The sequence below is a fragment of the Parasteatoda tepidariorum genome, chromosome 11, assembly GCF_982258835.1.
Source record: "Parasteatoda tepidariorum strain Cologne lab strain chromosome 11, Ptep-v5.0, whole genome shotgun sequence".
NCBI classification, from domain to species: Eukaryota; Metazoa; Arthropoda; class Arachnida; order Araneae; family Theridiidae; genus Parasteatoda; species Parasteatoda tepidariorum.
This window is the reverse complement of record NC_141765.1, coordinates 19,024,059-19,139,520: the sequence shown is the minus strand read 5'-3', so window position 1 is coordinate 19,139,520 and position 115,462 is coordinate 19,024,059. Positions and strand designations below refer to the sequence as shown.

The 115,462-nt window shown below is 29.9% G+C and overlaps 4 protein-coding genes across 12 annotated transcripts in view; 2 read left to right on the top strand and 2 right to left on the bottom strand.

Moving 5' to 3' along the window:
* Positions 1-3,101: 3,101 nt before the first annotated feature.
* On the bottom strand, positions 3,102-5,790 carry LOC139426989 (uncharacterized). The gene is made up of 2 exons (XM_087154463.1): positions 5,786-5,790; positions 3,102-4,206 (listed from the first exon to the last, which is right to left on the bottom strand). The coding sequence occupies exons 1-2, from the start codon at positions 5,788-5,790 to the stop codon at positions 3,102-3,104; spliced, it is 1,110 nt and encodes a 369-aa protein (XP_087010589.1).
* Positions 5,791-13,941: 8,151 nt separating this feature from the next.
* LOC107451005 (cytochrome b5 reductase 4) lies at positions 13,942-60,656 on the bottom strand. Of its 4 annotated transcripts, XM_043041497.3 has the most exons (17): positions 60,416-60,652; positions 55,291-55,349; positions 53,901-54,057; positions 51,664-51,828; positions 51,405-51,505; positions 44,546-44,624; positions 44,385-44,462; positions 39,061-39,166; positions 34,828-34,964; positions 30,765-30,797; positions 30,408-30,542; positions 26,137-26,274; positions 24,613-24,765; positions 21,952-22,102; positions 19,117-19,203; positions 17,969-18,133; positions 13,942-14,089 (listed from the first exon to the last, which is right to left on the bottom strand). In XM_043041497.3, the coding sequence occupies exons 3-17, from the start codon at positions 53,959-53,961 to the stop codon at positions 14,032-14,034; spliced, it is 1,647 nt and encodes a 548-aa protein (XP_042897431.1). In that variant the 5' UTR covers positions 53,962-54,057; positions 55,291-55,349; positions 60,416-60,652; the 3' UTR covers positions 13,942-14,031. The 4 variants fall into 4 exon arrangements, with proteins under 4 accessions (XP_042897431.1, XP_042897434.1, XP_042897432.1 ...); XM_043041500.3 differs by lacking the exon at positions 44,385-44,462 and having other exon boundaries at positions 60,416-60,656; XM_043041498.3 differs by lacking the exon at positions 55,291-55,349 and having other exon boundaries at positions 60,416-60,655.
* Positions 60,657-65,209: 4,553 nt separating this feature from the next.
* LOC107451036 (uncharacterized) lies at positions 65,210-85,820 on the top strand. 3 transcript variants are annotated; one of them, XM_016067005.5, is made up of 5 exons: positions 65,210-66,042; positions 69,349-69,512; positions 69,721-69,906; positions 77,240-77,326; positions 84,637-85,820. In XM_016067005.5, exons 2-5 carry the CDS (start codon positions 69,357-69,359, stop codon positions 84,877-84,879), a joined length of 672 nt encoding a protein of 223 aa, XP_015922491.1. In that variant the 5' UTR covers positions 65,210-66,042; positions 69,349-69,356; the 3' UTR covers positions 84,880-85,820. The 3 variants fall into 3 exon arrangements, with proteins under 3 accessions (XP_015922491.1, XP_087011598.1, XP_071043431.1); XM_087155472.1 differs by having other exon boundaries at positions 65,269-65,587; XM_071187330.2 differs by lacking the exon at positions 65,210-66,042 and adding an exon at positions 66,118-66,192.
* Positions 85,821-114,980: 29,160 nt separating this feature from the next.
* Positions 114,981-115,462, top strand: part of LOC107451031 (BAI1-associated protein 3) — a 392,542-nt gene continuing 392,060 nt past the window's right edge. For 3 of the 4 annotated variants that reach the window (XM_087155406.1, XM_087155403.1, XM_087155405.1), the window contains exon 1: positions 114,981-115,245. In XM_087155406.1, coding sequence (XP_087011532.1) covers positions 115,115-115,245 — 131 coding nt within the window. In that variant the 5' untranslated portion in view covers positions 114,981-115,114. The remainder of the gene's footprint in view (positions 115,246-115,462) is intronic. The other variant, XM_087155404.1, reaches the window with a different exon arrangement.

Below are 115,462 nucleotides of genomic sequence, written 5' to 3'. Positions count from 1 at the left end.
CCATATGCTCATGTTCAGGGTATTTATCCAAATATGCATAAAACATTTGTGTACGATTGCACGTACATTGGAAGTATTTATAATTTGCATATACACATACATACATTCGACATGCATATATTGTACAGTTGTACATACATACATTCGATATACATAGCATATGTACATGCATACATACAGTTGACATGCATATATTGTACAGATGTATATACATATAGTATGCAGATGTACATTTATATAATGTAGTGTACATCTAACTTTCTTATAATGTACATATATTGTACACATGTGCATGCATATATTGGACATAAATCTTTCGTACAAATTTTACAAGAGTACATACATTTTATCCCAATATATGCAATATGTACATTGTATACATGTCCATTGTATACATGTACAATACACGCATGTTCCATGTATGCATATGTTACATATGCACTATATATGCACGTACAATGTGTGAATGTACGCACATACATTACATGTATACATATGTACATACATTGTACGTACGTATATATACAATATATGTATATCCAATGAATGTACTTACTTATGTACAAAACATTTATGTCTAAATATATGTACAATGCAATAAATAAAATGTATGTAAGTTAAGTGATAACGACTCAAGAAAGTTAAATGACAAAATTAAACGATATTTAAATTTAGTTTTCAGCTTTAATTGTTCTATATCATTTTAAAATTGTTTGAATAAAAAATAATTTCCAGGTATTTTTATAAAATGTTTGACACTACAATTCATTTTTAATAACGTAATACATAGTTCATAGAAATTTTTAGATGGCAAAAAAACAGTTAATTTTATATGTGGAAATATTATTTAGGAAATTAAAATAAGATTATCGTTTGCTTTCCAAAAAATATGAGATGGAGTTTTATATGTCTTAGAATAAATTTTAAAACGAACTTTAATAACTTTACTTATATAATTTTTTTTTTAATAAATGCACAACGTATGTGCACATTGTAATTACATATATTTAAATGCAAGCATGTATTTATACATTACATGCAATTACGTAAATGTATACGTTGTATGTACAGACGTACATTGTGCATATAACAATTTTTTGTACATCCATACATTATACGTGCATATGTATTAACAAAGTATATAAACTCATGTTTGTAAAAATTGCAACACCATGAAAGACTTACGCGAGTGAGCTGAAATTTTCAGGAAATGCAAAGTAGAGCATGATATGCAAATGATTAGTATTTCAGACCCCTAGCGCATGCGTATGCTGAGCAGCGCCCTCACAACGGTGGATGGATCCGAATAAATAGCCAAGCGAGTATGGTTATCGGTGGTTATCTGCTAGTGGTAAACGTTAGCTTAGTCATTACTTATGCCTATTCGACGAAAGAGAGCGAGATTTCAACAACTTATGGACTTTAAACGGGCGAGAATCATCGGCCTTCGTTAAGCTGGATTATCTTATCGTGCAGTAGCCGCTCGTGTGCAGCGTAACAGCAGCACAGTGATGCATGTTTGAAAGCAGTGGGTGGACGAGTGTCGGACAACTCGGAAATGCGGGAGTGGACCCCGAAATGTCACGTCAGCTCGCGATGATAGACACCTGTTCGGCGTTGCGCTAACGGACCGTACGGCTCCCTCTAGACTACTGGCAGCACGGTGGTCAGTAGCTACAGGTGTTTCATGGTGTGTTTTATCAATTCGTAGACGTCTGCTGCAGCGTGGACTGCGCGCAAGGACTCCTTTATACATTTGCCCCCTCACGCTAAACCTTCGCAGCCTGCGGCTGCAATGGGCCAACCAGCATAGGGACTGACTTGCTGGTTGGCAGCGCGTCGTGTTTTCTGACGAATCTCGCTTCAATTTGTGGTACCATGATGGCCGCATTCGTGTCAGACGCCATACCGGTGAACGCCATCTTCCGGAGTGTGTTATCGAACGCAACAGTGGACAAACACCCGGAGTTATGGTCTGGGGTAGCATAGCATATCATGGACGATCTCAATTGCTACGAATTGTGGGTAATCTGAACAGCAACCGGTACATCAGTGAAGTTCTACAGCCCCAAACTGTTCCTTTCCTTCAAGCCTTGCCAGGTGCTGTATTTCAACAGAACAATGCCCGCCCTCATATTGCCAGGACTGTTCAATCCTTCCTTGTATCGCGACAGGTACAACTTCTTCCCTGGTCAGCGTATTCCCCGGATATGTCGCCGATTGAACATGTGTGGGATTTCGTTGGTCGGCGTCTCGCTCGTAATCCTCGTCCTGTTGCTTCTACAGACGAACTTTGGGTACGCATACAAACAGTATGAAATTCTCTTCCTCAGACATTCAAAGTTTGCTTGACTCCATGCCACGTCGTGTAGCAGCACTTATTGCGGAGCGTGGTGGTTACACAAAATACTGATTTCGATCTCTTGTTATTGTTTGTTTGCTTTGAAAGTTTAATCATTTACTTGTACCACTACCACTCAACTGTGTATTAAATTTCATTCAATTATGACGATTCCTTCATGGTGTTTCAATTTTCACAAACAGGAGTTCTGTTATATAGGTATATAAGTTGTGTGTACAAACCAAATATCTATGTATATGTAAATGTACATGCATGCATTTTATTTGCGCAACTATGTACATATAGTGTACCCTTAAACAGCATTCTTAAATTTTATTCGATCTCTAATATTAGAAGATAGGATTCAGAAGTCTAGCATTTTCTAGCACTGCAGTATTATATTGTATCTTTCTAATGTTAGATGATTTCATTTTGCTACCTGGGATGTTGTTGTTGCTTATCCTCATAGATCTGACATTAGTCAGATCAACTCCAAAATGTTTTTGACAGCCAGAAAGTCGATGACAAGAAGGGGATCGGAAATTAAGTCCGCCCTGGACAGTCCGACACATATATGTCCGACAAGTATATGTTTCTGTGAGGTTGGTTGAATACAGCATTTTTTACAAGTCGGGTAAATTTTTGTGGCACGTTCGAATGTTACACATTTTAAGTGATCAGTTGAGAATCTGGCCAAGGCAATCTGGGAGCTTCGATCGCAACTGATTCCCAGAAGGGTACCAGGAGATGTTGTGGTGTATCATTGGTGCGTAGGTGGAGTTCGACAGATTGATTTTTGTCTATATTTTTCATTTGAGTCAAGTTCCTGATAAGTAAGTGATGACCCGGTGAGCATATCTTCCTCACTGCCCTCTTTGGCCAATCTATCTGCTATCTCGTTGCCACCAATATTAACATGTGATGGAATCCATTGGAGATGTATGTCATGGGGTTGAGAAATCTTTCTCATCTTGAGCAGGATAGATATACTAGTTTCATCGCTTGCAGAGGACCAACTACTACGATGTTGCAGCGCACTGCGGCTGTCCGATAAAATCCAGAGTTCTCCATAATCACTGTCGTAGGGTAGGATAGCGTCAAGCCCCTCCTTAATCGCTATTAACTCGCTCCTGAAGACAGAGCAAGAGTCTGGATTGCGCTGCTTTGTTGATTTTTCAAGATGTTGGGTCCTAATATATATATATATACCGCTGCCAGTACGATCTTTTGTACGACTACCATCGGTATAAACCTGCATTGCATCGCTAGGTATGCAACTGATAATTTCCAGAGCCAGCTGTCTAAGATGGTCTTCGGTGTAAGTTTGCTTGTTTGCAGTGGAATTCAGATCAAAATGGAAAAAAAATCTTGGCAGTTCATCTGAGGGATCAAAACAAGATCTTAAGGATTGAGGTTCAACCTCACGAGAGACCAGGCTTTGAGATTCCGCCAGGCCAAACGGGGTGAGTTTCTTAAGCCTTTGGTTATTGTGCCAAGTGTGTAGATATAAGGAAGTACGATGATTACGGCCGTAGCTGTATAAATTATAGTATTTTACTAAGTTAGCTCTTCTTCTAATGCGCAAAGGTTGTAAGTTTGTCTCGTACAGTGCCATATCAGATGGGCAGCTATTTCTGAGTCCTGAAATGATTCGAGTGGCACTCAGTTGTACCCTTTCTAGTTTCTGAAGAATTGTTTCAGATGCGCAGGAATAGATCGGATAACCATATTCCAGAATAGGTCTTATAAATGAAATATATGTTGTTCTGAGAGAATTTGCATCGACACCCCAATCTCTGCCAGCTAGATATTTGAGAATGTTATGGCGCTTACGGGCCTTTGAAACCAAATGGTCAATATGCCTGCTGCAGTTAAATTCAGGATCAATCAATAAATGTTATATGCCGTAATTTTCAAGCTCGAAGTCATTTTTAGATTTGTTTCTTGCATTGCTATGATTTGGATGCCATGTGCATTTGCAATATCTAAAATTTGTTCAAGTTTAACTCTAGTAGCTGTAGTTGAGAGGCCATTTATGTTGCACTGAAGTATTTTCAGGTTTTTTTTTTGATTATGTGGAGACTGTCGACCACTTTTCGTACGGAGCCCTCTGCCTAAACCCCGAACGCGTCCCTGTTTAATCTGCGCGACGGACGATGCAGCATTAATCTTATCTGTCAACAAAGTCATATGGAGGGGGTAATGTGCAGCTTCAATTGAGACGAAGTCAGAAGCACCCTTGAACATGTGCAAGGGTAGAAGTCTGTCTTTGCTTCTTCGCCTGTAGATCTTAGCTGAGCATGATGGAAAGGCCTTCACGCCTCGGGTGGCCCTACCAGGAGAATACTCTCCTGACGTACTTTGCCCGTTCCACCCTCTCACCGACTTTGAGGCGACCTACAGGACTTGAGGGGGCAACCTGGGATGGCACGTAGGAATTAACACAAATATGATTTACAACAAAAGAAGTCAACATGGAAGAAAGTCCCTTCTCAGAGAAAGTTTAATAAAGAAAATTATGGTTGAAACATGACAAAAATGTGCTCTAGTAAAGAGTGTGTCTACCCCTAACTGCATTGCATTTGCATTAGTGGTATCAACATTTCATGTTGCCAATTAAGTCATTGGAAACCAAAGTTGAATGCAAATACTACACGGAGAATAATGTCATGTAACGACCCTGGAGGAGGGCTCAAAGCAACAATTTGTCTTCTAAGGTAGGTCCAAACATTCTTCATTGGATTAGGACCCAAAGAACTGATTTGCCAATCTATTCAGAGTATAGCTACACAATCCAGATAATCCATGACAAAATGAGGTCTGCGTGATCACATATTGCCATCCATTAGAATATAATCAGAACCAACTAAAAGAAGCAACATAGCTCGAAGAACACATCTATATACTCATACCAATAACAGTATGTCTTTCATAAGACATGGAGGATTGTGCCATCATTTAACATAACTTTCCCAGGCCATCAAACTTTTGCTTTGTTAGTGATTGATTTCTTGGACAATGGAGGGAAGACAAAGGATGTCTCCATATGAAAGTTGCAACCAAAGATATGCTACCTGCACTCCAGTGTTTCATAAATAAGCAATTGTAGAAACAAAAGTTGGCTAGTTTGGGAAGTTTCCATATTGGACGGTTGCACACCTCCTTGTCTTTGAAAGAGGAACTGCTACTGGTTTAAGTATAGAGGCATGTTTGCCTTTTTAAGTATTGAGTTGGTTTTGCTTTCATTTTAATCGACAAAAACTCACAGCCACATAGACTTCATGCTGAAAATTTTCTGGAATGTTAAGATACTGACTGTGTGGATTGGCTTACCAAATCTTCAAGACCTGAATCAGATAGAGAATGTTTGGGACTATCTTGGCAGGCAAGTTACTGCTTTGAGATCTCCTTTATGGTTGTTACATGAGCTTGATTAAAAATTACCCCATATCTGATCTCTGCCTCCCGTTTTGGTATCTAAAAATTTAATTCACAGAATGGGAAGTCGATGCCTGTAATGCATTGCAGTTAATGTCTGACACTTCCTTACTAAAATTGATTTTTATAATGTTTCCACAACAATTTTCCACATAAAACTGTTGACTGTTTTTTCTAAAAAGGAGTGTTTCTATCAAATGTGCTTTTGTGTTGTAACACATGTTTCTGTTTGAATTAACGTAAATTCCTATGTTGCACATAATAAAGAACTTTTAAAACCAAACTTCGTCCTTGTTCCTGAGTTCATTTCTTTTTAAATTAGACACAGAAAACCATTTGTACCTTAATTTTTGGAGGCCAGTGTAAGTTCAGAAATCATTCTGTAAAATACATATGAAACACTGTAACATTTTATTACTTGGAAACACACATTAATTACAAATGTATTTACATAACAATTTCTTATTGAGAATATATACATTTTATCTAAAGGATAGAACTATTAGTTCAAATGGTGTAGAATAAAATGGTATAAGAAGGTGAATCTGTCACACATGGAATTATACATTGGACAAAAATAACACAGGAAAATAACATTACAGTACTCGACAAAACAGCACAGTTGCTAGAAAAAAGCTTAAAGTTAACAGTGGAAAAAATTAAATAAAGGTAACATATAACTTCTAATTATTTTAATGATAAAATTGGGAAAGATAAATTATGCTTTATATCAAAATCTTAAAATTTTTTATTAAAAGCTAAAAACTAAAGGAAAACTAAACTATTAATAATGTGTGTTTAGGATTTGAAGATTTTTTTTATCTATAAAAATTTATCCAAATTAATTGAAGGGCTTAAAACTATAAATATAATAAAAACTATTCATAAACTAAAATTATACATGGATTCAACTGTATGAATTTTACTTGGGTAATAATTTCATACTTATTTAAAATTATCATATTATCATGCCTGGTAGAGGGCTAAAGAAAAAATTAGGATAACACTTTTCTAAAAATTTGAGACATTTTTCCAATACATATATCTGACTACTTTTAGAAAAAAGGCAAATGACAACTGAAAAAAGCAGAACTTGCTCTAATAAGCATATTAATAAAAACTTTTATCACAAAAAACAATAAAATATACCATTTTTAATTTTAAAATTACTTTTTTTTAGAACTGAATGTTTTAGTAGTTTCCAGAATAATTTTCATTTACAGAGCACTAAACAACAACATTATACTTTAAAATCAATAAATAGAAAATTTTTAAAATGCTGTTACATTAAAATAATAACAGTATCAATTAATTCTTAGTCCCTCATACCAAAATTTAATGAAAATTTTTAATTGAGTTTAAGACTTCATTAATCAAATAATTTTAACAGGGATACAATAATGAAAATTCAGTAAATGTGATATTTAACATTTTTAACAAAAATTATTTGGATGATGATCCCACAATTCCCCATTTAAAATTCCTATGATGTGTTTACAGTATTGTTAATTGGAGTCGATGAATCAATAATTGTGAAACTTGAACTCAATCCTACAAGAATTGTTAATGCATTTGCTGAAAATAATAAATAAGCCTTTTGTCCTCGAATTCATCACCATAGAAATTTGATATTGTTAAATTTTTCATCAAGTTTCTATTTCATGAAACGACTAAATTTTTAAAAAGTTTCAAAAAATGAATCATGCAGGTCAGGCCATACGCCTGAAACATGCGTATAACTGGAGGATAGTCCCTTAATTTTGAACTATCAAATTTTGCGATTTTTAAAGTCATCATTAATTAAAATAAAAAGATATATCAAAAATCCAAACTGATTACTTTAAGATGTTAACTTGTATTCCTAGAAAATGGAATGTTTTGAAAACGCACACAATTAGGTACAAAAATTAGAAATATCAACACAAAAAGCTTTAAGACAGGACAAATAAGGATAAAATATTTTTCATCAGGAAAAACAGGCTTTGTTGACAATGTAAAGACTTTGTGATTGAAAAAAGAAAAAAACACTCCTTAGAATCTTTAAAAACAAAAATATATTGGGGTGCACTATTAAACACTTGCAACCTAATCACAATATATATAAATAGGGGCTTTTATCAGAGGTGCCTACAAAGGGTTATAAAGGGGGCTAAGTCATCATTGATATTCTTAGGGAGGGGGATACTTTTTTTTTAAAGATTTTATACAATTTTGTATAGTTTTAAATCTATAAATTTGGTTTAAGAAATATTTTTGAATATTTTATGGATATTTTTTAACATTTGGGAGGGGGGATAGTTTTTAAAATCTCTTTTGGGAGGTATAGAAATAAGTAGGAAAAGTGCTTTTACAACTGGAGGTTTAATATGAGGGTATGGAAATTTTTTGAGTAGTTGGTTAGAATTCAAAATATTTCTGGTATATTATATATATGGTGTATTATATAGATATATGTGCATGTGTGGTTAGCAATTAATGGTTGTTAATTATTAAACATTGATGATGTAACTAAATTTTATTTTAAAATTGCGGAAAGGAACTGTTTGCACATTTTTACTTTTAGTTATTTCTTCTTCATACTCTTATATGAGCTACCAATCTAATACCAATAATTACATTTAACTTATTGTGAAATGATATTAAAATAATACTTTTTAAGCAAGCGCAATTAAAAGAATAATTTAAAAAACTGTGAATCATAATGAAATATTCTTAACTTTTCATAAGATTAACACTTCAAGAGAGATCAAGCTAATTGATTTATAATATATGATAGCACAGAACATTAAAGAGATAATTAAAAAAATCATTACTTTCTGCATACTTGAATTATTCCTTGAATATAAATTGACTTTTTTAAAACTATCTTGTTAAATTTGAATAAATTATTAATAACATTAAACTTGGGCTCAACTCCCTAAATCAAATTAGTTGTTAAATTGATATATTTTTAGAAAACAACAAATCAACAGTATCTGTCAATTTTTCATTGCGATCCTAAGGAAGTTTTTTTCAGTGATTCATTATTATAATGTTAATTTTGTCTTCTGAAAATAAAGTGTTACTAAATACTTATATCAGTGAATCTAATTGAGTTAAATCAAATATAACTAAAAAATTGCTGTTTAAATCAAAAAATTTATATGTATTTTTGCTGTCTGAGGAAATGGGGAACAGATTTTTCAAATTTGAGGGGGGGATGTCACCATCAGGCTTGAGGAGAGGAAGGCACCCCTAGCTTTTATTAAGATACTGCCTAACTTATTATTTCTTCAAAATTAAATGAACAATTTAAAAAAGATAAACAAGTACTTTGATTAATCAGCAATCCCTATACCTTGGAATTTAAAAATAATCTATATTGAACATGTGGAACTAAGTAAAAACAAATGCAAATGAATATATATACTCAATGAATAGATAGATATATGTATTATTGACTAAAAGTTTGAAAACTTAGAAAATATACATGTAAAAATTGCTGTAAGACAAATTTGAACAATTCATGATAACATAGACCTGTAAAATATACTAAGCAACATAATTTTTTAAGTACAGAACATAACTTATTAAATTTAAAATAATTATAATTTTAAATTTTATTTTTACTTTAATATTCAATGAGTAAATATTAAATTAATATAAGATGAACACGAAATTCTATTTCCATTTAGATGTAATAACTTTTCAATGTATAGTGAACTCCAAACTTTTTTCTAGCACTGTAGTAGACTTCCTCATTTAATGAAGAATTATTTAACAACTTAAAGCAGCTGTATAAAAAAATGCTTCTAATAAGACATTTGGCTAACACTTAAAAAGGTCAGTAAAATATTAGTTATTACTATATTTTTTTAAAGATATGATTTCAAATGATTTTACAACCATTGAAAGCCACTTGGAAGAACACTTAAATTATTGTTTCTGCTAAAAGGCTTCTAACTCCATGACAGAAGGATTAACAAAACACATAAAAATAGTTTTTAAAGGTAGCTTCTATATACTAGTTACAAAATATTTATGATATTGTTTTAAACTTATTAATATCCTACAACAATAATTGAGGGGTTGAGCAGATGAAAAAAGGGTGTAACCGTAAGGAAAGTTACAGAAAAATGATTTTTAAATACTGATTAACCAATACAAAGTTTTTTTCAGGCATTAATGTCATGGTTAATCAACTTTCTACCATAATGCTGGCTATAGATGTTTTAACACTAGAACAGCCGGATTTTGGACTTAACTAACTGCCTAAACTAAAACTGCCACATGGGGTCAATTTGACCCTCATAAGAAATTGATGAAATTTCAAAGTAAATGTTTTTTTTAAAGATGAATTTTGTTGAAATTACATTATGTAAGAGTTTTTACAGAATCAAAGTTTTTTTATTAACGTAATGACAATATTACATTATAATGTAATATTGTATTACATATTATTCTTTCACAAAAGCACAAAAAAAATTTATCTGAAAATTTTACAGAGGCAAAAGCCAGTAATTCCAATGCGCCTGGAGTTTAGGTGTAGTTTCATAATTAAAGCACTATACTTTTCCTAGGTCGTAGTTCATTTGTCCGTTTTTCAACTTACACAAAAAATAGCCATTCAAATAACAAATATTTTTGAACTTTACATCAGTTGAAATCAAAGTTAAATGGCTTGAACATCATATAATAAATTTCATTATCATTTACATAATAATAACTGCTCCCCAAAAACACCATCTTATAAAAGATTATAATAAATATAGCTGCTTATAATCACCATGTACATGGTTTCTTTCAAATGCAATATCGAAATTATAATTCAATAGGAACGAAATAGCTTAGTAAACTAAGCTACTTTGGTAATCGAGTCTAAGATACAATATAGTTTTAGGAAAACTATTGTGCGCATAAGTACAGCGTGAGAAGGGGCACACTTTTTGTTTTTAGAAAACAGTTCATTTATTTTATGTTTTATACATACAAATATATATAAACATGCCTACATATAAAAATGAATATGCATATATACATAACACTTAAAAAAAGTTAAGTTTTCTAAAAATAAAAAGCGTGCCCCTCTCACACTACGCCTATGATTGCACATGACATTTTTTAACACGGTGGACCAATTTCTGTTCTACAATTCATCTTCATAATATTTGCAGTTCTACAAAACCAAAAACAGACATAAAACCTCAAAAATGAATGCCTTTCTTATAGGGGTCAAAATAACCCCTATGGCTGTTTAAGGCAGCGTTTTCCAAACTGGAAGGCGCGGACTAGTCTAAAGGGAGCCGCAAAAATTAGTCACAGTGAACAGTTTCCCAAATTACTGCTAAAGTTTACTATATAAAAATGAGAGAATAAATGAAAAAATACCATCGTGCTTTATCGCGCATAGTTCAACTAAACATTTCGTAACTTAGCATCCATATACCTAGACGTCCTAGACCCCGGCAAATCTTATGAACCAAGGCCGTCGTTAATTTGACGACACTAGTACCACTCGACCAACCCAACTTAACAAAAGCCAGATGCGCGCGCACTAACGCCACTGGATACCACACATCCAGAAAAGATCGACGCACGTTTAGCTCACCAATTTGTTTCGTTTGCACAATGTAAAAAACCCCACACACAATAGCAGAAACCTTAGTTTTGCCAGCAGCTATTGATATGGTCAAAACAATGTTTGGCCAATCTTATGTGAATCAGCTGCGACAAATACCGCTTGATGATAATACAATTGGCAGAAGAATTTATGATATATCTGAAGATCTTTGTGACCAATTAGTTTCTCAAATGCGTACCACAAAATTCGCCATACAAGTAGATGAAGCTACTGATGTAGCTAAAGACGCACATTTAATTGCATATGTTCGATATGTTGACAATACTAATATAATTGAAGATATCTTATTTTGCAAACCAATTCCTGACAGAGCCACATCCAATGAAATTTTCAAAATAATAGACAGATTTTTTAATGAGAACGACATAATGTGGAATAATTCCATTGGGCTCTGTACTGACGGCGCACAATCAATGGTGGGACAAAAAACTGGTCTTCTGACACTAGTTAAAATGAAAACACCTGAGGTTCTCTGGATGCACTGCATGCTCCACAGAGCATCTCTCATATCAAAAACTATAAGCGAGGAACTTAACAATGTTTTTGCAAAAATAACGAAAGTTATAAAATACATAAAAAACAGTCCATTAAAAGCAAGGTTGTTCGCAAAACTGTTTGAAGATATGCGAGCTAATTACACGTCACTTCTGTACTATTGTGAAGTGCGCTGGTTATCTTGTGCAAAAGTGATTCAAAGGGTACTTGAACTCAAAGAAGAAATTGCTATGTTTCTCGAGGAAAATCATAATGAAGACGGCAATATATTTAGAGATGATAATTTTATCGTTAAACTTACAAATTTGGCTGACATTTTTTAAAAATTGAGTGTTCTTAATAAACCAATGCAAGGATCGCAAATGCATTTGCTTTTATAAAAATACAAAGTGAAAGCAATTATTAAAAAAGTGGAACTACGGAAATCAAATTTGCAAAAAAATAAGATTGACATGTTTCCACGCTTAAATTAACATAGAAGCAAACAAAAATCTCTTTGTGGAACACTTGAATGGTTTTTGCTTCAATTTTCGAATTATTTTGGTGATCTTGATTTTACAAAGTTTGCGTGGATACAGAATCCATTTATCATAAAAAAAATTATGTCAGTGAGGATAAGAAACTTCATAACAGTAGCTTGAAATTAATGTAAACTTTGAAAGTTTCAAGATTGATTTTTAAAAACTACTTTTTATATCCACACATAGATTATATAAAATTTTAACTGTTTTGATAAAATGAAATTCACAAAAAATTAAATCAATATTTCATTTTTATACAAAAACTAAATTTAGAAGAAAATGTTATATTTTATATTACATTATTAGTTAATAAAATCTTTCTCAAATCCAACAGTTATTTTTCTACTATTTTAACATCACACAGAACTAGATTAGCTAGAAAAGGAAAAAAATTTATAAGAAAAGTAAAATCAGATTCTTTCAAGAATAAAATTGTAAACACCAAGTTGTTGCAGTTACAGAAAGCAAACTGGTGAACAAAAGAAATTTTTTCTCTTTCAAATAAATGTCTATTTTTAAGTTTACAATATTGTGGAATAACCTTTTTTTTTCAGTTTTAACTGCAATAAGACATTATTATCCAATTATAAATGAATACTTGCTTTGAAATAAACTCTAAAAATTACATAAATATATAATATAAACAAACATAAAAAACTGGAGAAACTTATTTGTTGACAATAAAAGAAAGCAGTCTTATTTCTTTGTTCCCCAAGTATGCACACTTTATACAACAAATTAACAAAAGAAAAACTCAAACGGTTTTTATTCTTGAAAGTTTACAAAGTATTTTGTAGAATTTGTAATTTAAAAGAAACACAAAATGTCATGCAAATAGATTACGTTCACATATGTACATATTCCTCTTCATTACAAATTGGAACCTAAGGCGTCTATTATAGCTTTTTATCTTAAACTATCTGCGGCCAGATATTTTGCTCTCTTATAAAGTTTTAGAATGAAGTAATAATTACAAATACTTTTTTTTAAAAACAATCTTTAATTTTATGCAATATAGAAAACATATTAGTATCAATCAAATAATACTAAGCAAAATGTAAGTACTAAACAGTAAAATTAATTATTAATAAGCTATTTAGAAAGACAGAAACTAAAAAAATTGGTCTACCAACTGAACAAAACTTACTTATATTTTATAGCTTTAAAATACAGTGCTAAAACAGTTAACTTTCTAAAATATAAAAAAAAATTTAGTTTTTTATTTTATTAAAAAATGTTCAATTATATATAGATATTTTTTTCAAATGGATTTCAATATTGTTGCATTTTTTTAAGCTCTAAATTCTATTGTTCTTAATGACACAATAAAAATAATAAAACAAAAAAAACTAAAACAATTTATGATGAAACAAAATTATTACATACTATAAAATAAATAAAATCATAAATTGTACAAATCAAACTTAACAGGTTTTGACACTTAACAATCAATAACAATTTTGTCAGGGAACTCTACAAAACAAGCGTTAAAACTATCACTTATTAGAAAAGTGCAAAACACAGAAAAAACATCAATACCTTTATTCATTCATTTGAAGATATACAACATCTTAAAATTAATTACACACAAAATTTGCGGTTAAAATTAGATATAATTATGAGCCAGTAAATGTATAAATATCATCTTGACTATAACCCATTTCCTTTAAGCAACTGTAAAAGATAAAATGTAAAAAATGTTAATGAAATATAATGCAATTAATTTAAAAATGCTGCAAAAAACCTGAAATTTTGATTAGAAAAATATGAATAATCAAAACTGCAAAAAACACTAAACATTTTTGACCTCAAGCATGTATTTACTCTTCCATCAAGAAGCATATGAGGACTCCAAAAGGAAAATAAATTTTTTAATCTTACTCGCTTCTCTAAAATTTTATTTGTTGCTCATGTCCAAAAAACATTTTTTTTTAAATTACATTTTTTCAAAATGACTGTAGATTCTACATTCATAACCTTGCAGATACCCTGAACTCTCTTCATCTTTCAAAATTAAAAGAATTTCTTTCCAATTATATACTAGATGTAACAATTAAAAAAAATTAGTAGTTTACTGAAAAAAGTTGGTTTTAATCCAGTTAGAAATTTTAAAAATTGAAATGAATATAAACTTTATTTGTTTGAGCGTTTAACTATATTGGGTTAAGTGCAAAGGCAATTTTAAGCTGTCCAAATGGAATGAAAAACTATGTCTGCTGCAAAAAATGCAAACAAAAGGAGAAAGATTAGTCGGTTCCAATCAGTGACCATGTGATAAAAAAAAAGGCAAACAGTGAGTTATTACAAAAACAAACCTTTTAGATACAAAACAATTTTCTAGAGTGATAGCAATGAAATTATCTGCATATTGGAGATTTGCAGACATATTTTGAATATTATTATTGAAACTTTTACACATAACAGAAATCCAACATAGAGATAATACTTTTTCTTTTCATCGATTCATATACCGTAATTTCACAGAGATACGCTGCAGCGTTATTGATTTAAAACTTGAAAATTTAGAAGGAAGGCATATTTAACAGGGCAGCCTATATAGTATTACTTTTTTTTTCTTTTAATCAGAAACGAATGAATGAAGAAAATCAGAGTGGTGCCAGTGATAACAACAGCTCTAAAACAAAATCTTTTTGCCCCTCCCCCGGTTTTTTCCAGGAAATATGTCTCTTCCACTTGTCATGGTTTTTATCATGGGATGCCTCTTTTTTCCCCTTTTTTCTTCAGCTGGTTGTTAAAAACATGTGAATATTTGATGAAGAAAGGGTGCGGATGAGCTTGGGGTGACCTTGAATATTCTTGCAATTAGAAGAATTCCAAACTTTCAAGTGAAGGTCAGTGAAGAGGGGAAAAAGCAATCTGTGAGAATTTCATACACAGATAAAAGGAAAACCGTCCTAGGCAGAGTCAGTTAAATAAAGAGCTGTTTTCTGAAGCCTGATTTAAGAAGCGAAAGTAGCGGGTGGAAATGGGGAATATACAAAATTGTTTTAAATAGAAGAGCGGTTTTTCTTGGGATTTTTCATTGCTCATATTTCTGTCTTTGTCATCTTCCTCAGCTTATTTTTTTTATTGTTTAATATTCAATTCTGATTTTCTGTTGCATTTTTGCTTTATTAACATTTTTCTTTCACTTATATTTTTGCTTCGATTATACTATTTCCGTTATTATTTTTGTATTGTTTAAATTTTTTTTATTTAAATGTTAGTATAACCTGTTTTTAAGTTATACATTTTATATGCGTCCTTAAGAGGAAAAATTATACAACTTCAGTTAAGCTGTCAGCTTTTAAAAGAGAAAAAGAAACTGTCATAAATGGCTTAAAAAAAGCGGAAATCATCCTCGGACAAAATGAAACCGAAAGTGATGATGAAAGTGTGAGTGACGGGGATGAACCCGAAATAAACAATGAACTAATAAACCTAATTTGCTCTGATACAATGAGTTCTGATTTTGAGGGATTTTAAGTGCAATGATATGAATATATAGTCACATTTAATATATAAATAAATTATTCGTTAGTTTTTCTTTGAACAAAATTTGCTTGGATTTATCGATTATTTCTAAAACAAGATTTTGGATTGTTGATTTAAAAGTAAGATCGTTTCATTTTTATTTTTAACTATTTTATTACTTATTTTAATGGTTTTTGATATATTAATTATTTTATTCATATTTTAATGGTTACTTCAAATTAAAATTAGGAAATGCTTAATTTTACTTAAAAAGTTATTGAAATCTATTTTATATACTAGGATTGTTTCTATTTCTTTTATATTCAATATCCTTTTATTGGTTTTTATTTAACTTTTTAAATTATATATACATGCGTATTTGGAGCATGCGTTAAGTCTGTAATCAATATCTGCGCTAGTATAATAAAATTCGGCACGTCAGATGGTGCAGCTAATCCAATGGAAAGCTTTTTTTAGCCGATTTTTGAATGTGTAGCGTATATACCAGGCTGGCGTTTCTCTGCAAAATTATGGTGCTTCATTATAGAATTGGAATGAATGTGGGGACGAAAGATCTTTTCTTCAAGTTAATATTGTTATAAATAACCAGCATCACTCAATGTCTTATTCAGAAAAAGAAAGCAAATTGTGAGACTTGTTAGAATAAATATTAAAGTAAACAATATGTGTTTGATATGAGATTGGCTCAGCCCGAGCCCGGGCTTGTTTACTAAAAAAAAATTTCAAGCTTGGACTGTCTTAGACTTATCAGAAAATTTGAATAAACTTTTTTACTACTTTCTAACAAAACCTTTTTACTATTTTACTCAGAGAGTCTTACATAATAACGCAGTTGAAGAAGCAGAAAGCAAAATAAAAAGAAATTATTGCCGTTTTCAAAAAGGTTTTCTAATTAGAAATCTTAAAAACAATACAAGAACTTGACTGTCTGCTGTTGTTGACAATTCTTCGACTTCTTTCACATTCAAGATTTTTCTCTTCCCATTTGGGTTTACAAGTAAGTGATAATAATGGTTTTAATGACAAATTCTCTTGTTCAGACATTAAAGGTCAGGTGGCAAAAATACAAAATTTGGCTTTTATTCAATCTCGGGCTTAGAGTCTAAGCAATCTCACGCTTCTATCTTAAGCTCAGGTGGGCTTGGTTTAAAATTCTTTGGGCTCAGACCTCCAAGAGCAGGTTTGCCAAAAATATTTTTTTTTAAAAAAGGATTTATTTGATTTAAGTCTGGGTTCTTTATTTTTAAACTTAAATTAGAATTTCTTGATTTTTTACATTTACCAACCAAATAATCTGATGAAATGCTTTAATAATTCTTAATATTATTTAAAACCAATATTAAGGTGAAATAGTTATTTCTAACTACAATGGTAAAAATTTGTTTTCAATTATTAAAAACTAATCATTGACTACATAAAATCATAGTTATATTTTTCAAGCTCAATTTGCTAATGAATGTTAAAGATTGGGAGACTATTTTTCAATAAGATATCTAATGAAGAGTAAATAAGTTTAGATCAGAAATCATAGCTGAAAAAAATTATTTTGATATACTTTAGGTAGAACAAGTCATGATATACATGGACTACATATACAAACTGCATTTAAATAAGCACTAAACTAAATGGGAGTAATTGAAATGAATTTTTTGCTGGCTGGCAAGTATTTTATATACATTGAATGGAAAATTATAATTAATTATAATTAATTATAATAAAAAATTATAATCCCCATTAAGTCTATTTTAAAATACAATAATTTATTTGTATATCCCTTACATTATTTCTTAGTAAATGATCTTCATTATGAATGAAATAACACTAAAAAAATTATATTCTAATCAATGTTTTTAATAATTATATTGTATAAGAAAATTTTATACTTAAATTAATAATTTTTTAAAAAAAAAGTCAGTTAGTTTAAACTATTGTTTTTAAGAAAAAGAACTTAAAAAAGTATTAGTGAAAATTGATTTCGAAGTAAACATTGCTATTAAACCACCAAAGTAAAATACTTCAGTTATTTTATGCATTTTTACTTAAAATAAGAAAAATTACCTTAAAGCTGTTTGACTAAAAGGAAGTGGACCACAAATTAAAAATCGTTGTTTAGTATGGGCAGGATTAACTTTTATCAATTGTGAAAGAATATCTCTATTTATTTGGCCACTGCATCCATTCCACTCTTTATTAGGTACTGAAAGTATGTGATCAATCTGAAATCTGTACAGAAACAAAATAAGACAATTTTAAATGTCATAGAAAGTAATATAACTTGAGATAAACTAGTATAATTTCTAATAGATTCTGTAGCATATACAGAGCACCAAGAAAAACATTATATGCTGAATAACTTTTGCCTGAATAATTGCTTAACATATATTAGGATGCATTGACAATTAATTAGGGCAGATAATATTTTAGGTTATGAAATGATACACAAAAATGTTATTAGGGTAATAAACATTTTTTTCAACATATGTATATTTTGAATCTCAAAATGTGGGTCATAATAATTTTAAAATTTAATCAAGAGAGCAGTTGATAGTTTGAGCCTTTTAATGTTAGTTTCACTTTTTCATATTTCATCCTACATTTGGACTGTTCGTACAAATCAAAAAAAAAAATTCTGGACACAAATATAAAGCGAAATTATCTAAGCCTAAAGAACAAATGTTTATAATGATATCCCATTTTTCATTATTATTTTTTTAATTTTCATTTCTCACAAACTACTCAATCAATTCCCTTTAAATTTTGGATTTTGCTACTTCAAATTGTATTAGTTATAACTATGTAAAAGATTTTCGACTTTAGAATTTAATCTCATTACTAAATAGATAATGAAAATGAAAAAAATATATTTATTAAGGGGCTAAATCTTTTAACCACTTTTTTATATAACTGGACTATCCATGGATTTATATAGACTAGAGCCATATTTTCCAAACTACAACTATCACATCCCCAAAAAATCCAAATCTTTCAAAAAAAGATAGATGCTTATTCAGAGAGGATATGTTTTGGATTCTATCACTTAAAATAATATTTGCACTAATTAACTCGTATATTTGAAGATTGTCTCTCAAGCCATTAAAATTGCATCTAAGTCTGAACATTAGATCAAAATTTATTTAGGATATAACATTTTTCTCTGGTCGGACTGTATCCTTTTAAATTGTATAGATTAAAATATAAAATATTACTCTTCATATGATAATCTACAATCTTCAAGTTCCTTTCTCCATAATATATCATCTTCAGTTTTATTAAAAAACAGCAGGTGCAGTGATCTATGGAAAAGTTAAAGCATTCAATCAAGATAGTTAAGCATACGATTTTTAGATATTATAATTATATTTCATACTGGTTTTGTTAATATTTCTGAAGCATATTTATTTATATCAGAAGCTACTAATTTTGAAAAAAATAAATATTACTAATTTAAAAATAAATATTTTAAAAATCATTTCATGCAATGTTATACAAAATAAGAAAAAAACGACATAACATATAAAGTTTGCAGAGTAATTGCAAACATTTTATATTTGATTTCACTTAAGGCTAAAAAAGACACACTAGTAATTTACCTTTATAATCAAGTAAAAATTATCTAATTTTTAATTATTTAAAACACATGTGTCACTACTCAGTTTAATAATATTAGTTATTGCTAATTCCTTGATAGTATTCAATAATAATCACATTATTTTTTTAAATAAAAATTCATAATCTTTGAAAAAAAATTTGAATTAATTGAAAGAAAAATTCAAAAACAATCTTTTAAAAGGGACACATGTTGCTCATTTTTGAAAAAAATCAATATTCTTAGTTTCTTAAAAAAAATGGGTTAGAAAGTTTAAAAAAATTTGGGAACCCCTGCCCATAAAAGTGTCAATGGAAGAAAGTATATGTTGCAGGAAAATTAGAAAAACGGAGATTCAATCTGATCCTAGGGTAAATGATAAGTTCCCGGAAGATGTTAAAATAATAACTCTGTGGGGTGATGTCTCTAAAAAAAAATTAAGTGATTTAATCATATCCCTTAACTGTTTTAGTAAAAAGATGAAAGAAACAAGTCGTATGAAAATAAGAAAGTTGAAATAAATAAAAAGACGAAATAAACATGCAGATTTAACTTAAAATATCTTTAAAAGTTCAGTTCTTTTTCCTTTGTATATCATTTTATCTATTGACAAATAATAATTTTTGAAATCTTAAGTTCATAAATTTTAATATCGTTTCAAAATATTACTGGCCACTGCCTGGAACACATTTGTTCAATATACTCTACACTGATGTTTATTTGAGACTAAATAACACTGCCCAGTATAACCTACATCGATATTTTTTTAAGGTTAAGAGCTACTGCATGATATACTCTACACTGATCAATCACTCAAATCAGGTTTCAAATTTCCCTGATTTTTTCCAGGTTTTTCAGGTAAAAAGAATTTACAGGTCAGGGTTTGTCCAGGTCAGGGTGCTTTTCTCAAAAAGTGCAGGGATGGGTACAAGAAACGTGTCAATATTATAAAGTATTTTATCTAAGATATTATTTTTTTAATATACCATCTTAAAAAAATAATTAGACTAAATTTTTTTAGATAGATGAGTAGAAAATATATTTAGCTTGTAGAGTATATTGTTTTTATTGAATAATTTTTTTTAATGTATTGCTTATGGTAAATACTGAATGACTCTAAAAACCTTGGATAAATACTGTTTACGATATTTTCATTAAGCAAATGAAAAAAATTCAGGCTGATTATACATTAATAAATTTTTATATTTATTTACATTTCAATATTGAGCCATTTTATGCTGTAAAAATATCGCAAATGAAAAATTGTCAAATTTCCTGTTGCATATTCTATAGAAAAAAAACTAGATAAAATTCTTTACATTTTATTCTTTTTTTCTTATTTGAAATTAAAATATTCAAAAGAACATCTTAGGAATTTTCAGTTTTAAATTAAAAAGTGAAATGTTTCTACATAATTGTCCAAGATAACCTGGTTTGTTACAGTTTACTTTAACTATTATTTATTCCATTTTTAATTATTAGAGTGAATTTTTTAAAAAAAAAACTACTTGTATGAGATTCGCTTACCACAGTTAAAATTTTAAATGATGTTGCCCTTCATTTATCAGCCTTTAACTTATTGAAAACTGATATATAAAAGTCATTATTTCTATTTCGTCAGTTTTTTAACCTGAAAATTATACCTTTTTTTCTGAAAAATATTAAGTTTTAAAATTTTGGTCATCTGGTTGACTTTACTGTGGAATTTTCCAACTAGACCTGTACCTGTACAGTGCAGAGCAAAAAAAAAAAGATTTATTTTCCTTTTTCCAAATAAACACATATGAATAAAATACATTTATATTCTATGCTTATACATGATTTAACATGTTTACCACACATTCCATAGTTTTTGCCAGCTTTGTGGGGTAAAAGGAGAAACAGTTTCGAAAATAATGTCTCTGGAATGTAAGCAACATTTACGAATTTTCAACATTGTGATTACTACACAATTTGAATTTTAAATAAAAAATCAAATATTTACCAACAAAATAGTAAAACTAAATATTAACATATAGTTGATTCGTAAAAGAACCTTTTTTAAAATAAAATGTTATAAAAGGTTAAAATGAGATCAAGAAAATTTTAACAAAATATTTACATATATATAAGTAAAAACTTATATATATTGTAATATATAAACATAATATATATTGTAATATATAACATTATATATAAACTTATGCATACTTATATATAACACTTAAAAATATTTGAGCAACAGAAATAAATCATGCTATGTTAATCTTAGACTAGTTGCTGATATGTTAAGAGTATTGCAAAGTATATTTCATTCATAGCTATTGAAAAATTATCACATTAAACAACAAGAATTCTATATCATAATTTTTAAAATCAAATTATCATGAATAATAATAATTTAAATTAGACTAGTTTGATAAATTTCTAAAAAAAAACTCATGAAAAAAATCAGTCTATCCACAATAGTTATTACCGTTTGACATCCTCATCTGCAACAGCCCACTGTATTATTCGGATCATTGGAGTGATTCCTGTCCCAGCAGCAAGCATGACTATGCAATCACAGTTTTCAATAAAAGTCTCAGGAAAACTACCCATGTAATTACTGACATAGACACTATCACCTAAAAAAGTATTCATGACAATACTTATAAAACTAAAAATAAAATACATTGATAGTTAGAAAGTAATGCTCATTCCTCCATTTTAATAGGAGGCTTGTAATATAAATAAAAGCATTGATAAAATTAATTTGAGACATAACTTAAATAAAAATAATTTGAACACTGTAATAATCATTTATTTTACAGTCACTGATTTGTTGTACCTATTGTTTTTGATTAGTACAAGTAATGTTTTTTAATAATAGTGATTTAAAGAAAAAATGTGATATAAGAGAGAATTGTACAAAACTGTGTAGGTGGATAAAACCGTTAATAAGCATTTTTGACAAGACAGCTGCTGCCATTTATCCCAAAATCAGATGATACTAGTTAAAGAATATGTCCATGTTATTTGGAGATGAATGAAAGACAATAAAGGTTACATGTTTGACAAAACTAATATTTTGAAAATTCAGTTAGAGAAGTTATGGGTTTTTTTCTGCCAATTTATCTCTGTGATTTCTAATTGCTTTAAACTTTATTTTAGATATGTTTAACATCTAATTACACCTCTTTTCAGCTATTGCTTTAAATTGTTAATACAGATTTTACAATATGTTTAAAATATTTTAAGCCTATTTTTTAAACACAAACTATGCTATCAGAAAAAACCAGGCCAGTCAAACTTGACTGGATAGATATATTCCACAATACTTTAAGTTCCTGGAAAATTGGATACAATATCTCAACAGTAAAAGATGATCACATGAAATTAGTAGCATCAGAGAGCTATGTGATCAAAGTTTTATATGTGACTAGCTGCATATGGCGACCAGCTGAACCACACAAACTTATGGCCTCTTTGCATTCCAATGGCGCAAAAGCTGGACTCAGCTATGTTGCACCAAAAATATTATGGTAATTTGTAGAAACATGTTGTATAGCATAAGTCTCGATAAGGCTAATTAAAGTTTTCCTATTTAACTTATAAAGTATAGTTTTTGTATTTATCTTTTCTGTTTATAATGGTCAATGGTTTATCTTGCTAAAAATGTGTTATTTAGTATTATTGTCAACTAAAAGCTAATTACCCCTAATTAGCCCAATAATTACAAATTGAGGATGATTTTTTTTACTGATGATTTTTCATATTTCATAAGAAGCACATGGTTCAGATTTGAAACATGGAAAAAGCATGTGATTAAGGATTTGTGATACTTAGGCTAAATGGCCCCTAATTACTCTGATTAATTCAAAATACCCTAAAAATTACCAAAGATCAATGACATTTTTTAATTCATAAAGAACATGTGGTCTAAATTTAAGACTAAAATCTTGGTATAAACTTAAATCTTGGTTATTTATCATAACTGACAATTAGCCTCCCTAACTCACTAGTTGCCTTGATATTTACAAATAATAAAATTAAACTTTTTAAGTTCTTTTGCTTATCTAACAAAAAAAAACACATGGTCTAAATTTGATACTTATAACTTAGTAAAAGCGTGCTCTTTAAAATTACAATCAATTTTAGGCTAATTACCCTAATAATTACAAAATATCTATATGAAACGTTTTTAGTTATTTCTTTTTATTGGATAAAGAATTGGATATGATTAAAATTTGAGACTTCTTTCTACGAGTAAAACTTTAATTTTGCTTTTCAGTTGGGATAATTATACCTAATTACCTGACAGTTGCAAAATATTGAAATGAAACCTCTTAGTTATTTTGATTTATCACAAATTTGCTAATTTTATCTTGGTAAAAATGTGTTATTTAGTATTACTGTCAATTTTTACGCTAATTTCTCCAATAATTACAAAATATCAAATAAAAATTTTAGTTTTTCTTAATATCTGTTAAGGAAAACAATTATCTAAATTTAAGACTTATATTTTAGTAAAAAGGTGTTATTAAGCATTGATGTCATTTAGGCTAATTACACTAATTATTGCAAAACATCCTGATAACTACAAAATATTGAATTAGAACTTTTTTAAGCTTTTCTATTTATTTCAAGAAGAGCAAGGGGTGCAAATTTGAGACTGCAATCTTGGCAAAAACCTGTTATTTAGTAATTAAGGCTAATTACCCTGATATTAACAAATGGGAAATATTTTATTTTTTCTTAATCTCATAAAAAATACATGGTCTAAATTTGAAGACTTCTTGGAAAAAACATAACTTTTCATTGCTGCCAGTTAGGCTATTTAGTCTTTAATTACTCCATAACTACAAATATGAAAATGAAACATCCTTAGTTTTACTATTCAACTCATAAAGAACAATTAGTCAAAATTTGAGACTTCCACCTTGTTAAACATGTGCTATTTAGCACTACAGTCAATTACAATTTCTTTAAGAAAATATACAAGCTTTTAAGCTTTGGTTCCTTAATTATCTCACTAAAGAAATAAAAATCACTATAAACAATTTTTATACAAATTAATGCTTAAACAGAAACAATGTTTTGAAAAGTAAAACCTTAAAAAGTTACACAATAGAAAACATTATTAACGAATATTTACCTAAACTAAATTTGTTTAAAAGGGGAGTTAACATTCCTGCAGCATATATTTTAATCATTAATATAATTTTGCTTCCATCTAAAGCACTACTGATATTGCAGTTGGGGTTCAGTGTTGAGCACACAGGAGTATAATTTCTGATAACATCTGTACCTGAAATTAAAGTGAACATATATGATATCATTTAAGACAAAATAAATTAAAATAAAAGAGAAATTTTATTAAAAGAATTTTATTTACTAGTCAGAAATTTTACCATAAAACAATCATAAAGACACAAAGTAAGAGAGTTTTTAAAAATCTTACCTCATACCACATACCAAATTATCATTTTCACTTAGCATGAAAACATCACCATAAAGAAAACATTCATTACTCAAATAAAACTGATAACACTGTTTATTGAAAAAAATTTGCAGATTATAGCAGCACAGACCATAAATTATACATTAATTATTTTTATAAAATAATAAGTTTTGAAAAATAAAAAAGAACAGAAATTTTTAATCTCCCAATTGAGTCATCACTTATAAACTCATTCAGATTGCACAGATTTCATCGTAAATGTGTGTGATTTTCTGACCACTTTTTCAGCTGTTATTCACTAATTTCCACTTGATCTCAAAATTCCTGATATTTTGAATGTGATTATGATACACAACTTTTCAAATAGAGTAATTACTTTTTGATAAGCTTCATTTGTCCGCGTCACTTTTCCATAGTTTTTTGGCAATTATTGCTATGCATTTTCACATGGTCTTGAAACTCACAATATCTTTAACTCTAACTATTACAATACTCAGATTGCGGGTTTAAATGTACACATTATTTGGGCTGATTTCACTGCAAATCTAAGGAATTTGTGTAATGTGTTTTGTTTGTGCCGATTGCAGTTCAAGACAATACAAGTTTCTTTTTTATTGTCTTTCTTGAAGTTTCTGAGTGTAATTTAAATACATCATTATTAGTCAATATCGAAATTCGATTAAAAATATACAGGAACATGTGGGTTATTAACTGTTTACTGTTTGTTTTTTTAACTTTCATTTTTTAAAATTTGTTTCTTGGAAAGTAAGTTGGATATTTGAATAAATTGAACAAATAACAGCTTTGAGCAAATTTTAATACTTAAAGACATTTAGTATTATGCAAATATATTATGATTTTAACAATAAAAAGGATTTAGAGCCTAAAACACTTGATACAAATTAAAATTATCATAATTGCCGCCAACAGGCTTAAATATTTGGGCATGAGACCCATCAATTGGCTATTTATTCATCTTCACTCAAAAAGGTTCTGCACCTCTATTCTATAATAAATGGGCATTTTAACAAGCTTTTAATGTCATTAATTTCTCAGAAATACAATAGAACGAATTTATTTAAATTTCAATAAAATTTTGCTGATTTTAAAATTATAAATGCTTTTTTTACCACTAAAAGACAATGGATATTTTTCAGTCTTAATATTTTTTTCTAATAGCAGAAATAAAATGTAACTGATTGATATATAAAATCCTACCTTCAATATTTAGTTTTATTTGCACATGCCGGCCAATAGGGATCCACATTTTTGTTCCAGGTGGGAGAAGAAATGTGAATAAAAGAGTATCATGGTTGATAGAGGTTTTACTTATCAGCTTGCATGACCAGTAAACAACTAAAATGAAAATTGAAAATGTTATCATAAAATTTCACAAAAAAAGTTCATTATGATATCGAAATTGGTTCAACACGATATTTTTAAAATAGCCTTATTTTAAATTTTAATTTTGGTAAGAAGGAGTCCTAAAATTATAAATTTTAAGTAAATTTTAGAAACTTATAAAATACTTTTTTCAAAATAAGACCAAATTTGAGCATAAAAACTATAAATTTTTAATGTATTTGTTTCTACAACAAATTATGATGAATATATATCAAAATAATTTTTCTGCTAGATCAATAATATGGTTGCCTGAGCTTAGAAATAAAATCTTCAAAAAAATTTTAAATTTAGAATGAAAGAGAACTAAATATATTATTCAATATTGGTTTTTAAAGAAAAATTCCAAACATTTTTACTTAAAGCATGATAAAAAAAATATAGCAATTCACAGTAAGATTTAAGTTCAAAAGATAGCTAACATTATATAAAATCTACAGCATAGTTTTAAAGAATTCTATATTGAACTTTTTCTTGTAATAAGTGTCAGCATAAAAATATTTTCTTAAAATCAACACTTATCTGAAAATGTGTTTTAAGTACACTACCGGTCAAAAGTTTAGACTCACTTGTATTTATTTCAAAATTTTTAAAAATTGTTAAATATTTCTGGCTTAAACATACAATTTATCAAACATAATCATAAACAAACATCTCAAAACTCTGTTTTCTTTTAAAACTGTTAATTATTTTTTCATTTTGTATCTATCCTGTAGTTGATAACAAAATGAACAAAAGTGCATGTAAGTACCTATTCTAGAACAAGTGTAATTTATTTAAAAATTTTTATTAATTCTTAGTTTATGAACAATTTACTTTTTATCTTCTTTTATGGGGCTAATTATAAGTTATGTTCATGTACATGAAAAATTTTAAATACTGATATAATATCCTTAATTAGCCAGAATAACTGGCAACAAAATAAATTTAAATTAAAAACAAAAATAAATTTTTTTTATACAATTTATTACAGAAATATTGGTCAAAAACGAGAAATAAGTGGAAACACGTGCAGTTATTATTGCACTTCATGCAGAAGACTATTCAAGTAGGCAAATTACCTCTAAAACTAATGTTTCTCAGACCACTGTTGTCAGAACTTAGCAAAGGAAGAAAAAAACTGGCCAAAATAAGAGCCGCCAGCGATCAGGGAGACCTAGAATAACGTCAAAACGTGAGGATAAGTTTATCCACACTCAAAGTAAGCGGCAGCGGACTCGAACAGCACCAGAAATCCGTGAGGAATTGAATGCTACTCGGCAGAAAATTTTGTCAGTATCTACTATACAACGTCGACTTCGTGACTATAGTTTAAAAGGTTGTGTAGCTGCTAGAAAACCTCTTTTGAAAAAGCAAAATAAAGTAAAACGACTGCAATGGGCTAAAAAACATGTTACCTTGTCTTTAGAACAGTGGTCAAAGGTTTTGTTTACGGACGAATCAAAATTTGAATTGTTTGTAAGCAAATGAAGGCAGTATGTTCCTCGTTTAGTTGGTGAACGTATGACGTAGGTGAACGTATGGTGAAGTCAATGTTTACTGCCAACTGTGAAGCATGGTGGAGGTTCAGTCATGATTTGGGGATGTTTTGCCGGTGATAAAGCTAGAGATCTTGTAAGAATAGAGGGTATTATGGGAAAAAATATTATCACAGAATATTGCAGCGGTACGTTTTTCCACGTGGACAGAGAATCGTTGGCCAAGGATTTGTTTTTCAGCAAGATAACAATCCAAAACATTCATCGAAACTGTGTAGAAACTACATTGCATCAAAAGAAAAGAAAAAAGTACTGAAATACATGGATTTTCCCCCTCAATCACCTGTTAATAATCCTATTGAGCTATTGTGGGATGAACTCGATAGAAATTTTACAAAAATGACATGTACCAATCAAAACAATGTTTGGGAATCTTTACTTAGTTTGCTGGAACCAGATATCAGCTAGAACATTACAAAAACTAATACAGTGTAACGTCCCATATCCGGACGTCCCTTTTCCGGAAGGGTCAATTTCCCGGACACTTTTTAACAATCAAAATAAACAAACATTTCTTCATCTTCCCCACTCTCTAAAAAAAAAAAAAAGTATGTTGACAGGTTTTTTCCTTTCTTAGCTTCTAGTGATCTCTGCATTAAACCCATAAATCAACAGAAAAGAGAACAGAAGATCTACCAAGACCATACCGTAAGTAACGCTCCTCCTCTGGAATGCAGGAAAGGGGGGGGGAGATTTGTTTTCAAAAGAGCACAATTGAGTCCCCTCCCCCCTTCTTTCCTGTGCAGCTGGCTAGTAAAAGAGGCATTTCCTGGAACCTTTTTGATAAAGTGTTAGGGAAAGAAGTACTGTGAAAAAGGGTAAACACAGCAAACGTTAAAGTGGAGGGGGAATCCCCTTTAGTCACACAAGAAAAAATAAAGAGAACCCAATCAGCATGCCACGCCTTTATGCTTGATTGATAGCCAATGACAGGAGAGAAAATAAGAACTTGTCACTTCCCCCCCCCCTTCAACTTGAATGACAAGTAAGAAGGAAATGAATTTTGCTTCTTCACCTACCCACCTTAATGAATGAATGACGGGAATTTCTCCTTCTTGCTTGAAACGTTCTAGTTCAAAATGGCGGAGAGAGCAATTAATATTTTCATAACTGTAAATTTTTTTAGTTTCCTATATTTATTTTTATAATAGCAATAATTATTTTTTTTTAAATATTTTGTTTTTGATTGATTAGATATCATTCTAATACTAAAACATTATTGCCCGAAAAATAATGTTATTTAATTTCTGCTTCTTAGATTCAGATCATTTTAATCTCTGTTTACCTTGGGGGTCTATTATACGGAAAAATCGATTATCCGAACTTTGGAAAGTCCCGCCGATTCCGGATACGCGACTTTCCACTGTAGAAAGAATGCCAAAAATATGTGCTGCTGAGATAAAGCAAAAGGAGGATATTTCGAAGAATCCAAGATTGGACGAAATTCATAAGTTATGCATAAAATTATAGTTCTTACTATATAAGCGTACCTACATTTCTCAAAATAAAGTTAATTTAATGTAATTTTCAGTTTAAAAGAAGTCATTTTTAATTGTTATTTGCTATTTTGCCACCCGTCGGTGTTTCCACCTTATCGTGGTGGTGTGGTTTGTGTGTGTTGTCGATCCCGAGAGCTATGCCGACGGTAGCTTAGCTACTGGCAGGGTCACCCAAGCCGGACAGGTCGGAGGGGAGACAACAGACAAAGAGGAACACCCTGGTCCTCCAGGCTGGGGGTTGGGCATAGGGGTAACAATAAAACCCTGTAAAAAAATCTTGTTGCGAAGTCTCAAGTCAATGAATCCGGACTGAAATTTAGAAGACGACCTGGCAAATCTTACATGGAACTGAGAATCGGAACATGGAACATACGCTCTTTGTATAAAAGCAAAGGGCTGCAACTCTTAACGGAACAGCTCTATCTGTCAAGCTTTTACAGGAGCGAAAAAGAAAAAATTACAATATTAATAAACCAGTGGCACAAATAACACAAAGGAAAATTGCCCCCCAAAAGAGTACTTTACAACACAAACGCTGATAAAATAAAGGCTGTCCACCCACAGAAAAGCTGCTACCCCCTCAGAACAAGGAAGAGCAAAGGAGAGTATAAATAAGGAAACAAGAAGGAACGCTAGCACAGAAGTATTCATTGAGGAGGTATTTTAAGGAAAACAAGGATCCTGTACAAGACTTACTTAGACATAAACTGTTCTTCTCCATGATCTTCATATATAACTGTATCTTTTTATAACAGAAGTAAATTTAACTCTCAGGCTAGAATATTTTGTATTTCAAAATAAATTTAATGAAATAACTAAAAAATTAAGCGGCACTTACAGTTTATTTTAATAAATATAATAAATAGACTTAAAAACACACTTTTAATAAATTTTCATTCTAATATTTGACAACTATCTTTGTAATAGTTAATTATCAAATAACATAATCAATATTAACACAAAAAATTCTCACAAACAGAAAATATTAAGAAATGAAAAGAAAATATAAGAATTAAAATACATTCAATGCGTGAGAAAGATATAAACTTACATTCATCAATTGAAGTGCAAACAGAAAATTTTATCTTTTTTTCATCAGAATTGGAAGAAAGACTTTTGGAACTAAAATCTTCTAGTGTGAGCTTCTTAAATAAAAATTCCATATTTGAGTGATCATTTACTACAACTAAAAAAAAAATAAAAATAAAAAAAATGAATGAATAGAATAACAAGAGTTTGTAAATAAGAATTAACAAAAATATATATGCATATAGCAAAGAAATGTTCACCTAAAAATAAATTTTAAGCACCATAATAAATTTAAAAGAAATTTATTAAAATTAGAGTTTTATATTAATCACATAATAATTAGTTTATCATAAATGAATTATATACAGAAAATTATTACCTTTATAATGATCTTGATATTTGGTAGCAAGAGCTAAAAATACATGAAATATAATCAAGAAGACAACTAATCATTTAAGGTCATTTCTATAATGCAAACATAAAAGTCTTTGACAAGTCACAAATGAAAAACAGTTGATCAGAAAAATATTATTTGATAGAATGAAAAAGTCACAACTTTACTTTTTTCATTAACTTATAAAACATTTATATCTTTAATTTTAAAAGAACAGATTTACATCAAAAGATGTGTTTTAATTTTTTTCAAAACCTTTTACATTAAGAATTTCATATTTAAAAAGAAAAAAGAAATTTTGAAAAGAAAAAAACTAGCTATTAATTTGAAATTCCCTTTTCAAAATTTTTCATTTTTGAAATTCCATTTTCCCTTTTCAAAAATATTGAATGCAAAAACTTAATTAACAATTGCATTTTAACAAAAAAATGTCATTATCTATTTCATACCCAGAGCAAATAAATTAATAATGCTAAAAATAAGCATCTTTAAACAATCTTTCTACAAATTTAAATTGAAAGTTGATACAAAAAAATCAATAAATAAAAAAAAAATTTATAATATTTTATCAATAAAACAATACACATAACTTTGGATAAATTAAATTTCAAAAAAGTAGATGCTAACTGGATTTGCGAATGAAGCAAAGTGCTGCAAAATTAAAGTTTACCTAGGTTTTACAATAGTAGGTCATTCAACATTTAAAATGTAAGTGCATTAAAATATGTTCATTAAGATAAAAATGTGGGATAATATGTATTTTATGAATTGGAATATCCAAATGCTTATTAACTATAGTTATAAAAAAAATCAATTACATAATCCTACACATCAAGAAACTAAATATTTTCCCCAAAAAACATATAGTAGAGAGCAGGGTTCAATTTTTTTTAATTTTTTACCCAAAAGACATACCCTGACATCTTTTTTGAATACATTTAATTCAAAACATATGAACATACTGATTATTAATCTGTCAGAAAAATATTAATAACATTATCCTACATATATTTTATCTACATCAACAGTTTGATTGTAAATCAGAAGTATTAGGTATTAATATGTTACATTGGTATTATTAATATAGTATTGAATATTATCAATATAATATTAAGAATTATTAAAAAAAGAAGTGCTAAGCAGGATTGATACGGTAAATACAGAGCATTATTATAAACAAAGAAGTATTATAATCAGAATTATTAAGCATGATTAGCAAGTGCCTACCCTTTAACACTTCTTTCTGAAACTATGTTATAAAAGAGATGTTCTTCTCAAATTTACTTTTACATTCCAATTTCAACTTGGATATTAATTATTTTCTTATGCTTAACAATTGGGATAAACTTTTGTTTAATAAGAAAAGATATAACTGAAGGATTAAAAAAGAATAAGCTGAGTTTGCTTTATAAATCCTCATTTATATTATTTAACTCTATAACATTTAGGCCTTATGGAATATAACCAATTTTTTTCCCCACTCTTTGGAGCAGTTTATTTGCCCAAATCTTGGCAATTATGTTAAAATTTAAGGGGAACCTAATTGGTTTTTTATGGTATTTTTGATTAAATATTTACATGTCTGAATTGGCATGTAAATATATATAGTCACTATAATATATTTTGCATATCAAACAGTACAATTTTCGAGTCCTGGTAGGGGAATATCTTATATCTCTACAATATATCCACACAGCCATAGTGATGATTTTGACAAAAAGCATATATCTCATTCATAATTAATACTGTGATAGTACTTAGAGAAAAAAATTAGTTTCAAATAAATTTAAAGAATATTTATTCATGACAAACATATATGGAGTATTTGTTTTCTTTAAGAAGTTTCAAAAAAATGTAACAGAACAAAAGTGGTGCGATTTTGCTAGCATAAAGCATAAATGAGGAACAGGTAATCACCAAAACAATTATTAATAGTCGAACTACAGATACCAGACAAATAAAATCATATATGTCTTCACATGTTAAAAAGTTCAGTAAACAGTGCACAAAGCAAAAAACAAAACACCATAATAACTCAAAACTAATGATTGTATTTTCAAGCACTAAGATGTAATCTTAATGATTCAAGGGACTAATCTTAAATATGCTGCAATATGTGTGCAGGTGATATATTAAGTAACAATATTAAATACTAAAGTGTATTTTCTCTGAAAGAACATACCTTTTATTGATCGTTTTGATTCTTAACTTTCAAATTACGGTGAAAACTGCAATCTGGAAAACATGGTCCCAACAGTTTAGGTAGAAAAGTGAAAAGTTCAGGCCCTTTACACAATTCGTTTATCCAAATATAGTTCTAAGTAGAAAATAATTTTTTATAAATTTATATTATTTTTCACTATTTATTTTAATGTTAGTCAAAAAATATTTGGAATAATGAGGTATACAAAGTTTTCAGTATTTTTAACTAAGTAATTTTAAATGACAAAACTCCAAATTTTAACGGAATTGGTCAAATAGTTTTTGTGAAATGAAAATTTAAATATACAACTTTTTTTTCATACTAGTCAATGTAAAAAGAAAAGAGAAATTAACATTAAGGAACTTCCATTTTTGCTTGCTCTCTTACCTAAAATATTAGGACCATCTTTTCCAGACTGTGGCTAGCTCCGATACTTTGATGGTCAAGAATCCATGTCATACAAAAAAAAAAGAGTATGTTTATTCAGAAAAAGTCTGACTATGTCTGACTTTTGGCCTGTGTCTGACTTCTGAGTTTCACTATGGCCTTAAAATATCGTCTGAATAAATATTTTCTTTTTCAATCTGCCTATTTAAGGTTAGTTTCTTGAATCATTACAGTTGCATCTTAGTACATTATGATCTAATCATAAGATTAAAAATTATTATGGTGTTCTCCTTATTTTGTGTACAGTAAAACATCTGCAAGTAAATCATTATATGCAATCAGAATAAAGAGTTTATCATTTAAAAAAGCAGTTAATCTATAAGGATAAGGCAAAATTAATAAGATCATCCAAAATACAATTTAGAGTCAAATGTTATTTGCAACTTTACTGAGGTTGTTGATTTAAGACACGAAACCATTTTATTTATCATATTTTCTTTTGGAGATCAAGTTTAATTAACTTGCTATGCTAGTACTAAATTGAAGACAGAAGTAAACAAAATTTTATTTTGAAGCAGGTGTAGAATTTAAGTTTTGGGAGTCAATATTTTTGCAGAATCATTTTGCATGTATCAAGTTGTCTATATTTTGTAATAAACATTTTCTACCAAATCTTTTCAACTAATTAAGTTTATTTATTACTTTTAAGACTACAGGAGAGAAATAATTATTCATTAAACATAACTTTGAACAAATATTATAAAATTTATCCCTATAGTAGATAGTATTATTTCCTTTCAAAATCTTTTTTTTCCAACTATTTGGAAAAAGGCTGCACCCCATAACTTACGCATGGCTAAAGAATTAAAGTGGGTTTTAATTTCAGATTTGCTTTTGGATATTCAGCAGAGCTTTCTTGAGATACATAAGGTACTTACATTACATCTCCTTAAAAATGTGACAATCTCCGGCCCTTTGTAGTGGTTAAGACATTAAATTAAGGAAGTCACTGTTATGATTGAGCAATACAAAGTTAAAAGAAAAAGTTTGGAACATACCTACATTTTAAAAATTATAATAACTTAATTTTTAAAATCTATACTGATTAAAAAAAATATTTCATTTTCAAAATCAACAATTACAATATAGTTAGAAATTTTGAAAAATCTCAAGTAAGAAAGAAAACAATGTTTTTGAAAATGATGCAACAACTTTTGAAAAATTTAACATGAAAATTATACAATAAACTTTTTATTACTACAAAAATCAAATAATTCAAACTATGTTGGATTCCAAAAGTGAAGCAGATAGACTATTTTCACTTTTAAAACTAATAGCTTAAATATAATGAGAAGAATTTAAAAAACTTTCAGACAAAAATGTTTTTGTAAGCATGGGCAATCAGCAAAAAAACATTTAAAAAGATTCTACTATAATGCAAGGATATTAAGAGCTTACCAATATTTAAAAGGAAGGAATGAGAATTATTGATTTTAATAAATAGATCTTTTTCAACCAAATCTGTAATTAAACCTTGTTTTTGTATACTAGAACAACTAATAAGCAACTTTAATGAATCCTTTTGGTCATCAGATCTAAAAGGGAAAAAAAGTTTTAAAATTAGGCGGTTATTTGAACTTGGATACTAAAAAAATAAAAGGTAATTAATTTATTTGACTTTATTTATTTAAACTTTTCCTAAATAGTAACATCTCTCACAAGATTTTAGCATGTAAAACTATGTTGTTAACTTGGTAATTTTGACTTTACTAATCAAAGGAAAAAAACTAGTCTAAAAAAACTAATGTAAATGAAACAGAAAAAAAACAGAATATCTAAAAAAAATTTGTTTAATAATTGAATTTTCATGCAGTTGTATAAAATCTTAATGGTTCACAGAGTAAACCTTAAATATGCCAAGTGATTGATGCAAATGATATTTCAGTTATAAAAACAGACATAATAGAATTGATTTTTCCGAAATTTTTATATCTGAAATTTTATGATTGTTTTTAAATGAAATATTTAATGATGGAAGAAAACATTTAACTCTTCTATTAAATTTATAAATTCCTGGTACTGGCTTTGGAATTAAGAATTCATAGAGATAGACGTATTCAAAGAAAATACTTTTTAAATTAATTGCTACCACTTGCTACTGAGAACATCTGATGTGGGTTCTGTTTAAATCAAACAGATCTTTTTTTAACTGCTTTTTATACATACAAGCACACTCAGTTAATTACATGGTTTTTTTGCTTTAATTTAGCAGAAAAATCAGAGCTTCAAGTTGAAGAAAAAACTTTGAAAAAGGGAAAAACATAATCATAAACATGAAAAGGAAATGTTTGTATATTTTCAATTTGAATGACTTTTGCTCTTAAGAGATACAAAAATTTAAGTTTATTAGAAAATTACAAAAAAAAGAGAGAGAGGTTCAAATAACAGAAATGCAGGTTAGTCAAGTTTTTTATAAATTTTGTGAGTTTCAAATTATGAAAAACTATAAAAAGAAAGGCTTTCCAACAAAATATATTAAAGTCAGCCATGCTTCCCCTCTTGTGTGCAGGCCTATGCAAATAGAAAGGAATTCATGAGCAACTAAGATAGCGTGATTAGTTTAGAAAAATCTTACCATTAAGTCAAAAGTTATTCATCAATTTCAGTTTTTTATTTTAAGCAATATACAGTAGGGTGTGATGAAAAATGGAGGTTGTCAAAAGTTGCCTTTTATACATAATTAGTTCATGTACAAAATTTGACAAATATAAGTTAATACCTTGAAGGGAAGCTGCTGTAACAAAGTTTCATTTTTTCACGTAAAAATAATGATTAAGAATAATGATCCAACTTTTTTATTGCATGTCTTTTACTGATGAGATATTTAAGTATCAAGAGCATATCGTGTACCATGCTCTCTCAAAATGCAAGTCTATTCTAGAGCTGACTCATATCAAGGATAGAAACTTTACTACTGTCTGCTTGAATTTCTCAATTTTTTCAACTTCTATAGTAAAAAGATGTAGTTCCTCTTGAGCATTGAAGTTGGTAACGTATATCGCAAACATTTTTTAGGTGATTATTTTGCAAATTAACTAACACAACAACATTTGGGGACTATTGAAAGTCACTATGAAAAACCTTTATTTTTTTGCCCTACATTACTGAAAAAGAGGTGAGATACAATAATTGGGAAAACTTGATAGAGCTTTATAAAAATGAAACTTTAAGATCATAACTATGAAATTTAATTATTTATGATTTTTTATCTTTAAACTAGATGTCATAAATAAAATGTTAAAATTTTAAAGAAATTTCTCCTACACTTAGGTATGAAAAATGTAAAAATGCTTTTTTTTTTCATCTATGCAACTATGTTTTACATCTATGTTTTAAACAAAATAATATTTCATCAACAATATTCAATTTGCTTTAAGGCATACAAATTCCAAAACAGAAATAATACAGTGAAACAGACATCACTACATTTACCTATACTTTGAAAAGAAAACCTATCCTAAAATTAATGCTTTTGTTATTGTTGCTAACTTAATAAACAGAAATAAGTTTTCATACTTGATTTAAAAGCTATACTACTAACTACGTATATTTTATTTTATTTTATAACATGTGACACATTTTTTGGTTTGTGACTATCATTGTCCCCGCGGCAGAATCACAGCAACACGGCGACATTGTCGCAGAACGATACAGAGTTATTGCAAAAAGATTTTTCCTTTCTACAGAAATTTATACGTTATATTTAAATCCTGCATTTAGGTGATCACTTTTTGACATGATCACTTTACGCAGATAGTATCGTAAATCGATTTAATTTTCCGATTTAATTTTCGCCAGTTACTGATATTAATTTTCACGTGGTTTTTAAATATCCCGGTATATTTCAAACAATATGAAAAATTCAAATCGCACATTTGAGTATTTACTTTTTATGGCAATGAATCTATCGAATTTTTGGCAGTTATTGCTATTGATTTCTCCATAGTTTTTAAATCCAATATTTTTTATACTATATTATTTATTACAACAACCTAATCTCGAAACGAAACACGTATTTGAGTAATCTTTTTTTTTAGGAGTCCTATTCGTGAGATTTCATCTCCAATCTTCTTTTCGGCAACGGATTTCATGATTTTTATTTTTTTATTGAGATGATTATTTAAGAAATGTGAAGAAGGAAATAAATAGTGAGTTTTTCCCCCAACAAAATATAAGAGAATTTCGCCGTAGATAGCTCGAAACAATTCTGCCGCAGGGAACATTGTTCAACTTTGTTCAGATATTTCTTCCAGGGCCTTCTGATCGCTTTAGAGACCATTCACAACTGTTATCCTTCTGATCACTAGTTACTTGTCTACACAGAAGACTCGCTTTCTGACTTTTCACAAAAAGCTTTAATCTTTTGTGAAGAGTTTTGTTTATATCTCTTGGCTGAAAATTTCATGACTCATTTTGATGGAGAGTTACAGTTAATTCTTGTAAGAATCGAACAGCTTTACATTTGACGAGACTCTTTTGAAAGAGCTTTCTGAGTCTATTCCTGCATAACAAGCTCATTCGCAATAAAGAGGTTAAGAATTCCCATATCCTGAGATAGATGCAGGGCTTTGCTCGAGAATCTCTATAATAAAGTGTCTTTTCAGTGAATCCCTTCCCACCCAGGCATTGTGTGGAATGAGAAGGCTGACTACCTTGCCAAGAAGGGATCTTTAGATCCCCAGAAATGTTCTGGTAACTTGAGATTCCATTCAGCTAAATTGAAACTTTTTAAGATTTGTTAGTGCTTCCTGCAGGATCTTCCGAGAGAAAAACCTTGGAATACACTCTTCTCTAAACCACAGTTTGTTCCTGACTCACCTCGTTCAGCTACAGTTGTAACTTTTAAACTCCTGACAGGGCACGATTGTCTTTATGCCCATCTTTTTCATTTAAAAATTGTTGACTCTTCAACATGCTCTCTTTGCATGACTGACCAGGATATGACTGCATTTGAATTAGTACCCTGCAGTATATTCTTGCTCTACTAAAGTAAAATAGCATTTGATAATAATTATTGATCAACTTTGTATCCTCATAAATTTGAACCCGACCAAGTGGATCAAGTGTTAGGGAAACTAGCCTCTGTGGAGGACTTCTTAATGGAACTAACATATGCTTATATTACATGGAGAGGAAAAACCACAAAAAACTCCCAAAGTTAGCTAGAGGGTGCGGGATTCTAATCCCTGAGGATATTTTAAGTCAACAATTTGGTTGATGCAAACCAGGAACAGAAATCAAATAGAACAATCATCACTGGGATATAAGCCTTGATCATATCACTGGGAAATCTATCCCTTGAGCCCTTTAGGGCTTACTAATTATGTTTAATAAAAATGTGAAATTTTTCCTCATCCTATTATAATTAATAAATATAACAAAAAAATATAACAAAAATAAATATAACAAAAGAATTATTTTGTAAAATTTTTAAAAGCTCTAATATTACTTTTTCCAATAACTTTAAATGTGATTACTTGATTCACCAGTGAATTTTATAAAATGTTACATTATTCTATAAAGATTTAGTCCAAAATAAAAACATTCATAGACAAGAAAAAAAATTCATCAAATAATGACACTTCAAAGATGCTATTTTTTTAAAAATATAAAAACATATAAAAAACTAACCTGATGGAAACCTCCTTTGAATCTGATTCTGGTAATGGTGAAATAGACCACTGAGATTTGACTTGGAAGCTCTTATTATTCACCTCTTCGGAATTGTCACATTCAACTGAAAACAGTATCATGTTATAAAATATTCTTTAAATAATTTCTTAAAACTTCTACTTAACGCTTACAAATGAGTTTATCAAGATTAAAAAATCAATTTTACTTAATGCATTTTTGGAAAGACTTAGATTCTTAATATGTTTTTATAATTTTTAAATCTTAAAGATGATAATCTCAAGAAGAAACAGATTTTTATAAGTGTAAGTTTATTTGAACATTATAATCCTTTTATCCAAAAATATGTTTTTAAAACTACTACTGATAACAACTTAAGAGCAAACCAGTCAATTGGTTTGTTTCTTTTCTATTTATTCATTAATTTGCTAATATTGAATCAAAATTTTATCAAAGACCTCAAGCTTTGATACAATGAATATGAAAAGTTGCCATTTTGTGATGGATTTTTTTTTTTTAAATAATCATCATCACACTGCGAAACTTAAGTAAAATGAATGCTTGTGAGACAGAGAAAACTATTTGCTTAAGGTATATGAGTTAAAAATCAGCAATTTGTAAGAAAATTTCATTTTTTTCAAAAATTTATTGTTATTTGAACTTATGTTCATTAGCTTTCTAAATTTCTGCTCTCCGTTATTTAAAAATGAAGTTAAGAGCTTTTTTTTTTTTTTTTTGCATGCCAACAGACATTTTTAAGCAATTACATACTTTAATTACATTTTCTGAAAAACGGTGATTTTGAGAAAATATAAAACTCTTTGCAACTTTGTATGTAGATGTTGTATAATGTTAGCTGTGTTTTGAATTATGAGCCATTGTCTAAGTGAAAATTTATTATTTTTATCACACTTTCAGTAAGAATGTTTAAAATGTTTCATTGAAAAAAATCAAGATAGAACAATACATTCCGTTCAATTTCACTGTATTTTTGAATTTTTGTAAAGATTTTAGTTCAAAACAGAAGTAACAAGATTGATTAAGAAAAAAAAATTATTTTGATATTTATGGATTACAATTTAAAGTAGAACTGTTAGTCTGAAATAAAAATTTACAGTTTTTAAGCTCAAATTTGCTCTTATTTTGTACAAATATTTTATAAATTTCAAAAGTTCACTTTTGATAAAAAAAAATTTAGGATTTCTTCTGATCAAAATTGAAATTAAAATTTAATAAGGCTATTTTCAAAAGTAATTGTACTGATCCCAGTTAGATACATTAAGAGTGAGATGTTCAAAGTAAAAAATGTACCTTTATTTAAAGTGTACACCTTCTGTAACAAAAAGATTTAGTTTTTTACCTAAAATAATTATCAACAACTTATTAAGACTTACTCATTCTGATGCGGAATTTTAAAGCACAAATGCAATGAACGTATAATATTGTTCATTAATGATACATAGAAATAAGTAAAGTCAAAACATTATATTTGTAACTACAGTGTAAAGTCGCGTATCCGGAATCGGTGGGACTTCCAGAAGTCCGTATAATAGATTTTTCCGTATAATAGACCCCCAAGGTAAACAAAGCTTAAAATGATTTAATAAACGATCTGAATCTAAGAAGGAAAAAAATAAATAAACATTATTTTAAGGGGAATAATGTTTTAGCATTAGAATATCTAATCAATCAAATATAAAATATTAGAAAAAAAATATTATTGCTGAAAATATGGAAAACGAAAAAAATTTAACAGTTATGAAAATATTAATCCGCCATTTTGAACTAGAACGATTCAAGCAGGAAGAGGAAATTCATGTCATTCTGGAACAAAGCTTAAAATTATCTAAATCTAAAAAGTAAAAAATAAATAAACATTATTTTTTAGGGGAATAATGTTTTAGTATTAGAATATCTAGTCAATAAAATATGAAATATTAGAAAAAAATATTATTGCTTGAAATATAGAAAACGAAAAAAAATTGACAAATGAAAATAATAATCCGCCATTTTTAACTAGAATGATTCAAGCAAGAAAGGGAAATTCCCGTCATTCATTAAGGTGGGTAGGTGGAGGAGAAAAATTCATTTCCTCCTTATTTGTGAAAGAAAATAAGTGTAAAGAGGAGATCATTTAAGTTGAGGGTGGGGGAAGTAACAAATTATTGTTTTCTCTCCAATCATTGACTATCAATCAAGCATAAAGGCGGGGCAGTATTTCTTCTTGCAATAAAAAGGTTTCAGGAAATGCCTGTTTTACTAGCCACCTGCATGGGATGGGTAGGGGACTCAATTGCGGTCCTTTGAAAACAAATCTTCCTCTTTTTCCTACATTCCAAGGGAGGAGCGTCAATAAAGGTCACTCAATGGTCTTGGTAGATCTTCACTTCCCCTTTCTGGTGATTTATGGGTCGATGCATAAATCAGAGGTTCAGTGCAAGCTAGAAAAAGAAAAAATGTGTCAAAAGACCTTTTTTTTTTTTTCTTTTTTTTTAGGAAAGGGGAAAATGGAGAGATGTTTGTTTATTTTGATTGGTAAAAAGTGTCTGGGAAATTGACCCTTCCGGGAAAGGGACGTCCGGATATGGGACGTTACACTGTATTACTCTTAAATATCAAGTAATCATTAACAAAGAAAATAAACAATGAATAGTAACTTTTTAATTAATGCTTACAAGATAGTTAAAAAATTTAAATAGGTTTCTTTATACTTTTCCATAATATTTAGGTAAAGCCTTTTCTTATTTTTTTTAAACTGAAAGAATAAACTTAATAATCTGTATCTATAAATACTTATTTGAAATAAAAGTCTACTTGAAGTATTAGCTTTTTTTATGTATCTGAATGAACAAATATAACTTTCAATAGTTATGAATCAAAAATTATCTAGGAGGACATTTTAGTTACAATTTAACTGATTACCATTTTGCTAAGAGTATGCCTGACATGGAGCTCTTACTTTTTTTTTCTACATTGTTCATCTAATTACATCCCTCTCGTCTACAGAAAAGTTTCAACTTTGAATTTTGGCGACGATATCTAAGCCTTTTCCCCTTGGCTTCTGAGTTGACTAAGCTTTACTTTTTCCATTTCGAAAAATTTTAATGGTGGTTCAAATGATTGTCCATTAACATTCTAGCACCTTCAATGTTTCCTTTTGCTCCAACAATTACAAATGCAACATGATCTGCTGGGTCTCTTACAATATTTCCATCCATTCGAATGGGTACAACACCAGATTTTTGTCATTATATTGTGGCGTTGCGGTCTAATTTGCAAATTTCGAATCTACTAATCTCTGACGTTGGATTACGTCTCTTGCAGCCAATAATTGTTGTATGACGTAAACCTCACAACTGAATGCAGATTTCCTCGGAGTATATGCGTGAAGTACAAAATCGGCGAAACGCGCACAGGATGCATTCTGATATATCTTGGCCGCCTCTCCACAGTTCACACTCTCTCTCTCCATCGGTTCCTGAGTAACTACTCAGCAGTTAGGCATGTTCTTGCCGGTTACTCATTTGCAGTTTTTTCCATGCTGCTTTAATGATAAAATTTTTATATTTTATTTATATTAAAATGGTTAGTTAAATTTACCAAGTTTTCACTGCTAATAAAGATAGTTGCTTATTTGAACTGGGAACATTGTTTATGGAGTAACACGACATAAACTTATAATTCTTTTCATGAACACTTTCACATGAAAATTTATACTAGAGTTGGAGTCAGATTCTTCCCAGAGTTACCAAATATACCAACCTCCACAATATCTTTTATAATGTTCCCATTTTTTCAAATAATTTTTCCTACTAGCCACCAAGGAATTCGCATGGGTTCTTCAGCAAACTAAAGCATATTTCTCCCTTTTTCAACTGCATTTTTGATCCTTCTTTAAATTTTAAAACTACACTTTTTTACATTTATAGCTAAGAATCCTTTTATACTTTTTGTTTCAAGAATATTTCCACCAAAGAGACCAATGACCATGATACACCTATGAAATCTTTTCTAACTAGAACTTCATCAATATATTCAGCATCTAAATATTGACAAGCAATTCTCAGTTGGCACATTTTTCTCTAAATTATCCAGTTATATAGATTTTGAGGAATTTTCATCTTTTAAATCACAAAAATGCCCAGCAACGTTTTTGTTATTCTCAAATCAAACTAGGTAAATCTCGAGTCAAACTATGTTATTCTTAAGTCAAACAATATTAAATTAGAGTGTAACTCTTTTACTTACTCGCTAGCCCTAAATATTCGGTCGCCAATACCGAGCAGATGAGTGGAAATTTCTCACCTCGGCTTACTGGGTAGTGGAAAGTAAAAAAATATTTTGCATAAGTGTAATTCACATTGGTTTTAAAATTTGGATTTTCAACTTGGAATTATAACCTGGGACTTATAATTTAACTTGGAACTTGTGTTTAAACTTGGAATTTATGTTTTTATTTTGATAATTTAAAGCAACTTTTCAAATTGAGCAACTAATTTCATACAGAAAGAGTAATTAAAAATAATGAATGCTTGTTTAAACTTTAAAAGTATAGAGTGGTTAGAAATCAAAGACAACTGTAGAAAAATGACAAGTAAACATACATATATGTAATGTTTTACAATGATCCTTTAAATAAAAATAAAAACATGAAAAGGAAGCTTATTTCTTAAGCAATTTCATGTAACACAGGACTTTTCTCACGTCAACTTCTTTGCAGCATTCTAGCAAAGCAAAAAAATAATAAATAAAACTTTTTAACAATTATCAAAAAAGTTAAAGTAAAGCTCATTTTCTAATTATTTAGGTAAATAAAAAGGCACTTTTCATTTTATCAAATTGAAATTTAAACCTCTTCAATTTAAAAATAATGTTTGATTAATGCTTTAAATGTTATACATATAAATTAGTTGTGAATGGCACCACAATTATAATAATCTGTAATACCTAAGTGAAGTATAATACCTGTCACAAATGAACATTACAATACCGTCATACTTTGTAATAGGTCTTCTTAAGGCCATAAATAATGTTGTAAATTGCAATGCAGAATAAAGAATTCTCTTTACAATTAATCAGCATTCAAAGACTACATAAAATGATTTGATTTACACTTTTATTTCTATTTGATAAACTGTTTTCTTACTAAATGAAATGTTTCAGGATTGCATTTCATATTTGCTTATGTTATTTCAATCATGCAAAGTTGTCAATTAGCACCTCTTTCAATTTAATTTAAAGTGGTACTCTTTTAGTAATTGTTAACTCTAGAAAGAAACAATGTAAAATAACTCATGCATTCAGTTATCTCCCTCATAACTTACTCATAACACTCGAGTCTCCTGTAGACAGTTTCTTTGATGATTTAAACTTTAGATGCTTCATTTGAAACAATTTCGGAACTAAAAACCATATAAATAATTATTTAAAGCTGACAAGTAAAAAAAATAGTACACTGAAGAAAAATACAAAGTAGTTACTTTACCTTCAATAGTCCATGGTGTTTTTAGAATACCCACAAAACATTTCTGAAGCATACTTTCTGCATTTACCCATCGATGAACCTAAATATAGAAAAGTAAACAAAATAATTAATACTGTTCATTATTATAATATAATAATAAGACAATAAATTTTAATTTTATCGACTCATTTATAACAAAAATAAATATAGTCTTTCTCAATTCTGTCAAAATATTAAAATAAATGTGGTGCTTAATTTTTCAACTAAATACAGAGAAACCTCAATTGTCAAAAAATTCTCTTAATCCATTTCTAATTTATTAGTGTTCCCCAAATTTAGTCAATTTATTGCTTTAATTCCACTCAGTATTGCACAAATGCTGCTAATTACAGAATTACAAATACATAAACAAATACACCAAGATGCTATCAGCTATACTTATATACTCTATCAGCTATACTTAGATGCTCTCTCTTCATTAAGAATGAAGGAGATGGCCTATTCAACTTTAAAAAATTGAGATTTTAAACATACATGGGCATACATCATGACTTGAGGTAAAAATAAAAATATAATTATTTTTCATAAAAAAAAAGAGGTTGACTTCTATAGTTAACTCATTGATGCCCAAATTATCAATTTTTCAATAATATTTTGTATATTGATACTAAATATTGTGAAATAAACTGAAAAGTTATCCAACAAAATCTTGCCTGAAAAAATACTATCAAGTCACACTTGAAAGTATAAAAACAATACTAACAAAATCTAACGCTAGGGAGAGTTAATATGTTGTTTTTCAAAAAATTGAAAATGTAAGACTTAGTGAGTGCAGCAATTATGGAAGAGCTACATTTGGAAGAATCTGTAGAGGCATTTGTTTTAATTTAAATAAAAATTTGTCTCCCAAAAGTTTTTAAAATGATGTTTTGAACAGATTAGTGTGTTTTTATAAATTAATCTCAATATATGTGCCAGAAGTTTAATAGCTAAGGTTTGAGCCAGTATAAAAACAGAGTCACAATAGTCACCATGACTTATTCGAACCATCTGGTACCCGAAAAAGAGGAAAACCAAAACTGAGGTGGATTGACTGTCTGGAAAAAGATCTTAAAACTATTAGAATTCACATCATCATGTTAAATGTAAGACAAGAAATAAGAATTTTGAAACCATTGTAACCAGAAGCAACACAGTCAAAAAAGCAATTAGCTAATTCACATGGATTTACAATAAAATCGCTTCTAATCAAGTTTTGTCAAAAAATGTTTACTCAGTATATTTCAATTCAAGTCTCACAAGTCATAAATATATCAAATTAAAAAATAGCAGTTTTTTTAAATACCATGTAGAAATCAGAAGCAATAACTGATAAGAAATAAACAAAAAACCATGTGGAATTCAAACAGTTATAAATGTTCCTAGAAAAAGAATTAAAACAATTATATTTCACTGAATAACAAAAATGCAAATTAAACTCATTAATTAGAGAAAATTCATAAATTTCAAAACAAGTGTAATTGAAGTAAAGCCATTACAGAGCAAAATAGGATTCAATATTTAGTTTGGAATATACTTAAAATTTAGGAAATTTATATCTAGTGAATATAAGAGGTTTTTTGATGGTTAAATATTAAATAAACTTCCTTAAAAGCACTTCTCAATCTCAAGAAATTTGAAACAAAGTTAACAATAGTAAATAATTTGAAATTTGCACATTCCTTTCTTTTTTGAATCTTGCAAGTTGTAAAAATATTTTATGAAAATATTGGGATTTTAAATACCCACATGGAAATTTAAGGCTGTAACTGTTGAAAAAATTATTTAAAAAGATCCCTTGAACATACGATGAAATCAGCACAAATAAAGCGTTTTTTATCCCTTTATTTTTTAGTATGTAAGTAGTTTTAAAATTTCATGAAATAAGATAAAAGAAAAATATATTAATTTCTTCTCTTTTTTAAAAATTATAATTAGAATTTATAATATTCAAAAATCATTTTTCATGAAGCCACAATCATCCTTAAATTGATTTATAAATCTATTTCTCAGTCATGTTCAGCAGAATATGGGCTGCTCCCTAATGGTAATGCTGTAAAATCTGAAGACAAACTGATGAAAAAAAGTTCAAACTTTACTTTTATGAATAACCATTGATATTTATCTTCCTTTTATATATATATATATATATATATATATATATATATATATATATATATATATATATATATATATATATATATATATATATATATATATATATATATATATATATATATATATATATATATATGTAACATAAAAAGCTTCAATTAATCTTTTTATGTTAGTTTCTTTGCTATAAAACAACTCCTACTTTATTACTAATTAATTATTCTATTTGAAATACTTTCTCACACTTTTAAAAGCCACATCCTGTTTCTAAATCTATTTTTAGCAAAAGTATGCATACATTTAAATAAAGATCTTTTTTCCCTTTTAAGCCGTGGGAATCACTCGAGCAAGTTCATTAACCAATTGTAATTTCTGAGTTTTCCCTCTTTTCCCTAAATAGAGACATTTTAGGATTTTTTGCAAGATTTTCCCTACCAGAAAGACTGTTTGCTGATGGAGTAAAGATCACTTTTTTTCGCTCCCACTCAACTAAGAATGATCAAATAAAACTTACTCTGATTTAATTAAAATCCTGTGTCTGTTTCCCTGCTCGGTCCGACTGCATCATTTTACAAGCCGAGCAGGATTTTAAGAACTGATGAAGCGGGCGCAGGATAATATTAAATGCTTCTTCAAAACAAAAAAAAACAAAAAAATAACTAAAAGAACACACTTCTACTATGTTAGAAGATTTGAGCCTATTAACGAACGAATCGAAGACTTCACAGAGAATGCTTAGCAGTTCATTGCCAATGCTGCGAAATTAATTGGATTTGGATGAACCTTGAAAGCATAGTCTGCAAATTTATCAATTTCGGCGTTAGTCAGTGACTCATCTTAACGAAGAAGATGGTTTATTCCCCTTTTCTACTAACTCTTCTCGTGTTTACTCTTGGAATGGTGCGACTATGGAGAAAACATTAAGAAAGAAAAAAAAAATGTTTCGTTTACCCTTTTCGAGAACTCCATGCCTCTAAAGACCATCTGTTCCATATTTGTGAGTTCCTGCTTATTTTAAAGTGACAGCGATTCTACATTTCCAGAAGTTCATCTTAATGGCTACGATTCTGTTCGCGTGTACAGTTTAGTGATAATACAGTGATTCGCGCAGTGATTCCCAGTGTTTAGTGATAATCCTCGATGGAAAATTCTTCAATGGTATTCATATAATGAAAATTTACTTCGATCCGTGCTTATAATAATTTACAAATATTTTTTGATTATCAAAATATGTGGTGTTTGAACAGCGAAAATAATAATAGATTTTGGTTATATTCGGAAATTTTTTTTCTCTCATTCTTGATATTTCATTGTGATGATTATTAATTTTTATGATTATGAATTTTTCATGATTATTAATTTTTATTCATTGTTCTTATTTTGATAGTTTATTTATGCATTTTCAAAAACTTATAATTATTGAAATTTACTTATTCTTCGAGGAATATTATATTATTAAATTGATTTAATATTATTAGCATAAAAATGTTAAAGGATATTTAGTTTCGTTTTGATTATATTATGTGTTGTAATATATGATCAATTGAATATTTTTTTTTAAATTTTGCTTTAGTGTTTATCGTAAGGTAACGATAAATAAGCAACTATGAGATTTAATTTACTTCTAAATGCTATATTTAATTGTTAAAATTTATTTTGGTTATTTGAATGCCCTTACGGAGTGGCAAAAATTACAAATTTAAAATGGATGAAAATGCCAAAAGCAATATAGATAATTCTGAAGAAGAATTGAGTGATAATTTACTAAAATTAAGTATGGATCAAAGTGTACACGATAAACCAGACATACTAGTCTTTGAGCCTGACATTGGTGTTCAATTCACATCCTGGCTCAAACACTTCGAAAAACAAACTCTAGATGCTAAATGTAATGACGAATGGAAAGTTAGAAATTTTCAAAAATTCATTAAGGGTTCAGCTTTGAAATTGTATATTAATAACTGTCTTAATTGTAATTCATATCAAGAAATAGTTGAAATTTTTAGAGAGCATTATTTTTCACCTCCCTTTGGCTTTAACGATTTTCAAAATTTAAAATTTTCGGGCCAAGCTAAAGACCTAAATTCGTATTTTACCGAAAAGGTAGAGTTGGGTCGAAAAATAAATTTAAGTAATGAACATATAATTGAGGGTCTATCTATTGGTTTGCCCCACCAAATCAGAACACTTTTGGTTTTAAAAGAACCTAAAACCCCAATTGAATGGCTCACTATTGTTTCGAAAATAATTCACGATGTACCTACGGTCTTACCCCAAACTGAAACTAAAAAATTGCCTGAGTCTAAATTTAATGTATATAAACCACAATATCAAGGCTGGGTACCAAGGCGGCCATTCTTTAACAACTCAAGTAATCCAAATTATAATCCTCGACAAAATCAAAATTTTCCCCGGCCTAATCAAAGTTATAACCAACAATCCCAATTTAGACCTAGAATTCAAAATGAAAAGTTTCAAAGAAATAAACAACAAACTAGTCATTTCGCCCAGGCTTCCCAGGAGTTGCCTCCTAAGCCATGTAAATACTGTGATAAGCTTGGTATAACCAATGCTTATCATTGGGGCCAAAATTGTGTAAACAAACCTAATTCTTTTATGACTGAGAATCAAACTCAGCATGAACAAGAAAGTGACCAACCAAAAAATTGACAATTAATTGTATCCGGATACATACAAAATAAAAATGAAAACTATGAAAGTGACAAATACCCGATTTTGACAAATAAAACTATCTTGTTAAATATTGATACAGGTAGTACTTTAAATATCATCCCAACTAAACTTTTTGAAAAACTTAATGTCCTAAAAGAAAGAAAGAACTGTGTTAATGTAAATCAAACAAAAGGTATCTTGCAACTTAACCACACTTGTACTTTAAATTTAAAAATTGGAAATATAGCTAGGTCAGTGGAATTTTATATTTTAAAAACTGATTTACCTAATACCATATTGAATTTGAAAGCTTTGTTTTGGATTTCAATTAATAATGAATTGTGTTAAACGGGTTGTAATGTAAATTCTGAGAAGACTGATCACCTTTTCTGATTGTAAAAGCAATTTGTTCTCACACATTTTTTTTCCCTGAAATCCTGGTTAATGTTTGCAATTAAAAAAAAAAAAAAAACCAAAAAAGAAAGCAGATAGAAAAGAAAGAAAAAAAAATTCAAATCTAAGAAAAACAAAAAGAAAGGAAGAAAATAAAAATTTGGGCATAAAAAAAAAGAAGAATAGTAAAAAGAAAAATGTTAACAAAGTGAGTTTAAAGAAAAATAAAATAAAAAATAGAATTAAAAATAAGGATTCAAATAGCAAAACTGAAAATAATTTTGAATTTTCAAGTGTTCTTGAGGTTTTCCCTCTTTTCCCTAAATAGAGACATTTTAGGATTTTTTGCAAGATTTTCCCTACCAGAAAGACTGTTTGCTGATGGAGTAAAGATCACTTTTTTTCGCTCCCACTCAACTAAGAATGATCAAATAAAACTTACTCTGATTTAATTAAAATCCTGTGTCTGTTTCCCTGCTCGGTCCGACTGCATCATTTTACATATATATATATATATATTACAATTTAAAATACATAATACAAGAATATTTGTAAATGGTAAATCAAAATATATTATGAATCCGATATCAATAATATGAGAGCAGAAATAATCCAACTAGTATTAATAACAGGAAATCACGAATCATCCAATTAGTATCTAAACACTACACAATAGAAAAATACCCACAAAAGACAGAACAAAAATGGAAAAGCACTAACAAACATGGCAGCATCATCAGGGGATATTATAATGCTGAAAGTGTGGAAGCAATTTCTGCAGTCAATAGTAAAATACCACAAATCGTACTGCTCCAAGAAAGAGTGATAAGCCAGAAACCGAAAACAAGTTAGATGAAGACTATATACTACGGTCTTGAAAAGATCCCAATTTTTTCACATATATATTTAAATATATATACCGCTGTTTTGTGTATGTCGGGGATATTTAAAAATGTTTAAGCTTTTGCTATTTTTGGTATGAAATTATTTTGTTATCAAAGAATATTATGATTTTATTAGATACTTTTGGATTGTGTGCACAGATACAGTGAAAAGTCCCCTATTCAGAATCGTAAGGACTTTGGCAAGTCTAGAAAATAGATTTTTCTGGATAATGGATCTTTTAGGTAAACAAAGATCAAAACGTATGTTATTTAATAAAGTAACAAAGAAGTAGTAATAATAAAATATTTATATGATAATGTTTTGTTATTAGTTGCATAACAATCAATAAAATAATATTTAATATATAGTAAAAAAATGTCACTAATAAAATATTAAAAGAAAAGAAAAAAAAGCAAAGGATAAATTCTTTTGACAAAGGATAAACTGTCTGCTTCATGAATGAAGACAAGTTTGTCTCCTTTTTTCATTATTTATTTGATGCGAAGAGTTAGTAACACAGATATTCAGAAAAAAAGAACATTAAAAAACAAGTATCAAATTAAATAACACAGATATTGGAAATTATTTTACATAAAATAAAATGTTAGTAAATAATTTTTCACATTATTTATAATATTCAAAAAGTTTGCTATCATCACATAAAAAGTTCTACTAATTCTCTACTTCACCTAAAACTTTTGGACAATTTAAGAGAAAAATTTAAACATAACCACATTTGGAAAAAAACAAAAAAAACAAATAGATATTTAATCACCTGGTTAAACAGGTCAGTTGCATCTTTTCCAACTCCTCTCATAAGTTCATCTTCACCACCAGGATGATATTCGAGATAATGAGTGACATTATAAACTTTTCCTACAGAAAAAGTTTTAATTTTTTTAATTGAAATCAAGTATAAAAAGATTTGGAAAACTTTTGAAAAACTCACAAGTAAGAGTAAAGTCAAAAACATTTTTTTGAAAAAGGGCTTGATATTATGAATACATTATAAAACATATTTAAAATTACTGTACCTCTGATAGCAATCCAAGCATCATTTGAAGAATTATGCTTTGCAAGTTCACGAGGTGAGACTTCAAGAATTTTACCTCCAGTAGAAGATAAATCTTTAGATGAATTAGCAAATCTTATCCAATCCATTAGTGATCTCCCTGGTTTCAGTGCTACCTTATTTCTACCTATTACAAAGTGTAATAGACCAATCAGTATAAGCCTAATAACTAAAATATGTTTAATTTAATTAAATGAAGAGTTTAATGGCACTAACATTTAGTAATTGAACCAATCCCAAAAAGAAGCTTTCAATAATACAGTAATGGAACATGCATATAATGGATAGCTCTGCTGATGTATCTGATGACTGAATAAATTGTTTATGATGGGATAAACTTATTAAATTTAAAATATGATTTATTTTAAAAGTTATGTTTTAAAATTACTTGCACCAGGTGAATATTGATGCAAATTAGTAAAAATAAAACTACCAACAATAAAAAAGAAGAAAAAACAGACAAAAAAGGACTAGCAAGAATAGACAAGACACTCACCAACTGGCAATATATTTTTTCCATCCCATAATATAATTAGCCAAAAATATTATGGGATATTTTTCACAATAGATGAACATTTACTTTGTTCTATTTTAAATGTTTGGCCTCCTAACATACCACACAAGGCAAATGATCTACTGCTTTACCAATTGTATTAAGCTTCGCAAATTGGTAAAGGTCTAAAATTATTAAAGGTAGAGAATGAATAAAATGAAAATTAACAATACTGTATTTCACAGAAACTAGAAAAATGTTCAAGGGGAGCATCATCTTAAATTTTCCAAAAAACTTTTTGGCATTTTTCGAAATCTTATAGCTGATGGAATAAAGTATTAAATTATTTTACAAAGTTAAAATTTTTGAGTATGTTAAAGCACCAGTACAGATTTATGTTAGATACACCACTTAAGAATTTACAAACCTTAGTCAAGTTTTTCTATATGTCTTATTAGCCTTTAAAAGTGCTTACATATTACACTATTATTCCTACAAAAATGAAAATTATAATGGATAAATTGTATATCATCACCTTTTTTAATATGTATCTTTTAAGCAAATATAAATTTGAAATATCTTTTTTATTTTAAAAAATTGGATTAAGGCCTTATTTTATCATAATAATTTCAAGAAAAATAACTTTGCATATATGTTTGTTGATTGAAACTGAAAAATTGTTAAACAAAGCAAACATATAAAATTCAGACTATCTTATGTTCCAATTCCCATTATATTTGATTGCCACCTACTGCCCCATTTCCTGCCAGTGCCCTTTAAAACATGAAAATGCCCCCCCCCCCTCTCTCTCTCTCTCTTACACAAGCACTAATGCAAAGGTTGAGATTTGCTGTTCAGACCATTCCATTGCAGTTCTGTAACTAAATACATCCACAGCACTTAAAAATGTTAAAAGTTTTAACATCAGTCTATAAATGTATAACAAAATTAGCGAAAACAGTATTAAAATTAAACCAATTCTGTTTAGAAAAGGGTAAAACAATACCCTAAGAGTAAAATTGAATAGTAATATCCATTACATTAGTATTTTCTATTCATTTGTTAGTAAAATTCCAAAAAATAAAACAGAAAAAGAAGTTGGAAAGGCTCTGCACTGGATGGAAAAATTTTATATGATATCGACACTCTAAAATTTTAACTGATATCAGAGTGACAGAAGAAGAAAATAAATTTATTGGACTTTTAAAAAAGTCACGAAAAAATCTTCAATAAATATTGAGAGTTGAAGCACATTCTTTACAGTGCTATATTTATAAATTTAGTCACAAAAGTTTTCTGTAGAAAGCAAAAAAGTTTTAAAATAAAACTGCTGAATTTTTGTAGGTATAATTTACATACACATATAACATTTTTACTAAGCATTAAGAAAAATTAGATAAACTGTTACAAAGTTGACTACAGCTTAGTCTAGATTTTCGCATATCGTCCATTTGGTAAAAAAATTTAACCTCTCTCATATGTATATAGATAACTTTAAAAATAAACAACAGTAATTAATTCTTCTAAATCTACACCATTTTTTATTAAACAACCAACTCCCAAAAAATTTTAAAATTAAAAAAATAAAACGTATTAAAAGTTGTCTTCTTGTTCATATTTAACACATATCAGCAAAGAAATTATAATACAAAGATAACAGACGTAGATAATATTAATTGAATATATATTAAAAATGTTAAACAAACCCGCAGAGCTTGTGGCTGAAGCTGACATTGGAACATTGAGTAAAGATTCTTGACCATCCATTGTTCTGCTTTTTGGTTTCTTTTCATTTGCTCGTAATGTTTCACTTCCAGATTGGGGTACAGCATTAACCCCTAATTTAGAATGCAAACACCCCAGCTAAAACATCAAAATAGAATATTAATACATATATTTTATCTGTAGCATATAAAATTTAAACAAATAATAAATTCGGGAGAAAGATATGAACTATTTATTTCAATTAACTAACCACACAAACAATAATTCAAAATAAACATCCCCCCTTAAATATTCGTATTAATTTCTTCAAATATCCGCATGCATAAGCATTAGTCAGATTCTTATATTATTAAACACTTTGTCCTCGATTTTAGCATAGCAAATAAAGCATTCGAAAATTTATTTCCTATCTGAAATCCCTCGCCTTTTGCTAATTCTAACATCTTAAGTATAGTGGTTCTAAGTTAGCATATTTTAAATATCTCAGTTGTCATTTCATAAAAGCGAATTTTCTGAGTTTCAAAAAAACACATATATTTTATCTAGATACATTAAGTTTGCAGGCCATGTAGTATTTCAACTATTAAATTTAAGTATAATAAAGGCAAATATTATCATAAAAAAATAATAAAATATATTACTTTTAATTTCAGAATTACTTTATTTAGAACACAAAGTTCTACAGTTTCCAGTATAATTGTATTAATGAAGTACTGAACAACTCATAATAGTTTGGGATAAAGAAAAAATTTTATGGACCTGTAGCAACAAAAAATAATCACTATCAATTACTAAGTATTCCTTTATATCAAAATTTAATTACAACTTGTAATTGAATTAAGCCTTCTTTTATCAATTAATTTTGAAATAGGGTTTCAATAATCCAGGGAAGAAACAGCACCTTAACCATTTTGGAGCAAGTAAATTTGGTTTTTGAAGCTGATTAAAACAAATAATTTTTATATTCGGAGTAGCACAATGCTTATAAAATTACATTTTTTAGCAGATTTGAGCATATACATTTACATTTTATACCACATTTAACAAAGCATGACAAAAATGAATTAATAAAAAGAATGTATTAGAAATGCAAAAAAGAATTACCTAATTTAAAGTATAACTAAAAAAAAAATATTCTATGGACTTCAGAAAATAATCTTTCACTTAGAATAAGGACTTTATATGGCTCTGTGAAAAAATAATTTCTCCATCTTAAAATTAATAAGAGAATCCTATTTTAAGCCATGATTTAATATATATATATATATATTCAGATGAATTGTTCCATATTACATTAAATATTCAAGGTGAAACTATTAAAAATTGAGAATATGTTATAACTTGAAGAAAATGTAAATCAAAATAAATTACCCGACATGAATCCAATCAATAACAGGAAAGCAGGAATAATTCCAATCAGCATCAAAACACTACACAATAGAAAAAATCCTCAAAATAAACGATAAAAATGGAAGGCACTGACAAATATGACAGCATCAGGGGGGTATTAACATGTCGTTAGTAGTACAGGAACCGTTTCTGTGGTCAGTGCAAAATGTCACAAATAACCATACCCGACTGTCCCGCAAAAGAGTAATAAGCAAGAAGCTAAAGCAAATCAGATGAAGAAAATATGCTAAGATTTTGAAAATCAGAATGGATGCACATATCTTAGACTGAAGGGAAACTCAATCTTTTGGATGAGAGTCAAATGTCACAGGATTGAGTATGAGATAAATTTATAGACCAGTATGGTAAACCACAAATCTAAGAATTAAATATCTAAAGATTGAAAAAAAGCACTCAATAATGTTGTATAGTAATTCAATCGAATCATCAACACGAGGGTGATCCTACCATAGCATGCATAAAGCTAAACATTACTTTGCCTTGGAAGGCAATCCTCTGCTAATCAAGTATCTGTCTGCAAATCCAATTGGGATACCATTATTCAAGAAAAATTTACATAGAAATTTACAATTATTTAAAACAAGTATTTCATGATTGCAAATAAACTTAGGTAATGTAATTAATTTGAGATAAAATTACATTTCTGTAGATACTTATTGAAATATTAGAATTCCAGGAAATTAATTTGTTGACTGGAAATGGAAAGTTATTTCTTTTATCTAAACCATCAATTTGACTTTTAGATGAGTTGAAAGTAATGAAGAAATCAAAGAAGTCTGGAGATAAGTTAGACTGATTATGTTTGACTAGGTTAAAATCCTTTGGATATAACTCTGGTAAAAACTAATTTCAATTGGATTCTTATTCCCCGGCAACAAAAATTTACTGGAATTCAAATATTTCTATAAGTATCTACAGAAACATGATTTTATATCAAATTAATCGCATTAATGCCTATTTTAAATAATTGCAAATCTCTATCCAAATTTCTCTTGAATAAGGGTATCTCGATTAGATTTATAGGCAGAGACTTGATATAGTAGAAGATTGCATTTCGAAGCAACGTAAAGCTTGGCTTTATGCCATGGTAGGGTTACCTTAACATTAAAGGTTGGATCACCTTGAAACATAATTGAGTACTGGTCTATATTTCAAACTGATCATTTTGATTTTATTTTTCTTCAATATATTTTTTGAATTTTTAGACATTTAATTTGTAGCTTTGTGGTTTTTCATTTTGGCATATATGTATATATATAATTCTCATACTCGAACCATCAACATCTAACTTTTACGCTTATCTGAAAGATAGAGTTTCCCTTCAGTGGAATATACGTACTTCTAATTTTATTTTTGGGATCTTAGAATATTATCTTCATCTGACATAATAAGTTTCATGTTTACTACTTTTTTGGGGGGCATGGTTGTTTGTGGCATTTAGATATAAAAGCAGAAATCACTAATACTGACAGTAAATGCCATCAGTGCAAGAGCAGTTTCAAGTATGTATACATATATATATATAAATACACTTAGGGTGTACAGTAAATAGTTTAGGAGAAAAATTTGCTGCTTACAGCCTTTTTAGAAAAGAAATAAATTTTGAAAAATCTATGGTGTTAAAAATAGTTCAAAATTTTACCACTGGATGATGCTGGTGGTTAAAAAACTAAATAACAATGCTTTTAATACAGTCCCCCTTTGCAACAGTAATATGCTGTAGTCTCAAAACAAACTTTGCACATATGCATGATAACTCGGCTAAAATGGACTCGCAAGCATTAAAAACATAATGTTCAATGTCCACAAAAGTTTGGGACCTTTGTTGGTGCACCTCTTCTTTTAAGTATCCCCACAGAAGTAAATCGCAAGGATTCTAATCCGGCAAATGGGGAAGCCAGTTTGTGCTTTTTCCTGTATGGTTCATGAAGTTTAGCAATGATACGATCATCAGGATGTTCCTCCATTAAATTGTGAGTGGTTTGATGTGGTCCAGCACCTTCTTGCATAAACCACAATGAATCATGCGAATTCACCAAAGCATTGTGAGTGACAATTAAATCATGCAGAACATTAAGACATCATGCTGCAGCTATTGTTTGATACGGGAAAAATGGCCCAATGCTTCCTTTTGAGGATAGAGTGACTTTTGATGAATGTAATGAGAACTAGACAAAAATATGGGTATTTTTCATTCCCCAAAATTACATATTTTGCTTTTTCACAAAGCTATTGACATAAAAATGGGTTTCATCAAAAAACCAAATGGATCACTTTACTGAAGCAAATCTTTCGCAAAGAGGGTTCTTTGATTGGTGGTGAAAATATTGAGAGGTTGACAAACCAGAATCTAGAATGGATACCAATATAAAATCTTCGTGGTTTTATGTACTGAGGATTTTAGTAGTCCACACTCAGATGCAATTTTCCTGACAAACGACTGAGCCTGTTTTTCAAATGCCTGCTGGACTGCCTGGGCATTATTGTCAGTGATTGATGAATGTGATGGCCTTATGGTTCCTTTACGATCATGATTCACACTTCCCATCCATTTAAAGTTTGCAAACAAACTTTTAATTGTGTTCCTCACCAATGCTTCAGTCATATTAAATTTTTGTTGGAAACTTTACTGGGTTTTCACACTGCTATGATTCAGGCAGTGAAATTCTAACACAAGAAATATTTGTTGTTCCATAGAATAGACCTTCTTTGCACAACTAACTTTAGCATGAACTTACTCAACGAGGATTAACTGAAAACTAGTAGACGTTCTGTCCGTATTCCTACAGCAGGTTGTCACAAGCGCCACTTAGGGGGGAAATTTAGAACTATTTTCAACACAATGTATTTTTTTTAATTTATTGCCTCAAATATGATTTTAAATTTGTATAGACGATATTTCAGGAGATAGAGTGCTTGCCTCCCAATGAGGTGAACCGAGTTTTGAATCTCAGCGATAACTGGTCGATATGAATTTCGCATCCGGCTCTCACCGACTGATGTAAAATATCCTAAGTGGTAGAAGGATCATGGGTTAGAGTCCCCGTTTGCCAAGCTAACTGTGGGAGGTTTTCATGGTTTTCCGCTCCATGTAATGCAAATTCAGGTCAGTTCTCCCAAAAAGTCCTCCACGAAGGCAAATTTCTTGAAATACTTGATCCAGGAAATTCCTGAATTGAGTTCAAAATTACAGGGTTATGGAGTAGAACATTTGTAGTCGTAAACTCAAAAATTGGGTAGGCTGTTCAAGGATTGTTATGAAATAAAATAAAATCTATGCAATCAGACACAAAAATGTACTTTCACTGAATAAATATACCTTTTCTTGACAGATTTGGATTTCTTACCATCAAAAGATAGAGATAGCTGCAATCTGGGAAGCATGGTCCCAAATAATTTGGTCCGAAGAGTGGTCCAAAATTTCAAACCCTTAACGTAAATTTTACATTTTGCGTATTTTGCTATATCTTGAGAGCTTTTAAAGTGAATTGAAATATTTTTTGCACAACTATAAAATTTGCTTATTAAAATATATTTCCATGCAAAAACAATTATTTTTAATAATCATTTATTACTTTTTTATTGTTTTACTTAAGAAAAAAAAATTTGAATTGTAAGGTATACAATTTTTTGCATTATTTAAAAGAATATAATTTTATATAGCAAAATATAAAATTTGAGAGAAATTGGTCAAATAATTCCTGAGAAATTTAATCTTGCAAAATTTGTAGAGTTAAAATTTGATTTCTCAGGAACTATTCAAGTGGGAAATGAAAACACATCTTAATATTTTTGTACCAAAGAAACTTAGTGGATGACCCCTTAATTCACTATTCAAAAATTCTATGATATTGTTTCAATCTACATAATTTTTTAAAATCTGATGAATGAATGAAATTAATAATTGGGAAACTACAAAACTAGACCCTACAAAATCTGTTACTGCATTTGCAGAAAATGATAAATAAGCATATGATTCATAAATCAACTGCCATAAAAATTTGATAGGGTAAAATTGAGTTTGTTTTTCATAAAATTATTGAATTATTAAAATTTTAAAAGGCTGAATTCTGAAGGTCAGACCATATACCTGAACTATGAGCTTATAAATAATGGTTAGGTTACAATTTTGAATAGCTATCAATATTTATAATGTATTATTAACATACATAACATGCATTATTAACATTTGCATCAAGCTCTATAGAAAAAGAATATATGGTCTTTTTTTTAAATTTGAACCTTTTCTTTACCATACTTTCAAGATTTTATGGAGATATGTTTATTAAAAATAAAACTTCAAACGTATCTAGCAGTACAAGTTTTAATAAAGCTTCATTCAAATTGCAAAATCTTATATGTATATATATATATATATATATATATATATATATATATATATATATATATATATATATATATATATATTCAAATGGTTCAATTCTTCAAACTGATTATTTTAAAATCCGCATTTGTATTCGTAGAAAATGGGATATTCTGACCTAAAATCAGGAATGTCAGGACAAAAGGCCAAAAATCATGACAAATGAGGGAAATTTATTCTTATCAAGAAAATCAGGACAACTACAAATCCTAAGTTGAGATAAAAACCTTTATACATTTCAGTTAATTTGGAACCCCTATGGAAAAACCCCTTTAAACAGTATCAGACAACACTATCTCATAAGCAGTACATATATGAATAAAACTATAAACAAGCTCCTTAATGTGCTGGTGATTCAAGTTAATTTTCTATAGACAATTAAATAACATATTCTCCTGAAGATTTACATGAAACTCAAGATTTCATAAATATATGAGTATGGTCTTTTATCAACAATTTAAAATTCTTATCAACTCATTTTCAAGAATGATCACTCAGATATTTGTATGAAAATTTGGTAAAACATAGTTCTGTATTGCTCATCTTACTGCAAAGATTCTAATATCAAGAAAAATCAGCAAATTTCGGATTAAATTATGAAAGAAAAGAAAATGCAAAATAAGAAAATGTATCAAATTAATGCGTTCATAAAAATTATGAACAATGAAAAACTTATTAAAGTGAGAATAGAAGGATAATTACTTTAAATATATAAATAGTAAAAATGAATTAGCTTCACTGTATAGAATAATCTAACTTTAAGAAAAATATTTTCCTCTGGGCAAGTTAGTAATTTTTTTTAAAAAGAGACCAGTACATATCATCATAAGATTTATATAAATCTCATATATTTGTCATGTATGGAAAAAAAAATCGCATAAAGCAAACTTTACAGGTTCACGATTTATTTATTTACAAATTTTTGATGAAGAAGAAAGTAGAGACGTTCGATACGATATGAAGATGTAATATCGATTTCTTTTCCAAATATGTTGTTGCTGTTGTTAATTTACGTCGCACTAAAGCTGCACAATGGGCTATTGGCGACGGTCTGGGAAACATCCCGGAGGATGATCCGAAGACATGCCATCACAATTTTGATCCTCTGCGGAAGGGATGGCACCCCCGCTTCGGTAGCCCGACGACCTGCGCGCGAAGTCGAGAACTTTACGGTAGCACAGTTTAACGAGGACCAATACCGCACACCCTCGGTCCTTACGCAGACTGATCCAAGTGGGTCACCCACCCGCACACTGACCGCAGCCAGTGATGCTTGACTTCGGTGATCTGATGAGAACCATGTCTTGACGATCAGTCCACTGCGGGACCCTTTTCCAAATAACATTAATTACTGCTTTCAGAGGAACAGAAACAGGCAGATTCGCAGTTTTGATCCTCTGCGTTCGAAGTGAGCACTTTACGGTAGAACAGTTTAACGAGGAACGATACCTCGCACCCTCCGTCGCTACACAGGCTGATCAAAGTTTTCACCCACCCGCTTACTGACCACAGCCAGTGAATCATGACTTTGCGTAAAGGAACCACTCGGTTTACCATTGAAACTGTACGCAAGTTCTGAAGCAAGTCGATTTTTATCTAACAGTGTGGTCAGCTATTGACTAATATGCAAAATATGATGACCTTCCCTTGATACTAGTTGATTGTTGTTGTTGTTAATTTACGTCACACTAGAGCTGCACAATGGCTATTGGCGACGGTCTGGGAAACATCCCGGAGGATGATCCGAAGATATGCCATCACAATTTTAATCCTCTGCGGAGGGGATGGCACCCCGCTTCGGTAGCCCGATGACCTGCGCGCGAAGTCGAGCACTTTACGGTAGCACAGTTTAACGAGGATCAATACCGCACACCCTCGGTCCCTACTCAGACTGATCCAAGTGGTCACCCACTCGCACACTGACCGTAGCCAGTGATGCTTGACTTCGGTGATCTGCTGAGAACCGTGTCTTAACGATCAGTCCACTGCTGGACTATGATCAGACTAACAAAGATTTTATATTAAGTTATATTTCAAATGGGTCCTCCTGACTTTTTATGCGTTTTTTTAACTAGTTTCTACCTTATCTTCAGTTGAGAGGGGAGAAGACTATACACTAGCGTCCAATTATAAATTACTAATGCAATTATTTCTAATGGATCCATAGAGTACGTGTGATTTTCGAGATCGCAACGTTCGAATACGCCATCTGGGAAGAAATCCGGTTCCATGTCAATGCTCCTCCTCTGTTTAGTTGTGTAAGAATGTATTACGATATTTTCCCCTTCTATAATATTTTTCGTATTTAACTGTCGAAAATGTTTTCTGAAATTTCTACGATGCTTTGTTTAAGAGCTATGTTTAATAGTTTTAAGTTCCATATCTTCTTTACTTGAAAAATTTTCATCTATTTTAAAGTCAAAGCAGAAACTAACGTACTTCCCTCTTCCATGATTTTCCACCAACACCTTAAAGGTTAAAGCATATAAGCATGAGAAGTTTTGTCATAGAAGTTAAAAAGTTCCGCTTTGCACTACCTGTAGCCCATTCCGATCTCCAATTTTTATCGAAGAAGAACTTTTTACGGGTTAAAATCTGTGGAATTATTTCTAATGTTCTGTGGTTGGTCGCTGAATAGTACCAATGGTTACAAGGATCAGGAGAAAATTTCTTTCAGGGCACCAATATCGAGTGACTTCGGAGTCGCAGACAAGCAATGCCTTGCAGAGACGAAGATTGTCTCTGTTCGAGAGTTTTCCACAGTGTAGGCAAAAAGGGTTGAGCAAAATTACCAATTCGGGTAAATTACCAATCTTCCGTTAGCAGCCGAAAGGAGATCATTGCACCAGTTCTCCAACGTTTCGTCCCACGGGTATCGCAACCTGAGGGGAGGAGGGTCCGGACCCCTTTAATATTTGGGGAGTTTGTTGTCCCAAAATTTTGAGAGAAAATTATTTCTGTTTCACTTTCCGAAAAAAAAAATGATCTAAGTAATATCTGATAAATCTGACTAAGATCTGATCTGACTAAGATCTGATCTGACTAAGATCTGATAAATTTATTACATAAAAACATTTATTACATAAAAAAAAGCAAAAATATTTATAAAAAGGAAATATACCTCGAAAAAAAAAACGAACAACATCAAAAAATAACAAAATAAGCGTTTCCGAAAGTAATATAATTGTTAATGCCATTCTAATCTTTCTCTCCAATGAGCAATTAATGGGATCAGATTCATCAAAATATAAGGGGAAACCGCAATATGGAAAAAATAGTTTAGTCAGAAGAGCAGATAAAAGTTTGGGCCTCCTGATATTAATTTTAATTTTTGTGTATTTTCCCATACCTTGAAGCGAATCGAAAATTTTTTGCATACAATTATTAAGTTCCCTTATGTAAAAATAATTCCACATTCAAAATAATTATTAATAATTATTTGTTGCATTTTATTATTTTGTTTGATAATAATAAAAAAATATAGAATTGCAAGGAAAACAATTTTTTACATAATCTTAAAGTAGTAATCATAAATTATAAAATACGAAACTCAGTCGAATAGTTCACATGAATCATAATTTTAAATTTGAGACATTTCTTTTTCTTTTTCAAAAATACAAGGCACTGGTATACGCCTCCGACGGTTTGCCTTCTTTAAGTATGCACGAGGCGGACACGTCCGACATAGTTTGTAGAACCTTTCATCAGCAGTAGCCTCCATCCCCCCCCCAAGCTCTTGGGTGCATTCATCCCCTCCGAAAAAAAATTGCTAACTTCCCCCTTCCACATTAGCTTGTCCGAAATAGTGCTACTTTGCTTGCATTCTACTCCTAATATGACAATGGTTCTTTTATTTATGCACTTAAAAAAAAATTCTCTCTCCAAATTCCGCCCCAAACTATTCGTTTTATTTAGTGTAAAAATTCCCCCCATGCTTTAAGTGCGCGCATCGTGCGCCCCCCTTCCCCCCCCCTTGATACCTAGAGTAGTATTTATGACTAATTGTCCGACTTCATTTAATTTGGAATTGTTTTATTCAGTTACAAAAGTAATATTTAATAATTCTAAAAATATGTTTCGAAAGCAGTAATTATGGGACAAAATACATAAAGACGTTTAATTTTTTTGTAACTATGCATTAAATACTAGTGTTATGAAATAATTTTGATTTAGAAGAATACATATTTATTTTTATCTCATATTTTTGTCATGTATTAAGAAAAAGACATTCCTTTCAGCATATGAGTCTTTCGACATTTATACATTAACTAACATCAGAATTCAGCGCTAACTTCAGAATTCAGGATTTTTGGTCATTTCGCAAATCTCAGGTCCCGCAGTGGACTGATCGTTAAGACACGGTTCCCAGCAGATCATCGAAGTCAAGCATCACTGGCTCTGGTGAGTGTGCGGGTAGGTGACCACTTGGATCAGTCTGAGTAGGGACCGAGAGTATGCGGTATTGGTCTTCGTTAAACTGTGCTACCGTAAAGTGCTCGACTTCGCGTACAGGTCGTTGGGCTTCCGAAGCGCGGGTGTCATCCCCTCTGCAGAGGATCAAAATTGTGATGGCATGTCTTCGGATCATCCGCAGGGATGTTTCCCAGACAGTCGCCAATAGCCCACTGTGCAGCTCTAGTGCGACATAAATGAACTACAACAACTACAACAACAACAAATTTCAGTGGTGTACAGATTACCGTAAAAGCTACAAGAAATGAAGACATTGGAGTTCATTAATTTTTGATTTCTTGCCGGAAAATTTTAAACTTGTAAATTGGAAATTCTTAATTGAAAATCCTGTTAATGTTTGCTAACAGGGGTTAAATTTTATATTGATAAAGATTTAAATTGGAAAATAAATCAATTATGATTTGAATCCCAATTAACGCTTTTGAATGGATTTTGATAACGGACAGCGAGCTTCCCAGCTATAGGATGTCTTTAAAATTGGGATTGAATTTGATTTCTCAATTTATAAAAGTTAACATTCGAGCATTTTTCCATTTAATTTAATAATATATTTCACAGCCTTAATTTTTTTCTCACAAATCTATTGTCGCATGTAAGAAGTCGATCAAATAAATTAGTTTCTATGCACAACTTATTGCTTTCCCCCGTAGCGTGTGGAGAGTCATAGAAGAAGGAAGTACGTTAGTTTTTGTTTTTCATATAGATTAAAATCTTTTAAATTGGGAAACTACATGGAACTGAAAACTGTATTAGACATAGTTCCAAAAAAAAAAGCATTATGGAAGTTTTAAGATATACTTCTGTTAATTAAAAACGAAATATATTAGGTAAATATCGTAGTACATTCCTATACAACTGAAAAGAGAAGGAAGGGAGAAGGGCCGGTGGCATGGAACCAGTTTTCTCCCCAGATGGCGCATTCGAGTGTTGCGATCGCATATACGAATCGCAAGCAGGGTGAATGTTCCTTCCGTTTTTCTCTGGAATTGTTGTTGTTGTTAATTTACGTCGCACTAGAGCTGCACAATGGGCTATTGGCGACTGTTTGGGAAGCATCCCTGAGGATGATCCGAAGACATGCCATCACAATTTTGATCCTCTGCAGACGGGATGGCACCCCCGCTTCGGTAGCCCGATGACCTGCGCGCGAAGTCGAGCACTTTACGGTAGCACAGTTTAACGAGGACCAATTCCGCACACCCTCGGTCCCTACGCAGACTGATCCAAGTGGTCACCCACCCGCACACTGACCGTAGCCAGTGATGCTTGACTTCGGTGATCTGCTGGGAACCGTGTCTTAACGATCAGTCCACTGCGGGACTCTCTGGAATGCATCTTAATTAAATGATATCTGCTTAGCCTACAAAACTCATGCAGCGCCATCTGTGAAAAGAAAAATTAGTAAATTAAAAAACTTATTATGGTCTTCATATCTCTTCTTCTCTTAGTCTATAGTTAAAATCTAAAAAATATATATCAACAAATATTAACACAGCAATACATCTTAAGCAATACACCTTGTATAATTATATTTTGACCATTTTATTTCAGAATAGCTCTACCAATTTATGTACTGATGTGTTTTTAATTTTTATGCATTAATAATTTCTATAATGTTATTATTTTGAAATAATTACGACAGAGCAATATGCGTGACATCGCCGACGGGATGAAATAATTGTTTTTGCTTTTCATGAGTGAACTATTTATTATGTGAATAAACAGAGTTATTTAATCTAAGTTCTTAAATGTTTCTCTAATCATTGTAATTGTAATTTTTAACGATCAAACGCTTGTCTAAAGTGATTTAAACTATTATCTAGTGATCAGAATTATTTTAGAACTTCTTTTACAAAGTAAGTAACAGTTGGGTAATATGTTTTAATAAACTTTTTTTTAAATATATAACTGAAGTGGTCGTTATAATCTAGGTGATTCCTGTCATATATGCCAGTATTCACAAGTTTATGACATTTTCAACTGTAGATAAAATCGTCACATAGAAGGTGCGAGTCAAAAACTTAATAAAATGCAGTTTTAAAGTATCAAATTTTTACTCTACTAGTTCGCACTACTTTTAAATGTCGGAAAGAAAATGAAAACCTCTTAGTAGGGGACCAACTTGTAGGGTATAACTCATAGTCACCTCCAGGCAAACTTCTACTTGTTTTGTTTAAAAAAGTTTGCAAATTTAAAATCTGTTTGGTCCCTTGACAGTTGTAGTTTGCGCTACAGATTACAACACGGAAATATCTCTCATTTGGCTCCTTGGTAATTGTAGTTGTCGCGACAGTTCACTAGACAGAAGAATCCACTTAACGAGACACTCTAAATTTTAAAAATAATTTGTAAAAACTTTATGGATTCTAATAATCATCTAAGTATCTATGCCATTATTCTCTCTAAAAAGAAGGCAAAACATAAAACTACAAAAGTTGAGTTAGTATATATGCAATTTCCCAGAATCCTGCTCTATTTTATAACATTAAAATTTATGTGGAAATATTTCCGTATAGTAATCTGTCAAGCCAATTACAATTGCCTAAATGCCACATTGGTAGTAAACTTGCAATTTTTTTAAAGAAAGCATGTTAGAAGTTTGCCAGGGAGGTTACTAACAGATACCTTTCAAGATGTTATTTTTAGTATCTAGTGTCTGCTGCTCGAAAGTTGCCAAGATATGAAGATTATTCTGCCACAGATCACGATATGGAAACTTTCCCATTTATGTTTTTATGTGTGTAACAATTTATAATTTAATCTGTCTATAAATTAATCTAATGTTATAATTTGGATTTTAAGATGGGAATGTTACTATATTAGTATCTGTTTGTGCCAACTACTATAAATAAAGTGCCAAAATGTTTTTAAATTTTCTAAAATAAGGAGAAAAGTATATGTTGTAGTTTGTCCAGGAGTGGCTACGAGTTATACATATCGAGTTAGTCCTCTCTGTTTTTATTATTTTTTTTAGTTACGTGCAGGGTTGGCAGGTTTTTGACATGTGACAGTTTTTGACAGTTTAAACCATGGTTTAAACCGTCACGTCAAAAACCTCACTGTCAAAAATGTCGAAAATGTCAAAAACCTATATTCATATGTGAAATTTAATTAATACATAAAATTTATATATTTTTTAAAGGATAGTGTTTCTAAATATGTTCTAGAAAAAATAAATTTAAAATTTTGAAGAAACACTTATATTTTGAATAGTAACCAAAATCTTGTACTTTTGAAAACTCACATCTTTTGTAATATTATGTATTCATTTTCATGTGTTATTGAAAATCTGCAGTGATATTATTAAGAAATTTATTTATAACCAAATTTAGTGTATAGTATAGATTATACTAAAAATTAGACATTTTTAAAGATAAACATTAGCAGTTTTGTACATTAGACATCTTCTTTTAAAGAGAAATCTTTTTAATATTCTTTTAAATCTTCTTAATAATCTTTTTAACATAAGACAATACAAATTTAAGTGCTTTCTGTTAAATACACAAAGTAGTTAGTGTCGATTTACAGTATATTCAGCCTATTCATTTACTATGCTGAAAATTTAGTTTATCCAAATACTTGTGAATTTCATTTTGCTGAATACGATATAGTTTTGTTGAATATCTAAATATTCAGCTGTTGAATAATTACTTCTTGCTTTCAAGATATGCATTATTTGTATTCTTAATACAAGTGGAGAAAAAAAAATTAAGAGATAAAAATTGTTTTAAAATGATAAGTGTAATAATTATAAATAAATATAATAAACAATATGAATTATATTTATCATTATTCATAAATATAACTACTTTTAAATTCAAATTAACATACTGGATAATAAAGATATTCGGTATAACATTAAAATTTTTTTTTTATACACTTGTATCTTATATCAAGTTTGTATTTATACAACAAAACTTGTAAGTTCCTTATAAATATTAGTTATATGTTCCTTATATGTCAAAAATGCATAGTAATAAACTTTTAATTTTCTTAAGTATCTAAAAGAAAAAAAAAATTTTTTAAATATAAATATTTAAAAAATTTTTGTGCAAAATTTTTCTGCACATGTATTTGAATATAAATTTCTGAGATTTTAAATCTGTTATTTTACCTTAATTTTAATTAAAAAATATTTTAAAACCTGCTGATTACCTATAGTATAATTAAATTTCAATATAATGCATGGCAACTGTTGGTAGTTTTGAAGTTTATATATTTTCTTGGCAAACTTCAGTTTTTGACATTTTTGACGGTTTAAACCAGTATTATACCCTTGTCATGTCAAAAACCACTTTTTGACGTCAAAAACCCAACCCTGGTTTCGTGTGACACTGCCTGGAAGTTATTAAAACTTGATGATTATTTTTGAGCAGGTACCAATACAGAAATCTTACTAATAAAAATTTTTTAAAATTAGAAAAATGTTTTTTTGACAAATTATAGGAATAAAATATCTAAATCCCTTCTAATAATGTAAATATAAAAATAGTAATACTATATAAAGTTTTCGTCGGCATTATTTAAAGGTTACTAAAGTGCATTTGAGTTTTCAATTTTTCTAGTGAAAATTTTTCTTCTGCTCAAAACTATAATTTCTATTTTAAGACATATTTATTGTTAATTATATTTTTATATATTAAATTATATTTATATATTTTGTTAGGCGTTTAAATTACGTTCGACAATTTTTTCTCTCACGTTTGCCCACTTCCACTTTACATTGTTGTCATAGAGTTAAGGGTATTAATTTGAGAAACTTCTATAAGGAAGTTCAAATTTGCATCTAATTCTTTCCTGAGCTGTTTCTAATTTTCTTCGTATACTGCATCCATATTATTTTTCAACATAAAAACAATATTTTTTTATTTTATTTAATAGATGCATAATCTATATGAAACAGTTCTCTTATTTATATCAGGCAATCAATGACTCACCTAGTAATTTTATGCTTTAAATATACTGTAAAAATAAATTTCATGCGCTATGATTTCATGACACTTATCCTAGGTTTTGACAGTTTTAATAAGATTTGATATCAGAAAATAAGTTATTAAAAATTTCATGTTATTTACATAAGATTTCTGAACAGTTCTGTGTTTTTTTATGTGTTATATTTTTGTTTTGTGATTGATGCATGTTTAATTTCTGTTATTTGATAGATTTCAAAATGAATACACTGAAGACCATTTTGTTCAGAATTGGACACTTTTTATTAAGTATTGTAAGATCTTTGAGGAAATTAATTTGCTGTAGACGTAAAAAAGATACAGAATATGTTTTGCCTATGACCATAGAACATGTAACTGAAACTGAACAAATCAGAGTAAGTAGTTTCATTGATTCTTTCCTGACAGTTTTATAGTTTGTTTAAAAATAAAATCTATTGATTACATGATAAAATATAATGTAATTTTTGGTATTTTTTATTAGAAACAATGCTACTAATATCATATAAACTATATAGACTACTAATAATACAAAAAAAAAAAAAGGATTTTGTGCCTTTATTAATTATATGTATTTCTTCATAGGATGCTCTATTTGAAAACCAAAGCTATAATTATCAGTGGGAAACTTGGTCTTATGATAATAAGCAAAAAAATTTAAATCCACCTGCTCCAAGTGTGGACTCTAATGAAGATACTATTCAAACAGATGAAAATAGTCAGGAAGACTTTTTTAAAGATATGGTCCCTCAAATCAGAAAGCCAAAAAAGGTACAAAAACTACTTGTATTTAATTTAGTAATGTTGTAATCATAGTATATTGATAACTTTTTTACTCAAATTTTTTATATCAAGTACATTCAGGGGCCCCCATCAGGGGGGAAGGTGGGCGCAAAATGAGCCCACTTAAAGCTTGGGGGGGGGGGAATATTTACGCTAAATAAAACGAATAGTTTGGGGGGAATTTAGATGAGAATTTTTTTTTAAGTACATAAATAAAAGAAGCAACTGGCAATGCAAGTAAAGTAGCACTATTTCGAACAAGCTAACATGGAAGGGGGAAGTTAGCAAATTTTTTTTTGGGGGGGGGGGATGAATGCACCCAAGAGCTTGGGGGGGGGATGGGAGCCACTGAGTACATTTACCTTTATTCAAAAACTTATAAGTTAAGGTACTTTTACCTTATATCTCTTACATTTTTTGAATTATTTTTTACTATATTTAGATTTTCTATTGTGACATTAAAATCTAGTGTTTTTTTAAACATAATATGTATTTAGTTTCAGTATGTCATGTGCCAGCATATTATTAATTAATATTTTTAAGAAATAAGATGTTGTTTTAAATATGAGATGTTTGTATGTATAAGATGTTTAAATATATTGTTTTAAATATAAGATATTTTTAAAAATAAGATGTTTAAAATAGATTTTTATTCATGGACCAATAAAATCAATGAAAAAAATTGTGGGCAAAGCATATTTTTAACTGAGTAAAAATAAACATGTTGGAAAGATATTAAATTTTTTTCTTACCTGTCAAAAAACTTCACATTTGACAGATATTTCTATGTTTTTATGAACATATTTCATTGAATTTTTTTTTAAAAAAAAAGTATAAATTTATTTTTGTATGTTTTATTGATTATACTTTGAAGGTAGAATTAAAAATAATTAAATGACTTCTTCAGGCTGCTGCATAACTGGTAATCAATAAAATTAAATGAAGAATTTGTGTGTCTGTCTTATAACTCCAGAATCATTGGCGCCAGCAAGCAATTTCAAAAGCAGGGAAGGAACAATTTCAGCCCCTTTTCCTAAAAATTGTTAAAAAATTTCAATTAGATTATTTGGGAGAAGCTTGGAAATGTGGAATGAAAAATGGGATTTTTTCATTTGCTTTGAGCTTGTGCCATTGATGTAAATTAAAATGCAGATGATTCTGTTAAATTATTTTAAAGATCATATCAGCAATGTTTGCCCTTTTGTAACTCTATTTCATTAAAAAAGGAGTTTATTGCATGTTCTTTATTGTTTAATTATTATTTATTTGTTTTATCGAAGAAACTCAACATCGTTAACATGGTACCAAACTTCATCAACAAATTAGCATTTCTAAAGTTTTCTGAAACTACATGTTTATTTTGTTTATAGTTATGCTTTTAAAATATGTTTCTGTAAAACTAAATAATTAAAAATCAGTAGAAATTGAATTTAAAAAAGGTATTGCACAATAATACAAAATTAATGGAGAAATGGCATAAATTTGTTTTGGAAAAACGTTAAAAATCGCCAAATTATTATCACTAACGATGCTTCTTTTATTGTACTATTAGGTAAAAATTTAAATAAAAAAATTAATTGTGCTAATTGAAGTACAAAACATTATGTTAGTTAACATGGTGCCTTTTGAAACTGCATCAATACAGTCCAGTTTTAATATTGATACTGGGTAAATATATTTTTGCAGCTCCTTTTAAAGGATAAGTATTTGAGAAAATTGCTTGATTATTGTTATAGTAAATCACTAGTTTGATTTGAGCAATAGCATTATGTCAAATGATACTAATTGCAGTTTATTTTGATGGAGCGAACTTCTAAAAACGTGCTTTGCCTATTCCAGGGTTGGTAGTTGTCCTGATATTCCTGGTTTTTGGCTGAGTTCAGAACATCCCATTTTTAAAGAATATATTTGCTGATTTTTAAAAAAACAGAATGAAGAATCAAAATATTTGAATTTTTAATCCAACAACTTTTCATTTTAATTAATAATGTTAGTACAAATTGCAAAATTCGATTGCTTCTATTTAGAGACTGTCCTCTAATTGTATGTTTAGTTCAGGCATATAACTTTATCCACAGTGTCATTATTTAAACTTTTTTAGGAATTCATTCATTCTAAGGGAAAAAAACTCAATTAAAAATTTTATATAATTTTTTTTTTTTTTTTGATTATGAAATCAGGGGTTCTGTACTTATTTATTATTTTTAGCAAATGCAGTAACAAATCTGGTATGGTGGGCTTGTATAGTTTCACAATTATAATTTGTTTCGAGCAACAGTCTCATGCCCAATGATACTGATTTCAGTTAGTCTTTATTTTGATGGAATGAACTTCTAAAATCATGCTTGCTTATTCCAGAGTTCTAGTTTTTGACTGTGTTCAGAACATCCTATTTTCTAAGAATACAAATGCAGATTTATAAAAAATAGATTTGAAGAATCGAAATACAGTAGAGAACCATTTATCCGATATCCAGATAACCGGGAAACATTTTGCTCTTTTGTCCCGCCATTTTAAACTGGAACGATTACGAAAAAAAGCGGAAATTGGACTCGTCATTGAAGTTGAGTAGAGGAAAATGTGAGGAAGGGGAGAATTTTTCCCCGTTTTCCCAGCGAAACGTCATTTCTTCTGTGACCTTTAAGATGTTCAGATCGAGAGGAGGCAGGGAAGGGAAGAATGTATTATTTTCTCCTTTAGGCCGTCAATCAAACTCAAAGAAGTGGCATGCTGATTTTGTTTTCTCTTTTATTTTTCGAGGGGGTGGGGAAATTGCTTTACACGTGCATATCAGTGAACAGAAGATTAAAGAGAAAAATATATTTATCTATTTGACATTGATTAACAAATTAATTAATAAAAATAAAATATTTTTCTTTTGAATAAATTCTAATTCTTTAGAAGTGCGGAATCGTTTGCAAGTTTTTCTTGATGTGGAATCACAACTGCTTTCGTTAAAAATCGTTTTTTTGGGAGGAGGAAAGGAGGATTGTTTATTAATTTAAACATACGATTATTTTATGAAGCAGATTGCAGTTTTGTTTTTCTGATTCCACTGCGTTTGATTTTTTTTTCTTTTCATGATAAATTTAGCATTCAATAAATTAATTCTTTTAGCATTCAATAATTTAATTAATTTCAATTAATTAATTCATAAATTTTATCATTAGGTTTTTTTTTCTTCTTTTTTTAATTCCGTTGATCTTATTGATCTTGCCTTGTTCGTGGTTTTAATATTTAGGTTAGTGCCTAAATTTTACTATCGTTTCGGTTTTCGTTGTTTTTATTTTGATTAATAAGTTTTACTTTTATTTTATCGTTTTCTCCCCTGTATAATTAGGTATGAAATATATTGCGTTATTTAATCATTGGTTTTGTTTATATTAGTTAATTTGGGAATTGTAATTATATTTAAAAAGTAAGTATGAGAATTTTGTATTTTTTAAACTTGTTTTTCTTGTCTAAACTTGTAATTTTTTTTATTCTTTTAAATGTTATTTTTCTACCATTTTTTTTATTTTTAAATTTAGGAATGTTTTTCTTTTTTCTCTTACTTAAAAATGTGTTGCACTTTTTCCTTGTAATTCGGGTTCGATAAAACATTGATTAACGACACTTTTTGGTCGATCCAGAAAACCGAGAAATTCAGACATCCGGGATAGCGATGCACTCGAGCATCCCGGATAATTGGTTCTCTACTGTATTAGGAATTTTAATGGAATATCTTTTTATTTAAATTAATAATGCTAGTAGAAATTGAAAAACTTTGTAGCTCTCATTTAGGGACTGGCTTCTAATTGTATACATAGTTCAGGCATTTAACTTTACTTACAGTTTCATTGTTTCACTTTGTGAGAATTAATTTATTCTAAGCAAAAAAAACTCAATTAATAATTTTATATTAGGAAGTTTTTATGGTGATGAATTCAGGGGTCCTGGGCTTATTTATTATTTTAAGAAAATGTTGTAACAAATCTTGTATGGTGGACTTTTGTAGTTTTACTGTTATTAACTCGTCTCGTTGGTGTGATTTTAAAAATAATCGTTAAACAAAAATGCAGTCATATCATGGAATTTTTAAATGAGGTTTTGAGGATTTTGAGACTCTACTTTAAAAATATTAGATTAAGAAAATATTAACTAATTTATATTACCGTAATTTTGCTCATTTATGATTTAAAATTTCAAATTTTGGTATGTGTGGCATATCTGGTTGGAATGTCTGGTGTTTTTTTATCTGTTTTCAATTACATCCAAACTCTGCTACAGCAATAGCAATACCTTTGTAAACAACTGAATGTGAAAGAGAGTTTTTAATCATAAACATGATGAAATTTTTTAAAAAAGAAATTGACTGAAGAACAGTTAGAAATAATATTTTGAACAGCAAAGACCTAAATTTGAAATACAAAATGGAAATGTTTTTGATTTCAAATTTGATAATGCTGTAAAATCATGGGAAATGCAAAAGAAAAAGAAATCTATTAAAATTGTAATGAAATTGATATATTTTATTTAAATTTTTTATTTCATTTTTAATGCAAAAAATGTCTTATAGGCTATTTTTTTTTTAAAGTCAGCCTCTGTAATTTAAAATGTAATTTTTTTCACTCCTCTAAAATGAATTTCACTATTCAAAAGAAAGTCAAGGAGTATTTTCACTCTATGAAAAGAATCCAAGTATGTCTCTGACTGTCATGCATTGATCACATGGCATTATGTAACTCCATTGATATCAGTAATAACTACCAATTTTTTTTTCTCTCTTTTTTTTCTGAAAGTAGTTAGAATCTATCTTGATCTTCACTACCTCATTGGATGACATATTGGCAGATGCAGGAGTGTTTTAATTTTTCTTTCTCTTTCTTAATGATTTGACGCTGGTTAAGATATTTAAAACAAAGCATTCTGAAATGTATTGCTGTAATTGGTTGACATATTTGATAATGCATTTTGTTAAGCAAAACTTTGTTGATCCATGAATCAATATTCTTTTAAAAGTTATTTCTTAAAAATTAAACAGTTTAGTTTTTGTTTGTATTAGTCGTAAGCTGAAATATTTCCAGAAAAAAGAATTATAAGTTTTACAAGTAATGAAATAATAATAATAATGACACAGTGCTTATGATACTGAGCTGTTATTGTGAAGAACTGAGTTTCTATCCCCAGTGGTCGCTTGAAACCTCTCTTCAGATTGATGAGTACTAGTTTTGCTTGGGAAGTAAAAGTGGTTTGTTTGCATGGCAAAATTATGGATCCTTGATCTTTACTACCTCATTGAAATTGGATGACATATTGGCAGATGCAGGAGAGTTTTAATTTTTCTTTTTCTTAATGATTTTGGAGTTTCAAAGTAAAAGTGTTAGAGTTTGATTATAAGATTTAATTTATTGTTTTAATAATACATCACTAATGCAGTGATTCCAGGTACTATGGATTTTCCATAATTTCCATGCTATTTCTTTGTTACTATGGGCTATGGGAATTATAACCCATTTCATGGAAATGTATGATTTTGCTAGTTTTTTTCTGTGGCTGTTTCTCCTTTTTTTAATTCATTTTGTTCGGTTTTTCAAATTCAAATGTACTACGAAACATAATTTTCGAATATAGGTTATTACTTTTTGACATGCCTAGTTCAAGGTTATTCCATTGTAATCTGTATTTTTTTGTTTTATCGTTCATTGACAGCTATTTATCACATTTTTAGCTGTTTCTCCAAGATTTATAGAATCTTCATATGTGATTTACGAAATAAGTTATCACTTTTGAAGTGATGATTCCATCGTATGTCTAGGTCATTTTCTGTTCATTCTGTCAGACTTTTTCTCATCCAGTATTTTTAATACATTAATATTTTTATACTCAAATTTAAATTATCACTTTTTGGCATGTCTGATTTGCAATGATTCCATCATAAATTCAAAATATTTCCCCAGCAATTTTAGTTCATTTCCATGTAGTTTTTCAAATTTCAGAAATTTTTAGTATGTTATTTTGGTTGTGAATTTCGTATTTGAATAATCTCTTTTGACGCACTGGATTCTCGATCTCATTGGGACTCAATGTCGTTTACAGATCTTTTTTCAGCCATTTTCACATCATCTTTCAAGTTTCAATATTTTTTATACAGTGTTATTACATGGGCTAATTTCAAAGAGCAATTACATTATTCCATCATGAATCCACGTCAGTTTCCGATCATTTTTAGGCTGTTGTTACAGTTATTTATTGAGTTATTGTCTATTTCCACCTAGTTTTTTTAAAAAATTATATATATATATATATAAATATATTTTAAACAAAGTATTATGACACTCAAAATTTTCAAAAGGCATAAAAATTGCTAATTTTTATCACTAATTATTTCATAATGTCTTAAATTTGTGAATATACTTTTTGTAGTAATATTACTGAAAGAGCTGGAAATTTACTGAACATTTTCATGGTTACTTCTGAAAAATCAGACCAGAAGTTGGAGTTTCTGCTATTTCTTGTATTAGTAAGACTCAGCTGTTAGAAAAGTTGATATGATAAGTTCTAGGACAACACTTAACACTTTTTGCATTTTGTTAAATAGCAAAGATCCCCATAATCTGGTGAACTTTATTTATCTCAAACTTTCTAAGCTAACACCTGCAAACACATTGCAGAAGTTTGCTATTGAGGTCACACATCTGGCAAGTCTTAAAAATGGGTGCCTATTTTTGAGTGTTTAAAACATAATAGACTTTTATTTCCATCTGAATATTTTTGAAGTAATAATCAAGTTATGTCCCTGGAACTAGTTTAAACATTGTGGATCCTGGAAGTTGTGTAATAAAACCTATTAAATCTTATTGTATCCGTACCTCAAATTCGACAAGGTACACAGTTAAAAAAAAGGAACTCTTTTTCGATTGCTTATTTATTCCATGTTTTAAAAAATTGAGTTAGTAATGAGGTCATTCACTAAGCTACAATACTTAACTTTTTGATTGAAGTTTCCTTGCAAAGTTATGTTCTCTAATGAGTTAGATAAAAGCTACTTTTTTTTGTTTGAGGAACGAACGAGTTTAGAGTGAGTAGTTCAAAAACTGAATTTGTTTGTATTTTATATTTGTTAAAATTGTTTCCTAGTATCATAAGAGGAGGTACAGCTCTTAAAGTAAAAATTAAATCTTATTGCATTTTTATGATTAACACATTTAGATACTAATAAATATTTTTATTACCATTACATTTTTAATTACTAATTATTTAGTGGTGTTAAAATTTAATTTTAAGTATGTCTCATGTCTTTTCAAGCTTTGAATTTTTGTTATTTAAAATTTTTCTTTAGATTGTGATCAGAAATGGTATAAATGAAAGAGAACATGAAAAAGCAAGCGTTAATCGATTAGCCATGGATCCAACTCGAATAGTTATGGTAATTTTTTTATTAACTTTTGCAATGTAATGAAAGTTAGTTTCAATCAAGTTTTATGAGCATTAAATGGAAAATATAATGTATAGTTATATCATGCATTTTTATTTCAGAGATCAAGTTTTAATATTAGATAATGTTGGGTATTGCACAATGACTTCTTTTTAAAAATATTTTGGATTGTGTCATTTATTGTTTTTGTATTAACATTAGACAAATCTCAAATAACAACAAATAAAAATATTTGTAAGTAGTTTCCAAAAACTTGGTAAATACTGTTAAAAGCGGAATTTTCATTGACACTTAAAAATACTGTACTATTTTAAATTTCAAAACTATGAATTCTTTGGAGTGATAACTTTTTAATTATTGAGGTTATCACCCTAAAAAATTATGTAGACATTTTATGTTTTGTTATGTTTTGACTAACATTTTCTTTTATTAAAAATGTAAAAAAGGAAAACTGCTCTTATTAAGTAAAAAGTTTTGAAAGTATAGAGATAGAAAGTACCAATTGAATATTTAGATTTTGGCTTTCTTATTTCCATTGATTCACTGCTCAGAGTATATAATGGAAAAAACGATGGAAAATAGTAATGTATAATGTATGTATAGTTTTCAGTTAAAAAAAAAATAATAACTCTGTATTGAGTATTAAGATTTCTATTATATGCTGCAACGGGTCTTCATCTATTGTACCTTTTACAAGAAAAATCTTCATTTAAAGATTAAGCGTAGAATATCGTACACCAGGCAAAAAGCCAGAATTCAGAATATCAGCTGAAAGAGAAAACCTATGACTTAAATATTCAATTATTCACTACTTATCTTATGACAACTGGACTAGAATGAATATTTTTTGATTTTAAGATTAGTTCAGTTCAAACTGTGAAATCGCATAGGGAGTGAATAGTTTGTTACGTTAAAATATTTCAATAATAGGAAATAAAGAGAGACTTTCTGATATTTTACGTTTCTAGTTTCATGAAATTGTTGACACTTGAGATTAAGTTTATTACTTATTAGTTAAGCGCTTGGGATTAAGTTTATATTTTAACATTACGTTTTACATTTTAACAAGTACCAAAAATTTATTATATTTAGCATTAATGAATCTTATAATTCTATTCATTAGCTTTAAAGTCAATTACATGTTCTTTTTATAATTTTAAACTAATCACATAACCAACATTTTACAAAGAATCATTTCATTTTACATTATGCAATTCATTTTACATTTAAATGGCATAAAAATGACTGAAATAGTTATTCTAATAACCATTCCTTTTATTAATCCCTTTGTTAACAATCAATCTACATTTTTTTATTATGTAATTTATCTTTTTTTTATATTTAATATTACCCATATGCACATAGAATATACTTGATGAAGAATATACTTATCTTCAGGCAAAATTGCGTCTTTTCATGAAAAGAACCCCACTTATTTCTGGTCAAAATTGCATTCTTTTCATGAAAAAACCCATGTAGGGTGGGTTTTTTACCTTAAAAACCTGCGTTTTTGTGAACTTTGAAAATTAGTGCTTTGAGGTATGACAGCAATTTTCCGAAAGACACCTTCACTATGTATATATAAAAGAAAAAAAATTATAGAAAATGCAGAAATTAATAATATATTTGGCCAATCAATATCAAAAATATTACTAAAATTCTAAAAGTTTGAGGAAATAGTGTATTTAAGTTTGTCAAGGGGTATTTAGCTAAAAAGATTTTTAAAGTCACAAGTTTCAAAGTGTGTAATAAAGTTATTATTAATTAAATTAATAACTGCTTTGCTATTTTTAATAATCCACATAAAACCTGAATCATATATATGATTAAATAAAAGGTTTAAGTGTTAAACAATTGTTCCTCAGGCATTCATATATATATATATATATATATATTAATACCACAAGTTATAAAGTGAAATTTAATAAGTGTTGTATGATACTCTAAGGTGATAGTAATATTAGGTACTTTAATGTTTTTAATTTGACATAATTTATTTAAAGCAAGAATTTTTTTTTAATAATTGTTTTATAGTTATCTGGGCAATGTTTATATAATTGAGAATTGGAAAGCTCATTATCTAAAAAATTAAGTTCACAATTTCTTTAAATATTTTTCTTCCATTTATAACATAAGCAACTTGGAATTTTGTGTTCTGTATCTTTTAATTCAATATTGTTCTGCTTTTTATATTTTATTGTGCTTTATATATGTGTTCTGTTTACTCTTCTGTCATGCAGCTTAGCATTGACTTCTGCTTGCGTGTGTATATATGTACACTACCGGTCAAAAGTTTTCGAAAATTTTTAAATCTGCAAAGAAAAGGCCTAAATTCAAATGTTCATAGAACTGCGAAAAATCATTCAAATGGCATGAAAATTTGATATGTTCTGAAGTGAACCCTCTACTGTTAGTTACATATGATCAAATTGCAATACTTTGTTTTTTGCGAACTGAATCCAGCTTTTCATCACGGATTGTTTTTATGGTGAAAAAAGTTGTTAAGTTTGAACACTTGCCAAACTTGCAAAAAATATTTTTTGCACTTTCTGTTAATAGAAAATAGTTATTTAAACTGTTCTATGTAAGCCCTCAAAATTTCAAATCGATTCGATTTTTTTTGACGAAGTTATAGAATTTTGAAAAACATGTGTACTTCTCTCGATTTTTGAGCATTCCACATATGCAGTCTTCTGGTCTATACATCTTCTATCAAAGAACTTTTTAATTTTTATGTTTCTATATTTTCAAATAATTAATATTTATCATAAAACAAATACTCTTATTCATTATTGTAATTATTATTGTTTATATTTATTGTTTATATTTATTGCTTACCTGTATTAGTTTTGTTGTGATATTTTTACTTTATATTAAATTAAATTAAAAAGTTATAACAATAATTACATAAATAATTCTAAAAAAATAATAACAATAGTATAAAAAATTTGCATTTTTATTAAACTATTTTATTTACAACAGGTCAAATATTTAACATATTCTTATTCGTATTTTGTAATTAAATAAATTAACATTTAAATCTTAGATTCCTCGAACCATCCACCTTTTGCTTTTATTATAGCCTTACATATGCATAGCATTCGTTCTAATAAACCATTAATCACTTCAAGTGATATAGAGTTCCATTCCTGTTGTAAAATGTCCCATAACTGACTTCGATTCAAATATCAGAGCATCGTTTGCAAGAACAAACAAATTTTAGATGAAATGTGACATCTATGAGATATTGTTTTAATTATATTCATAATAAGTTCCTTGTAGTAACAATAATTACTATAATAAATAAGAATATTTGTTTTATAATCAATATTAATTATTTGAAAATATAGAAAACATTAAAATTAAAAAGTTCTTTGGTCGAAGATGTATAGACCAAAGGACCGCAAATGTGGAATGCTTAAAAATCGAGAAAAGTACACATGTTTTTCAAAATTCTATAACTTCGTCAAAAAAAATCAAATCGATTTGAAATTTTGAGGACTTACATAGAACTGTTCAAATAACTATTTTCTATTAACAGAAAGTACAGAAATTTTTTTTTGCAAGTTTGGCAAGTGTTCAAACTTAACAACTTTTTTCACCATAGAAACAACTCATGATGAAAAGGTGGATTCAGTTAGCAAAAAACAAAGTATTGCAATTTGATCATATGTAACTAACTGTAAAGAGTTCACATTAAAACATATCAAATTTTCATGCCATTTGAATGATTTTTCGCAGTTCTATGAACATTTGAATTTAGAACTTTTTTTTGTAGATTTCAAAATTTTCGCAAACTTTTGACCGGTAGTGTATATATATATATATATATACATATACACACACATTATTAAGTATTGCAATTTGGAATATATCATTCCTACAAGACGAATACATTGAGTGCTTGGTTGAAGACATGTATAGGGAATTGTCTTGGATCATCAGACCTATAACAGTGTTTGATAATACATATATGAATGCTTTTCATATTTGCAGCAATATCAGATACCAGGGATGAGATTTTTCCGCTTTTTAGCGGATTTCCGCTTTTTTTACTTTTGTGTCTCGAATATCAGCCTTTTTATCAAAAACTCTGATTATCTAAAAGTTTAACTTTTTAAAAAAAAATTTTTTAAAATAAATATATTGCTTTTTCGAAAAATTTAGCCGTTGAAATAAAATAATTATATTCATTTCCGATTTTCAAAGATAATCAGAAAATTCAACGTACATATCTGCCAATCCTTCCACATTTTTACATTTTAGCTATTTTCGCCGCTTTTACGAGCAGAAGATACGATTTTTCTCATTTTTACCTGCCCGCCAGAAAGTTCCTATTTTCTTAATTCAAACAGTCGCTGTTTCAAACGAGCTTTTTAAAAGTCTCAAGCCCGGAATATGCTAACATTTTGATTCTTATTCACGCGATTTGAATATACTACAATACGAGATTTAAAAATCCAATATCACTATTTCTATTTACGCTTTTTTAAAAACCTATGTAACGATTCGTATTCACACGAGTTTAAAATCAGTTATCGCAATTCTTGTAAGAAGTAGGTTTTTTTAAAATTAGTTACTATAAATGTGACTGTTTTTCTATCAACAATTATTAGTATATATAGGCATATTCAGAACTTACATTATGTGCTTGCAAGGAAGAATGTGACAAAGGCAGGTAAAAAAAGAAAAAATAGGATTTGTGAAAAGCTGTTTGAAGATGTGCTAACGACTAAATTAATCACCAATCTGTTTCCCCTCAATCACAAGCTGCATTACGAGAAATTTGACCATGTTAAAAGATTTTTTACTTGTTTTGTAAAGCATGAAGTGTTTGCAGCAAATTAAGCAACAAAAAAAAAAATATAGCAAACAAAAACAATCACTTAAAAAATTATTAAATTTTTTTGTGGAAAAAGAGTTGATTAAATCAGCATTAAAATTTAAGAAATAGTGCTGCTGTTATTTATGATATAAAATGCGAAATTCTTATCATATGAAAAATAATTATTTAAACAGTTGCTGATTATCATGTAATTTTTTCAGACTAAAATAGCAATTTTTGTTGTTTGTTATCTTAAATTGTCAGGAATTTATTATTAAACGATGCACACGAGTAAAATTTACTCACATGGAAATTCAGCTTTTTTGCCTTTTGGCCAATCTCATCCCTGAGATACAAAACTTGTTCTAATTTTGATCCTCAATAAGTAACTAATGATAATTTGATTAATGTAAATGATTGTCAAATAGCTAATACTATTTACATGATTTCTTGCTAATTCTGTAATATGAAATATATTGGTCAATCTTTATATTCTATTGAATTATCTATAGAATGCTTACATTCTATAGAATTGTAGTTTTTCTATCACTACGAAAATATAATTCCAATTCACTAGTATATAAGACATGTTAACTCGATTCTGTAGTGGGGTACCTTTTCATAGATGAAGGTTGACATTGTCGATAAATACACTCCGCACAGAATCTATGGAATTAATTTAAATAGATCTAACAACTCAACATATCTATAACTAAACAACTCCTGACATGTTTCAAGTGCTCAAAGTAGACACCCCTTTTCAAGACTTACCAGATGTGAGTAAGAAAAAGCAAATGAGATCTGAAATATAAAGCATAAAATTGTCAATTATAAATGTGAAAATAATGGTAAGAAACAAAACTAGAAAAAACTGTAGCCAACAGAGAAAAAAAAAAGTTGTATCAGCTTATTTAATACTTAAACTTTTTATTTAATCATATTTATGGTACAGGTTTACTTGGCATATTAAAAATAATAAATCAGTTATTAATTTTTTTAATAACTTTATCACTGGCATTGAGTCTTAAGACATTAAAGATCTTTCTACCACTTGACAAACTTAAAGGTGTTCTTTTCTCATAATTTTATGATTTTAGCAATATTTTTGATATCAATTTTGAATATTGGCAAAATATTATTAATTTCTTTATTCTAATATTTTTATTTTTAATGGTGAAGGTGTCTTTCTGCAAATTGTTGGCATACCCCACTGCACTAATTTTTCAAATATTCTTGCTATCCTTTTTTTACACTACTTTGAAAAGAAGCTGCAATTTTAATTAGGAATAGCTTCAGATTTATTGATACTGTCAATAGTATATATCCAAATGAATTAACTCTAATAAAAACTAATCCATTTGACTTATTTTCAGACTTTCTTGATTTATTTATTACTTTAAATTTGTCTAAAACCCAGATTAATGTTTTTGATAAAAAAAATAACTTCATTTCCCGTAAACAAATTAATTTACTGGAATTCTAATATTTCCGTTAGTATCTATAGAAACGTAATTGTATTTCAAATTAATTGTTTTAAATTTATTTTAATAGTCAATTTCAAATAATTGCAAATCTCTGCATTAGCTTCTCATGAATAATGATATCAAATTGAATTTAGGGTCCAATACATGATTAAGTTGAGGATGGTCTTCCAGGGCGAAGTAATATTTAGATTTATGCTATGATAGGGACACCCTAGTTTTGAAGATGCGGTTAGCTTGTCTTGAAACATAATTAAGTGCTTGTTCATACTTCCAGTCAGCTAGTTTGGTTTTATATCCTTCATTTTTATTTCTTTCTATCAACTTTTTAAATTTTTCCCTTTCTGAACTCATGATTTCAGGTTTTCTAATGGGTGGATTTCTAAACTAATTCAATACTCAATAATTTTAAACTAATTCAATACTGTGACATTTGACTTTCATCTTAGAGACAAGAGTTTTCCTTCTGTCAAATATATATATACAGTCGGCCTTCTATTGAAATGAACTTCCATTTTGTGAATTTCTCTATTTTGCGATTTTTTTCGAGGAACCCAGCACATTTTGGAAATTTCTTCGTAAAAAAACTTCCAAATAGCAAAATGAATTTTCCATTTAACAAATTTTTCTTTGAGATACACTTTCCCTATTTTCCAAAATATTTCAGAGAACATTTCAAACTTGTTAACGCATTTTATAGGGGAAATGACCTTGAATTGATTTTTTAAGCCACTTAACTTTAAGAGAAAGCAGTAAAATCCCTTTTCCTTTTTATTTGCATGTCAAACGAAAAAATCAGACAAAATTAACGTATTTTATCTTGCCACATGAAAAACATAATAACCATAACAATACACAAGAAACAAGAAATAAAAAACAAGTATAGTAATACACAAGAAAAGTATGTGACAATTGAAAAATGAATATACATAAGATTTGTTTTCAAGTCTGTTCTTTTGCTTACAAATTTTAATGTTTTTTTAAAATTATTTTAGAATCCAGAATTAGGAGTAATTGAAGACAACCCATGCAATTGGGAAAACAGTGAAGATGCTGAGCAAGATTGGGATCCAGATGCATTGATTCGGGAGAAAAAGAGAGCTGAGCAAGAGAAACGACGTGCAGAGCATCAGCGAAGAAAGCAAGAAAAAGAAAATAAAAAAATGGTTAAGCCAGAATCATTAAGTAGTAGAATGTTGAGCTTATCAGAATCAAACGATAAGCATAAATATTCATGATGCACTGCAATTTCTTCAATTCTTAGTTCTATTGTTTATTTAAAGAATTGTTTTAAGTTTGATATATTTTATGTAAAAAGCAAAATGAATGGACAATTGCTTATGTCTTTCAGTGTATTTGATTGTCATATTTGTTGCCTTTTTAACTATATATTAGATCGTTACTACATTTTTTGTGTGTATCATTAAAAGTATTTTTGTTATTTGTACTAAAAAATTGTTTAACTTATTATGTTTATTCTGTAAATTAACAAACTGCAGATGAAATACCACCCTTAGTATTTTCAGATATCAACTTTTTTTTTTGTATTTTCTGATGGCAAAGTTAATTATTTTATAAGGATAAAAAATGTTCTTCTGAAGAAATTACTGTGATCAATGCTGAGTTTTATAACTAGCACCTAAAATGTTAAGTCCAGTTATTAAGGTCCTTTTTTTTTCATGCCACCATTTTTTTTCTTTTTTCAAAAAAGTTTTATGTTTAATGGCATGAATGGCATTAACTACATGACTGAATGATGCATAGGGTGTCCCATTATAAGTTTTCACTTCCCATAAAAGTGAATAAAGAAATCCATGCATATTAGACGACATATATTATTATGTAAGTAAAAAACGTTTTCAAACTATGACTGATTGTTGTCAAGGTTGATAAGGGCATTGAGGGGATTAATATTTAAATTAGTTTGTCTCATGGGATTGGAATGCATCTACCTTTCATCATCATTCTCATACAAACTGCTCTTATCAATCTTTATAATCATTGATAAAAGCTCTAAATTGCTTTTGATATTATGTTGCAATGTCTTATGCATTATTTTTTCTTAATTTTCGACAGAAATTCTAAAACTTATCATCGAAAACAGCCTCAATGGAACATTCTGTATAAACTGTTAAATTTTAAAGTGAACGAAATAAAAGTTAGAAGAATTGGTCAAAAAGTCTACTTTACTCTCAAGAAATCTTGAGCAGGGCCGTAGCTAGTGAATGGGATTTAGGTGTTCAATCCTCTCGGAAATCAGTTTAATTTTATTATAATAGAGATCCTCCCGGTTTCATTTTATTATAATAGAGAAAGAAATTTATCCTTAAGATTTTTTTAAGTAAACGTTTATTATTTATTTTTTTAATAAAAATTATTCGTTTTTTTAAAAATAATATGATAAAATTCATTACTTTGTTTTAAAAAGATTCCCTACTTATCTCAATTCAAAAATTTTCAAATAAAACTTCAATATCTGGAGAAATAAAAATAAAAATGTAATGAAATTTTTGCTGGTATCTTTTGAAAGTCACTCTTTTTTAACACATTCATTGATTTGTTTTTAATGAGGTCACTTGTTTGTTAGTCTTAGGAATTTTTGATTAATTTTGTTCAGAAACCTTGCTTATATATAACTGAAATCATTTTAAACACTTAATTTTCCATAATAAATATCACTAGAATTATGACTTAAAAATTTCACTTAAGTGAAATTTAAAATTTCTACTTAACCTTTTGAATATGGCACTTAGCATGATAAAGCCTGATATTCTGATTCATTTGTACCTACCAGCAGTAAGCAAAAAATTTAATAAAAGCATCTTTTTATACTTTATATTAATGAACTTCAAATGTTGCTGAAAATGTCAGTTAAACATTTTTAATCAAATTTTAAAAAAAAATTCTTATTTGAAAATGTTATTTAAGGGATACTTGAAAATGATGTTATTTAAAGTGTCACTCCAAATAGTGACTTTTTCTGTCATAGTATTGTACATGGTGCGTAGCGTTTTTAAAAAGTGCGTAAAGGTGCTTATTTTCGATTTTCGTTTTTTAAAAGCCATAAAAGTGCTTTTTGTATTAGATGCTTTTAAAAAGTGCTAATCTTCCCTTTCGAAAATGAGATTTTTTTTGCCATGTCGATTTTCACCACTTATTATGCAAAAGCGCGCTTTTCACATTGTTCTATTCAACGTTTTCACAATTCATTCAACCACAATCCGTTTCAGCCTACCATTGGTCCATAGCGTATGTAAGCGCCAATCATTTTACTTGTTTGATGAAATACCTGCGAGTCCGCATTTTCGTCTACTGAGCTGAGTTCGGTGAGATTCTAGCACTCTCATATGCAACTCTGCTGCATTTTGCAAGATATTTTCAATTTCAGGTTTCATTTTCCATCCTCTGAAATCGAACCAAAAATCTCTCAATATTTTTATGGTGGCTAATATAATCACGAGAAGAGTTCTTTGTCGGAAAGTAGTTGTTTTATCATGATCGTGTAAAGTCTTTGAAAATTATTTTGCACTTTGTTAATGTATATAGTGCTTAAAAATATTTTTTGAGTGCTTAAAAGGTGCTTATTTTTGTTGAAAGATAGAAAATTCATGTAAATTTTGTAATTTCTTCCAACTATTACTTTTTTAAATACGGAAGAATTAGTGAAAAAACTGAAATAGAGCTGAAATATGACATTTAAAGTTCAATTTTTGCGCAAATATTTTTTTTAAGAAAATGTTCTAAAAATGAATAAGTTTACTTTTACACAATCAGTTAATTTGCATTGAATTTATTATTTTCTCTTTCAGCCCCAAATAATCTGATATACATAGGTCCCACGACCTTTTCTTTTTTTTTTTTGCATATGACTCTGATAATTTTTGAAAACCACCTAAATTTTAGAAATTTTTTTAAAAGGAAGCGAAATATAAAAAGAAAAATAATTTTTTTATTAAACTCAATTTTTTCTTTCTATTTTTTGTTTTTAATGTCATATTATTATATAGCACTTCAATAATGGCAATTTGTCCTATAAAAATAGTTAAAGAATTGATTTAAGGCGCTCGATCACAAAGCCTTTTCGTCGGAAGGCGTAATCCGTCATGTGTGAGCAACAGCAGGAGTACCAAGTAAAAAGCAAACCCAAGGCATAAGGTCCCAAGTCACTCACTAGAAAAGCACAATTGATGTAATTGAGCCGACAACCAAGGAGCACCTAACTTGGGATCCAGAACTCGCAGTGCCAAATTAGCCTCGGGCGACAGACAGGTCAACTGAGGATCCTCCGCCGAGGAGATTAGCGAGCCCTATTTCATTAGTAAAATTACAAGCGATTAAAAAATTACATCAAAATTATTAGTTCATGGTATAAAAAACAAGACAATTAACATCAGAACTTCAGCAGTGCAGTTAGTTATTCTTTGGGAAACATCTAAGAAGTCTTAAAGGGGTTTGAAGCTCGGGTTGGATCAGTTATAGGCGGTCCTCCTCTGGAATTAGGTTTGAGTTCTCATTATAAATGCACACCGGTTGTACATAGATGAATGGCTGGTTTTCAGTTTTGTGTCGTACCTTTTATTTGTTTTCTTGCAATTGATTCTAGCACTCTTTATTGCACTTGCTACTCAAGTGCCCAGTTTTCTCACAGTTGGCGTACGCTTCAGTGTTTTTATGTTCAAGGTTTTATGGCCGAGTCTATAGCACTTGAAACATTTAAGAACTTTTAAATACTTACGTTACGCACTTGAACTCATTTCCATCCGATCTTAAAGGCAAGCCAACTGGAGTGTTATATCGAAATGGTGAGGATCCATCGAACTACCCTATGTTTTTTCAGTCCTGCTTTGGTATTGAGAAACACCATGATTTCTGCTTTTTTGAGCTTTTCATTCTAAGTTATGAGATTCTCCTTGAGAGTTTAATTTTCATGCTCGTCTTTCACTTCATATAGAATAAAGCATGGTTTCTTTAGTCTCAGTTGCGAGTAGGTGAATTTGTCACCTATGATATGAAGACATGACATGAAAAAACAAGGAATCGAAAAAATCAAATCGTGCTCGTTAAAGAGCAACTATATAATACACAATTCATTTTCAGGTTCGAAATATATAAAAGTTTCTATTATAAATGTGATACCAGGTAACATTGATTAATTCATTATTGTTATGATTTTGTTATTATATGTTAAATTGTCGCCGATCAACATCTCATAATTTAAGTTTGACGCAAAAAAAAAGTATAAAAAATAAATCTATAAAAATTTCAGTTCAAATAAAAAATCACGTTGAATACATGTTTTTATTTTCTTTTTAATTTCGATCTACAGATTAGGTTATTTTTAAGATGGCAGATAGTCACACGAAAGAAAAAGATACTTTTTGGAATGTGGGACTTGCGTGTACCTAATTACTTGGAACCAATGCAAGTTAAAGGAGAAAAACAATTTCGTTGCAAATTATTCAAAAATATGAATTTAAAAATATTTTAACAAGGAATTTTTTTGAAAAAGTGCGTAAAATTTAATTAAACTCATAAATTTTCCATATTTTTGTACTGCGAGATTTATTTGAAACTGATTTCATGTTTTGCAAAGACGTCATATTTTTCAAAAATGCGTATAGTAGATCATTTTTTAAAAATATTCCTTTTACAAAACATGAAAAATAAGCAGTTAGGTGGAAAATGTACCCTGGCCGACGCTTTATGAATTTTCCCCCCATAATTTTTTGTTTTAAGTTATGTAGAAAACCGTAACGGGAAAAATGTATCTGATTGCAATTAATGATTACAAGCAAGCAATTTCTTTTAATCGCTATCACTAGTAACCGCAATCTGCAATTACAAGTAACTATTACTTTTAAATTCAGCAAAAAATGATAGCAGGTAATCGTGTTTACAACTTATTAAAGACAATGATTACAAGTAAACATATTCTTAAGTAATTGAGAAAATAATTAATCATAATATTGGATTACAAATTATCATGACTGCCAGTAATGTCTTTATCTAGGTAACAAGATAGGAGAAAACAATATTACTTTGAAATTATCTAAATGTATAACAATTTCAAGAGCATATAAATGAATGAGAGTATCCAGAAATCCGCCGATGAATTAATGAGCGAAACGATGAGAAATCAGTAAATGAATTAGCCAACTTACTCATTGGCTGGTTCATTTGTTGATCTCTAATAGCGATTTGATAAATAAATAAATTTATGAAAAATTGCTTTAAGGAAAAGGTGAATTGATGAATGAGATTATAATATTTGAGATAATAAAATAGATGATTGAATAATCCAATCAGATAATGAGTGAGAAAATTGCTAGAAAAGGGAATTTATAAGTAAGAGAATCAATGAACAAAAAATAGTTTCTGAGTGAATCTAGGAATTCGAAACTAAATAAATGAACGCATAAGTGAATAAGCTTAAGAATAAATAAAAGAATTTGTGAATGAGGGTATCACAATAAATCAACAACTCGTGGATTGAGTGTACTTATGAATAAGTATATCAATAAATCAATGATCTTATGATCATGCAAAACAATGAAACTGTAAATAATGAATGAGAACATAAATGATATGTCTAACCAATGAATGGGAGAACAAATGAATAATCATTGATTATGTAAATTAAGGAATGCATACAGACTTGTAAGATTTAATGATTCACCTCATTATTGTTTATTAATTTGATTGATTTAATCTTCTTCGCGCACTCTGTATCAAGCATTGATTCGTTTACATATCAGTTTAATGATTGATTGTTTAACTCAATAATCATTTGCTAATTTATTGATAATCTCCCCCATCGATTCATCGACTTGTTGATTCGCACAATCATCATTCGTTGAATCAATTAATTCACTTATTTACCGCTACATTAACTCTCTCATTTGCTGATTTAAAGATTCTCTTACTAATTGCTTATTTGATTCATTATTTAACTTATTAATTGATTCGGTCACTCAATGATTTGTTGATTCTTTCATACATTTTAAACGTTCCAAATGTTCTATTCTAAAACGATCACTGAGTGACTGTTCTTGAACTCGAATTGCCTGTAAATTTTTTGAATAACATAAATAATTAAGATAGGGTCAGTAATGTCAAGTAAATTAAGGAGCATTAAAATAACGTTTATTACTAAATTCTTCTTAATAATGAATTAAGAACTTCAGTTTTAATCGAACTTATTATTCCTTTTCTGGAATTTTATCCACCTTTTATATTCAAAATGCAACCGTCTAATTTTTTTGATAAAAAAAGAATAATAAATTTTTTTTCTGTCTTTTAAAAATGCGTTGAAAGTTAAAAAAAAAAAAAAAAAAAAAAAAAAAAAAAAAAAAAGGAAAGAAAGAAAAATAATAATAAAACGTAAATAAAATGCAAAAATATCATCGCAAATCTTATCATTTTCTCCTTGGAGAAGTTACTGAGCGTAAATAAATTTTGAATAAAAGAAAACTATTTAAAGAAAGTCTAATTTTTGAATATGAAAACAAAACAAAAAAACGGTGATTTTACATACTGTTAAAAATAAAATAAATAAATAAAAGAATAATCTTCAGGCGGTTCTTCGATCTGAGAAAAAAATTACTTAGAAAGGAATTCTCGTGTTGTTGACAAAGGGAAAATTCCATTATCTAGTTAAGGTGCCATAAAACAGACAAAAGAATTGATAAGTGAGTGTTTACTTCCCAAAATCCGCCATGCTAGAATCTGTATAACCTGTATTAGTTTCTAAGGAAAAAAGTTGTCATGGCAACATTAAGAGTGCTTACGCTGCTGGGTTATTGCTTTCGTAAGCATAATATTCGTCAAGTTAAAATTTAAGAAGTGTTAAAATCAAAAGCAATGATTAGATTATCTTATTTTTGAGTTGAAGCGTATTTTCTTAATTATTTTTTTTTCTTCCTGATTTGAAACTTTCTGCTTCATGTAATTTTATTTTCGACGTTTCACGTGAGAGAAGTTTCATAAATTTATGAGAAAGTTTAGCACTGAAATAATAAAGATTTTGTTACGTAATCGATTTCTGATAAGCGGTGTTTGTGAACAAGATATTGATTTTCACGATAATAAAATTATAAGGGTTTTTTGTATATCGTAGCATACATAATGTTTTTTTTTCAATTTGTTTTTCAAGAAAGTGACACATAAATAGTTTTTTTATGCTTAATATATTTATTTTACATTGTAGGTACATGAAAAGCTTCGAAGATCAAATTTTGAAATGTTTATTTTGATTTTTTTTTAATATATTAATTTATGTACATGTCACAGTTAATGCATGGAATATGGCATTCTAAAGTCACGAATACATGAAATATTCCTATTCATTGAATAGAATTCATAGTTATTGAATAGAATCATTGAATAGAACTCACTTTACCTTGGCATTTTATAGAATGGTTAATGAAAAACTTACAAGTATTCTCTACGATGGTTGGAAGATAAAGTACACTGGTTAGAAAAAATCACAAAAATGACCATAATCCAAAGTTACGAATGAAATTTAATGAAACTGGAGCACATTATAGTGCATATAATAATGTATAAAATAGTATATTAAGTATTAACCAGACAATTATGATGTTGCAGAAATTAGCATATGTATAAAATGAATAAATTAGGGGTGCTACTTTGGAATAGAAAAAATACCTTCAGTATGGAGTATAATCACCTCTAGCAGCAATGCATGACGTAGCAAGCATGACAAAGCAGTTGCAAGCATAATATATGGGTCTAAGGAGGAGGATTGAGGGCAGCTAACGTTTTCCTAAAGCATCCCAAATATGCTCGATAGGATTTAAGTTCGGAGATCGGGCTGGCCACTCCATTCGGTGAATTGTTTGTGGCTAGAGATAATCATCCATGATGCGGCGTTGCGTTATCACCCTGTCGCACGAAATCATCACTTATTGCTCCAGTATAAGGGCGCACTTAAACATTAAGGATTTCAGCTCTATACACGTGAGCATTCAAGGTTCTACGTGAAAATACATGCAAGTCAGCTTGTCCACCCAAAGAGAAACCACCCAATTCACAGACGCTACCTCCTTGGTTTGCATCAATTTCACGGATGTTTTATGAATGATATAGGGTTACAGGTTCTTTCCAAATCAAATAACGCTTAATAGCTCTTAGGAGGCTAAACCTGGAGTCATATGTGAAGAGAACAGCACTCCATTGGCCAGCCGTTCAGTCGACATGTTGCTGCAACCACCTCAAACGTTCCTTTCTGCGGCGTGATGAGAGTGGCACGCAAATGGCTGAACGTCTAGCCAACAAACCGCATTCGCGAAATCTTCTCCGCACAGTAGACGTTGACTCTGATCTTCCAGATCCAGATCTGATCTTCCAAGAAAAGATCTGAGCTGACTCAGAGTTGTGGTTCCATTCCTTCGCACACATAACGATAAATATCAGTCATCTGCTCTCGTCTTAGCATTTGGCAGTCTTTGGCTGAAGCTTTGAGATGCGCCAAAGTCTATGAACTACAGAAGGATGCAAGTTCAGCCATTTGACCACTTTTCTGTGACTTTGACTTGCCTCTAATCTTCCAATAGATTTCCATCGCAGTTCTTCAGACATATGATGACTGGAAGTCATTGTTACAAATTGGCTATTTCTAATTTCAGAAACAAAGCGAAATTCGGCTTGCAATCAAACATAAAACTTAATGCTCATTGCGGATGACGTCATTCCACCTCAGCGCCTCTAGTTTACGTATAGTAGTTTGACTTAACAACTCTTATTTGACAACTTATTCAAGTTTCATTGGGATTAGCTTATTTGTTGGAGAGATATCGCTATTTTTCTCATTTTTTCTTCATTTATGATAGCGAGTGAATATAATAATTCTTGTATTTCATACTTTGCCTAAAGAGCATTTGTCATTCTATTGAATGTCAGGGTATTCTATACAATGACTAGGCAAAGTATATAACAGATTCTCATAATTTATATTTTATCTAAAAACTGGAGGCATTCTACAGAATGTCGGCACTACAATCGCGGCAACGGTCCGGTCTTTCTGCGTTTAGAGCTCTCCCGCAGCACTGAAATTGAAATAAAACGCAAAGTCCTTTAAAATTACTTTTTTTATTTAAAAAAATAATAATCAATTGCAATCAATAACTATATTCACTAATGCAACAATAGAGGATAGCGAGTATTCCTGGAAGACGAGTTATCTCGTTCTTCGCGACTAGAGAATTTAGGGTAATATATGCATTATGTACTGATAAATGATATTTATACATTGAAGCTTCATTCAAAAAAATGTGTGGGGGTTGGGGAGAAGTTAAAACTCGTTAATAGCATTTTTTAAATTAAAAGATCATGACTTTCAAATAAATTATTATTTTTTAATTTTATTCGCTCTATACTATTTGTAAATAATGCACTTAAGAAATAGACTAAGCATCAGCCAAATAATAATTTGTAAATAATTTACAACTAATATCGCAAAGCACTTGGAAAAAAGCGGTCATAAATACAATAGTTTTTCTAAAAACTTTCGATCCGCTTAAAAAGTTTTCGAGTTGTCGTGAATTACATAAAATGTGAAATTACCGTCAAAGAATCCAAACTTTCGCATTTACTTGTCCAATGTGTTGGCAGATCTGCTTTAAATATACTGCCTTAACGGAAATTTCTGCACCATTTGTTCTCAGCTGTTTGTTTTAAAAGTCATGCTATAAAGAGAAAACATTCAACGATGAAAGCCTGCGTTACAATCACTTCCTGCTACTACAAATCTCACTACTCTGCGCTGTTTTGATCTGGATGTAAGCATTTCACATGACTTTACATTCACTTCAAACACTGTCATGTGAACTGGCTAATTAATTATACGTAATCCGTGGAGCACATCTTTTACTTAAATTTATAATTATGAAGGAATGCGATATTTAACAGTATTTTAGTCTCAAGTATATCCATTTTTTTTTATTTGAACAACTCTTATATATTAAGGGCCGTCATTATAGAGAACTTTTAGAAAGCCATCTGCCTTTATATATTGCAAAAGTTCAGATACATTAATATAATATTTGAACAACAGATTTCAGAATAATAAAATTGATCTCTAGAAACATTAAAGTGGCCATGAGTCACTCGATTTGAATGCTAAAAAAAGTCACTTAGTGGCTAAATTTCAGAGTTAACATTCCGGTTTTGTAAACAGTGTTAGATGAGAAGAAAGAAAAGTTTTATGAGTTTGATAAGCTCCCACTGATGTTGTTCAATTGTTTTCAGTTACGGAACCTTAAATAATCGACTTTCGTTTTTCAGAACTCCGTCTTTATAAATAAAGTTCATTAGTAACTGAGAGTGGTCTTCGTGGCCAAGCGGTACCACTAAATGCTCTGTATAGTGGAGGTAGCAGGTTCGAATCCCGTCGTAACCCTGGATGTATCTTCGGGCTGTCTATCTTTGAATTATTCTAGCTGTTCTTCTACTTGACAAAGGATTATACGCTGTACTTATGCAGTTGTGAGCTGCGATGGTTCAGTGGTTAAGGAACTGAACTGTCGCTGTAAAGAACTGGGGTTCGATCCCTAGTGGCAGCCCATCCAGCTTCCAGCAATCATGCATTGGGTACCAGCCAGTCTGGGAAGTAAAGCATAGCCACCGAGAAATAAGGAAGTTGAGATCATCAAGGTCTTTAAGTGACGTCACATACAATGGTGTATAGCTGACAAGCCACCAATTTCAAATCTTTGTCATTCAATGAGCAACAGCCCCGTTTGTCCGTCGGATACGTGATTCGTTATAAACAATTATCATAAATATATATACCATACAACTTTTAATAATGTCACATGTATGTGCAGTCACAAAATGTAAAGGGAATTACAAAAATGGGCCTTAAGTCTCAGTTTTTAAGTTTCCTAAAAGTGAGGAAATAAAGCGAAAATGGATTAATTCCATTAAACGAGACAGTTATCGAATAACTGATAATAGTCGTGTAAGTGTTATTTATCTTTTATATTTTAATATTCGTTTTCGCAAACTTTATAAAAAAGCAAAGCATTCGTATATTTTTTTAAAACTTTTAGACGTGAAATAAAACAAATGTAGCCATAATTTTTCTTGTTTACATATATATATGAACAAATATCTGATGTCATTAAAGAGTTGAGATTTATATTGTTTAAAAAAACTAGTAAAAAAATCACTTAAGTTGCATTTCTAAAAGAAAGAAAAAATAATAACAATGTTGATTGGCACTTGAAGCTTATTTATTTTTAAGGATAGCTTACTTTTATGAGAGTAAACTTTCATGAATATTTCTAATTGAAAGCTAAAAAACTCTGAGGCAATAAATGATATTAATAAAAAAGGAATTTAATTCATTGTTAGCCATTTTAATTTTTGTACGTAATAATTTTAGATGAATATGAATGAAACTGTTGTTCATGCTTTATATGGTACGAATCTTTCTAACACAGATAAATTGTTTTTGCGTGTGTTATGATGTTTTAATGTTTTAAATAATTTTTTACTACATCAATTAGTTATTCTTTGTAATTTAATTTTAATGCGTCACATTATATATATACACACTCTATAACAAAAAAATCGACGCACCAAGAAGCACTCACGCCTGCACACTGCCGAGCCAGATTACAGTGGTGCATGGCTCGATCAGGCTGGAATGATGCCGACTGGGGACGTATAGTCTTTAGCGACGAATCCCGCTTCCAACTGTGTCCTGACGATCATCGAAGACTTGTTTGGAGACGCACAGGGCAGAGGGGGGGGGGATCCTGCCTTCACTATTGCACGCCACACCGGCCCTCAACAAGGCATGGTCTGGGGTGCCATTTCCTTTTACAGCCGGACCCCTTTGGTCGTCATTAGAGGTACACTTACTGCACAGCGGTACGTCGACGACATCCTAAGACCTGCTTTGCTACCGTTCCTTTTGCAGCGCCCTTGGCTGGTTTTTCAGTAGGACAATGCCAGACCACATACGGCACGTGTTGCTATGAACTGTCTGCAAGCTTGTCAAACTCCTCCTCCTCGGCCTGCAAGATCACCAGATCTCTCTCCCATCGAGCATGTCTGGGATATGATGGGAAGGCGATTGCGTCTGCCATGGAATGTTGATAACCTCGTTCGACAATTGGATCGAATTTGGCAGGAAATACTGCAAGAGACCATCCGGGAGCTTTATCGGTCTATGCCACGCCGTGTGGCAGCTTGTATCCAGGCTAGAGGCGGGTCAACACCTTATTGAACTTGTTACTGTAACTCTGCAATAAATTATTCAATTGTTCTGGAATTTTAATCATTTACTATTCTGTACATTGTCTTACTATCCACCAATTTTCGTTTCAATCGGACAACTCCTTCTTGGTGCGTCGATTTTTTTGTTATGGAGTGTATATATATATATATATATATATATATATATATATATATATATATACCGAAGAGCCATTACATTATGACCACCCTGCTAATAGCATGTAGGATCACCTTTAGCCCTCAAAACTGCTAGCACCCGCAGTGGCATTGATTCCAAAAGGTGCTGATAGGTAGTCTGAGATATCTGGTAACAAGCGCTCACCAACTGGTCCTGCAATTCCGAGGTTCTGCGAGGGGGTAGCGTGGCAGCACAAATTTGGTTTTCCAAGTAGGACCACAAATGCTCTATTGGATTAAGATCAGGTGAATTTGGTGGCCAAGACATGACTTGAAAGTCCTTATGACCCTTATGACGTGGTGCATTATCCTGTTGGTAAACACCATCCCCCACAGGAAAAACTGTTGCCATGAATGGGTGAACCTGGTTTGCAACTATGTTCAAGTAGCTTACAGACGTCAGGGATTGTTCTATGAGGATTATGGGTCAATTTCTACTTAGAATATTATACTAATAATTTTCTAGAGGAATCTCTATTTTGTGATAGTTTTTCAACAAATTTTATAAGAAAGATTGTCATCAATAAATTTATATGTTAGAAAAACTTAAGATTTGAAAATACTTTGCTTTTTTATAATTGCGAACAAAAAATGAAAAAAGCTATATGTTTATTTTTGAAAATAATAAATACTTTTTTGAAGTTTTAGAATCTTAAGGATAGAAGTACTTTTCTAAATTATTTTGTTCTATTTTTACATTATATGCGTGGTTTATGCTTAGATTATTTCCATTTGGAATTCAAATGTAAACTGCTGTTTGTAGAAAATGCAACACCATGAAAGAATCATCAGAATCAAATGAAATTTAATGCAGAAACGACTTGTACTGATACAAATAAATGATGAAATTTTCAAAACAAAAGAAACAAATTAAGCGTCCGAAATCAGTATTTGGTGCAGCCACCACGCGCTGCAATAAGTGCTGCTATACGACGTGGCATGGAGTCAAACAGATGTTGAATATCTGCTTGAGGAAGAGAATTCCATATCGCTTGTATGCGCAACCAAAGTTCGTCTTTGGAAACTGCAGGACGCGGATCACGAGTGAGACGCCGACCAACCATATCCCACACGTGCTCAATAGGCGACATATCCGGCGAATAAGCAGGCCAAGGAAGAAGTTGCATGCGTTGTGCTGAACAGAAGTCTCTAACAGTCCGCGCAACATGTGGGCGTGCATTATCCTGCTGAAAGATAGCTCCAGGGATGCCTTGAAGGAAAGGAACGACTTCGGGCTGTAGCACTTCACGGACGTATCTGTTGCTATTGAGATTACCCTCAATTCGTATCAAATTGGATCGTCCATGATACGAAATCGCACCCCAGACCATAACTCCGGGTGTTCGACCACTATGTCGTTCAATAATACACTCAGGAAGGCAGCGTTGACCGGCATAACGTCTAACACGAACACGGCCATCATGGGTCCACAAATTGAAGCGTGATTCATCTGAAAAGACAACTTGGTGCCAATCAGCTCGCCAGTCTCTGTGCTCAAGAGCCCACTGCCGACGCAGCCGTCGATGATCCGCCGTGAGGGGAATCCTGTATAATGGCACCCTTGCACGCAATCCACGGCGCAGCAGACGACGACGAATTGACGAAGCCGACAATTGTACACCTGTAGCAGTAGACCAATGTGCTGCCAGCTGCCTGGAGGAAGCTGTGCGATCATTCACCGCCATGCGGAGCAGGTGTCGATCATCGCGCTCTGACGTCACCTTCTGTCGTCCAGTGCCTGTTTTTCGAGTTGTTCGGTGCTCGTCGGTCCACTGCTTCCAAACTCGCATCACTGTGGAACTGTTCCGCTGCATACGAGCTGCTATTGCGCGATAGGAAAATCCTCCTTCTCGAAGGCCGATTATCCTCCCTCGTTCAAACTCCGTAAGTTGCTTGAATTTCTTATTCTTCCGTCGTGGAGGCATACTCAGGTCTCACTAAACGTTTGCCACTAACAAATAATCATAGACTATTTTCAACGTCCCGCTACAGCACTTTATTTATACGCTTTCAGCATCAATTCAGGGGGCGCTGCGCGCGCCACGCACGCGCGATGGCTCTGAAACTTTATTAATTTGCATAATATCCTATAATTGACATTTGCTGCGAATTTCATTTGATTCTGATGATTCCTTCATGGTGTTGCATTTTCTACAAACAGCAGTTTATATCATGTGATTCTGAAAGAATTCAGAACCTACTTTAAAGTAGCAGTTTTATAAATGTGCCAATAAAATTATAATTTCCTTATTTGCTTCTTTTCTGCCATGATATAACATATTTTTATTTGTCTCGTATTCGTTTCCGAATTAAAATGTATCATTTCTTATTTTCAAATGTATGATTAAATCCAATATTTAATTACACATTAGAAAGTGATAAATGATACACTTAAATGAGATTCATTCTTTTGATATTGAAAATAGTTATTATGAATCATGATCTAAAAGTAAAAGAAAAAATTTCTTATTAAATCATTTTCTATTATAAAATACACAAAATATTGCTTAAAAGCATCAAACAGTCCTTCATGCTCATTTTATTGAATTATAACGTGATAAATAGCATTGATTTATTCTAATAAAAGCTAAAAATTCACCACTTAAAAACTCTTAATTGCTATTAAATTGGCTAAGGCAAAAATATTTTACATCTCTCAAAAATTAAAACAATTTATTATAGTTTTCTCTTAATGCAAGTCAGAATACCGCGTTCGCTAATGGTTCGCTGACACTTCCAAGGATGATTCTAACTGACAGGCCTTGACTATCAGTAAAGGCGGTCTGTGCGCAGTGCTGACCACATTTCCAGAATCATGCTGTTGATCAAAAAATTGTGGAGTTTTGACCTTCATGAGCCCCATGCCCACAACGAGGTGTTGCGGGAATGCTTTATTTTTATTTATGTAATTGAGCACACAAGTCTGAATATGTATATGTTCCAATCAAACAATATTAGTAATTGAGAACATATTAGCCAAATAAAGACTATCAAATATTTTGAAGAATCTAAATTTTTCATCGTTTTATCAATGCTAGTATAAAAACTAGGTTTTATGCCAGACCTAGGCATAAAACCTAATTTTAATATGATAGCTAATATGATAGACAGACAGTTTAATTCATAGGAAATTTAGGCGGCATTTAGTCTAGTTCAGAAGTTGTTTTTGGTGTAAGTATAACCTGAAAATAAATAAAATAAGTTAAATAATGGTTTGCATTAGCATGGAAACAAAAAGAACTGTTATCAGATCAAATCCCGCAGTGGACTGATTGTAAAGACACGGCTCCCAGTAGAACACTGAAGCCAAGGGGTGTTGCATAGTAGCAACGGAGTTCCTGTGCACTAAGGCACGCACCTCCGATCGAAATAAAAATGAGAAAAATACAATTAGCTGAGACTGTTAATCGAGAAAAAGAAAAATAGGAAATTTGAGGGGTAATCTATCTGGTATATTCATCATATGAGTTAAAATGGCCGAAGACATCGAAAGTAACACTGAAATCAAGCATCACCGGCTGTGGTCAGTAAACGTTTGGGTGACCATTTTGATCAACCTGCGTAGGGACCGAGATTGCGTGGTATCGGTCCTCGTTAAAGTGATCTACCGTAAAGGGCTCGACTTCGCGTGCAGGCCATTGGGCTGCCAAAGCATAGGAGCCATCCCCTCTGCAGAGGATCAAAATTGTGATGGCATGTCTTCGGATCATCCTCAGGGATATTTCCCAGATCGTCGCCAATAGCCCATTGTGCAGCTCTAGTGCGACGTAAATAAGGTACCTACCTTATCAGATAAAAAATTATTGTGGAATTTAGTAATTTTTTTATTATTTTGGATTGAAAAATTCGATTGAAAATACTAATAAAATTTTTTATTAACTAATATTCTTATATTCTTTACTTAATATATAGTTGAACCCGTATTTAACAGAAAATTATAACGCTAAATGGGGGAATGCTATAATGCTAAAAGTTAAGCTAAATGATTCTTGGTTTACTTCGATTAATGCTAATGTCTTAACTTCTCTTCCTCTATTCTTCCAAAATAAATTATTTGAAACTAATATAATATAAGCAATAATATTTGTTAAAACTTATATTTTTTAATTAATAATTTTGCTTAAAATGATGTTTACTATTTCCCCTCTTAATAAGGAATTACATATGCATTTATTTCAAATGTTTTCATGATAAAAAAATAAGCACTTTTAATATTTTTTTAACTTTGTACTGTTGCAATATTAGTTCTTTTCTATCTTTTCTTTTCAAAGTTAGTGAATGCTGTAAAAAGAATTAAATAATCTACTTTTTTCCGATTTTAATTGAAACGTATACTGACATTTTCGCTTATAAATTTTTCTTTTTAAATTAAAATCTATTTGAAATCAATCTGAACAATGCATTTACAAAGATTTGTTTTCCCCTTTCTTTTATTTCTCGATCATTATCATTGATTAATTGATTACCAATATAAAGACCAACATCAAATCTTTTTAATGTGTTATTGAACATGGTAATTGAGAATAAAGTTGAGAAGAATTGTCTCATTTAGTGGCTGCTGGAACGCTGGGTAAATAATTTAAAAGGAACTTTCTTTAAAGCGAAACTTTTCAAAGGAAATAAATATTACACCACAGAGTGTCTTTTAAAAGCAATCATTGGTAACAATAGTCTTTTGCCGCTAAAAGAATTTTTCAACGAAGCAATACAACAAATTGCGAAATCCATGAATATTTTAATACATTTTTGTTAATTCTTAAAATGATGCAACAATTGTATTTCTAATCCAGATTAGTTGTTTTTAACTTTAAACTAATAAATTGATTTTTTTTATTGCATCAATTAAAAGTATTTTACTTTAATCAAGTAGTATACGCCTTAGTATAACATGTTAAGCTTAGCTTTTAAAACAATCAAATTTCTAGATTTATGAACACGTTGTATTTGGATGTAAATACAGAGTTTTCCTAAAAGTATATCCCGATTTAAATGTATATTTTAGCAGCTAAACTTCTTCAGCACTGCAGCCTAGTGCAGGCCAAGGCTTTCTCAGTCTGCTTCCTCCAGACAGTGCTCCAGTCGGTCTCACTCTTTTTCTTGTAACTTCAATCTTTCAGCTCAATCTTGGAGATGGAGCGTTCGTCTCTGAATGAGATGGCCCAGGTTCGAATCCAGTAGTGGCTGATTGTTACGAAATTGGCTCCCGGTTCACACTGACTACAGTGCTGAGTTGAAATATCCTCAGTTATAGACGGATCATGGGTTAGAATCCCCTTGCCGTCGGGCTAACCATGGGAAGTTTTCTAGATTTGCTTCGCCATGTAACGCAAATACGGGTCTGTTCCACCAAAAAGTCTTCTAGGAAGGGCAAGTCTGATCAAATGCTTGATCCAGGAGTTCCCTTATCTTCTGGGTTGGGTTCAAAATTACAAGGCTGCGGAGTTGAATACTGCTAATCATAAACTCAGAATTGGGTTGACTGTTCAACTCCAGTTATGAAATAAAAATAAAATTATAATTGTTTTTTGCAATCTAGATATTTGGGTCGAAAAATTTATCCTTAACATTTAATGCTGTAGGACGTAAACTTAGTTAAAAAAACTCAGTTAACTGTTAAACTTAGATTATGTAAAACAAATCATGCATAAAATTAAATGTAATCTAAGCTAATTTTTTTTTTTTTTTTTTTTTTTTTTACGAATGCTTAATATATCTCTTTTAGTTATATTGCTCATATGGAATTAAATTACAATGCTCTCCATATTTTGATTCACAAGTTCAAAATAATGGAATACCATAAGTAGCTATTTTTGTTACATGGATTACAACCAGACCTGAAGCGACATTGAATCGAAATAGGAGATTCACTCTTAGCAATTTGCAGAACACGAAGAACATGGCTGCAGGCACCGTCGATTTATTTTGTCCTTGCAGACCGAATATACCAAACTTTTGAAAGATTTTTTTATTCAGACAAAATTACGTATAAATTTTTTTTTATCTGCTATATTCCTGTACAGCTTGAGTTTAATCTCCGAGAGTTCGCTTTAACACGCTATAGCGGAATTTTTCGTTAAAACTTATTACCTGCTTGACAAAATATACAAGTCTTCAGGATCCTAAAATTTCGAAAGAAAATTCCGCTCAGACTAGCCACTAAATAGCTTCCATATAAAACGATGGAAAAATAAATCAAAGGCCAAGCTCAATCAATTCGTTTCAAGCACATTAATTCGTTTATCACAAGTAAAAGTTTGATAATTTATTTCTTGCCTTCATAGACTTTTCCTTAAAGCAACTTTTAAATAATTTCTAATTCACTGAAAAGGATTTGAAAAGGTTTACAAAACTGAAAATTGAGAAACAAAAGCTTTTATATCAATATTTATTTACAAAAACAAACTTCAACATATACGGTGTTCGGTAAAGATCACCCTTAGTATGTATCTTTAGAATCCTTATTAAAAATGAAAACAAAATAGTATAACATTGGGAGCCACAAATTAATATTTAAGCTAGGCAAAAACAAAAACGCAATCGAAATCTGACAAATTAAGCCACAGAAAAGCAGATGTAATAAGCATTAAAACAGGTTTAATTGAAACTTGAAACTTGAAGGTATTTTCTGCCTTCTGATTTGTCAGAATTCAATAGCGTTTTTGTTTTTTCTATTAAATATTAATTTGTGACAACCAATATATAAACTTTTTTGCTTTCATTTTTTATGAGGATTCCAAAAATACATATTACGGGCAGTCCTTGCGGAACACTCTGTTCGTAGTTTGAAATAAAAACTTTATTTCAAGATTATGTTACTCTAATTATTTGTTTATTATTTTCCCTGGCAAAGAAAATTCAAAAACCACTCTTTAAAAGTTTTGTAACATTATATTTAATAACAGCTTATTTTTTAATTTTATTTTTGTTCCGATATAAATTTATTAACCATAAGTAAATGATTTTCGCTTTGATTTTTGATTTTATTAACCCAAGAAAAATTTAGAATTATAAAATATAAGAAGGTGGAGAAAAAACAAAAGACGAAAAAAAAACTAAAAACTGCTTATATTCTTCACTAAGCACTTTATGACTAAAGCAAGGGGATTTTTTGTATTTTAGAAGCAAGGGAACATGCTTATTGTTGAGGACAAAGAACCTTAATTAAAGACTCGAAAATCTTTGAAGACTTCATTTGCTGGGGTGACTTTGAAAGTATTTTAATTTCATCATTTGTATTTGGGATAGATTGAATGTTGTCTTCTTTGACAAATTACTTTAGGAAGAGAAAGTTCTATCAAAACGAGGCAAATTGTCTTCTTTGTTTGTTGATTATGACTATTGTTTGTATGAGCTATGTTATTACGAAAGATCACACTACTTTTTGAAATGTTTAGAAAATATTTTGAGATCTCTGAAAATATTTTTATTTGAAGGAAATGCATTTGTTTGCCCTGGCGCGTAAGTTGAAAAGTTTAAAATATTTAAAGACTTCAAGAAAAGATTGCATTTTTATAAGACTTGAGCCATTAAATGTAAGATAATTTAATAGCATAATCGCGAATAAGATTACAAACTATGTTATTTTACTTAATTTGTCAGAAACTGCTGATCATTTGTTGTTTTGAAAATTGTTTATTGTTTAAAATCTCCCTTATCTATTTTTTTTATACTCATACTATCATAGCGACGATGCTTGGAACTCTTATCAGCTCTTTAGAAATTCTTTAAAAACAATATTTAAAGACACCGGCCTTTTTATAGAAGGTATAAGGCTTCAAAACTAAAATTATGTGGTTAAAAGTGCAATGATTTTTTTCTTTCCATGCATTATATATTTTTTAAAACCAATTACAAAGAACCGAAAAACCGGTCTTTAAAATTTATAGAGGACTTGAAATTAAACTCCACAGTTGATATAGGTTGTTCTGTAATAATGCTTCTGAATATGTATTTTTATAGTACTTGTTAAAAAATAATTCACATTAAGAATTGCAAAATAATATTTAAGAGAAGAAAAAATTAAAACATTCTCAATTTCGAATTACTAGTGAGGAAGACTGCAAGAAAAATATGAAAAATTTGTTTCATGACCGAAAGAAACAGAGTGTCGCCAAAGTATGATTTTTTGAGACTCCGGTTTCTAATAATTAATTCTAATATCCAACAAAATCATGTTACATGAGGCAAGTCATCTGATTTTGATGTTTTTAATAACGCTTTCCTCAGCAGTGATTTAAAGAATTTTGATAATGTTTTTATTTATTCCTTGCTCAGATATTACGAGACTACTAACGTACATATTTTTTTGATTTCACCTTTGATAAGAATTCTCAAATGGGTAAGGGAAATTATTAGGGAACATATTGTATAAGCTAATTTATTAGGAGTTTGGGAAATTGTTTAATTGATTTGGATGCCAAAAAAAATAGTACAAGATTCAGAATCGATTGGATTATCCCAAAATCCAAAGATATTTTATACTCAAGGTAATAGAAAAAAGGGTTATGAACAAATAAAGTATAAAAATAATAGATTTTAAGAAAAATTTGAATTAAAAAAAAAAAACTCGACTATTTGCCAAACAAGTGACAAAAATCCATTTGGAAAAAATAACCAAAATGAAGGGATAACCTTTTGCGGTCGTACATCTACTTTCAGCCCTACGAATTTTTATTATTTCAAATTACTGCTTTTAATAACCAAAGCAAAGAACCGTACTGATCGTATAGTATTGAATAATACTGTTCCTTTTACTCGATAAGCTTTTAAGAAATGTTAAATTCAAAATATACTAAAAAAAATTACTAGATTTATTTTTGTTTCAAATTTGAAATTTAATCTTAACGTTGGTCAACAGATGGCACTGCCGACTAGAAAAAACTATAAAACAAATGGTCTTGTGCTTGTCAGACCATTTAAACTGATATATTTGCACAAATCCCTGTTAATTTTCTCCTCAGACCCATTTTGTTGCTGCAAATGGAGGTTACTTAAAATACATGTTTTAATATTTTTTCATTAGAAGCGCCACCTGTTGATAAATTTTATAATGAAACTTGTAACTGAACAAAATAAAGAACAAACAAAAATAAAGAACTGTGAAAGAAAATAAAGTTGGTAACAAAAATAAAGAACTGTGTTTCTAAGCAGAACGTAGCATTCCGTCCAGTTTCTTTCATTTTTCTTAAATTGATTTTTGAAATATTTGTTAATATTTGGAACTCACGGTATTTGAAATACTTTATTTCTATAGAATAGAATCAAAATTTTGTTGAAATAATTATTTAGATAACGATGTCTAAAATGCGCCTGTAGCTATTTTTGGTGGAGTTAAATGCCTGTTGCACTTGGTCAGTCAATGCGGATAGTTAATGCTGGTGCTTGAGTGGTGAAAGATCTGGTGATCTAGCAGGCCAAGGTAGCATGTCGATATCCTGTAGAGCATGTTGGTTTACAACAGCAGTTTGAGGGTGAGAGTTATCCAGTTAGAAAATGCCTCCTTGAATGCTGCTCATGAATGGTAACAAAACAGGTTGAATCAACCGGTTGGCGTACAAATTTCTAATCAAGGAATAACTATGCGAGTGCTCCTGCTGTCATAGGAAATTGCTCCCCAGACCATTACTCCAAGTGTAGGTCTCGTGTATCTAGGCCGGAGATCAGCTCACCTGGCCTACTTCTAACCAAAATGCGGCTAGCGCTGGCACCAAGGCAGAACCTTCCTTCATCAGAAAACACAATAGATCTCCACTCTGTCTTCCAGTGAGCTGTAACTTGCCACCACTCACGCCGTAAACGGCAGTGGTTTGGAGTGAGTGGAATGCAAGCTACAGGGCGTCTCGCTCGGAGCTGTACTTGGAGTAGCCGATTTGTGAAACTATGACAAAATCTACGACTCTATAGAGAATAACGATATAGCACATTTGAAGAATCTTTTATATGCTATTCTGTTGCAAGCCCTTAGTTTCTTCTATGACTTTAAGGCATGAAACTGTGACCATCTCTGTCAAAGTCTCGAACTTTTTAGTGCCTCAGTCGCATCAGCAAACTGTGGTTGATCCCTGGAATTTAGGAAAAAGTTATGAAAATCTCGGGTATACGTCTAAAACGCTACACTCATTACATTTATTTTTGCAGAGTATCATTCTGAATCGAATAAAACTAACTTTTACTTTTACTCGCTTTTAAGATATTGTCTTTTTTTCTTGAGTAGGGGAGAGTGCGGTCAATTGTAAAATTTTTTATTAACTATTTTTAACTAACAAAAAATCCAATATATTATTAGTATTAATTGACAGACGAGTAAAGTAGACTATTCTCTACTAGAAAAAAAATACCTTATTTTAAATGTTATTATATTAGTTATTAACAATTTTTGACAGTCGTGCACTTGTTACAATTGTCCCCACTTACGGGGTCAATTGTAGCAGTTCATAAATTCAACTAAAACATAGTTAATTATACATATTATCATAGTTGTGATATATTTTTTTATTGATCAAAATAGTAGTGAAATTTTAGGAGTGAAAATATTAATGAGCAGAGACCTAAAGGTTTAAACTTTTAACTTTAAGGGGTTAAAAATTTTAATTTATTCTGTGAAAGGTGACAAATAAAATAATGCACATGCAATATAATATAAATGACATAGGAAACTGTTGGTGGTTCTTAAAGAGTTAAGTAATGGTTTGTAAACATAAGATTATTTATTTTCAGCTGTTACAATCGTCCCTTTACTTATTGTTACAATCGTTCCCAAGACGCCATTTCAGCTTCATTTGTTAAAAACAATACTAGTTAATTAACAAAACTAATCTTTTTTTTTTGAAATGTTAATTAAGGTGTCCACTTACATATTCGGTTAATAATTTTTATTTGTTTAAACAAAATTACTATGTTACAATATAATATTCTAATACCAAAAAAAGTACTTACGTAGCGTGAAAATATCTTTTGTGATGTAACTCTTTCAAAAGTACATAAAAATGGTTGCCGTGTACATGTAGATTTATTAAATACACCTTGTGCGCTACCTAGGAACCAAATCTACACTCGATACTCGAAATTTTAGCTCTGTTACAATAGTACCCTGTTACAATTGACCCCACTCTCCCCTACTTTTGAAAATATGCTAAAAATGAGTGAACTTCTTATTTTCGGAAAGAAAATTTAACATCTCTATCATCAAGGGGAAAATTAAAAAAACTATTTTATTTTTTTATTTATGAAAGACGACTGAAATAAAAAAGTTCTTCTTGCAAAATATTAATAAATAAATAAATAAGTGAACTTATTTCAACAAATCCTTTTCCGTTTCGCTAAGTGGTAGGCAACACTTGGTGAGAAAACTGAAAAGTATTGTTGCCTTTGTTTGCTAAAAGATCAACCATCTTACTTCAGTACATATCATGATGTGAAGGTATATATTGCCGTTAAGTTTTCTTTTTCAAGGTACTTAACACCCGGAGATTTTTGCTAAAACAGATGATTAGTTAGAATATGCAGCTTTTATGCTTCTTTTAATTTAATTATTAAACCACGTCCCCAAATCTACATAGTTTTTTTTTGCTTAATTTTATCACAAGCTCTAAAAATATTCCAAGTGTTCCGTAATGATTGCTAATAACACATATTTTAGAGAAATTTGTGAAAATGAAGTTAGAATATTATAGACATTAGGGGACGCAATCTAATACGCTAACGAATCTTTGATTAACTAATCGCTCTCTCTCTCTCTCTTTCTCTCATATGCCTGTTAAGGCAGAGGAGGGCGATTGCTCCTGTTTTCCAGTGGCGATAAGAATTCGACTTCTGTTACACCCATACGTCACACCTGTTTATAGGGCGGACCCATTCAAACATTCATTCATTCATCCACAGATCGTAATTTTGACCTGAATCAGAGAGCGATCAATCTCCAATTCAGTATCCCCAGAGGTATTGATTTGTTATGGGAACATGGAGAACTTTGCGACTCGACAGATTTAACGTGCATCAATCACCATTTACTACACGGCCGGTGGCTTTTTGAGGTTTCTTCCTCTAATATGTACACTTTTTAATTTCCATTTTGACAAGTTTTCTACAGATATTTTAAATTCTGGTGATGGAACACGCTGTATATTAAGAGCGGTAATTACTTCAACGTAAAAGGAATATATATAGTTCTGAGTCTGTAGTGAATCGATAAAGATTCGTTTTCTTAAATATAAGCTGTAAAATGTAAAGTTTTGGGAAACCCACCCACACTGCATTCGAAATATCTTTTAAAGAAATAGTTTTTTGCATTCCTTTTAATTTTATATGAATACATATGACCAACTCGATTAACGGAATTCTGTTCATTTATTTATTTCAACTAAATTTTCTTCCTTCTAAGGAAACATTCAGTCATTAAAATAAAAAGGTTTTCAGTATTTCGGATATAGAACAAAATAGTTCCTTTTAGTCTATTGATATAAAATAACAACAGTATATGTTTTAATTTCGAAGTAAGGAGGGAGATGAGAATTTATCTAAAAGTAAATAGATATCTTTATTATAGAAGGTTTAAAAACAAAAGAATTATGTCCGAACGAAATATTTTTTTAGCCTAAACAAATGATTTGCGTCAATAAGTAGCCCTGCTAAGTGCTTTCTAGAGAAAATGTGAAAAACAAGGTAAATATGATTATAATCCATATTAATTCATGCTCCATAATTACACAAGATTTGAATTTCACCGTATATGTTTAAACTAATGGTAACAAAAAGATCAGACAGATAGACAGTTGAAAGTTCAGGGTTTTTTGCGTGAAATATATGTATGCAAGTATTCGTAACAGTATGTTTTTGTAAGTACATAAAATTTATGCCTGTATGTAGAGTTTGCAAGCAGCATAGTAGGGGAAAAATGAGCTCTACACCCCACTTTTAGAATTGATGACATCTCTTACTATAGTGCTACGGGATCAGCACTTCACCCCACTTCCTCAGTATGGAGGAGAGGTCAACCCCACTGATAAGCTCTTAGTAGGGATGACGTAGCATATGGGTTGGACTAAACAAATGATTTTTAAAAACTTTGAGTATTTATTTCTTCAACAACTATGGATATACTTGAAAAATTTGATACTTGCTTTGTAATCTGAAACTAGTTTCAAAGGAATTTCTCATTGGAAAAAGTTACAAAAAATTTGCAAAAGGTCCTCCTTTATTTTTATACGTATGCTCTTAATGTAGCATGATGTTAAAAAATAGCGTCTTAAAAAGTTTGGGTTAATATTTTCTGTACATACAAACTGTAATGTTGTGTGATGAATGTGATGTGAAATGATGTGTTGAGAGTAGGTGTATAATTGACGAAAAAGGAGGACAATTTGCGAATTTTTTGTGATGAGGAGCTCATTTGCAGCTTGATTAAGATAAAAAAATGAGCGTTATTTCTTTCAAAAATACCCGCATATGTCATATAATTCAAAGTTTTCCTATGACATGGGAATGATTCATAAATGGAGAATACCTAGAAATACACTCTCAATGTAAATCATTATCTCCTTTATTATAATTAGAAACAATATTTTCAATGCATTTCCACGACACAATGATACCCTTCAAAGTGTTATGAATGATGTGTTTATTCAAGTTGTAATTTTTTATTTGTTAATTCTTGTTAATCAAAAATGATATTTTGACACTTTTAACAGTTCTCAACTTACATGTGTGTGAAACTAATGTCACTAAATTTATACGCGTTTCTGTTCAGTTGGGATTGCTTCTCCAGGGAGTAATGACTAATCTATATTGCGCTCTCTAAAAGAAATGATTTTAATAACATCGCGTATTTATTTCCACTCAGTATACACATCTTCGCGATGTATTTTTCTTTTTGAAACTATAAGAATTGTAATGAAAATTATATAGCTTAACAGTAAAATAAAATTGTTTAAACGCTACTCTTTTAAAATAACTGATTATAAAAACGCATTTATCTAATTTTATTAATTATTTCAGTAATAGAACGATGTACAATGCGCAAGAAAAAGATATCACCCTGAATAACTATCGTTCTAATGGACGGGAATTGTAATAAGTGTCAATCTTAATGGTTTCTGGGGGTTACTTTAAATATGCTAATTAATTAGTGCTAACTATTAATTAAGTTACGAAATCAGACACAAAAATGCATTTTCTCTGAATAAACACATTTTTTTACATACTTGGGTTCCTCACCCAATTCCATATTCAAAAATTGGGGTGATCTGGGAAAACTGAAGGGGAAAATCGCGATAGCCGGGGAATTCAAATCAGGGCAAAATGCATTTCCATATTCCACGGAGAGATGGTGCGAAACTAATATCGTTAACAAGAGAATTGGCATTCATATGAATGAAACAAGATTCCCGAGTATCAAGATTAGCTGATGTGGCAGGGGTGGTTAGAATTTTGGCATTATCAAGATTAAATTTATCCCGGAGATGCAAATAATGTTTTGTAATGGATTAATCGCCTTCTTGAAAAAGGACTTTATCGTGTTCCTTTAGTCTAAATTTTAAATCCCGTCTGGTTCATACAATACAATGTTGAACTGGGAAGGAATTCATTATTTTTTTCACTCTCCAGGCTACCACTGTTTCAATAGTTTATTTATTTATTTTTTCATTTTGATTTTCTGTTTTTCGTTGGTAACCATAAATTTTTTTAAATTTCAAATCACTTTAATTTTCTTCATTCACGTCTACCGGCTCTTAAAAATCAGTGACTATTTTTGAGTACGCTAAGCATTTGCTTCAAACTCTGCCATTCTCAGGGCTCGCTAGACGTTAATGACTCGTGACGGGAATTTTTATTCACTCAAAACATGTCGACTTTTATTTCTATTTTCATATTTTTTAAAGATAATAAAATTTTTATTTTCCCGTTTCAGTTTTCATTTAGTGACACAATATACTAAATTAAAATACTTAACGCGATATTAAAATTAATTTTACGTAAGATAATGGTTATGGCTATTAGATTGAGAAAACATAATAATATATAATTCGTCAAAACTTTTCTAAAAAATTCAAAGCATTACATTTTTATTTATTCATTTATTTAATTTAATTTTGTTTCGTTTCGTTATTTGTTTGTGTTTTGACAGCAGCTGTTTTTTTTTTAGAATGTTAAACCATTCCGTCTATAATTGAAATTTCAAAATGAGACAATGGAATGACCCTTCTCCCCTGCAATCAAAGATAAGTCGTTACAAAGTCAAATATTTCAAATAAGTAAACGTCTCCGCCCTATTCAAAATTTTTGGAAAATATATTTTTTATTCATTGATCTGAAATCTAGTCTAGATATGCTTTAGTGTATGTTTAAGGACAGATTACAATAGAGTTTATATTTTAAAATTTATTTAATTTCATTTTTTTGCTTAAATAACTCAAGTTACATGATAAAATGTATGAATAGTAAGTATGATGGTAAACGGGGCTTTTCACTACTATGCTATTCCTCATTTTTCCTCCCTTTACTAACAAAATAAAGGAAAAAGTTTAATTTCCAATAATTTTAATAAGTTTAATTGTTTCTAACTGTTTCAAGCAATTAAATGTTACATCCAAACAGATTTCAATTCTGGGGTTAATTAAATCATTGTCACGTTTCAATTGAGCATAAAAGAAACATTAACATTCTTGTTTTTTTACGGTGAAATAAAAGAGTAATTTCTATCTATAATTTCTAAAAAATGTAAATTGAAATTATTTGCTAAATATATAATTTGTATCAATAAAATAATTTGTTATCCAAAAATTTCTTAATATATTCTATTTTAGCATTAAGGAAATTCTAAAATTCGAAAAAGAACAAATTTTTGACATGATGTTTCTAAAAATAGCACTGTTTTGCAATCTTCTTACAATTTTTTATTTTTAGTATTTGTTGTTTATCAAAATAAGGAATATCGAGCTTTTTCCTGATATAGCAATATTTTTTTGAATTGTGCTGAAGTTGAGAAATAATTTTAACAAAGTTTTAAGCACATTTTTCAACATTATCCTTTTTAAAGGGTAACTTTGTTAAAGTTAGCGGTCAAGGATAACTTCGAACGTCAAAATAAAATTGTATATCCAAAATTTTTTGTTCATTAAGAAAACAAAGCAAACTGTTGTATTTTTTTCTGTGCACACATGCGCATTTGCATTTCATTACTGAAATAAATAAGAAGTCATAAATAATAATAAGTATTCTAGCTAGATAAGCAAGCATTCTAGCTAGACTTAAAATGTTAGGAATTTTGATTGACGATTAACTAAATATTTCGTTGATAAATTCCATTTTCAGAAAATGATTGAAGCTTGCAGTGTTATCTAACATAAAAATAATTAAAACTGTAGAGTTCTAGCCAATTTTTAAGTGGTCATAGTTTTTAATGGCGATAAATTCCTTTTGACGATAATATCGCGATAAATTACTTAAGTAGTTGTCAAAAAATGATGGGATCTTACATAGCCATCCAGATTAGAGCCCCAGTTGGATTTTAAATATTCTTGCTAGATTTAAAATGGTCGGAATTTTGCTTGACGATTAACTCAATTTTGCGATAAAATGACGATAAATGCTGCTTGAGCCGCGATGACTCAAGGGATAGAGCGTTCGCCTTCCAATGAGGCAAACCGGGTTCGAATTCCAGTCGATACGGATTCCGCATCCGGCTTGCACCGACCACAGTGCTGACGAGAAATATCCTCAGTGGTAGAGAGATCATGGGTTAGAGTCCCCTTGCCGTCAGGCAAACCGTGGGAGGTTCTCGTGGTCTTCCTCTCCATGTAATGCAAATGCGGGTTAATTTCACCAAAAAAGTCCTCCACAAAGGCAGATTACTCCCAATACTCGATCCAGGAGTTCCCTTATCTTCTGGATTGGGTTCAAAATTACAAAGCTAGAGAGATGAACATTAGTAGCCGTAAACCCATAAAATTGGGTCGGCTGTTCAACGACGGTTATAAAAAAAAATAAGATAAGTGCTGCTTACATTCATTATGAAACAATTTAAACTTGTATTGTCGTCGGGTATGGAGCATTCTAGCCAGTCGGAGAGGATTTGAAATTTTAATAGTAAGATTTCATTGTTATAAATACTAAAGCAAGTGAATAAAAACGTTGTAAAAATGCACTGCATTAAGGTGCCTTGAGTGTCGCATTTAAAGGCTAATTACCTTAATTGAGACAAAAATGTCCTAAATGCGACAGCGAAATATCTTAGCTTAATTTGCAGATAATAATTCATTTTCAGCAAGAAAAATTTGTTTAGAACTGAAGTCGTACTACTTCAGTCATTTCATTGAAAAAAATTAATAATAGGTCAAATTAGACTAAAATGTGGCAAACGTATATGAAATCACGTTGCATTTAGGCACACTGACCTTACATTTTAAAATTATAGCTTTGCTTAGTTTATAAGGCACTTAAACGATGTCTTTTATACTTTGCTTTGTGTAATAAATACATTTACATGATACACTTAACTCTTTTTTTAGAAATAGCAATTGATAGGTTTAGTGTTATAAAAAATAACTTCAAAGATAATAAATTACTATTTTATGAAAACGTTTGCAAAAGAAAAAAAATAAAACATGAAAAAATTATGTTTGTTTGTTGACCTTAATGTGATTACAATAAAATATTCATAAACGAGACTAATAAATAAGAATAACAACTGTGGTAAATATATTCAAAGCAATATTTAATACCTAAATTAGTAAACAGAAAACACAGTACTGTACCGACCATAAAATTATAAATAATTTGACATAAAGCAAGATAAAAATCGCCAAATGGAATACCTTCTCAAAATGTGTGGTCAAGCAAGGTAAAGTTAAATTTAAAGACATGAGCCGCCGCCTGATGGCTCTAGCCACAAACTTTTCTGTGCAGTGCAGCGAAGTTCTGCTACAGGTGAGAACTCCCTCGTGAGTCTTCGTTGCATTTAAAAGCGAGCGTCGTTCTTATTGGAGTTCCATTTCCCCGAACTTCGTCGGGGAGAACACTTCTTGAAGAGCCAGTATGGCTATCGTTTTTAATTTTTTCCAGAAGTTTAAGGAAATTCCGTCCTTTTTGCGGACTACTGAGGAATCGGTACCAGACTTTCCCGAAATTTCACAAGATCCGGGTTATTTGGATGGAGAAGATAACTGGTAGGATTTTTTAAAAAAAATTTAAAATTAGAAAACTTGATTTTATTGTTTATTTATTAGTAAATTAGCATGATGTATGGATGTAATATTTTAAAAATTGTTTTTAAAAGAAAAAAATCACGTTAAGATTTGTTATAGAACAATTATTCAATTGTATTTTCTCTGAGAAGCAAAATTAGTGTTTGAAATAAATGAAAAAAAAAATGTATCTAAATAT

Coding starts and splice junctions, on each gene's coding strand:
- LOC107451036 (XM_016067005.5), top strand. CDS start 69,357: ATGAATACACTGAAGACCATTTTGTTCAGAATTGGACACTTTTTATTA. Junction 69,513..69,720: donor CTGAAACTGAACAAATCAGA/GTAAGTAGTTTC, acceptor ATTTCTTCATAG/GATGCTCTATTTGAAAACCA. Junction 69,907..77,239: donor AAATCAGAAAGCCAAAAAAG/GTACAAAAACTA, acceptor ATTTTTCTTTAG/ATTGTGATCAGAAATGGTAT.
- LOC107451005 (XM_043041498.3), bottom strand. CDS start 53,961: ATGGATGGTCAAGAATCTTTACTCAATGTTCCAATGTCAGCTTCAGCC. Junction 51,506..51,663: donor TGCTTGGATTGCTATCAGAG/GTACAGTAATTT, acceptor CTTTTTCTGTAG/GAAAAGTTTATAATGTCACT. Junction 30,543..30,764: donor ATATCAAGATCATTATAAAG/GTAATAATTTTC, acceptor TTTTTTTTTTAG/TTGTAGTAAATGATCACTCA.